Source organism: Schistocerca americana, chromosome 5 (assembly GCF_021461395.2).
Source record: "Schistocerca americana isolate TAMUIC-IGC-003095 chromosome 5, iqSchAmer2.1, whole genome shotgun sequence".
Lineage (NCBI taxonomy): Eukaryota > Metazoa > Arthropoda > Insecta > Orthoptera > Acrididae > Schistocerca > Schistocerca americana.
Genome location: NC_060123.1, coordinates 99,597,542 through 99,731,976, shown reverse-complemented (window position 1 = coordinate 99,731,976; position 134,435 = coordinate 99,597,542). Strand labels below are relative to the sequence as shown.

Sequence of the window (134,435 nt, the reverse complement as noted above, 5' to 3'; positions counted from 1 at the left end):
TCTTATAAATTGTGTTAGCTGTCCGATGTCTTTTCTCAGTTTTTCTATTCTGATCTGTAGCCTGTGTTGCCATGCTGGTTTTGTGGTTTTCTTCTGTGTGTTGGTTGGTTCTGATCTCTGCCTAGTGTGTATATTTAGTGTAGTGAGTGCTCCTATATAAACCAGTAGTTGTAACTCTTCCATAGTTGTATTTTCATTTATTTTGTTGTGTATGATTGTGTTGATAATTGTTATTGTTGTTTCGACTTGTGGGTTATTTGGTGGTCTATGCAAGAATGGTCTAATGTCTGTATTTGTGTTTTTGTATTCTATAAATGTCAGCTGAAATTTTTCTTCTATATCTAACATGTGTGTCACTTCATGTTCTATTTGCGCTTGTTTTGGTGGCTGTCTTAAGATTTCGTTTTCCTCTGATTGTTTAATAGATGTGTGTTGTTCTTTGTTTGTTTGCTCTGGGATGTTTGAGTCGATTACTGTATTTTCTTCTTCTTCTGATTGCACATTATTTTGTTCTAGTATTTGTTGTACTTGTTGTTTGATGTTTTCTAATTCTGACTGGGGTATCCTGTTATTTTTGATTATTACACGGATCTGATCAGCTAGTCATTGTTCTGTTAAAAATTTTAATTCTGGGTACCTGGTAATAAATGTGTATTATTTCCTTCACTTTCTCAGACGTTAAGTACGGTTAAAAATGGAGTGATGTGGACCTTGATCAAGCGTCACTTCCTTTTAACTGTACGGTATGTGTTATATTGCATTTAGGAACTTTCGGGTAATTGAACATGTATCAATAATTACGGATTTTTGTAGTTGTATATATATGTTTGGATGTAGCTGTATTGCATTGATGTACTGGTGGATATTGTGTGGTATGACTCCTGTAGTTGATAGTATAATTGGTATGATGTCAACATTATCCTGATGCCACATGTCTTTGACTTCCTCAGCCAGTTGGATGTATTTTTCAGTTTTTTCTCCTGTTTTCTTTTGTATATTTGTTGTATTGGGTATGGATATTTCGATTAGTTGTGTTAATTTCTTCTTTTTGTTGGTGAGTATGATGTCAGGTTTGTTATGTGGCGTTGTTTTATCTGTTATAATGGTTCTGTTCCAGTATAATTTGTATTCATCATTCTCCAGTACATTTTGTGGTGTATACTAGTATGTAGGAATGTGTTGTTTTAAATGTTTATGTTGTAAGGCAAGCTGTTGACGTATTATTTTTGCGACATTGTCATGTCTTCTGGGGTATTCTGAATTTGCTAGTATTGTACATCCGCTTGTGATGTGATCTACTGTTTCTATTTGTTGTTTACAAAGTCTGCATTTATCCGTTGTGGTATTGGGATCTTTAATAATATGCTTGCTGTAATACCTGGTGTTTATTGTTTGATCCTGTATTGCAATCATGAATCCTTCCGTCTCACTGTATATATTGCCTTTTCTTAGCCATGTGTTGGATGCATCTTGATCGACGTGTGGCTGTGTTAGATGATACGGTTGCTTGCCATGAAGTGTTTTCTTTTTCCAATTTACTTTCTTCGTATCTGTTGATGTTATGTGATCTAAAGGGTTGTAGAAGTGGTTATGAAATTGCAGTGGTGTAGCCGATATATTTATATGAGTGATTGCTTTGTGTATTTTGCTAGTTTCTGCTCGTTCTAGAAAGAATTTTCTTAAATTGTCTACCTGTCCATAATGTAGGTTTTTTATGTCGATAAATCCCCTTCCTCCTTCCTTTCTGCTCAATGTGAATCTTTCTGTTACTGACTGTATGTGATGTATTCTATATTTGTGGCATTGTGATCGTGTAAGTGTATTGAGTGCTTCTAGGTCTGTGTTACTCCATTTCACTACTCCAAATGAGTAGGTCAATATTGGTATGGCATAAGTATTTATAGCTTTTGTCTTGTTTCTTGCTGTCAGTTCTGTTTTCAGTATTTTTGTTAGTCTTTGTCTATATTTTCTTTCAATTCTTCTTTAATATTTGTATTATCTATTCGTATTTTTTCTCTGTATCCTAGATATTTATAGGCATCTGTTTTTTCCATCGCTTCTATGCAGTCGCTGTGGTTATCCAATATGTAATCTTCTTGTTTAGTGTGTTTTCCCTTAACTATGCTATTTTTCTTACATTCGTCTGTTCCAAAAGCCATACTTATACCACTGCTGAATCCTTCTGTTATCTTTAGTAATTGGTTGAGTTGTTGATTTGTTGCTGCCAGTAGTTTTAGATCATCCATGTATAGCAAATGTGTGATTTTGTGTGGGTATGTTCCAGTAATATTGTATGCATAATTTGTATTATTTAGCATGTTGGATAGTGGGTTCAGAGCAAGGCAGAACCAGAAAGGACTTAATGAGTCTCCTTGGTATATTCCACGCTTAATCTGTATTGGTTGTGATGTGGTATTATTTGAATTTGTTTGGATATTAAGTGTGGTTTTCCAATTTTTCATTATTATGTTTAGGAACTGTATCAATTTAGGATCTACTTTGTATATTTCCAATATTTGTAGTAACCATGAGTGGGGTACACTATCAAAAACTTTTTGGTAATCAATGTATGCGTAGTGTAGCGACCATTGTTTAGTTTTAGCTTGATATGTCACCTCTGCATCTATTATCAGTTGCTCTTTACATCCTCGTGCTCCTTTGCAACAGACTTTTTGTTCTTCATTTATAATTTTGTTCCGTGTTGTATGTATCATTAATTTCTGTTTAATGACTGAAGTTAATATTTTGTATATTGTTGGTAGGCATGTTATGGGGCGATATTTAGCTGGGTCCACTGTGTCTGCTTGATCTTTAGGTTTCAGATATGTTATTCCGTGTGTAAGTGTATCAGGGAATGTGTGTTGTTGTTGTGGTCTTCAGTCCTGAGACTGGTTTGATGCAGCTCTCCATGCTACTCTATCCTGTGCAAGCTTCTTCATCTCCCCGTACCTACTGCAACCTACATCCTTCTGAATCTGCTTAGTGTATTGATCTCTTGGTCTCCCTCTACGATTTTTATCCTCAACGCTGCCCTCCAATGCTAAATTTGTGATCCCTTGATGCCTCAAAACATGTCCTACCAACCGATCCCTTCTTCTAGTCACGTTGTGCCACAAACTTCTCTTCTCCCCAATTCTATTCAATGCCTCCTCATTAGTTATGTGATCTACCCATCTAATATTCAGCATTCTTCTGTAGAACCACATTTCGAAAGCTTCTATTCTCTTCTTGTCCAAACTGGTTATCGTCCATGTTTCACTTCCATACATGGCTACACTCCATACAAATACTTCCAGAAACGACTTCCTGACACTTAAATCTATACTCGATGTTAACAAATTTCTCTTCTTCAGAAACGATTTCCTTGCCATTGCCAGTCTACATTTTATATCCTCTCTACTTCGACCATCATCAGTTATTTTACTCCCTAAATAGCAAAACTCCTTTACTACTTTAAGTGTCTCATTTCCTAATCTAATCCCCTCAGGATCACCCGATTTAATTTGACTACATTCCATTATCCTCGTTTTGCTTTTGTTGATGTTCATCTTATATCCTCCTTTCAATACACTGTCCATTCCGTTCAACTGCTCTTCCAAGTCCTTTGCTGTCTCTGACAGAATTACAATGTCATCGGCGAACCTCAAAGTTTTTATTTCTTCTCCATGGATTTTAATACCTACTCCTAATTTTTCTTTTGTTTCCTTTACTGCTTGCTCAATATACAGATTGAATAACATCGGGGAGAGGCTACAAACCTGTCTCACTCCTTTCCCAACCACTGCTTCCCTTTCATGCCCCTCGACTCTTATAACTGCCATCTGGTTTCTGTACAAATTGTAAATAGCCTTTCGCTCCCTGTATTTTACCCCTGCCACCTTCAGAATTTGAAAGAGAGTATTCCAGTTAACATTGTCAAAAGCTTTATCTAAGTCTACAAATGCTAGAAACGTAGGTTTGCCTTTTCTTAATCTTTCTTCTAAGATAAGTCGTAAGGTTAGTATGCCTCACGTGTTCCAACATTTCTACGGAATCCAAACTGATCTTCCCCGAGGTCCGCTTATACCAGTTTTTCCATTCGTCTGTAAAGAATTCGCGTTAGTATTTTCCAGTTGTGACTTATTAAACTGATAGTTCGGTAATTTTCACATCTGTCAACAGCTGCTTCCTTTGGGATTGGAATTATTATATTCGTCTTGAAGTCTGAGGGTATTTCGCCTGTCTCCTACATCTTGCTCACCAGATGGTAGAGTTTTGTCATGACTGGCTCTCCCAAGGCCATCAGTAGTTCTAATGGAATGTTGTCTACTCCCGGGGTCTTGTTTCGACTCAGGTCTTTCAGTGCTCTGTCAAACTCTTCACGCAGTATCTTATCTAACATTTCATCTTCATCTACATCCTCTTCCATTTCCATAATATTGTCCTTAAGTACATCGCCCTTGTATAAACCCTCTATATACTCCTTCCACCTTTCTGCCTTCCCTTCTTTGCTTAGAACTGGGTTGCCTTCTGAGCTCTTGATATTCATACAAGTGGTTCTCTTATCTGCAAAGGTCCGTTTAATTTTCCTGTAGGCAGTATCTATCTTACCCCTAGTGAGACAAGCCTCTACATCCTTACATTTGTCCTCTAGCCATCCCTGCTTAGCCATTTTGCACTTCCTGTGGATCTCATTTTTGAGATGTTTGTATTCCTTTTTGCCTGCTTCATTTACTGCATTTTTATATTTTCTCCTTTCATCAATTACATTCAATATTTCTTCTGTTACCCAAGGATTTCTATTAGCCCTCGTCTTTTTACCTACTTGATCCTCTGCTGCCTTCACTACTTCATCCCTCAGAGCTACCCATTCTTCTGCTACTGTATTTCTTTCCCCCATTCCTGTCATTTGTTCCCTTATGCTCTCCCTGAAACTGTGTACCACCTCTGGTTCTTTCAGTTTATCCAGGTCCCATCTCCTTAAATTCCCACCTTTTTGCAGTTTCTTCAGTTTCAATCTGCAGTTCATAACCAATAGATTGTGGTCAGAATCCACATCTGCCCCTGGAAATGTCTTACAATTTAAAACCTGGTTCCTAAATCTCTGTCTTACCATTATGTAATCTATCTGATACCTTTTAGTATCTCCAGGATTTTTCCAGGTATACAACCTTCTTTCATGATTCTTGAACCAAGCGTTAGCTATGATTAAGTTATGCTCTGTGCAAAATTCTACAAGCCGGCTTCCTCTTTCATTTCTTCCCCCCAATCCATATTCACCTACTATGTTTCCTTCTCTCCCTTTTCGTACTGACGAATTCCAGTCACCCATGACTATTAAATTTTCGTCTCCCTTCACTACCTGAATAATTTCTTTTATCTCGTCATACATTTCATCAATTTCTTCATCATCTGCAGAGCTAGTTGGCATGTAAACTTGTACTACTGTAGTAGGCAGGGAATGTGTATGGGTCTGCAATGTAACTGTTAAATAATTTAGTTAGATGTGAATGTGTTGAGGTGAACTTCTTTAACCAGAAATTTGCTATTTTATCATTTCCAGGGGCTTTCCAATTGTGCGTAGAATTAATTGCTTGGTTGACTTCATGTTGCAAAATTATCACTTCAGGCATTTGTGGTATCATCTTGTATGTGTCTGTTTTTGCTTGTATCCATCGTGCATGCCTGTTATGTTGTACCGGGTTTGACCATATGTTGCTCCAGAAGTGTTCCATGTCTGTTATGTTTGGTGGATTGTTTATTTTAATGTGTGTGTTATCTATTGTCTGGTAAAATTTCTTTTGGTTTGTGTTGAATGTTTGGTTTTGTTTCCTTCTATTTTCACTTTTTTTGTATCTTCTGAGTCGTTTGGCTAATGCTTGTAATTTCTGCTTCTTTTCGTCTAATTGCTCTGTTGCTTCTTGTTGTGAGATTTTACCTAACCTTTTTCGTTTTTTTCCGAGATTTCATTTCTTATAAATTGTGTTAGCTGTCCGATGTCTTTTCTCAGTTTTTCTATTTTGATCTGTAGCCTGTGTTGCCATGCTGGTTTTGTGGGTTTCTTCTGTGTGTTGGTTGGTTCTGATCTCTGCCTAGTGTGTATATTTAGTGTAGTGAGTGCTCCTATATAAACCAGTAGTTGTAACTCTTCCATAGTTGTGTTTTGATTTATTTTGTTGTGTATGATTGTGTTGATAGTTTTTATTGTTGTTTCGACTTGTGGGTTATTTGGTGGTCTATGCAAGAATGGTCTAATGTCTGTATTTGTGTCTTTGTATTCTGTATATGTTAGCTGAAATTTTTCTTCTATATCTAACATCTGTGTCACTTCGTGTTCTATTTGTGCTTGTTCTGGTGGCTGTCTTAAGATTTCGTTTTCCTCTGATTGTTTAATTGGTGCGTGTTGTTCTTTGTTTGTTTGCTCTGGGATGTTTGAGTCCATTACTGTATTTTCTTCTTCTTCTGATTGCACATTATTTTGTTCCAGTATTTGTTGTACTTGTTGTTTGATGTTTTCTAATTCTGACTGGGGTATCCTGTTATTTTTGATTATTACACGGATCTGATCAGCTAGTCGTTCTGTTAAAAATTTTAATTCTGGGTATCTGGTAATAAATGTTGTGTATACTTGTGATCTGCATCCAGTTGTGTTGGTTCCTAGGTTTGTTGCTTGGTAATAACAGAACATGAGGTGTCGATTAACTTCATCTGACCATCTCATCCTCTGTCTTTGTTTTCCTTCTAGGGTGGTTGCAGGAAGCATATCCTGCAAAACACCTCTATTTGGATTTAAATCATTTTCCAGTTGGCTAGCAGTGTCGTTACCATTGTTGGTGGGCATAGGGTTCAAGCGTCGTCCCCGACCATGACGGCGCTTGTCCGAGGCTTCTTTAGTTGTGTCCTGAACCAACTAATCACACTAAAAGGGGGGTTAGCCCTATTAGTGGTTTGTTCTTTTCGTCGCCTTTTACGACTGCAGAACATACCGGAGGCCTATTCTTTTCCCGGGCCTGTTATTACTGTTATTATTATTGGCAGCGGCTGTACTTGTATAAACCTGTTGTACAGAAGATGCTATTAATTTCACACTCTCAAATTTGTCTGAAACTAAAAATTTATGAGCACCCAGAAAGTATAATAGCGAACCATTGCTGCACACACCAGTCATCATCTGATATATCCATCATCTTCGCATTGCCTATGCTAACCACTAAATCTTTCTTCACCACCTTCTACATTTTAACCATATGCTTCTGGCACAAACTACCCAGTAACCTATGCCTCAACCAGAGTCCAAGAAGAGAAAGCTCTACAGTGGAAACTCGCTTAACGAGCACGTCCCACAATGCGCAATTCGCATAACGAGCCAAACAAATTGTAAAATACTGACTCGTTTAACGTGTAATATTTCGCATAACCAGTGACGACCATTTAGTGTGACGTCACCAGCCGTTCGGACGTGACGGCGCGGCGGGGGAAACGTTCAACAGTATGAACACCATTCATTTCGTCAGCGGCAGATGAACAATGTCTTTAGTAAGTACTGCAGTCTGGGTGTAGCACTCTTTCTATGGCCATCTTAGTGCAGCGCGTGATCACACATTTTTCTAAACTTGTTTTTACACAGTGTTTTTTGATTTGCAAATTTTAATAACCTTCGTAAAAATATCCTCGAAGATAAACCCGCAAGAAGGTGACCATAAGAGAAGGAAAATGAGCTTAGAAATGAAACTAAAATCATGGAAAATCACGAACGTGGTGTGTGCATTGCAGATACAGCAAGCAGTTACAATCGGTCTACATCAACTATTTGCACTATCCTAAGAACAGGGACAGGATTAAGGAGATCGATGCTTCAGATGGGGTGACAAGAGTATCTAACAAAGGTTTCGTATTCTGGACGACGTCGAAAGGTTGCTCCTTATCCCTTTCTTCCCAGAGTGAAAATTTATTGAACTTTTATCTGATATGTACAAAATTTCGATACATTATGAGCTGTAGACTGAGACAAAAATACTGAAAAAATTCTCAGGGTGTTCGAGAAGTCACAAGTACTATCGTGCTACTCAAAGTACAAACATGTATAAAATTCAACAGGCACTTCATGCAAGTGTTTAGACACCTTACATACATTAGATGAACCATTCGCCGTCTAAAATAATACAGGAATGGCTTTAAACTAACGAAATGTAGAAAAACATACTGTATTTATCTATTTGATGCATGGCTTTGCCTCCTTGTTGAAGTTTGAAATGATCTGTTGCGCTGTGGTGGTCACAATATGAAACGAAACTGCTGCTGTATGGAAGCTAGGAACTTGCACAATCGTTGCAGCATGGAGCGATACAGAAAAGTTACGTAGGTGAGCCACAACAAATTTAAAATCGAACCAACAAGATCATGCTGCCCAGAGTGGAAGGGGTTATATGGATAAATAAAAAGTAGTTTCAAGGCGACGCTATTAACGAGAACATTATTTGTGAGAAGACGAGAATGATTTTCGCCAACTTCGTTAAGAAAACGCCAGGATCATCAGCGGTCGAAGAAGTGTTTAAGGAAAGCCGTGGGTGGTTCGAGAAGTTTAAAAGAAGAACCGCCATCCACAGCGTTGTGAGCCACGGCAAAGCAGTCAGCTCCATTACAGAGGCAGTAGAGAACTTCATTAGCAACTTCAAGATGCTCGCAGTATTCTGAGTGTTATATGCCGCAACAGGTTTTTAATTGTGACGAGACGGGTCCATTCTGGAAAAAGATGCCTAAGCATACCTCTATAAGAGCAGATCAGAACGCATTGCCCAATCACAAGCCAATGAAAGACCATCTCTCACTGCTATTCTGTGCCACTGCAAGCGGGGATTTAAAAATTAAATCGCTTCTTGTGTGTAGCATTCAGAAACTCCACGGGCCTTCAAGAAGTATAAAGCCCAGAAGAGCAGGTTAAATGTGATGTGGGGGTGCAACAACAAGGCTTGGGTGGCGTGTGATCCCTTTTGTGATTGGATCAATGAAGTGTTTGGTCCTTCAGTGAAAAAATATTTGCTTGAGATGAATCTGCCGCTCCATCTCTTGCTTGTTATGGACAACGCTCCTGCCCATTCTCCAGGCGTACAAGACCACCTCTCTGAAGAATTTTAGTTCATCAATATCCACTTTCTGCTTCCCAACACTACTCTGTTACTCCAGCATATGGACCAGCAGATTATTTCTGACTTCGACAAGCTCTACACTACAACACTCTTCGAGCACTGCGTTGAGTTAACTGAAGCTACCAATCTCACTCTCAGAGAGCTTTGGAAATATCACTTCAGCGTCATTGCCAGCATCAAGATGATCGAAAAGGCTTGGGAAGGGATTAGCACGAGAACTCTCAATTCCATTTGGAAGAAGCTTTGGTCAGAGTGAACTGTCGAATGTGACTCTGTGGCATTTGAGTCAGTATCTGCGGACCCTGTAATCAATGAGATTGTGCCTTTGGCCAAAAGTATGGAACTAGAAGTGGATAACAATGATATCAATGAGCTTGTGAAAGATCACAGCCAAGAAATGACCACCAAAGAGCTTATGTAGTTTCAGAGTGTTTCACAGGAGGAAGTTGTGGGAGGAGCTCTTCAGAAGAAGATGAGTTGGCAGTAGCAGCAAACCACTAATTTTCTGGCACAATAAGAGAAATTCTGAAAGCATGGGAATGGTTGCACCATACATTGAAAATCATTACACCGATAAAGCAGTGACTAGGTGTGCTACAAATATATCTGAAGATAAGGCTGTGCCGCATTTTCGCCAAGTGTTGAAGTGTTGGCAGAAACAAATGTCTATAGACAGCTTCCTAGAAAAAGAATTAGTTATGTATTGTGAATAATAATGTACATAATACTGTATGTATCATTTTCTTTGAATAAATGGTATGAATATGATGAAATTTTTTGTACTTTTCTCAATGAAAAGCATTATTTTATTTTACATTAATTTATATGGGATAAATTGTTTCAGATTACAAGTGTTTCAAACCATGAGTAAGATTCTGGAAAGAATTATACTCGCTCTGCGAGGTTTCACTGTATTTCTTAACATTAGCGTCACTCCTCTCTCAGCCTATCCCAGCTGTCTTTCTTTTGGCCAATAGCAGGCCATTATTTATTTTACATTGTGAACACTACACCACCTTTTCCATTCATAATCCTTATTTATTTCTCATTATTTTGTTCCTCCATCTCATGTGCTAAGTTTGCCCTGTTTTTACTCGCTTTTCTACAAACCAATCAAAGTATCCTTCAACTTTCATTCCTTGAGTTCTGCTGTCAAGCTTTTCTGTTATAGTGTCATTGTTCTCATTCTACGACAATGTTATGTTACGGAAAAATCACTTAATTCAGCGTTATGATGATTAGTATTACTGTAATACTATATATTCATAACTAACCTTGATATTAATAATATTATTAACATTATTCATTATTCATAGCTCATGTACTGTACACATTGCAGTATTATCTCTTTAACAATGCCTGTTTAGACATAAGAGTACTCCTTTATTTATTTACTCTATGTTATAGTCTATTACCTAATATTCTCCAATAGGTCATATTTTATGTATATTATTTCACTTTCTACATTCACTTTAAGTAAAATAATGACTCTATACTTAAAATTATAGTAAAAATTACTGTTGCTATCATTTTTTTCTACTGCTCATAGTAGAACCATAACCGTCAATATAACCACTAGTAGATCTACAGATGTTTACCTTTTCCAGTATTATCCCTGCTATCACTATGATGTATGATACAGAAAACTATCTGTTTAATAGTGTTGTTATTAGAGTTTTCTCACATTTACTCAATGGCATTTAGTCTGTGCAGAGATGTAAGATAAGTCCTGAAGGAACTACTCCCACAAATAAAAAAGTGATTCCATGATCAGGTCCTGAGGACCAAATGATGCCAATCACCCATGTCATCCACTGCCCTACAGTATCATTTAGATCCAGTAGAGAGTACTATGAATTCAATGCACTGCTCTCCCAAATGTTGTTAGCTTTCCAGACCTTGGAGCCACTATTCCTCTTTCGCATAGCTAAGTTGGCCACTCAGGGCTCAGTGCATCCTGTACCATTTGTCTGACCAAATACAGATCCTTGATATTACCAGGAATTAAACATAATTCCTCCATATGGCAGTCAGACATTCTGACCACTTAGCTGTGGAAGTGGCCATTAATTCCCCAAGGTGAAATAAAGGCCTAAGCAAATAAATAACATGTTTATGTTTGGGCACAGTAATCAGTTTCATTATTAATCTAGTTAATGAGACTGATCTCATTAAGGCAGTAAAAACTGGACATATTGTGATCATAGAATATTTCTGAGGTGAACAAATCTGCTTGATTTGGTATTCTGTTAAGTGACTGGACTAAAATTTGTTGTTACTGCTGATTAAAATTGACATATATGAGGGTGGTTTGAAAAGTTCTCGGAGTGGAACAGAAAAAACGTACTTACATCATTTTATTATTTTTCATTGTAGTCTCCTTGTAGATTAATGCACTTGGTGCAACGATGTTCCAGTGCCTTGATCCCATCTCGAAAATGAGTTCCCTCCAGGCCTACAGAATAGTTGTCAACTGTAGCTATCAGTTCTTTGTTTGAAGTGAATCTTCGTCCACCAAGAAAAATTTTCAGTTTTGGGAAGAGATGGGAGTCTGACAGAGCCATATCAGGAGAATAAGGCGGGTGTGGCAACAATTCATGCCTTAGTTCGTGTAATTTTGCCATGGGGACGGCATATGTGCGCGGGTGCGCATTTTCTTGATTGAAGACGACTTTCTTCCTTGCTAAACCTGGCCTTTTTTTGCGTATCTTTTGTTGCAGTTTGTCCAAGAGGTTAGCATAGTATTCTCCACTAATTGTTTGCCCATTGGGTAGATAATCTACAAACAGAATCTCCTTCTCATCCCAGAACACTGATACCGTGACCTATCCCGCTGAAGGAACTGTCTTTTCTTTCTTTGGTGGCGGAGAATCAGCATGTTTCCACTGCTTTGACTGTTGTTTTGGCTCTGAGGTATAGTATTACACCCAAGTTTCATCTGTGCTCATAACCGGCATAAAAAATCTTGTTCGTTTCTACTAAAACGGGCCGAATATTGTTCCAATATCTCCGTTCTAATGCGTTTTCGATCCAGCGTCAAGAGTCGCGGCACCCATCTTCCAGATAATTTTTTCATTTCTGATTCTTCAGTTAAAATGCGATGTACCCTTTCAGATGACATCTGACAAGCGTGAGCAATTTCACGCACTTACAATCAGCGATTCTCCATGACCATTTTGCTCACTTTTGCAGTGATTTCTGGAGTAGTGGCACATCTTGGCCGACCACTGCGCGGATCGTCATCTAAGCTCTCCCGACCAAATTTAATTTCATTCGTCCAACAGTTGAATATGAAGGGGCAGAGTTCCCCAGTGAATTCTGGAAATCAGCATGAATGTCCTTTGCTTTCATACCTTTCTTTACGAAGTACTTAATGACTGCTCGAATCTCGATTTTTTCCATCTTCGCAAATTACTGAGCGGGAACAACAACAGACTCGTCTCCGCTGCAGCTCTCTTCCAAGAGCATTGACGTGGCACGTGTTTACAGACGACAGTCCAATTAATATCAACGTGAACAACTCGTTGTGCTAGCGCTGACCTCTCGTGATGATTCCGAGAACATTTCAAACCACCCTCGTACAAAAGCCAATAAATAAATGAAAAAAAAACCTGTGCTGTTCTTTTTCAAAAGTATCCACTGGAAAATAAGAAACAAATATAAGAATAACAGACATGAATATAAAAACCATTAAAATTTATAGTACAGGTAACCAAAGTTCAGAACTGAAATTAACAAGATAGAGAACACTTATGACAAATAAGTGTTCACTAACGAGTTGCGACCTAGTCATATTAAAAATCCACAGTGATCCAGGAAGACATTTACATATTTTTACTCCAGTTACAGATAGCAAAATTTTGTGATCCATAACTGAAATAAGTATATGTGTATGCTCACTAATTCTTCGTTAATTCACTCGAATGTAATTAATTAAATTCATATACATAATGTATGATACGTTTATGAAGTGCTACAACACAACTGAAAAGAGTAGGTAATAGTTCTTTACATTAATGACGAAACTGTCTAGGTGGTATAGACAGAATCTCCATCAATGCGCAACACACACAGTGAAAGAAAGAAGAGAAAAATAGCTCCCGAGGTGTGAGATAAAAAGAATTCAAACATTTTACAGTGTTTTTGTGGAAAAATATACCCAAAAATTCCAAAGTAATTGCTCTGTGATAATGTTAATGAATTTAGCGGCAGCGAGGGAAATTTTAATCAAATTTTTCAAGAATTTAAGGGAGGAGATATTAATGTCCGAGTGCTCTAAAGAATATTTCAATAATGGATGACATAAAGTGGTATAAAATATTAAACCGCATGAAGTGACGCATTCAGTTTATCGGAACATCTGTAATATCTGTGAAGTGTTGCCTTTGATCTGTTGCGTCTCTGACGACGTGTGATGTCAAACGAGAGGTGTGGGAAAGTGATTGGATTGAAATGTGAGCGCCGAAAGCTTGCGTTCGGTTGTAGATTTTGTTGACAGTGGCTTGGTTATACGGGAGCCTTGTGCTAATGAAAATATGAGTTACACCAGTGATTTTTCTCAGTCACAGGAATATCTGAGCTTCAGGAGCAGTATACCATTGCGTAAAATTGTCGTTGACACGGACGCGTCTAAGGCAAGCACGCGAGTGAAATTGTGTGCTGGCTATAAATACAGCAAAGTATGGAGAATTTAAAATACTCTATTTATTTTTACAGGGCTGGAAAGTGTATGATTCTGGGCCGAAAGATGTAAAAACGCCGTTAGTTTGTCTGCCACCTGTCAGTGGGACAGCTGATGTTTTCTTCAAACAAATACTTGCCTTAAATGCCAAGGGGTATAGGGTAATATCGGTGAGTCTTTTCATAATTCTGTTTTAATAAAATACGAACCATATCATTCTACTCATTTTGTTTAGCGTGTACTGCGCAGGTGAGTAGTAAGGGCATACCAGGCTGCTCCTCATATTATCACCTAAGGAACTGCGCTGGGTGTCGCCATGGTGTGTCATTAGTTCCCAGTGTATCGAAATATTGTAGTATATGCGTAATATTGAATAAAATGCACTGGTTTGTTTCCAACTTCTGTGAATGTAGCCATTAATACTGTCGACTTATTTAAATTTCAGCGTTTTAAAACATCAGCACCACTGTGTACTGTTTTTATGACATAGCCTGAGTATACATTTAAACGTTCCTTTTCTCACCGTCAGATTCTACAGACATATTTTGGTTTAATGCTGATGCTTTGACTTTTACATATAGTCTAGATATGACAGTCGTACTTCTAGTTAGGCCTACTTGTACATTTATTGTATAATAACTTTGCAGTACACATTATCTGATAACTCTGCACCAAAATCACAAAAACTTCCTTAGTACAAAACTGTCATGACCGTGAGTGTCAATATATCATCTGTAATTTATCTGCCCAAGAGCAGTTTTAAAATGCCGTATGATCTGTTGGCTTAATACAAAGAATACATAAGTGATACAGGCATATGAATGCACACGTCTGAAGAGGAGAGGACAATATAGGCCACTCGTGGCCTGAGTAAAGGAAGCATCATTCCTCAAACCTAACTCGGGGTGACCAGATGCAGCTCAAGTCCCCACCTTTTGAATCTGAGGCCAGCATTTAGCAAATGCACCAACTCAGTCAATTATACATAACTCCATTATCTTATACTTGTTACACTTAATAACAACAATAATTATTAACATTTGATTTAGTCTTGTAAAATGCTCCCATTAAACTTTTTTTCTGTGGAAGTTTGTGCTAATAATTTAATATTCTTTAGAGGACACAATTTTCAAAAGTAGTGCTTGGATCTTCAAAATTTGTGTGTAATCAATAGATTCAAAATTTGTTATTGGATGACACTGAACCTTGTGTTCTTGTGTACTTCAGTACTTTTGAATCATATTGTCTAACCTTGCAGCTACACTCCCAGTTGTGAATAAAAATTTAAACTTGCACCTTATATGAATGTAATACAGAGAATGTTTGGTACACAATTGCCGCAGCATAATACTCCATGAGTATCATAAGGGCCACCCAATCTCAAACCAAACCTCTTTCCTATCCAACATGAAGAGAAAGCTTAGAAAATAACTGAATCTAAGTGAAATCTGTTAAGGCACAGTCTGTTGTCTCGAAAGTGACACTGTACTTAAATGTGATTTCTTTGAACATGCTTTCAGGCAATTTAATACCTCCCTCCCAGATCTCAACTGGATAAAGGAATCAACATAATTGATCAAGCTCTTGGCACACGGTTTCTGTAAATGTCCTCTTGCAATGCTTGAGGTGCTCTTGTTGGCACTCATGTCCATTAAGTTTGTCTACACTGAAATGATGGTGGTGGTGGAAATGAAGGTGGTAACAATGCTTGTGCTTCTGATAAATATCTACTCACTGTAATATTTGACCTAGACACCTTTGAATTAATAGTCGATACTCAGAGGAATGAATACCAGTGGTCTAATTGATTGCGATAAAATATAGCGTTCTGAAATAGTTAATTCTGTTTGTTAGAATCACCCACTCACAGTGTACTGTGATCTCCCCTTCACCTTAGTCAGGCACTGAATTTTTATTGACGTGCATCTGAATTATGTCTTGTAGCGGATCAATGTATGGAGCACAGAAATGCGTAATAGCAATCACACTAGCTTTTGAGCACCAGTTCTTTTTCCGGCAAAACACACACACACACACACACACACACACACACACACACACACACACACACTCACTCACTCACACTCAGGGAACCACTTACATTAACTGAGTATCAATAATTATTTTTGCCAAGGCCACAGGAGTGTGTGCTTGGGTGTTTGTAGCTGTGTGTGTGTGCTGTTGCTAGAACTCGAAAGCTGGTGTGAATGCTGTTTTCTTTTACATGTTTCTGTGCTTCACACATTGATCTACTATAGATGAGTGGTTGCCATTCCCTTATTTTGTCTAGCTCCCTCCAGAAATTTCCAGTATTGAAAATGATTTCCTCTTACTGTAGTTAACAGGTGCCAAAATATTGGTAAGTAGTTTATCATCTGAGGGATATAAATACTTAAAAGTATATTCCCCTAGTACTGTAGTGAAATTATGGCTGAAGTGTTTTAGTTGTGAGAGTGTGTTAATTAAATCCTGGTGAGGAAAAGACAAGATTTCAATCGAGCTAACACAAGGAGGAGTAATGACAATGTTTAGTTCTTACGTATTCATCAGAGTTCTAAGGGTCGACAGAAGCGTCCGATCCCACGCGTCGGCTTTGACCCGTGACGTAAGGGTGTTGTCGTGTGTGACGTCAAGATGGCGCGGAGTTTGGTTTGAGTGTGGCTGTCTCCAGTTCTGTTTTATCTTATTTTATTTACTTTTCTGGTCTGTTCATTCTATCTCTTGAGATTTTTTAAATTTAAAAACACTTATTTCTTATTTTAATTATCTGTTTCCTCGAATTTCTGTTTTAGTTTATTATATTTATCTTTCTGATCTGTTCATTCTATCCCGTGAGATTTTTTTTTTTAAAAGGCAAAAAACACTAATCAGCTACTGAAGCATTTTTATCTTCTATGGGTTATGACCCCTGGGGAGGTGGGTGGGTATTCATGCATGGCTGTCTTCACTTACACGTTGTAGCTACGCAAGGCGTCTAAATTTGTTTATATTTCGTTTGCCCACCACCCAAAACACCCCATTTCCCGCGCTTGTCCCGTTAGTGTCATTAGGCTTCTTGTGGAATGTGTGTGTGTTTGTTTTTGTTTCCGCCATATTTGTGACGTCATGGGTCAAAGCCGACGGGTGGGATCGGACGCTTCCGTATTTCCAGTTCTAATGAGTGTTTTGAAACAATTTTACGCATCATTAGCACCTTGAAGTGAGATACCAGCGTTTCTCCTTGTGTATACAATTTTCAAACAACTTACGGGGATTTAGCCAGGTAATATTTACAGCAACCGCCAATATTTCATTGGGAGTACACTCCTCCATTTTCAAGGGACTTTGTGCCTCGAAAATGGTGGGGTGTATTCCCACTGAAATATCAGCGGTTGCTGTAAATATTACCTTGCTGAATTCCCGTAAGTTGTTTGAAAACCTTGAAGTGAGTCTGTAATACCTCCAGATGCAGAGGAGTGTCGACTTTGGCCAGTGACATAGGAAACATACAGCAAATGCCGTAAACAGTGTGCAGTTAATGTTGACAATGTTTTCAAATGAGTTAAGCTACAAATCTGTTTGTTACAACCAGATTTCTTTAATGTCACATTTGTAGGCTTTGCCAACCACATTCCAACGTAACAAGTTTTTTGTGCTTTCATATTCGTTGGCTTCACCAGCTAACAACGAAACTGTGGGTATATGCAGTGAAAGGTGATGTGACAGCAGCCATTAACATTAAGTCACTAGCCAAAGCCAACAACTTGTATAAAACATTCCTCTTGCTGCATACTTTTTTGGGTAATGCATCTATTGGGAGGGGAATATTGAGGTCAGAAGATATTTGATGGTCTCTGAGAGAAGTGAGTTGAGTTCTAGCATTATTTCATGTATATAATTCATAATTACTGGTTTTCATTTAACCAAATCTCTCCATATTTGAAAAAGTGCTGTAATTAACAGTAAGAAGTTAAGTTATTAATGAGGAGACTTCTATGGCTGTAGGCCTACTACTATTTCTCTGAACTGTGATGTGTTTCTTTAACTAATGCATTGTTTTTTATCTTCAGAATATGGGCTTAAATAAGAACTTAGTTTTGTGATAAAATTGTGTCTGGGTCCAGATCCTAAAATGTTCAGCATCTGTATCTTGTACAGAAGGTAGCCCATAAGGCCCAGCATTGTAAGAGGGGAGTATAACTCTAAATACATGAAGAAGCATGCTCTATAGTGAAATCTTGTAATGATTGAATTCAGCATTAGTAGTGTGTTGCTTGAGACAGTGAAGGCGATTAAATATCTTGGCGTAAAATTGTGAAGTGATGTGAATGGGAATGAGCACATCAGGTTCTTAGTAGGAAAGGTTTATTGGGAGAATTTGGAGAAAGTGGTTCTCATAGATAAGGGTGTGCTGAAAAGTAATGTCTGAATTGATGTGAAACCTTTTAAAGCATTTTTAAGTAATACAAGCATTATTAACGTTCTGTGTCTTTATTCTTCATATCTACATACTTACTTTTCAATGTAGTCACCCTGGCGACAACATGTATCTCCTAACAAGAGACTAGTTTGTTTGATACTGCCACTGTAGAATATTTGACTTCATTGCCGGCTGTCCTGTCACATCCTCTGGCCTAGACTGTATCCATTCCCAAATGATTAAGTATCTGTTAGATTACCAGCACCACATCCATGCCATCTTCAACCGCATCTAGAGTGATGACAAGTTCCTGTCGCAATGGTGGATCATTCCAGTGCTAAAGCCTTGTAAGAACCCACTAGATGTACATAGCTATCATCCTGTCAGCCACACAAACGTTCTGTGCAAGCTGCCCCCAAGTATGGTGAGCCGGTGTTTGTGTTGGCTTCTTGAGTCTCAGGGCCTTCTGGCTCCGTCCTGGGATGGTTTTCGCCAAGGGCTCTCCACTACTGACAGCTTGGTCCACCTGGAGTCTGCCATTTGATTGACTTTTTCCTGGCAACATCACCTTACACCTAATTGTCGTCGTTTTTGACCTGACGAAAGGCCTACGATACAACTTAGCAACACCACATCTACACTACTCTTCATGAGTGGGGTCTCCGGGACCCACTCCTGCTTTTTATACAAAACTTCTTGTCACCCCACACTTTCCAAGTTTGCAACAATGTTTCCCACAGTTTACCCCGTATCCAAGAGAATGGGACCCTGTAGGGCTCTGTCTGAATGTCCCTCTCTTTTTAATAGCTGTTAATGGTTTCACACTAGCAGTAGGGTCCTCGGTAACTCCCCTCCTATATGCTGACATTTTTTGTATTTCCATGTGCTCTACTATTGGTGTGGCTGAATGCTGGTTGCAGGGAGCCATACAAAATGTGCAGTCATGGGCCCTCATTCATGACTTTGTTTTCAGCTGCCAAGACTTTGGGTCAAGCACTTCTGTCATCCTTGTACTGTCCGCCCCATCCAGAGCTTTACCTCACTGACCAACTTCTTGATATAGAAGAGACTTAGAGCTTTTTGGACTGGTCTTCGATGCCCGCTTAACTTGGCTTCCCCATCTTTGTCAGCTTAAGGAAAAGTGCTGGTGGTATCTTAATTTCAATTGATGCCTGAGTCACACCAAATGGGTTGGTGATCTCCTACTCTGCTGCAGCTGTACAAAGCCCTCATGCAGTCCTGTATTGATTATGGGAGCATGGTGCATGGTTCAGCATTGCCGTCTGCATTGCAGCAGCTGGACACTATTCACCACTGTGGAGTTCGGCTTGCAACGAGAGCTTTCCGGATGGGCCTCGTGGAATCTTGACGTTCCTCCATTGTGGCTTAAGCAGAAAGTACTGCTTGCAAATTATACTGCCCACATTCATAGTTTACCTCTCCATCTCAATTGCCATTTCGTTTTTCCTAACACAGCAATCCATCTCCTGCAATGCGGCCAAGAACAGGGCATTCTAGTCCATGTCTGTTCACTTCTTACTGAACTTGACACATTCTCTCTACCAGTTTTTCTGCGGGTCCACTTGCATGCACCTCCAAGGTCCATGCCTCGGCCACAGCTTCATCTGGACCTATCGCAAGACCCAAAAGCTCAGTTCCACCCGAGTCCTCCGCTGCCAATTTTTGTCTATTCTCGTTGTGTTTCCGGGCTCAGAAATAGTCTACACCGATGGATCAACGGTTGACGATCTTGTTGCTTTTGCTTATGCTCATGTTGGACATAGGGAACAGCCCTCCTTGCTGGTTGGCTGCAGTGTTTTCAATGCAGAGTTGGCCGCCATCTATCACGCTTATGAGCCTATCCTCGCCTGCACTGGGGAGTCCTTTGTTATCTGTAGTGACTCCTTAAGCAGCCTACAAGCTCTTGACCAGCGCTTCCCTCACCATCCTTTGGTACTGACTATCCAGGAGTCTCTTTACACCCTCGGCTACACTGGACATTCAGTGACCTTCATTTGGACCCCAGGACGTGTCGGGATCCCAGGCAATGAACTCCCTGGCCGCCTCCAACTCTGGAGATTGGCCTGCTGGAGACTTGTTTTTGATCGGCCTTCCACCACAAAGTTTTCGCAGTCTGGGATACTGAATGGCACAACATCAGTATACCAAATAAATATGTTTTACCAAGGAAACAATGAATGTATGGCGGTCATCCATGCGAGCCACTTGCAAGAGCTGCATTCTCCTTTGCCGGCTCCACATCGGCCATATATGGCTAACACTATATAGGCCTATATCATTGACATCAATCTATTGCAGAATTATGGAACATATTGTATGCTCATTTGTTAGTATGTTTTTGGAGAAGGAAAGTCTTGTCTACAAAAATCATCATGGATGAACTTCCTTGCCTATGAACTTTAACGTCCCACACTTAATGAAACAAAATTGACAGATGTTAAGGTAATGCCAGGATATCCCAAGCAAGTGGGATAGGACTGTTATTTACAGTGTACAGAAATCATCCAGCAGATAATGTTGGAAGCTGCATAACACTGTTCACAGGTGGTACACTTTTCTCTGAGAAGTTTGTAATGCTAGAAAACTATAGTAGAAAGCAGAAAGACCTGCAGAGGATTGATAATTAGTGCATGGACTAGATATTGACTCTGGAGGTAAACATGTGTAACAAATTGCACATAAATAGCTGGAGAGACCCACCATAACAAGGTTACACTGTTGATAACAAATCACTGGAAACTTTAACTACCACAAAATACCGAAAAGTAATCATATGGAGTGATCTAAAGTGGAATGACCACATAAAACAAATAATAGGAAAAGCAGATGCCAGGCTCAGGTTCTTTAAGAGAATCTTGAGGGAATTAATTCATCGAGGAAGAATTGGCTTACGAAACACTTGTTTGACTGATTCTGCGGTATTTTGAAAGAAATAATCTGCACTGACTGCAGAATATTTTTTATTAAAAAATCACAATCTGTTTCATGCCATTAGAAGACGCATCCTCAGGTGATTAAGACTCCTTTTAACTAGTTATCACCGAAGGGTAACTACCTTAGAACCACTTGCCATAATTCACATCATATTGAAAACGATGCGCTAAAAGCGGTAGTCCATTTCTAAAAGAAGGGGGCAGCAGATCCGCGCCATAAGCAGGAAGCACTACTGCCTTGCCTGCTGCCACTCAACCACCTTCCTGCATATGGTGCTATCTCTTTCATTTTAAATATTGACTAGTGCTTTTAGCATACTGTTTGTTTACAACTTGATGTGAATTATGGTGATTTACTCTAAGGCAGTTGCCTTTCAGCAGTGACTAGTTAAAAAGAATCTTTATCACGCAAGTATGCGTGTTCTAGTGGCACTATACCAGTCGTGATTTTTATTAAAAGTACTCTACGGTCAGTGCAGATTATTTCTTTCAAAACATGGAAATTTGACTGTTGTTGCCAACAATTTAAAGTAACTTTATCTTGAATATTGCTCATAACTGTAGTCAGATAGCAAATAGTCATCAAGGAATGGCACATTTCATCACTGGATCATTTAGTTGGCATGGCAGCATTACAGAATACCCAACAGATTCCAGTGCAGTCATTATAAGAGAGGCAATGTGCATCACACAGGGGTTTACTATTAAAATTCCAACAGATTATGTTCGGGAAGATTTGGCAAACATTACTTTCTCGCATCTTGCAAAGTGATGATGACAAGAAAATCCAAGAAATTAGAGCCAAAAAATAGATTTACGAACAATCATTCTTCCCATGCACCATACGTGAATGGAACAAGGAAGGAAGAATTGGTAGTGGTTCACAACATAAGGTGGATTTCAAAGTACACATGGGGAAATGGATATGATTATTATTGATTCTGTATTCTGAAAATTCGAAAAGTGGAATGGAACGTGAGGAAAAAAGTAGTCAGGTTCTGAATCTACATTTGGCATGAAGAGCTTTCAGCATACTTGTAATGTTGTGCTATATTTTAACAGAATGTTTTATTTTTAATGAGATACCAGCATTTGAATTATGTGATTATTCAGTTAAACATTGTTTGGTGGTCCTTTAATCAAATTGTTGAGTTAGCATGAATTTTTCATATCAAGAATGCCACTATGTGACCATTGCCGATAACACAAGGAAGGATAGTCAGCCATCGTGTGACACACAATGTTTGATATAGTGCAGTAATCGTCAATATAGTGTATTCTTCAGGAAGTAATGTTGTTGAGAGGGAATTATGTTGCAAGTCATTCAGTGTGGCATTTGATAACTGTGGCATTGTGAATTAAGACTTTTCTGTAGAATTGGCCCCAGACATAAGAAGAGATTACAATAATTTTTGCTTTGTCTCTGATTCTTTTTTCAGGCAGAGAATCCTGTTTATTGGTCTGTTAAAGAATGGTGTGAAGGTTTCAGAAGATTGTTGGATTATCTGTGCATCAATAAGGTGCATTTATTTGGTGCATCATTAGGTAAGCTCTTTTGCGACTTCCATTATTGTCAAGTTCTCCAACACCTTCTCCATTTTTGAAACTCGTGTAGGAGAGAGAGAGAGAGAGAGAGAGAGAGAGAGAGAGAGAGAGAGAGAGAGAGACCGAAGGTAGAAATGTTGCCATACATATTACAAGACAGTGAAGTTTCTTATAAATAATCCCAGCAGTCAAGTATGATGCAAGATGTATTCTTATGACAGTGGAGGTGTTCAAATGAACATAGAGCAAAAGCTAACGACCAGTTTCTAGAAATGAGAATTAAATGAAAACAACATGAGTGCCTTTAACACATTCTTCCTGAAGAAAAAACAAACTGAAAAATAGACTTGCAAAAATGAAATGGAACTAAAAATGATGTACACTATATGATCCCATGTGTGGCAAAACAACGAATGTGCATTTTACTGCTTTTGGGATACAGGCAATTTAATGTTTCATAGAGCCGTAAATTTGCCTGAGCGGTTTTAAGAAAACTTTTTGTTCAGATTTATTGGCACTACACTTCAAAATGTTAAGATATCAGACTTACAGTTGTAACTCCATCTTTTCTGGCAGGGAAAGGGAGGAGGGCAGTGGTTGTATTGCACGTTTGTTGTTCTGGCATTAGGAAGACAGACTAGGTTTTCACATACATACAGCAAGTAAAATATGTATATTGAATCTAGTTCCAATTTTATTGCTTCAATATACCTTTCACAGAGTAAAGAATGAAGAGATACTACTGATAGAAGTTTTAGTACAAACTAACTGTAAGCAAGAAGTCTCCTGCATACAACCCTTTTAATCTGCATCAGTCTTCTTCAGTGCCTAGTTCAGACAGTGTGTCATGGGCAGTTACATCAATCAACGTATTTTGATAATGGTCTTTGGATTCCCCATGGAATCATCTGTTCCTCGCACAGTGTGCACGTGTCCTTTCTTCTGTAGCAATTGGAAGGTTTTTTTTCATGTATGCCATGGAATACACACATACGAAAAATGTCACTCCTTTCCCCCCGCCCCCCCCCCCCCCCCCACAATGCTGATATATCAGAATCACCATAAAATTATGAAAAACTGAAAGATGTTAAATTATTTCTAAAATTTTGAAATTTTAGATGTGTTAGTCACTTGTCAAGTTCCGAAAATACTCTCACAGTATAGTGTGGATGATGAAAGGATGAAGATCCCTTGTGCAACTTTTGGAGTTCCCAGTGGCGCATAACTGCTTTTGATCCCTGTTTGAGAAGGAATACAGTTGATTACCGTGTAATCTACTTCAAGAATGCATGGTCAATAGATTACAAGTTGGGATAATTGTTACGCGTGACAGTGCGCATAGAAACAAATGTAGAGGTCTGGTGACATTCGCATCCATCTAGCACCATTCTCACTGTGTGATGTCTAGCATTTCATCCTATTTTATGATCTGCCTCATTCTTCAACTAACATGTATCTTCTACAATTCCCAGATTTTGTGTGCTCAAATTATACACTGCCAGTTTTTCCCAGGTGGAATCATTAGCTGCAGGATTGTTACAGTGGGTGTTGAACACAGCTTTTAGATAGAAATTTACATCCACAGCACCACTGTGTATAGCATTTCTGTCTTCATTGTACTTATTTTGACCCGGATTTATTGCCCATATAAATATTTTCCACACTCATCTTGCTTCAACTTTTCGTATTGTCGTCTAATTACGTTGGCAACATTTACAACACTGAGCTTTCTTTGGTCTAAATTAAGTAATTGTGGAATACATGCATGTATTTTGGAAGACATTAGTTTCCAGTTGTCCTCACATTTGGCTTTATAGTCACTGTAAATTTCTGTAAAATTTAGTTTAGAGTCCAGAAACATCGTTGATGACTTGTCAATATTAGAGTAATCTGATGGAAGGATAACTCAAGATGTGCTGGCTTATGCAATCGTCATCACTTGTGACAATTCATGTGGTCAGTGTGCGTTAAGTTTCTACTGCTGAACAGTATTATCACAGTATAAGTAAGGGCTCCTCTCACCATAGCTACTATCAAATTTAAGATAGATAAGAGAAAATCGCAGCAGTCGGGTCAGAGGAATAAACATGAAATACCTCAACTATTTTGCATATTCCTTGTTGTTCAACCTTCCAGTCTCTTTTACATATGATTTGGTGATGAACTGACATTGTTGGTCTGAACTTCTTGCCATTTTATATCCTGGTTTGGTGGTGTGCACCAGCTAAAATAAAATGTCATCTGTACTCTGCCATGAAAAAGGTAGCAAGAGTCACCCTGGTCACACTGTACATAGGATCCAGTTCTTTCAGCCTCCTTTTGTTCCCTAAAACATTTTGGCAGTTTATTTTCATCTTGTATTCTCAGTGTCATAACAACTGTAAAACAGAAAATGTTTACGATTTTATAATAAAAATCGTATTGATGCAACTTAGGTGAGTTCAGAAAGGTTGTTACTTTTTCTTCCAATACATTTTTATGTGGGTTTGTTTCATATTGATTGACAGTATCTGTAGTACTGATTTTTACCACAAGCATTAACACTCACCGGAGCTGGTTGGCTCAGTATGTCTTGCAGGCCAAACTTTGTCACATGGATCCATAAGATCTGGGACAAAGTGAGATGCTTTGATTGGTACACTCTAAAAAACAAACAATTTCTTGTTTAAAACTGAGAACCAAAGACATGGTCGTATTTCTGATGGCTGAATAATGATATTGGTGTACTCTGTAACTAATGAAGTTGTCTTTTTTTACAGGTCTGTAATAAACTCAGTGCAGTATTTTCAGTCACACTGTTACATGTGGAATGATGTAAATAGTAATGAAACACATAACTGTCATAGCATGTAAGGTAATTTGTTGTATGTATGTATGTATAACATCCATATTTGCTCAATGAACTGTGGGCATTCAGTGGTATGCCAAAAGCACCGAAACATTCACAGTTCTGGCATTAAACAGTATGTCATAAAAGTTCCAACACTGGACTCGCATTTGGTTTGGGAGGGCGACATTTCAAACCCGTGTTCGGCCATCCTGATTTAGGTTATCTGCATCAGGCTAATGCTGGGATGGTTCCTTTAAAAGGGTGCAGCAGATTTCCTCCCCAATCCTTCCCTAATCCAATGAGACATGACCTCGCTGTTTGGTCCCCTCCCCCAAACTGACCAACCAACCGCAAAAGTTCCAAAATTATGAATGGTCCACATTTTTTGTGGCATTACAAAGTGAACTTTTTCTAATCTTTCATGAAAGTGGACCTTTCCTGCTCTGTCACAAAAACACATTTGAGGTTTTGCTATAATAAAGAACACAAATGCTGAAACTCTCAACGCACATCAGTCATAAATGCCATTTTTGAACATTTGTGGTTTTTGCATAAGAGGGATGATATTGTCAAACATTAAAGAAATTGTGCAGGATTTGATAATCCTCAGTCACTTATGAATTGCAAATGATGGACTGAAAAGGTGAGAGTAAAAATGATAAAAAGCAAGAAAGAAACTCATTTTTTATTTACTTATCGTTATCATTCAAATTTTAGTTGTGAGGCAAGTTAGGAGTGTGCATGTTGTCTACAGATGCAGGATGAGTTGGCCACAGTTGGTGAACAGCTGAAGGCGGTGTTGGCTGTGGACACCCATATGTAGGCTGCAGTCTCGGAGTGTAGCAGTGGCAAATAAACTGGCATTTCACGTGGGGATACAGTAGGTGTTGCTTGTTTCCCCCAAAGTCTCTTCTGTTGAGGTACCTGACAGCGTGCCTGACGTGGGGCACGCAGACTCACCACAGTGGGTTGCCTGGTTGTAAAGTGTTTGCACCCTTCATGGCGGTGTGTCAATGTGGGGACTAGCATTTTGGCCTCCCCCACTGACACTGTGGTTGGACAAGTGGCTGCTCTTCAGCAGGGTCTGAGGGAGGAGTTTAGTAGACATTGGGAGCTTTAGTTTTAGGTGTGTTATGGAGCCTCTTAGGGAAAGTGTCCATGGTTGAAAAGAAGTCCAATATGACTAAAGTTTTGGCTCGTGTGTGCACCAGTGACTCCTGTTGCTTGGATCCTGAGGCCATCCTCAGTTTGTATGGGCAACTGGTGGGAGAGGTGGTGACTGTGGGCCTCACTCATGGGGGTGTAAGCAGAGCTTAACAATTTACAGTATGATACTTCCAGACTTGATTGGACTGAGGTCTTTCAGTTTTAAGTCAAGTGGAGTGTCTCAACCAAAGACTCTGTTAGTTCTTTGACAGTTTTCGGTATAGAATTTTGGACTATCTGTACATAGTGGAGAATTCTAAGAATCACACGGATAGGTGAGAGGAAGCAGCTTCATGGTTAGCAGAGTGCTTATGGAGTATACATAGGTTTTTTAGGGTAAGTGATAGTGTGAGGTCCTCTGAACACTTGCCAGTCAATACGCTTCAAATTACAGATTACTGACTTTACTATCCCCATCCTTCAGGAAAGATATTGCACTTGGAGTATAGTGTGAACCAACTACTGGATGAAGTAGGAAGCTCTGAAATATTTAACAAAGCATGGAACATATGTCAGAAAGGTAGGTTAGACTCCATAGGGATGGGGGTGGGGTTCATTACGGCCAACAAAAATATTGTCTGTAGAGGGGAAATTTGAATTGGACTGGAATTTATTTGGATGTGAATAACTGGCCTTTGTGAACCCAAGTTAATCATTGTATATTTTTACTGGCTAATGGATTCAACCATAACAGTTATAGAATCATTCAAAGAAAGTCTATGCTCAGTTGTGCAGAAAAGGCCCAATCGTGCAATATTAGTTGGAGGCAACTTTAAACTACAAAGTATAGACTGGGGCATCTATGAACTCGTTGCAGGTGAAAGGGACAGTCTGTCTTTGAATTAGTTCTGATCACATTTTCCAAAAACTGTCTTGAGCAGCTAGTTTGACAACCCACACACTGAAAATATTTTAGACCTTTTAGCTACAAACAGGTCTGATGTTATCAACGGTGTCGGACAGAGACAGGATTAGTGATCATGATGTCGTCATGGTGATGATGGTGACTATAACGTTAATAAACTCATCAAAAAGGCTAGTAATTCTTATTCTGGAAAGAGCAGATAAACAGTTGCTAGCCTCTTACTTAGACAATAAATGGAAACCATTTCATTTTGATGTATTGGACATAGCAGAATTAAGACATTTAAATTGATTTTAAATACACTCCACAGAAGTATGTAACGAGTAAATGGATTAAGTATGGAAAAGACCCACTGTGGTTTAAAAACAAAATTTGGAAAATGCTGAGGAAGCAGAAATCGGAGCACTTTCAGTTTACAAAAGAACACGGAAATGTTGACAGGCGAAAGCCAGTAGACATTTGTGCATCTTTATAAAGATTGATGTGTGACAGGTCGTACCTTAGTGAAAGATTTTGCCAGAACCCAAGAAAATTCTGGTGTTGCAAAAAATAAGAGTCAAAGGCTTCTGTTCAGTCACTCATCGGTCTGGTGGGGCACTAGAGGATCTAAAAAAGAAAGCCGAAGTTTCAGATTTTGTGTTTAAGAAATCGTTCACACAGGTGGGGTGTACAGGCATACCCTCATTTGAACACCATTCAATCTCCCCTATGGAGGACATTGATATTGGCATTAAGAAGCTACTGAAAGAGTTAATGATAAATCACTAGGTCTGGAAGAAATTTTGGTGCTACAGAGTATTCTACAGCACTGGCTCCTAACATTGCTTGTATTTATTGTGAACCACTCACCAAGTGTTAAGTCCCAAGCAACTAAAACAAAGCACAGGCAATGCCTGTATATAAGAGGGATAAAAGAAATGACCTACAAAATTAACATTGTTTGCTGTTGACCATATTCTAAGTCTGAATATAATAAATTTCCTTGAGACAGAATCCACATATCAGGATGGATTTATGAATATCACTCAAGTGAAACTCGACTTGCCCTTTCCTTGCACAGTCATCTGTGATTGATTGCTGATGATGCTGTAGTGCATGGAAAAGTGTCATTTTGTGACTGTAGGAAGATGCAAGATGAATTGCACAAAATTTCTAGTGATGAATTGCACAAAATTTCTAGTGATGAATGAGTGCTTGCTCTAAAACTAGAAAAAAGTAAGTTGATGTGGATGAGTAGGACAAATAATCCTCCAGTGTTCAATTAGAATATTAGTGGTGTGCTGCTTGACACAGCCACATCAGTTAAATATCCAGGCATGAAGCTGAAAAGAGATCAAAAATGGAACAAGCAGTTTATATTGATAGTAGGGAAAGCAAATGGTCAAATTTAGTTTGTCTGGAAAGTTCTAGGAAAGTGTAGTTCATTTGTAAAGAAGATTGCATGCAAAACACTAGAGCAGCCCATTTTTGAGTACTACTCAATTTCTTGGGAGATCCCTGTGAGGTTTGACTAAAGGAAGACAATTAAGAGGCATGCCTCTAGACTTGTTACTCAAGTTTTGATTGACACGCAAGTATTGCGGAGATGCTCCATGAGCTCAAATGAAATGCTGTTGACAAAATTTAGAGTGCCAGCATTGTTGAACGACTGCAGAATGGTTCTACTGACATCAATGTACATTTTGCATATGGACTACAAAGGCAAGAAAGAGAAGTTAGAGCTGAATGTGCATAGACATTTGATTTTTCCTTGCTCCATTTGTGTGTGGAACAGGAAAGGAAATTACTAACAGTGGTACAAGATATGCTGTGCCACACACTGTATGGTGGCTTGCGAAATATGTATGTTGATGTAGATGTAAAATTACAAAGTATCAGAATTTATTGGAGAATAAAGAAGTATACGATATTAATTTACCTAACTCGTGCACTGTCTGAAAAATTGAAGGTTACACAGACATAACCACTTAACAAGTATCACACACTGAACTGCTCTTAGTGCTTTGCTTCGGTAATAGAACTGAGGACATAAAAGATAGTAATTATTGCACTGCACAAGTCCCCAGTAGAATGTGTTGTAAACTTATTCAACCCTTTAATGAGATTACAAATTCAAGTTAGTAGAAATAATGGAGAAGTCATTGTATATGTGATTGATTAAATAGTGAATTAATCTTAAATAGTAGTGATGGAGGGCACTGATTCCCAGCTTAAGTTTGTTGCACAGACTAACATTCCCAAGGGCAGCAGAAAGACAATTTCCACTGTCTTCTTCAAAGTAGATTTGAGTCTCATCATAAAATGTTTTATCTGACCAGTAGGATTAATCTAGGATCAAAGTATCCTGTGTCAGGAGGACAAGGCTGTATTTAATGCAGAGGACTATATCTAATCAACACTGAAATATGCACTACAAGCTGTTTTGCAAAAATTCATTGTGTCATCAAGAAAGCAAAAACTGTGCACCAACAAATATAGAACTCAAAGGACAGAAGCAGAGGCAACTTGAAGCATTGTTAGACATGTAATGAATAAATGCAACAATGAAATTTAATTCAACTCTTTGAAAACAATGTGCAAGGCAGAGGATGATAAATTCAAATTTTTGGCCACGAATACAATGGATTATTCTTCATGGTAACAGAAAAAAGAAGACCCCTTAAATTTACTGAGGCAGGCTTTGTATACTCCACCAGCACACACCATTTTCCCCAAATCAACAATTAGAGATGAAAGAATTATTAGGCCACTGAAAAGTAGTTACCTGTGGTATCATTTCAGAGAAATTGCTGCAATCTTGCACTTAATTAATAGTGAGGTACCTTTGCAATTGGTTAGTGAAAGTGACCTCTAATTATAGAACCATTTCCCCTCCTCCCTCAGAAGGTAGCTTTATAGCATAAAACTCAGCCACCTTTCTGACAGGGTCCTTTTAACAATAACTCAGTTTTTTATCCTATTCAGCGTAGGTAGAACACAGTTAATGATCAGTCACACAGGCCTTGGGCACAGAGACTGATAGAACAAACAGGTGGTTCCTGTGGTCAGTGACAGAGTTCATGAAATTAATGGCTAGCCAGCATAAAAGTTCATAGTGTAAAGAAAGTCTTCGGTAGTATACACAGAGCCCAGGGTGCAATCCGAATTGGAAACTACAAACCCAGGCAAGATCAGTCACTCTGTCATGTGTATGGAAGGCTTTATAGAACAGTGAGAACTGTCAGAAAAGTGTGGGGCCACCATATTTACAGACACTGTTGCATCACTGGAGGTGTTCATGTCACATGCCTGCAAGCAGCAACCCCCCACCCCCCACCCCTGCATTTAACCAGCAAGTGGGGGCCAGAAATGGCCCAGCTTGTGACTACTGTGTTGAGGGAGGGGGAAGGCACAGGAGATGCTGAAATGAAATCGCCACTCATTTGCTATTTCCTCATCATGATTGGCCGAGTCAGATGTCTGCCCTGTTGGTGACCTTGACAGCTGAACAATAGTTCCTGGGGTGCCTCTGCATCCTGCCAGCTGACGAGTTGGTGTAAGCTATAGTTCAGATGGGGACAACAGTTTGGCCTCCAGGATACTTCAGCCCGAGAATGCTCAACCTCTGCAGATTGCTTGGTGTGGGAGGGGGGGAGGTTTGGTGTTGGTGTTAGACAGAAGTGGCTTAGGTGGTGAGAGTGGTTCAATCTCCATCATTTCTCATTGCTGGCCATTACTGACTCCCTGTTAGCACCTAAAACTAGGGCAGATATTGTAGCAGGGGCAGGCTTGTCCTGGGCGTGGTTGTACAAGTCATGCCCATTCAGCTGCTGGCGAGTAGAGGTTGCTACGTCTCATTGAGTCCAGAGCTGATTGCAGTGCCTAATTATGAGCTCCTGGCTGGATACAACCTCAAACATCTGTTACTCCCTATTGTTAAACCTAGAGTTCTGGCCAAAAGTGTAAGCCCTTACATGGGAGTCCATGCAGTAATAAGGCTGTGCACATGGATGTTTGGTCCACTGAGTTGGGTGTGCATTTGTGCGTGTGTAAAATTTCAGCTGGATTGATGTAATCCAGCTGAAATTTTACACATTTTTGGGGATAGACTGGTAAGTCGCAAGAAATCTGGTGAGAGCTTTTCTAGAGTTGGCTGTAGTCACTATGTCAAATCTGTATTTTGAGGGTCCTAACCATTTGCTTGGCTTCCGAATTGGATGGAAAGGGATAGTGATCAGGTGTTCAATACCATAGCATTTTCAAAAATTCTGAAAGGAAGATGACGTGAATTGAGGGACAGTGTTGGAAACCAGGGTGGAAAATGCCCCTCTACTCAAAGTACAATGGATAGAGTACATGTGGAAGCTGCTGTAGTGGTGGTAGCTGTCTATGCCACATACGGGAAGTTAGAGGTCCTCAATAACAGCTAGCAACCACATTGTTCCTCAGAATGGTGTCTCGAAATCAGTGTGTACACTTTGCCAGGGGGAGTGGGTTGGAGGGAGGTTGTGGCACATCCAAGAGTTGAAATGCTGCACCAGTCTTGCCTGTTCAAATTTCCACTTTTCACGCCATAATTGGGAATTAGTAAAGGGTATGACACTGATTGGTGTCTAAGTTGAAACAAAGAGCTTTTTACCTGTTAACCTTTTCATCTGCACTACACAGTAAGCAGAAAATGCTGCATGGTGGGCTGACAATGGATTTTGTAGTTATAGTTACAACACCCATGGTTGCAGTCACTGTGCCATTTTAACAGGGAGTTTAAAGTGTGTGCCAAATAGTCAGATGATGGACAAGTGTTGGTAATCATATGAAGCTTATTGTTAGTCATAGAGAGATACCTGAAACTTCTTGACCCCGTATATGATAGCCAAATATCTCTTTCCCTAGTTGTGAGTAATTTTGCTATGCCATAGGTAACATTTTAAGATTGAAATTCAGTTAGCGGTTTGGTTCCATTCTGTGGTGTGGGTGTGGGTGTGGCTGTGGGACGAATTGTACCAATGCCACAATCTGACGCATTGGTGGCAAGCATTGCAAAATGTTTGCCTGGATTGGAAATTGCTAAACAAGATGCCAAATTGCAAGAACATTTTCTAGCACACCTTTGGCTGCACAAAAGTAACTCCTATCCTATGGGGATAAGAATTTTGAGCCTCTTTGGGAATGAATTTTGCATAATTATTAACTTTTTCCAGGAACAACTGTAGTTCTTTCAGGTTCTTAAGGGTTGGTGTTTTATTGATTGTGTCCATGTGATCCCATCTTTACTTAATATGTGTCATATGTACTTTAGGTTTGGCTCAGTGAACTACATGCATTGAGCAGACAATGCCGTACTTGAAGCCTCTCAAACATCACCTGCAGATTTTGAAGGCACTGCATGAAATTTAAACATTGCCACATGTACTTAACTTCCAGGGTGCAGTTGCTATTAAGTGGCAGGCATACATCAGATATTCTGAAATCAGTCAGTCATTCAATAAAATTGGTGCCTTTTATTCTTTGTCTCTGCATCTCCAAAGCCTTTCCTTGTGTGCAGACTGTGTAACAAAAAACTAGACACATTTGATTTAAATTATCCAATGTATTCCTGAATTAAATAGGTACACTGTACGCCTTACAGAAACTGGGACAAGAATGACCTAAAGTGGTTTCTGCTTATGTAAGATTTCAATAATCACGTTCATAATTTAATATTGTTACAAAAATATTTTTCTAAAATACAGTAAAAATTTTATTAATTTATACATGTTGAAAATTGTTGAATGAGATAAACAGTATCTTTAGTTGGTTATCATCTTCATTATGCAAAGAAACACGCAAAATTACATAAAGTTAGAACCTCTCACAGTGCTTTTTAGATTACTACACAAATTACTATGAAATTGCAGGGAACTGAATGTTACTAACATGTATTCGATAGTGACTTACAAAATGCTATTTATAGAATGAATAACTTTTCTCTGCAGATAACGATGTTTATATACTGAGTTACTTATGTATTGATAGTGACAAAAAGGTTTCCCAGTCAGAGAAATTAATTAATGTATAAATCAGTTTGCAGTTACATAAATATCAATTAATGGGAGTATTAACATTAATGCTGAAACTAATGCATAGGCAAATAAATGTGGAAGTTGTGTACTCTGAATAAATTCAGTATGCAATATAGGTACCATAAACTTCTGTTGACCTAAAATGATCATGATATTGATAGATTCAGAATGTGTGGTCCCATGTTGCCATATTACATAAGGTTATTTTGGATGAGTTGCTCCAGGTATCTCTGAAATATTGTGGGAGTCCTTTCGACCCCAAATAGCAACCGATTATAGTGATACTAACCTAATGGTAGAAGCCGACCTCAGGGAAGATGAATTTGGATTCCAGATAAATATAAGAACCCAGGAGACAATACAGAACCTATGACTTCTCTTTGAAGAGATGTTAAGGAAAGGCAAACTTACATTTAGAGGTAGACTTAGAGAAAGTTTTTGAAAGTGTTGCTTGGAATACTCTTTGAAATTTTGAAGGTAGCAAGGGTAAAACACAGAGTGAAAGACTATTTACACTTGTTCATAAACAAGATGGTAGTTTGGAATCTAGGGGGATGAAAGGGAAGCAGTGGTTGAGAAGGGAGTGAGACAGAGTTGTAGCCCATCACTGATGTTATTCAGCATGTACATTGAACAAGCGGTAAAGCAAACCAAAGAAAAATTTTGAGTAGGAATTAAAGTCCTTGGACAAGAAATAAAAAAATTGAGGTTTGTTGATGACATTGTAATTCTATCAGAGATGGCAAATGACTTGGAATGAGCAGATAAATGGAATGTAAAGCATGTTGAAAGGAGGCTATAGAACACCAAGAAAAGTAAAACAAGGATAATGGAATGTGGCTGAATTAAATGGAGTATTGCTGAGACAATTAAATTTGGAAATACGACACTAAAAATTGTATGTGAGGTTTGCTATTTCAACTGAAAACTAAATGATGATGGCCAAAATTGAGGAGGTATAATATGTAGACTGTCCATTGCAAGAAAAGTGTTACTGAAAAAGAGAAATTTAGTGTTGAATATAGATTTAAGTGCTAGGAAGTCTTTTCTGATGGTATTTGTTTGGAGTGTAGCTATGTATGGAAATGAAACATAGACAAGAAGAGAATAGAGGCTTTTGAAACGTGGACGGGTAGAACACACATGTAATGAGGAGCCACTGAATAGAACTGAGGAGACAAGAGATTTGTGGCACAACATGATTAAAGGAAGGGATTGGTTGATAGGACACATTCTGAGACACATCAAGGGATGATGAATTTACGATTGGAGGAAAATGTGTTCGTAGAGACTTGCACAGGATAGAGTATTGCGAAAAGTTGCATCAAACCAGTCTTTGGACTGAAGACTATGATGGCGGCATCTGTCTTTCAGAGAAAATGCACCTGCCCCCCCCCCCCCCCCCCCCCCACCACCACCACCACCACCACCACCACCACCACCACCACCACCACCACCACCACACCCACCCCTCACCTCCCACCAGTTTTACCAACAATTCTTCTGGCCTAGGAATGGGCTACAGATCTACTTTAGCTTGGGCACTGATGTTAAACTTAAAATCGCCACAAATTCTAAGTGATCAATTTCACTTCTAAACTACTACTAGGAGTGTTGCCCTCCATTTAGACCACACTGTGGATATCACTTCCATACTTCACAAGTTTCACTTAGACTTCATCATGAAGGACGAAAGACGCTGGATGTGCGCTCTACAGAAACTCACACAAAACTTAAACACTGCTGATTACTGTAAGGATACATGGGATTTTTGTATAACCTGTTGTCGGTTATATTATTTATATTGCACATATAACATATCAAATTCTCTGAATGGAATTGCTGTCAAACCTAGAATCACTGGTCTAGAATTTGAAAAACAAAAAGGGCAAAAGTGTCCAAGTCAAATATTTTAGTTGCTGCTGAAGAGTTTAATACCAGCAGGGTTAGTTGCTGAGCTACATTTTTATAATTAGCTTGGACTACACTCTGATGCCACAGCAGTTTCAAATCATTCTGTACTGAGGGTACCACAGCTGTGGAGAGCCAATTTGTTATGTTTCCACATAAATTGGAGACACCTGTATTCGACTGGAATTTTACCATTCCTCCATTAATTTCTAGCTGCACACAATCTTGCTTGCACTGGCAAGATAGCATGTAGCACACTAGCGCCTTTTGTTGTCACTTGCTGATCGAGGCATATACGTGCAAAGATGATCCAGTTAGTGGCATGTGAAACAAGTGACATCTTCGAACAAGCAGTTAAGCTGTTGATGCCTTGGACTGCAGTTTGGATTTGATTGCACTACCTTTTCTGGGACCCTGACGACAACAACATGGAAGAAACTTTTGTTTGTGCTCCATTCATCTTGTGACATTCCAGTGGTGAACAGAGTGCTTCTGTTTTGGGTGTCTAACAATGACAAGGATGGTGGGCCACTAACTGCCTGTACTGCTGTAACTACTGAGTCCCACTTCACTGGATGTTGGAGTACTCTATAAACTGGGTGACAACACTGATTGAGTGTCATCAGTTTCTACATCTATGTCTATATTCAGCAATCCATCATGAAGTCTGTGGCAGGGGGCATCTCACATTGTACCAGTTATTAGGGTTTCTTCTCATTCCATTCACATATGTAGTGTGGGAAGAATGTTTGTTTGAATGCCTGTGTGTGTGCTGTAATTATTCTAATCTTATCCTCATGATCCCTATGTGAGTGATATGCAGGGGGTTTCTGTGTATTCCTAGAGTCACCATTTAAAGCCAGGTCTTGGAACTTTGTTAGTTGAATTTCACTGGGTAGTTCGTCTGTCTTCAAGAGTCTGCCAGTTTGTTCTTCCATGGATAAAATCAACCTGTGACCATTCTTGCTGCCCTTCTCTGTATACATTCAGTAATAGCCCTATTTCGTTTGGATCCCACACACTTAAGCTATAGTCTAGAACTGGTCACACCAGTGATTTGTAAGCAGTCTCCTTTGTAAATTGATTGCAATTCCCCAGTACTCTAACAGTCTGCCACTTGCTTCACCAATGACTGAGCATATGTAGTCATTCCATTTCATATCCCTACAGTGCATTACACCCAGGTACTGTTAATCGGAGGGGCTGGGTGATTCAAAGAGCGATCCATTGATATTATAGTCATAGGACACAATGTTTTCTTGGTTTTAGTGCACAATTTTACATTTCTGAACATTTAAAGTAAGTTGCCAATCTTTTCACCACTTTGAAATGGTATCAAGATCTGACTGAATATTAGTGTGGCTTCTTTCGGATAGTACTTCATTACAGATAACTGCATCACCTGCAAAAAGTCTGAGGTTGTTATTAATATTGTCACAAGCTCATTACTATACAACATGAACAGCAAGGGTTCCAACACACTTCCCAGGGGCACATTTGAAGTTACTTCTACATCTGGTGGTGATCTGAGATAACATGCTGTGTCCTCCCTGCCAAAAAGTCCTCATTCCACTTATGAATTTCACTTGATAACCCATATGATCATACTTCTGGCAATAAGTGTAAGTGTGGTACTGAGTCAAAGCTTTTCAGAAATCAGGACATACTCACAATTTCAATAATAAACACCTCTGTGATGCACGACGACTCTCTTTTAATGTTTGCCACTGGAGTTTGTTGAGCATCTCTGTAATGCTCTCACACTGACTATATTATATGTTGATAATGCACGCTGCTGTTTGTCAGATCTTCTCTCTTTCTTACATCAGTAATCCCTGGTAAGGATCCCAGAGTGATGAACAGTATTTCAGAATCGATCAGACAAGTACCTTGTAAGCCACTGTCTTCGCGTATGAGTTAAACTTCATTAAGATTCTTCCTATGAATTTGTGTGGAATCTGCTGCTTGTCCTACTATTTGTTTTATGTGGTCATTCCACTTGTCACTCTGGATTATTACTCCTAGGTATTTTACAATTCACTGTTTCCAGCAATTTGTCTTCAGTAGTGTAGTTGTACAGTAGTGTATTTCTTTTTATATATATATGCATATTGTTACATTTACTTACACTCAGGGTCAACTGCCAGAACCTGCATCATTCATCAATCCTCTGTAGGTCATTCTGCAAATCAATACTCTCTTCTGGCATCAGTAGTTTCTTATAGACAGTCGCATCAGTAAACAGTCTTAAAGAGCTTCCCATGTTTTTTACTAAATCATTTATATACTTTGTGATCAGTAATGATTGCATCATACTTCCTTGGCAAACTTTGGAAATTACCTTTACAGCTGTTCATTTTGTTCTGTTAAGAGCAAGGCGTTTCATTTTGTTCTGTTAAGAGCAAGGTGTTGAACTGCATCTTCTAGGAAGTCTTGAATACAGTCACAAATCTGGTCTGATACTTGGTAAGCCTGTAATTTTTTCATCAAACGGCAGTGTGGGGCAGTGTCAAATGCCTTCCTGAAGTCATGGAACACATCTTCAACCTGAGCACCATTGTCTACAGTGCTGTGGATCTCATGGAGGAATTGGTTGAGCTGAGTTTTGCAAGATCTCTGTTTGCAGAATCCATGCTGATTTTTTTATAGATTAGATTTTCATTCTCCAAAAAGTCATAATTCTTGAGCATAAAATATGTTCCACAATTCTACAAGAGAATGGCATCAGTCATACATGCATATAATTGTATCTGCCTGTCCTATGTCCCTTTTTGAAATGGGAATGGCCTGTGCTTTTTTCCAGTTGCTAAGTGCCTTTCATTGCTCCAACAATCTCCAATAAACTGCTTTTAGAAAGGGAGCAAGTTCTCTTGCATAATGTGTGTGTAACCTTACAGGTATCTCATCTGGTCCTGCTGCCTTTCCATTACAGAGCAGGTGTAATTGCTTTTCTGTTCCCCAATCAGTTAGCTCAGTATCTGCCGTTTCAACGTTCATACGATAATTGAAAGGAGGGACTGTGTTAAGACACTTTATCCAGTGAAAATATTTTGGAAGACTGAATTCAGAAATTCGACCTTCTTTCTGTTACCTTCAATTTCATTGCCAGAAAGCTCCCTACGTGAATGAATAGAGGATTTCAGACCACTTAGGCCAATATTGTACAAAGATCTTTAAGATGATGCTAAAAAGTGGTATTACACTGTCATCATATTTTTCATCAAATTTCAAGATGATGGACAACAGCTTGTTATTATGTGCTCCAATTGCTAATACCACAATTGCATAGTGAGTGTATTTGGAAGAAAAGTGGTGGAAAAGTACCCACACACCTGGCTGAAAATGACTTAAAAGTTCATGTCACACTCAATCCGTAATATTGGAGTTCAATATGGTGTTGGCCCTTTCTTAGCCTTGATGGCAGCTTCCACTCTCGCAGACATACGTTCAGTCAGGTGCTATACAGTTTCTTGGGGAATGGCAGCCCATTCTTCACAGAGTGCTGCACTGAGGAGAGGTATCGATGTCATTTGGTGAGACCTGGCACAAATTCGGTGTCCCAAAACATCCCAAAGGTGTATTATAGGATTCAGGTCAGGGCTGTGTGCAGGCCAGTCCATTACAGGGATGTTATTGTCATGAAATCACCCCGCCACAGGCCGTACATTATGAACAGGTGCTTGATCATGTTGAAAGATGCAGTTGCCATCCCCAAATTGCTCTTCAGCAGTGGGAAGCAAGAAGGTGCTCAAAACATTCAATGTAGGCCTGTGCTGTGATAGTGGCACGCAAAACAACAAGGGGTGCAAGCCCCCTCCATGAAAAACACGACCACTCCATAACACCACCGCCTCCGAATTTTACTGTTGGCACCACACATGCTGGCAGATAACTTTCACCTGACATTCACGATACCCACACCTTGCCAACAGATTGCCACATTGTGTACTGTGATTCATCACCCCACACAATGTTTTTCTGCTGCTCAGTCTTGCAATGTTTATGCTCCTTATACCAAGTGAGGAGTCGTTTGACTTTTATTGGTGTGATGTCTGGCTTATGAGCAGCCACTCAACCATGAAAGCCAAGTTTTCTCACCTCTCGCCTAAGTGTCATAGTAGTTGCAGCGGATCCTGATGCAGTTTGGAATTCCTGTGTGATGGTCTGGATAGATGTCTGCCTATTAGCCCCTTTCAATTGTCGGCGGGCTCTGTCACTCAACAGACGAGGTTGGCTTGTGCGCTTTTTTGCTGTACATGTCCTTTAACATTTCCACCTCACTATCACATTGGAAACAGTGGACCTAGGGATGTTTAGAAGTGTGGAAATCTCGCATACAGACTTATGAAACTCGTGACCTTCGCTCACCTGACCACATTCGAAGTCTGTGAGTTCCACAAATCACCCCATTCTGCTGTCTCACGATGTCTAATGAGTACTGACATTGCTGATATGGAATACCAGGAAGTAGGTGGCAGTACAATGGACCTAATATAAAAAACGTATGTTTTTGGGGGTGTCCAGATACTTTTGATCACATAGTGTACTTGGATGAAGCCATGGGTGTTATGTCAAGATAATAAAAACATTCAGCAAAATCTGTTAAGAGAGCTGCAACTCCTAATATGTAAATTACTTACAAATGGAGGAGTGTATTTCAGTACTTGCTCAGTAAAGTGACGTCTCATTACAAAAAAGAATACTCTCTTGAGAAATACTGTTTGTGCAGAAGGCAGGTAAACTGTGGCACTGTGATTTCTTGATACAGGAGAGAGCTACTCTAGTTTACAGCACAGCACTCAAATATCACATTGCATATTAACCAAAGTAATTCCTGAAACATGTTAAGTGATTTATAAAGCACTAAAGGGGAGTATGTGAAGGTAAATAAATGTTTAGTACACTATACAGGCAATAAGCATTATTTTTATTTTTGAATAATTTAATTAATGGAATTAGTGTTCCAACAACTACAAAATTAAAGTAAAACACAGATGAAACACTTTTTAACTTGTGGCATCCAGAGTTCAAAAATAGACGAAGTAGATTGGAAAGCTAAGAAAGAATTTTTATTTTAGTGTGACCACATCCTCTCTTCTGGCTTGCTGAAACCCTGCCTGGATGTTTCAAGATGTAGAGGTGGATGGCTGTAGCTGTGATTGTGGACATAGTCGCCTACAGCATATTCCACCTGCCCATCGACATACCCTTGCTCAACCCCCACCCTAGTTGAAGCAGATTAATTACAAAAAAGTTGAAGGAACACAACTCATAAGGCATGTTTACGCACACACTACAGAGATGTCAAATAGATCTAGTGATGCCAGCACTCCAAGTGGTTACATTTCACATTGCAGTGAACAGAAGATGAATGACTGTTGTGATCAAATCTGTGGCGAGGCCCTAGATTTGATTACGTTTATTTGACAACAGGCGATATTTGATACAGTTCCCTATTACACCATCAAATTTCTTTGATATAAATATTTGAATATCAACTTTGACAAAGAAATAGGATAGTGTAATACTGGCCTTACTGGTTCTGCATAAGACAAAAACCTCTTAGGGTTTTTCTCGTATTGGGTGACAAATATTTTATTTAACCATGGTGTTGTTGATAGCTCTAATTGCATTCTTTTGTTCCCTTTCACGTCTGATTAGATTTGAATTATTCATCCAGGGATCATCTTACGCTAGCACAGGATTTGCCATAATATAGTGAACATAAATAGCTGAAAATACACATAGACGTAGAAAATATAAGTGTGTTTTATGACGAAAAGACAGGAAATAGCCATATCCTTGTTGAAGTAACAGTCCCGGCATTTACCTGAAATGATTGAGAAACCTCAATCAGGATGGCCAAACAGAACAAACTCCATCCTCCCAAGGTCAGTGCCTGAACAGCTACACTGCCTGTATGATGTTGTATGATGATCTTTTATTTGCACATAAATTCCTGTATTTATTGCATTGCCAGTAGGATGTTGAATACCTCTCAACAACAAAACATAACTAAAAAATGGCCATACTACTGAGTAAAGTGAAAATTGTGGTTTGGTTGATAGACAAAATCCTAATGCTGACTGTGTATCTGGCTGTTGCACAAAGCAAAACAGGTTTTGCAGGTGGCATGCTCATACTTCTTTTTCACATTATTTCGCCCTCATGGTATGTCTTTTACAGAGATTTATTAATTACAAAGTGAATAACTTGTAGTATTTATTTACAAATGTATAAGCTGCTGCTTTTGTTTTTTGAAGGGATTCTGGTGTGATTTCCTTCCTTTGCTTTATTTAGCAACAAGCATGGTGTAGAGGTCTTCTAAATGTAAGAATTTCCTTGTAGTAGTAGTTTTCACTTATAGTCAATTGTTCTTAATTTCTGTTTCCCTTCCCCCCCCCCCCCCCCCCTTCCTTTTCATCCTTTAGAGCCGATATTATGATGTCACTATAAAAATTACTTTTTTCCTTGCAAATTCACCATGTTGGCACTTGACATGTTGTTCTCACTTTTCCATTCAATAATGTTTCCATAATTCTATGTGTTTGTTCTTATATTCTTTGTTGTGATTGGCATGATCCCATATGTTGATGTATTCTCTTTGAAAAGGCTTACGCTGTAGGGCAAGACTGACATGTTAATGACTTTCATTTTAAAAAATGTAATTGATTTATTCATTTGCAGGTGGATTTCTTGCCCAAAAATTTGCAGAATTCACAGTGCAGTGCCCACGTGTTGCTTCTCTCATACTTTGCAACACATTTACAGATACATCAGTCTTTAGCTATAGTGATTCTGCAACAATGTAAGTTAACAAATGGGTATTGCTGATTTATCTGTATTTTAAAGAAAACTGTACAAGAGCTATATAATATTGTGCAATATTTGGGCATAACATTGCTTTAGATATTTGAGAGTATATGTTGTTCAAAATTGTCAGGCATCTGAGGAGGAAGGGGGGGGGGGGTGATTTAAGGGAGTGGTTGCAATTTACACTCTGATCCACTGCTTTACAGTTACAATACTATTGTGGAAATAGAAACTTACTTTTCATTATTTAAAGGGACAATAAAGAACCCTAATTTTTATTTGGTGGAAAATCTCTTTGATCAACCTGATTTGGGTATAACACTTCAGTAAAGTAGTAAGTTTTGGAAGGTTTATAATAGTAAAAAATTGTTGCAATCATGTATGTAGTTTTTAATGTCTGACTGGACTGCACATTCATTTTCGTCAAAATTTTAACCACATGTTCCTTTTTCAAATCAAATTCTTATTTGCTTTTTCCAGTTTCTGGATGCTTCCTTCTCTTGTACTTAAGAAAATGGTGATGGGCAACTTTTCAACAAATAAAGTGGATTCCAGAATAGCTGATGCTATAGATTTCATGGTGGAAAGAGTAAGTATAGTTCCATCCATCAATCTATCTCAAAGTATTACAGTGGTAAGATTTTTGTATACTTGTTCATACTCTAAAAGTTGGTATAAAACATTTGTGTGATTCGTGGCAATGAATGTTTGATATAGATATCATTCTCTGTTGTTACTGTCACACAATTGGAACAGTCTGTTCTATTACTACATGAAATAAATGAAGTGCCACCATAATTTAAATCATATATAAAATATATTCCCAGAAATTCACCAGGAAATTTTCATTACATTTGCTTGAGTAGGTAAAGAAGCATGAAACTAATGGAATATATTATCAAATTGAGGTAACACTAATCAAAGAACATACGCAAATTATTGACCGACATTTCAGTTTAAATCACTTGAGGAATACCCAAGGTTGATGGGGACTGACCATTGCTGGCAGTCCTCTATGCTGTAATATAATCAGTGTGCAAATTGAAGAGTGATCAGATGACTTGCCACTCTCTCTACTGTGGTACATCACAAGCAGCACCTGCAGGCTGCTTCATAGTTACACCGACGCTTCCATACAGTGCCTTTTAAACCAGTGCCACAACACAGAGCCCAGAGTGACCTGGGGAGTCCCCATTTTCCCCTAACTGTTCAACATTATAAGGAAGACAGAAATTATTAACTAATAACTCACACAAGGAACACACACAAACAGAATCTACACAAATCATAGCATGTTGCCCTGCATTGCTCGATGGGAATCTGATTCTTAATCATCCTTTATAGCAGTTGGAACATTCTTCTTGGAAAGACAACTTTCTCCTCCATAAGCACTATTCATTCTTCAGTTTAGACAAATTAGAACACTTGAACATGTTTCAGCAATCATCATTGTGATTGGCATTTCAGTATTTTGTTTGTATGATTGTTAAGGTCTTAACTGCCCAGATAGTAAGAATGGCGAAAAGTGTTGCCACAATACAATGAATGGCTGTAGAAGTGTATAATCAACGGGCAAACTCTTGAAAATATTGCATACCCCACTTGGCTTAGTCTGCTGTGTGTAGCAGCTCTGTTGGGTTGACTGAGGGTTCTTTAACCTCATGCAGAATTTCATGAATCAAATAATGCTCTTGGTGGTTCAAGTGGGCCACAACTCTGAATTTTAAGAAGGATGCTATAATTTAAAAGTGTGAACATATTACATCTCACAAAGAAATTTGATGCTCTTGATCTTGAAGAAAACTGCAGTGAAATGAACAATAAATAGTTTTTCTCATCCTTGATGTGAACAGTAGGCTGAAAAGAAGATAAATGAAAAATACTGTTACTACAAACCTCTCTGCGAATAATGAACCAGGCAAATATACAAAAGGTGTAGATAAAAATTAACTTCACTCTGTGAGGAAGGAAAAAAAAAACAAAAATCAAAGTACATGGAGACTGCCACACAAAGGGACTTTCTCAAAAACTTCAGTGCATTAGCAGTTCACTTGCAGTAACAGGTATGATTAAGTCAGGTGAAGGACAGTGTAATGATTTGTGCTGGAGCTAGTGACATCTAAAAAAATAGAGCTATGAACATGAATGAAATTTCCACTCTGCAGCGGAGTGTGTGCTGATATGAAACTTCCTGGCAGATTAAAACTGTGTGCCGGACCAAGAATCAAACTCGGGACCTTTGCCTTTCGTGGGCAAGTGCTCTACCAACTGAGCTACCCAAGCACGACTCGCACCCCGTCCTCACAGCTTTAATTCTGCCAGTACCTCATCTCCTACCTGCCAAACTTCGCAGAAGCTCTCCTGCATATCTTGCATCATTCTGGAAACATCCCCTAGGCTGTGGCTAAGGCCGGTATTACACTATCAAATTTCTTTGTCAAAGATGTGATCCAATATTCCGTCCAATATATTTGACAAAGATCTTTGACGTAGCGCTACAAGGGGTATTACACTGTCATCAAATTTTTCGTCAAAGTTCAAGATGGCTGACAACAACTTGTTGTTTACCGCAGCAGTTCTACATACTCCAATTGCATTGTGTGCACATGCGGAAAAGAAGTGGGGGGGAAAAAATGGAACCATACATACGAGGTTGACAGTCTTAAAAGTCCTGGGATTACAACTTGATAATAAATTCAGTTGGGAGGAGCACACCACAGAACTGCAGAAAGGCCTTAACAAATCTGTATTTGCAATTCGAGTGTTAGCAGACATAGGCAACATAAAAATGAAAAAGCTTGCATACTTTCATTCCATAATGTCATATGGGATAATATTTTGGGGTAAAACTTGAAGTCAAACAAAAGTTTTCAAGGTCCAAAAGCGTGTAATACGTATTATTTGTGGAGTAAATTCACGGACCTCCTGCAGAAACCGCTTCAAAGAACTGGGTATACTAACTACTGCCTCTCAGTATATTTGCTTCTTAATGAAATTTGTCGTAAATAATAATCTCTTTTTCCAACAAACAACTCAGTTCATACATACAATACCAGGAACAAAAATGATCTGCACAAGGACTTAAAAGCACTTACTTTAGTTCAAAAAGGGGTCCACTACTCAGGAACACTCATCTTCAATAATTTGCCAGGAAACATAAAAAATTTAGTTAGAAATAAAGATCAGTTTAAAAGGAGCCTGAAAGACTTATACTGGCCAACTCCTTCTACTCCATTGGCGAAATTTTTAATAGAAACAAGTGATGTATTTATTCGTACTATTAGTATTGTTATTTCAGCTTAAAAAAATCGACATGTTCCACATCCACGAGGATCTCCTCAGCACGGATCTATGGAACGACGACACGATAAAAGCATTCAACAAAACTTGTTACGTGAGCTTACAGTGGAAGACGTCAAGTCGTACATAAATTACTTAAGAATGGATGAGCATACATTTCTGTATGTGCTCAATGAAGTGTATCCTCATATCACAAAGCACAATATTCACTTAAGAACTGCTACATCTTCAGAAGACAGGCTCACTATAACACTCCGATTCCTTGCTACAGGTGAGGGTTATGTTAGGTTAGGTTAGGTTAGGTTAGGTCTCCAATCTTCTTAATCTATCTTTGTATTCAGGGTGCCTCACATTATAAAGCGCCTCATCAGCTTCAGACATCTCTATTAATTTTGTAGGTGTCAGCACACACCAATTGTATTTACCGGCAATGGTTATAAAAACACTACGGACGACAGAACGCTGCAGCGATGCTAGCGCTCCATGTGGTAACATGTCACATTGCAGTGAACAGAAGACAAGCGGTTTCTTTGATCAAATATACAGCGAGGCCCTAGATTTGATCAAATATTGGACGACATTTGACAAAGTCCCTATTACACTATCAAATATCTTTGACAAAGATTTTGGACAAAGATATTGGACAAAGAAATCTGATAGTGCAATACCGGCCTAAGCCATGTATCCACAATATCCTTTCTTCCAGGAGTTCTGCAAGATATGCAGGAGAGCTTCTGCGAAGTTTGGAAGGTAGGAGACGAGGTACTGGTGGAATTAAAGCTGTGAGGACGGGGTGAGAGTCATGTTTGGGTAGCAGAAAATCCACACTGTGGCCGTGTCTCTCAATTTGGAAAAGGCCTACGACACCTGCTGGAGAACTGGTATCCTCTGTACTCTTTATGTGTGGGGCTTCCTCTGGTGCCTGCCCTGTTTCCTTCGGGCATTTTTACAAGACCAAGTTTTCAGGGTGCGTGTGGGTTCTGCCTTGTCACACCTTTATCCGGAAAAATTGGGTGCCTCATGGTTCCATCCTGAGCGTCGTCCTCTTTGCTATCGCCATTAATCCTACATTGGCCTGTTTCCCGCCAGGCATCTCCAACTCACTTTTTGTATACGATTTTGCCATCTATTGCAGTTCTCCACAGACCTGTCTCACTGAGCGGCATCTTCAGAGCTGTCTTGATCGTCTGTACTCCTGGAGTATTGACAATGGCTTTCGCTTTTCCCCTGACAAAACCATGTGTATGAATTTCTGGCGGCACAAATTTTTTTTCCCACAATCTCTGCATCTTGAGCCTGTTGCCCTTCTGTTCATTGAAACTACAAAATTTCTGGGACTCATGCTCAATAGGAAACACTCTTGGTCCTCCCATGTCTCTTACATGGCAGCCCACTGTACGCAGTCCCTCAATCTCCTACGTGTCCTCAATGGTACTTCCTGGGGTGCTGAACGAACCAGTCTCCTCTGTTTGTATTGGTCCTTTGTCCATTCGAAACTAGACTATGGGTGCTTTCTTTGTGTCTGTACATCCATCCCTCTTACGCTGTCTCAACACTATCCACCATCATGGCATCCATTCGGCCACGGGTGCCTTTTACACCAGCCCGGTTGAGAGTCTGTATGTTGAAGCTGCTGAACTACCACTGCCCTACCATTGTAACTTTCTCCTCAGCAGGTATGCATGCCGTTTGTCTGCCATGCATGGCCACTACTCCTATGCCGCCTCCTTTGATGATTCCTTTGACCGTCAGTATGGGGCTCATCCCGCTTCTCTGTTATCTCCTGGACTCGGCTTTCACCACTTGCTATGGCAGCTTAACTTCACACTATGTGCAACTTACCCAGTGGGTGAGACCCCTTCACCACCTTGGCATTGTGAAGCGGCCAATGTTAACCTTGGACTTCATTCGCTTCCTAAGAACACTACTCCAGCCTCAGTCTATCTCCTCCAGTTTCGCAACCTACATATGGAACTTCGAAAGAGTACCTATTTCTACACTGATGGCTCTTGGACTGACCATAGAGTCGGGTGTGCTTTCGTCATTGGCACCCGTGTCTTTTGATATCGGCTTCCGGCACACCCCTCAGTATTTACATCCGAGCTCTTCGCCTTGTATCAGGCCACAGAGTACATCCGGCAACACAGCCTTTCCAATTGTGTTCACTGCTCAGACTCACTCAGAGCTCTCCAAAGTCTATGTGCACTGTACACTGCTCAGCCCTTAGTGCAGCGGATTCAGGAAAACAGTCACTTGCTCACTCTTCGTGGAACCAATGTCATGTTGCTGTGGGTCCCTGGTCATGTGGGTCTGCCAGGAAATGAGGCTGCTGACGCAGCTGCCAAGACTGCAGTCCTTGTACCTCAGCCCGCAAGTACCTACATTCCATCCGACAATCTCTGCGTTGCCGTCTGTCGGGCGGAGATAATTTTAACTCAGTTGCGTACTTGCTTCCATGAAGATTTTGGTTTGATTCTGTTCTGACAGCAATGTCCAGAAATAGTATCAGTAGCATGTATAATTGTCTCTGACATTACTTTTAGAAACATGCTGTGATAAAAAATAGCAACAAGCAGTCTAGTTCTTTTGATAATGTATTGAAAGGTACCTGAACTCCACTCATTCATTTAAACAGAGGTAATTCAGGGAGTGCATCAAAATAATACTATTCATTGTGAAGGGTAGGCTGTTGAACTGAATGACTAATAAAAACTTGTGCATTAGCTTCTTCATACCCACTACCATATTTTCTGTCAGCAGCACAGGTTTTGCTCTCCAGCTCACGTGAGTCGTCATCGTCTTCTGAAAAATCGCCGATGTCGCCTGAAAGATCGTCAGGTTCTGAGCCATAGTTCAAGAGTTCTTCAGTCTCTAAGTTTGACAAGCAATGTCTGTTTAGCCATATTCACTGTTTGTCTGTTTTTACACAAGGGAAGGGTGCACACAAATAGCACAACACGGCAGCCGACATAAAACAAAACAACCCTCAACAATATTCGAAGCGCTCAAGCAATTCCTGTAACACTGGTACCATTCCCGAGAGACTGGCACACTAGCCATCAACAATACACTTACGACAAGCCAAACAATTAGTCTCACCACTTACAAATGCAAGATATTCATCTTTGCTTGGAACTGGTTTTCCATCTGAGCACTTGATGTTCACACAAGTGTTTCTCTTTTCTCCAAATTTAATTGGGAAAATTAGTTTTGTTGGTGGAAGGCATCATAAAACATCCTGTTAAACTTTTGTAAATACCTTCAGACCTCAAGAAGAATATAATAATTCCAGCCCCAATGAAAGCAGGTATTGACAGGTGTGAAAATTAGTGAACTATCAATTTAGTAAGTCATGGTTGCAAAATAGTAACACAAATTCTTTACAAACTAATGGAAAAACTAGTAGAAGCCAACCTCGAAGGACATCAGTTTTGATTCCCTAGAAATGTTGGAACGTGTGAGGCAATACTGACCCTACAACTTACCTTAGAAGATATGTTAAGGAAAGGCAAACTTACATTTCTAGCATTTCTAGCCTTAAAAAAAGCTTTGACAATGTTGACAGGAATACTCTTTCAAATTCTGAAGGTGGCAGGTACAAAATACAGGGAGCAAAAGGCTATTTACGATTTGTACTGAAACCAGATGGCAATTATGAGATTCGAGGGGGCACAAAAGGGAAACGGTGGTTGAGAAGGGAGTGACACAGGGCTGTAGCCTATCCCCAATTTTATTCAATCTGTATTTTGAGCAAACAGTAAAGGAAATAAAAGAAAAATTTGGAGTAGGAATTAAAATCCACGGTGAAGAAATAAAAACTTTGAGGTTTGCCAACGACATTGTAATTCCGAGACATTAAAGGACCTGGAAGAGCAGCTGAACAGAATGAACAGTGTCTTGAAAGGAGGATATAAGATGAACATCAACAAAAGCAAAACGAGGATAATGGAATGTGGTCAAATTAAATCAGTTGATGCTGAGGGAATTAGATTAGGAAATGAGACACTTGAAGTAGTAGATGAGTTTTGCTATCTGGGGAGCAAAATAACTGATGAGGGTCGAAGTAGAGAGGATATAAAATGTAGACTGGCACTGTGCAAGGAAAGCATTTCTGAAGAAGATAATTTCGTTAACTTTGAGTATAGATTCAAGTTCAGTCTTTTCTGAAAGTGTTTGTATGTAGTGTAGCCATATATGGTAGTGAAACATAGATGATAAACAGTGTAGACAAGAAGAGAATAGAAGCTTTCAGAATGTGGTGCTACAGAAGAATGCTGAAGTTTAGTAGATGGGTAGATCACGTAACTAATGAGGAGGTACGAATAGAATTGGGGAGAAGAGAAATTTGTGGCACAGCTTGACTAGAAAAAGGGATCAGTTGATAAGACATGTTCTGAGGCATCAAAGGATTACCAATTTAGTATCAGAGAGCAGTGTGGAGGATAAAACTCGCAGAGGGAGACAAAGAGATGAATACACCAAACAGATTCAGAAGTATGTAGGTTGCAGTAATTATTCAGTGATGAAGACGCTTGCACAGGATAGAGTAGCATGGAGAGCTGCATCAAACCAGTCTCTGGAATGAAGACGATGACGACAACAAAAACAACAACATTAACATACTAACAAGCTTAGTTCAAAACTGTTGCCCACAAATAACCAAAAAAGTGAAAATAGAGGGTGCACCAAACACAAGCAGAATTACTGGTTCACACCTGAATTGCATAACCTGAGAAACACTGTTGTTGCCCCATATAAAATGATTAAACTGGTGACCTAGAACTGAAGCTAAGACACACAAAAGTTGGGAAGGAGTACAGGACTAAGTTACATAGAGCAAACTAGAGAGGCAATGATGCTTTCATTGAAAATTCCAGCAACAAATTCAAAACTGCATGGAAAGTAATAAATACAATAACAAGAGAACATAAAAACAGACAAACTCCAAAATGGTCAGAAATATTAAACGATTTAATTATAAACACCAAGTGTGAAGCTCCTACTATCTCCACAACGAAAGATGCATCGTGTGGAAGTACTTTCCACAACATATCTGACCTAAATAACTTATCTTTTAAATGGAGACAGGTTACTTGCAAAACTGTGAACAAAGTGGTCACAAACGCAGGCTGTTTGAAAGTAGGGAACGTTTTGGCATTTAAAAAAACGAAGTACAAGAAATACATTTTATTATATACATCTGAAAGAGCAACTGACGTACTACTTTTCCACATAGTCACCAAACACATTGAGGCACTTACCATAGCAGTGGACAAGCTTTGAAAGACCGTCGTCGTAAAATTCTGCCACCTGAGACTTCAGCCAGTGAGTCACGCCTGCCTGGAGTTCCGTGTTGTCATCAAAGTGCTGGATTACAAGCCAGTTCTTCATCTTGGGAAACAAGTGGAAGTTGCTTGGTGCAAGACTGGGGCTGTAGGGTGGATGAGGGAAAATTTCCCATTTGAATGAATTAAGGAGTTCTTTAGTGCAGTTTGCTCTGTGAGGTCGGACATTGATGTGCAAAAAGAAAATTTTGGACATCAGCTTTCCTTGGTGTTTGTTTTAAACTGTTGTTCTAAGGCTGTGCACAGTTTGACAGTACCGGACAGAATTCATGGTTGCTCCATGTTCGAGAAAATCAATAAGAAACACACCTTGCCTATCCCAAAACACTGTGCCAACAACTTCCTTGCTGACAAGGTTTGCAAACATTTGTTTTTTTTTTTTTTTTGGGGGGGGGGGGGGGGTCCTTGTTTGCCCCCCACTCCATGAACTGTAATTTTCTCTCACAATTTGATGTGTTTAATCCAAGTCTTGTCACTGATTGCAGTTCGATCCAGTAATGAATCACCATGTTTGTGATAGGTCTCCAGAAATGTCAACATTGCCCCCATTCGCTGTTCTTTATGGTGCTCTGTGAGCATTTTTGGCACCCACTGTGCACAAAATTTGGTGGTAGCCTAGCTTTTGAGTGACAGTTTCAAACAACAAAGTCCGTGAAGCCTATGGAAGAAAGTGAAAGCTCCGTTACAGTGAAGCGACGATTTTCATTAATCATTTCATCAATTTAGCGAAAAGATCATCTGTCACAATGCTCAGGCGTCCACTCTTCTCTTCATCACAAACGTTAGTTCGGCCATTTTTAAACTGAATGTACCATTTCCGGATGGAACATTCACTCATTACGTTATTTCCGTACACTTGGCACAGTTCACAATAAACGTCTATAGGTTTCAGGTTTTTTGCCAACGAAACCTGTATCACAGACCATACCTCACAACTGGTGGGATTTTCAATTGCAGCGTACATTTCAAATTCGAATATTGAAAAAACCAAATGTGCAGAGACGTTCTCGCTGTCATGGATGGATGCCGACTGAGCTGCCGAGCTCACACATACCAAAATAAACAGTGTCAGTGCACACCTAGCAACGTCAGATGGAAACGTTCCCTACTTTCTGAATAGCCCTCTTAGCTCAAAAAGTGAAGGTCTCTGTGGCATCTCAAACACCATCCTGGAACAAATAATTTACATTATTGATGGCCTTCTTACCTTACTGACTGACGCTCTCCTGTCGGGTTTGACATAAATCTTTCAAAATTTTCCCGAAGAGTGAGCCAATTGGGGAAGGGCGCCTTACATGAAGACAGGAAGAGCTCGTGAGGTTCTGAAGGCTATTATTGTTAACCTAATTCATAAGAAAGGGGATAAAAACAGACCAGAAAGTTACTGTCCAGTATCCTGCATATCTATAATACCCAAGGTAATAGAATGTTGTATTAAATTAAAACTTTTTAGCTATATTGAGGATCACAGTCTGATTTCCTCTTCACTCAAACAATGGAAAATCCGGGATGGAATGTAACAGTATTGTGAAAAGGGTAGTTGCTACTCATCATACAGCAAAGGTGCTGAGAACACAACTCTCACACATGACTGCACTCTCGGGCACCACACTTCTGGCAGTTGAAGCCAGACTGTGACCAGCGGTGAATGACAGGAGAGGCAGCCTGGTGGTCGGAGTAGGGAGGAAACTGGGTCAGAGAGGGGGAGGGATAATGGGGTAGGAGTAGGGGTAGCGGACAGATATTGCTGCTTGGGGGAGAGTACAGGGACAAGGTGGAGAGAGGATAGGGCAGCTAGGTACAGTCGGGAGGCTAGACAGAAGGTGGGTGGGAGGAGTGGTAGCGGAAAAGGAGGGAAGTGAAGAGACTGAGGAAGCATTGGTGGAATGGAGGACTGTGTAGTAAGAGGCGACTGAAAGGAGTCTCACATATTTCGGCCTTTGTGACGCTCTCCTGTCGGGTTTGACATAAATCTTTCAAAATTTTCCCGAAGAGTGAGCCAATTGGGGAAGGGCGCCGTACATGTCCATCGTGCATTGAGATCTTTAGCCCACTTTTTCATCGTCACATTGCAGTCCTGTTCATTCTCCATCTCCTGGCTGAGGACACCTTCCTTAGTGTGTTTTCCACCATGCAATATGCAGTGCCATTTTCTGTGCTGATGATGACATGGACTTCTTAGCCCCTCATATCCAGCGTGGTAGCCAGTCCGTTGTGATGGGGCCGCCATATACCCTGTCAGTTGTAGCCCCCTGATAACACAGGGATCACTCCGCTGATGCTTGCACCGTTAACTCCCAATGTATGCCATTGAGTTGATGGCCATCTCCCTGGGGCATCAGGACTCCCAGCAATGACCATCCTGCCAGGTGGCCCTTGCTGAGGCTGGGTGGCACCTGTGGGGAGGGCCCCTGGTGGCAGTGGTTGGCATCAGGGCGGATGACACGCCATGAAGCATAGTACGTCATCTCTTGCAGGTGGTCTGCCACCAGCAGTTTCTCAGTGGGCAAAGTCTAACTTCAGCACTAAGAAATATGACCTAAACTCGTTACCCTCCCTGGCCACACCATGGTAGGAACACCAGGCTAAGAATGGCAGTGGAGTTTATTCGCCCCAGTACCTCGTATGTACGAGAGTTGATGGGGAATCTTTCATGTCCATGAAGCCTCAATTTTTTGTGGAGCATTTGGAGGGAAAGTTTGGGGAGGTAGAGGGCTTGTCCAAAATGTGCTCTGAGTCAGTTCTGATAAAAACATCCTCTGCTCAGTCACAGGCATTACTCACTTGTGACAAGTTGGGGGATGTTTCTGTTACCATCACACCCCATAGGAGCTAAAGTATTGTCCAGGGTATTATATTCCTGAGCGACTTGCTTTCGCAGTCTGACGACGAGCTGCATGCCAATATAGAGGGGTCAAGGTGTTCATCTCATCTGGCGTGTCCATCGGGGTCCGAGGGATAACCAGGTTGCCACCAGTGCCTTCATCTTGGCCTTCTGGGATGACACCTTACCCAAGATGGTCAAGTTGATGGTCTACTGCTGCGACATCAAGCCATATATCCCTCCCCTGATGCGGTGCTTTAAGTGCTGGAAGTTTGGCCATATGTCTTCCCACTGTACTTCCAGTGTCACATGTAGAGACTGTGGATGTCCATCACATCCCAATGTGCCATGTACCCCACCTCCCATCTGTGTCAGCTGTGGAGAGCACAATTCACCTAGCTTTCCAGACTACAGTATTTTACAGAAATAAGGATTTGAGGAAAGACTGGAGATCGTGGTGGATTTCTGGCACCCACACCACTGCTACCTACTCTGTGTCTGTGGATGAGGTGGAGATTGTGGCATTCGCTAAGGACCTAGATCTCTCCGGACCCTTAGACACAATGGATATAGACTGCTCAGGCAAAAAGTCGGTGGCCGCAGGTGACCCTGAGGTGTAACCTGCTTCCTTGCTTGCTTCATGCTTTCCCAGCCTCACGATAATGTCATCCTCCAGTGGAATTGCTGCAGTTTTTTCCATCACCTGGCTGAAGTACAGCAACTCAAGTTTTACACCTGCTTTCTGCATTGCCCTCCAGGAAACTTTGTTCCCAGCAATGCAGACTCCTACCCCCCACGGCTATAAGGGATACTACAAGAACCATAGCGACTATAATCGAGTATCAGGTGGAGTTTGTGTTTATGTCCTAAACTCAGTCTGTAGTGAACCTGTTCCCCTTCAAACCCCTCTTGAAGCTGTGGCTGTCAGAATAGGGACGACGCAGGAAAAACTGTCTGCAATGTATATCTTCCTCCAGATGGTGCAGTATCCCTGAATGTATTAACCGTACTGATTGATCAACTCCCTAAACCTTTCCCACTTTTGGTAGGTTTTAATGCCCATAAACCCTTGTGGGGTGGCAACGTGCTTACTGGCCAAGGCAGAGATGCCGAAAATTTACTATCGCAACTCGACCTCTGTCTCTTAAATACTGGGGCCATCACACTTTCAGTGAGGCTTATGGTTGTTACTCGTCCATTGATTTATCAATTTGCAGCCGAGGACTTCTCCTATCTATCCACTGGAGAGCACATGATGACCTGTGTGGTAGTGACCCCTTCCCCATCTTCCTGTCACTGCCCTGGTGTCAGGCCCACAGTCGCCTGCCCAGATGGGCTTTAAACAAGGCGGACTGGGAAACTTTCACCTCTGCTGTCACCGTTGAATCTCCCCCACACAGTAACATCAATTTGATGGTTGAACAGGTGACAACAACAATTGTTTCTGTGGCAGAAAATACGATACTTCACTCTTTAGGGTGCCCCGGCGAAAGGCAGTCCCTTGGTGGTCGTCAGAAGTCGCTGAAGCAATGAAGGAGCATCGGCGAGCTCTACATCAGCATAAGTGGCACCCTTCCCTGGAGCACCTCATAGCCTTTAAACGGCTCCATGCTCGTGTTCACCAACTTACCAAATGACGGAAGCAGAAATTTGGAAAGATATCTCAACCATTGGGTGCCATATGTCCCTGGTGTTAACATAAATGGCGTGTTATCTACAGACGCAAGTGTTGAGCACTGTGCTGAGCACCATGCTCGAGCCTCTGCGTTGGAGAAATACCCCCTGCGTTTTGCACTCCCAAATGGCGGCTGGAAGGGAAAGTCCTCTCATTCTCTACAGGCCACAGTGAATCCTATAACACCCCATTTACAGAGTGGGAGCTCCTTGATGCCCTTGCACATTACCCTGACACAGCTCTTTGGCCAGATCGGATTCGGATGATTAAACATCTCTCATCTGACTACAAGCAACACCTCCTTATCATCTTCAACCTGATCTGGTGTGATGGCATCTTTCCATCGCAGTGGCAGGAGAGCACCATCATTCCAGTGCTAAAACCTGGTAGAAACCTGCTTGATGTGGATAGCTGTTGGCCCATCAGCCTCACCAACATTCTTTGTAAGCTGCTGGAACGTATTGTGTGCCGGTGGTTGGGTTGGGTCGGGTCCTGGAGTCACGTGTCCTACTGGCTCCATGTCAGGGCAGCATCCGCCAGGATTGCTCTACTGCTGATAATCTTGTGTCCCTCGAGTCTGCCATCTGAACAGCCTTTGCCAGACACCAACACCTGGTTGCCGTTTTTTGATTTACAAAAAGTGAATGACGTGACCTGGCGACATCATATCCTTGCCACATTATACGAGTGGGGTCTCAGAGGCGTGCTCCTGATTTTTATCCAGAATTTCATGTCTCTTCGTACTTTTCATGTCCAAGTTGGTGCCTCCCATAGTCCCCCCCCCCCCCCCCTGCCGTCCCCATATCCAGGAGAATGGGGTCCTGGAGGGCTCTGTATTGAGTGTCTCTCAATTTTTAATGCCCATTAATGGTCTAGCAGCAGCTGTAGGGTCGTTCGTCCCACCTTCTCTGTATGCAGACGACTTCTGCATTTCATATTGCTCCACCAGTACTGGTGTTGCTGAGCAGTGCCTACAGGGAGCCATCCACAAGGTGCAGTTATGGGCTCCAGTTTTCAACTGCAAATTAGTGTGTTATGCACTTCTGTTGGCATCGTACTGTCATCGAGAACCAGAACTTTACCTTAATGATGATCCACTCACTATAGTGGAGACATATCGATCCTAAGGACTGATTATCGAAGCCCAATTGACTTGGCTTCCTCGCTTTCATCAGCTTAATCAGAAGTGCTGGCAGCAACTCAATGCCCCTCATTGCCTGAGCAACACCAACTGTGGTGCAGATCTCTCTACGCTGCTGCAGTTCTACAGAGCCCTTGTTCAATCCCACCTTGACTGTGGGAGTCTTGTTTATGGTTCGGTGGTGCCCTCAGCATTGCATTTACTCGGCCCAGTGCACCAATGTGACATTCGCCTAGCAACAAGAGCTTTTAGGATGAGTTTGGTGACCAGCGTCTTGTGGAGGACAGAGTCCCTCCATTGTAGGTTAGGCGGGCACAACTTCTAGTCAGTCATGTTGCACACATTTGTAGTTCTCCTGCACATTTGAATCACCATCCCCTTTACCCACCCACGGCGGTTCACCTTCCGCATCGGCGGCCCAGTTCAGGGCTTCTAATTGTAGTTTGTGTCCGATCCCGTCTTTCCGAACTGAAGTCCTTGCCTTTACCACCTATACTTGAGGTCCATTCACGTACACCTCCATGGTGTACACCTAGGCTGTGGCTTCGCCTGGAGCTTTCACATGGCCCTAAGGACTCAGTTAACCCCGCGGTTCTCCGCTGCCAATTCCCCTTGTTTCTTGACATGTACCGAGGCCATGAAGTGGTTTACACTGACGGCCTGATGGCTGATGGTCATGATGGCTTTGTGTTTCCCTATAGAGGACATATTGAACAGCACTCCTTACCAGATGGCTGCAGTGTTTTGACTGCAGAGCTGGTGGCCATATCTCGTGCTCTTGAGCACATCCACTCATGCCAAGGTGAGACATTTCTGATGTGTACGGACTCCTTAAGCAGTCTACAAGCTATCGACCAGTACTACCCTCGTCATCCATTGGTAGTGACCATCCAGGAGTCCATCCATGCCCTGGAATCGTCCAGTCATTCAGTGGTGTTTGTCTGGACCCCAGGTCATGTCAGAAGCCCAGCCAACGAACTTACAGACAAGCTGGCCAAACAGGCTACATGGAAGCCACTTACGCAGATCAGATTCTCTGCAGCTGACATGCGTTCAGTACTACACTGCAAGGTTTTTGGCTTTGGGAGATGAAATGACATAACCTCAGCATGCACAACAAACTGCATGTCATTAAGGAGACTATGAATGTGTGGCAGTCCTCCACGTGGGCCCCTCACAGGGACTCTGTAGTTCTGTCGGCTCTACATTGGCCACACTTGCGTGACACACAGCTACCTGCTGCACCATGATGACCCACCTCAGTGTCTGTGCTGCATCCGGCTGACATCGGCCCATATCTTGGTGAGCTGTTCTTCGTTGGCTGCCCTGTGATGGACTCTTCAGTTACTGGACTCGTTGCCATTAATTTTAGCCGACAACACCTTATCGGCTAATTTAGTTCTACGTTTTGACGTGATGGTGGGTTTTATCTTTCTATATAAGTTGTAGCGCATGTCCTTTGTCCCTTTATGTTCTCCACTCTGTAGTGTGAATGTTTTAATGTGTCGCAGAGTGGCTGGCTTTTCCTTTTTATTCTCGTGGTTGGCCAGCCCCGGTTATCTCCTCGCTTGTTTTTACCCCTTATAATTGTTTCTTGCTTCTCTCTGTGGTTTTCTTTTTCTGTTTTGTCCATTGTAGTTTTGGTTGTCCTTCTGTCATTCTTCTGGTTCTTCCTCTCTCCTGTTATTGTGCTGTACGTCTCCTTTCTTTTCTTCTTCCCCTTGTGTGATTATTTTGCCTGGAACAAGGGACCGATGACCTCACAGTTCAGTCCCTTCCTCCCCTCTTTTAAACCAACCACGCAACCGACCAACCATGGTCAGCAACAGTGTGGTGCAGCTTGTTTCTTGGCCACACTTCGTCAGTGGCCATTCATGCGGACAGACAGCTTGTTGGTTGTCATGCCCATGTAGAATGCAGCACAGTGGTTGCAGCTTAGCTTGTAGATCACATTACTGGTTTCACAGCTAGCCCTGCCTTTGATGGGATAGACGATGTTTGTGACCAGACTGGAGTAGGTGGTCGTAGTTGTGGTGGTGGGAGGATATATGGGACAGGTCTTTCATCTAGGTCTACTACAGAGATATGAACCATGAGGTAAGAGATTGGAGCAGGGGTTGTGTACAGTTGGACAAGGATATTGTATAAATTCAGTGGGCAGCGGAACACCACTGTGGAAGGGATAGGAAGAATAGTGAGGAGGACATTTCTCATTTCAGGACATGATGAGAGGTAGTCAAAACCCTGGCAGAGAATGTAATTAAGTTGCTCCAATCCTGAGTGGTCCTGAGTCGTGGGGGAAATGCTCCTCTGTGGCCTCATGGCTGTGGTCTTTGGGAGGTGGTGGGTGACAGAAGATTTGTTTTTGCCCAAGGCTGGGAGGGTAATTATTGTTTGTGAGGGTCTCAGTGAGACCCTCAGTATATTTCAAGAGGGGCTGCTTGTCACTATAGGTGCGATGGCCATGGGTGACTAGGCTGTATGGAAGAGACTTCTTGGTGTGCAATAGGTGGCAGTTGTCGAAGTGGAGGTGCTGTTTGTGGTTGGTAGGATGATGTGTACAGAGGTACTGATGTAGCCATCTTAAGGTGAAGGTCAACGTCAAGAAAGGTAACTTGTTGAGTTACCAGGTGAAGTGAATGGGGAGATGATGTTGAGGTTCTGGAGGAATGTGGAAAGGGTGTCCTCACCCTCAATCCAGATCACAAAGATGTCATCAGTGAATCTAAACCAAGTGAGGGGTTTGGGTTGCTAGGTACTTAGGAAGAATTCCTCTAAATGGGTCAGGAATAGGTTGGCTTAGAATGGTGCCATGTGGGTGCCAATAGCTGCACCCAGGATTTGTTTGTAGGTGATCCCTTCACAGGAGAAGAAATTGTGAATGAGGATATAGTGGCAACTAGGAAGGAGTTTGTTGGTTTTGAACCCATCAGGCTTTGGGAAAGGTAGTGTTCAATAGTCGGAAGGCCATGGGCATTGGGGATGTTAGTGTAAAGAGAGTTGGCATCAATAGTGAGGAGCAGGGCAGCATAGTAAAGGTACAGGAACTGTAGAGAGTTGGTGGAGAAATTTGTTGGTGTCTTTTATACATGAGGGCAGGTTGCGGGTAACAGGCTGAAGGTGTTGGTCTATGAGAACAGAGATTCTCTCAGTAGAGGCACAGTAACCACCCACAATTGGACGTCCTGGGTAGTTGGTGGATTTCTGGAATGGGGTCACTGTGGCGGAGTTTGTTGGTAGATGAATCTGACAGCAGGTGGAGTCCTTCTGTCAGGTATTCCTTGCAGTTCAAAGCGATGTGGCAGAGCATTTGTCAGTAGGTAGGATTATATAGTCACGGCCAGTTTTTAGGTGGTGGAGTGCAGTTCTTTCTGCGGATTTAAGGTTGGTTTGCATGTTGAGTGATCTGGGTAATGATAGTGCTTCAGTTGAGTCTGATTGGTAGTGTTGGTGGTGAAAAACTCTCCCTGCAATATCCTAAGTTCCCATAATCCTCCTGACCTCAACCTTCGTTAGTCATTGTCCTTACCCGTCTAGCCCCTCCCTGTTTCCATTCCAGCACTACAAAGACCTCTCTTTCACCATTACACCCTCAGTCTTTTTATTTCTCTCGTTTTCCTCGACACTTGTGCCCCCCATCCCCGTCCATATGATCTCCAGACTCCAATTAGCTGCCCTACCCTCTCTCCACCTCATCCTTGTATGCTCCCACAATCAGCACCTTCCGTCCGCTAACCTTACCCTGCTATCTCTCCCCGTCCCCAGCCCAGTCTCCTCCTTACACCCACCACCCAGTTGCCTCTTCCATCATGTGCTGCTGCTCACAGTCTGGCTTCAGCTGCCAGAGACTTCCTCTTCACTCACTGATTTTAGGCCTGGTTTATCTGCTGTAAATGCAGTAGAAACTCTTGTTACACATATTCTTGATGGTTTTGAGAAAAGTTCATTCACTTGTGCCTTACTAGATCTGAGCAAAGTATTTGACACTGATTCGCACAAAATACTCATAAATAAGCTAGAGTGCTATGGCATCAAGAATAATGAGCTGGCACTCATTAGATCATTCCAGACTAAGAGAACTCAGGAGGTTACGGTAAATGTCAGTGAAATGCCCTACCAGTTGTTAGAGGTCTGTCAAAGGCTATGTGCTTGGACTCTTTCTTTTCCTGGTGTACATGAATGGTTTGCCTACTTCCTTGCCTCCCAAGTCCACAATATGTAAGCTGATGACACTACCCTGATCACTGTGGATAACCTCTTGGAAGATGTGAGAAAAAGAAAACAAAAGCAGTGCTTGAAAAGTCTGTCATGTGGTTCTACAATGACAAGCTTATCTCCCACAATAGCAAGACTGAAACTATGTACTTCTTCCTGCACAAGCTAAATGGAAAAAGTAAATGATTTTGACTCTGTTAGACATCTCGGAATGCACCTGGATCCCAGACTGACTTGAAACAGCCACACCAAACAATTATGTACGCAGCTCTCTAGAGTAGTCTTTCTGTTAAGTAAATTTAAAATGTTAGTCTGGAATCTACTACTACTGCCTTCTTACTACGTCTTCTTTCTGTTTCGCCTGCAATATCCAATAAAACTATGGTGCAATTCTCCTGGTGCTCATACAATGTTCATGGGCCAGAAGAAAGCTACGAGGGTCAGTCAAAAAGTAATGCCTCCTATTTTTTTTTCTACGTTTAATTGTCAGGAAATTTAAATGCAATTACATAGGTTGAAAACCACAACATTGAGGATCATTTTGTCATTTTTCAATGTAATCTCCGCCCATCTCTACAGTTTTGGTCCATCTTTGAACAAGGGCATGTATCCCAGCACGGTAAAAATCACAGCTCTGCTTCCTAAGCCATTGACGCACGGATGTTTTGACGGCCTCCTCATCTTCAAAATGAATCCCACGATGAGCTTCTTTTAGTGGCCCGAACAGATGGAAGTCTGATGGTGCCAGGTCAGGGCTGTATGGGGGATGAGGCAAAACTTCCCATCCAATTTTGACAATCTCGTCAGAGGTGTGACGACTGGTGTGTGGTCTTGCATTGTCATGCAAAAGAACATCTGCCATTGATTTTGTTGGGCGAACTCGCTGAAGACGTGCTTTAAGTTTGTTGAGGGTTGTGACGTATTGAACAGAATTTATTGTGCATCCCTGCTCCAAAAAATCAACCAGAATCACACCCTCTGTATCCCAGAAAACTGTTGCCATAACTTTTCCTGCCGATCGCACAGTTTTCAATTTTTTCTTCCTCGGCGAGCTTGTGTGACGCCACTCCATTGACTGCCTCTTTGATTCGGGTTCAAAAAAATGCACCCATGTTTCGTCCCCGGTCACAATTTTTTTCAGAAACTCATCTCCCTCCAAACGGAAGTGCTGCAAGTGTTGGGAGGCTATTGTTTTCCTTGCCTCTTTATTCTGATCGGTTAACATTCTTGGAACCCACCGTGCACAAACTTTTGAGTACCCCAATTGTTTAATAATCGTGATCACACTGCCTTTACTAAGAGAAATAATGCGACACACTTCATCTGCAGTCACCCGACGGTCACCACGAATGATGTCATCAACTTGCTGAATGCTGTGTGGAGTCACCGCACTCACCGGCCTGCCGCTCCGCTTTTCGTCAGTCAACGGTGTTTGCCCTTCAGCTTCCTTACAACGACGAACCCATCGTCTAACAGTGCTGACATCCACTGTCACAACACCATACTCCTTCTTCAGTCTTTCATGAATGCGTATGGGCGTTTCACCTTCTGCATTCAAGAATTCAATCACACAACGCTGTCTCAAACGAACATCGATGTCGGCCATCTTACAAACTTCTGCTGTGCTGCCACCTGTTGACACAGAAAGTTACTACTGCAGTGGATTGCAGAAGAAGGTTTGAGGAATGGCCCCAAATTCAAATTTTTCACTTAACTTAATTTCTTTAAGTAGAAAAAAAATGGGAGGCATTACTTTTTGACCGACCCTCGTACAAGAGCAGTTGCAGTAATTAAGAGTCAAGAATCATGTACAAAGCACTTTAAAGATCTAAACATCTTGACTGTATCTTCCCTTTACATTAAAATATGACTTGTTTCTGCCAACATATATTACATTGTAGAATAGCTGTCCATTCCCATGAAACTAGAAACAGAATTTACAAGACAGTGCAAGATCCAAAATTGTTTCATACATTTACAAGATAGTACAAGATTCAAAGTTGTTTCAAACATACAGGAATGAAGCTATATAACAAGCTACCATCATCAGTGAGACACTTACCAAATGTTGTCAAGGAGCACCTTCTTAAATGGTTGGTTGATAAATGTGTTTATTGTATTAAGGAATTTGAATATACTTGGTAAATCTCCTTATTGCCATGTATTGTTCAAACCCATCATGTATCATAAAAATTAAGCTAAGAAGAAAATAAAAATACACTAATGTGTATTCCTCAAACTTAGTGTGTGCAAAAACTTCAGATCTGTGTAACATAGTATGTATAGTCTTACTTACCAGCTCCACAACAATCTGACAGTTTCAAAGCTAAGTTCTAGCAGTAGTATGGTAAATCATTTAATGTGGTGTAGAACTTTAGTTGTAAAATAGTCTATTTTAACACATTAGCTTACGAAGAATAAGTAAGTAAATAAATAAATCTTCCAAGTAATGATGGCTACTTGGCAACAAAGTATTACCTGATAAGAGAAATGTAAATGAATGGGAGCTGGGAGGATCAGTGCTGCATTGATACCCACTTACATACACTATTGCAGGACTATACAAATACATTGTTCCTACTTGTGTACATTCTCAGTTCTGTGGTCTGTTATAAGCTCCAGCACTTTCCTTGGCCAGGGGCTCCAATTCTACCTCTTTTCAAAGTGCATCTTTCTGTGTAGGAAACAGTATTAGACTTTATCAAAATTGTAGTAAATTATGAAAAAAAGCTGCTATGCCTTATATTCTTTCTTCCATTCCAAATATTGTACGCATTTAGGAGCTTTAAATTCTTGAATTATTCTTTCAGTTGAAAATCCATTTCTCATGCAGCACAGGATGGCTCAGTGTAGGTGCAATATTGTGAAAAAGGATAGATTGCTGCTCACCACATGCAGGAGGCACTGAGTTGCAGACAGGAACCAGACTGTGGCTCTATATAGATGCAATATTATGAAAGGACAGATTGTGGTGAGTAGCAATCTGTCATTTCCGTTGAATTTTTCTTCCCTCACTTTAAAAAGAAAAATCCATATTCCAGAGCAGAGCAGCTAATACAAACAATAGGCTGTATACACTGGCTCTTATTACGAGTGTCAAATTGCCACATATCAGTAGTGTAGTCTAACACTGCACATATTTTGCCTATTAATTTTATTAGTTGCAGTTAGATGACTAGAAGCTATGACTGTGTGACTGCTACAGAGGGAATCTGAAAATAGTGTCTGGAGAGAAAAAAAAAACGTCCTCCAAAATAGTTTAGAAACCCTTATAAAACACTTTAAAAGCACCATAGCACAAAGGTACATAATAATAAAAGCATGTAATTCTTAACATTTGTTATTGACTCTTTATAGATGCACTCGATCAAAATGCTAGTGTGGAAGAAAGATATGCATTCACTTGTACAATTGTCAGTGTAATGACACAGAATTCATATTATGTAAACATACAAATTGCAGAACATTGTAATAGTATTGCTATCAAACAATTGTAGATTAGCTAAAATTGTGAGGTGTAACTGTTTTCATCTCTTTTTAATATGTTATTTAGTGCAATGAAGCTGAAAAAGGTTTTTTGTTGTGTTGCAGCATGGAAAAAAATTAGATAATTGGAGAGTCTTAAAGCAAAGCTGATAAATATTCTGCTATTGAAAAATTAACAGCCGTATAACTTCAGTTATTACTATTGTTAATGTTCAATAAGAGGAACTGCTATTATAGATTGGAACAAAATTTTGTGCTTATATACAATAATTGAGTTTTTATTTAAACCTCAAATATACTATCAAGTAAGCATATGACTTTAATGATTGGCCAAGTTCACAAACTAACTAGATCCTGGTTAAATCAGCAGAATACTGTTACATGTAATCCTGTGCAGTTGGGGTTTTGTAGAGCTACTATCACACCCCCAAACCTGTAAATGATCCAGCTTATGGCCATTTAAATTTTATAGCCATGGTTTTGTACTGTTCAGATGTCCTTCATACTTCATGAGCCTCTTTTGTATGATCATTACACATCACACACCACGCCACTGCACACATCCATGTCAATAAAAAGCTAATCTGGACCTACCTTTGTAGCTGTCATAGCACCATGCTCTGCAGCAGGTGTAAATTTCAAATGACTTCAGTCCCAACTTCATCACACAAACAAGTAATTGTATGTTGCATACAAATAGTATATGTGCAAAGTTGTTGAGGCCTTTGTTGTCACTTGTTGACATACTGCATGTTACCTTTCGTCTCAGGAGATTTGAATGATTCTTCTGATATTTTGCCACCCTGAGTAGCTCAGAAAATCACCCTCCATTTGCTGGTGGCAGACTGGAGTCCACCCTATGGTCAGAGATTATATGTACATGTCTTTCCAACATCTGAGAGCATTTCCCCACAGTTGTTACGACCAGGAAAAAGCCTTCAGATATTGGCGGCAGCTTGTGCTTTCGATTTTTGTGACTGTATTTAGTACCTGTATTACTAAACAGCTAAACCAATTCATGACACACAGTCCCAGTTGTAGGTATTTTATATAATTGTTGATCAGATTTAAAAATTTACAGTGCTATCATAATCTATTCCTGAAATGTATTATGTTAAACCTTTAACACAATAAGACAAGTGTTACAGTTAGTAACTGTGTATGTGTCTTCAGGCAGAATTACTCACCCACACAAAGACCCAGACTGTATTCGTCTGGTGTTTGAGAATGAGAGCATTTAGTAACTTGCAACAAACTTTGCACATAATTTCTAACATTTAAGAAACTTTCTGTCTTTAAGCTTCCTACCCCCCCCCCCCCTCTCCCAAGCCCCCAAATGGTGAAAGGAGTACACTTTATGTAACTAATTTCTATTTGGAATTCTTGTAAAAACAAGGCCCAACACATTAGATGGCTGAGTAATAAATTACGCTCCGTCAAGAATGCTAACTAGTGGTAAAAGTAAATAATTATTTTTGATCCCCAAATCAATGTTTCGAATTTTCTAATACTCCAAGTAATAGCTAGTAACTCCTTTATCATAGCTGTGATTTAACTTGTTAAGGCTTCTACTTCTGAAAGCGATAGTTTTATGATCCCCAACTGCAGGTTTCCAACCACCTTAAAACAGTTCTGAAGTGATGCTGTATTCTGAAGCATCCGTTGCTAACATGACTCGTGCACCACAGGATAGCTCAGTATAGGTGCATTTACTAATTCTTGCTTAATATTCTTCAAAACTTCTGATGCCCCTTCACCCCATATGTCTTGACCTTTGTTTTAGTAATGTTACAGGCTAGAACCATTCATTACTTAGCCCTGCATGTAGTGACAATAGAGTCCTGCTAGTCCCAGGAAAGAGTGTAATTGTTTCATATTCTGGGCTTCTGGACAATCTTTTATAGCTGTTATCCTTGCAGGAACAGGTTTAGTCCATGTAGCCTTAAGATATGTCCTAAGAATTACAGTTCGTCCCTGCCAAAATGAAGTTTGTGTAGTTTAATGGTAATACTTTTCTCAGAAAACTCCTGCAGAGTTTTTGGTAATAAAGTGCAATGTTCCTTCCCATCACATGGAGACTATTAAAACATCTTCTGTGTAGGTAATCAATTCTTGTAATAATTCTTTCCCCCAAGCTTTTTCCAAATCATGAATAAATACTGAAAATGAAATATTAAGCCAAAAGGCAGTATTTCGAATTGATATTACTTTCCAGCAACATGAACACTGTGTAGTGTTTCGAATGTTTATGTAACATCACTTGCTAATATGTCTGTGAATTCCATTGAACTGAAATATCTGGGCTGTTCAAATCTAGCTAGCAATTTATCATTACATGTTGGTCTATACACTATGTGATCAAAAGGAGCCTGACACCCCCAAAAACATAAGTTTTTCATATTAGGTTCATTGCTGCCACCTACTGCCAGGTACTCCACATCAGCAACCTCAGTAGACATTAGACATCGTGAGAGCAGAATGGGGCACTCTGCGGAACTCACGGACTTTGACCGCAGTCAGGTGTTTCGGTGTCCCTACTGTCATATGTCTGTACAAGAGATTTCACACTCCTAAACATCCCTAGATCCACTGTTTCTAATACAATAGAGAAGTGGAAACGTGAAGGGAAACATACGGCACAAAAGTGTACAGGCTGACCTCGTCTGATAACTGACAGACCCCCGACAGTGGAAGAGGGTCGAATGTGTAATAGAAAGACATCTAGCCAGACCATCATGCAGGAATTTCAAATTGTATCAGGATCCACTGCAAGTACTATGACAGTTAGGCGGGAGGTGAGAAATCGTGGATTTGATGGTAGAGTGCCTGCTCATAAGCCACACATCATGCCAGTAAATCCCATCAATGCCTTGCTTGGTGTAAGGAGCATAAACATTGGATGATTGAACAGTGTAAAACTGTTGTGTGGAGTGACGAATCACGGTACACTATGTGGTGATCCGATGGCAGGGTGTGGGTATGGCGAACGCTTGGTGAATGCCATCTGCAAACGTGTGTAGTGTCAACAGTAAAATTCGGAGGTGGTGGTGTTATGGTGTGCGTTTGTGTGGCACTATCGCAGCACAGGTCTACATTGATGTTTGAAGCACCTTCTTGCTTCCCACTGTTGAAGAGCAATTCGTGGATGGCGATTGCATCTTTAAAACACGATCGAGCACATGTTCATAATGCAAGGCCTGTGGCGGAGTGGTTACATACACGACAATAACATCCCTGTAATGGACTGGCCTGCACGGAATCCTGACCTGAATCCTATAGAACACCTTTCGGGATGTTTTGGAATGCCAACTTCATGCCAAGCCTCACCAGCCGACATCGATACCTCTCCTCTGTGCGGCACTCTGTGAAGAATGGGCTGCCATTTCCCAAGAAACCTATCAGCACCTGATTGAACATATGCCCGTGACAGTGGAAGCTCTCATCAAGGCTAAGAATGGGCCAACACCATATTGAATTCCAGCATTACGGATGGAAGGTGCCACGAACTTGTAAGTAATTTTCAGCCAGGTGTCTGGATACTTTTGATCACATAGTGTATCCCCCATTTTAGGTACGTTTGTTGAGGGTAAGCACATCTAAGACCAGGTATACTCCGCCAGTAGCTTTCTTAACAACCAATTACAGATCGTTGTAAACATCTGCACTGCATTCAATGGTTTGATTTTCTGTCATCTTATTTATTTCCCTTTGTACCACAAATCTTAAAGATAAAGGATAGGGTTTATGGAAGAATGGATTTTCATTATTTATTTTAAATAGGAAAGTGTAACCTTCTATTACTCTTGGTTTATCTGAGAATACTGATTTATATTTACATAAATATTACATAATTCCTTCTTCTGATTTTCACCCAAGAGAATAGATTCATAGGCTTTACTATATATTTGATCGTCACAGTTCTGTATGCAAGTTACAGATTCTGCATGGCTTGGCAGTCATGTATTAGCAGCTGAGAATATACTGTTTACCAATGCACTTCATTTGTCCATTGCCACTCATTTTAAAAGGAACTACTACTCAATAATTGTCAATTTTCCAAGGCAATAATTCTGTATCAAAATCTAAAGTCGCTTTATATTTCAGTAACAGTCTATGCCAAATAATACTTGTAAATTAACATTATGTGCTATTAGTGAAGTTTGCAAAAAATTTCCCATTCTTATAGGTACATGGGTTGCATGTTTAACTTACCTTAGCTTCCCATAATACCTATGATATATACACCAGTAACAGGTAGTATGGGCCACAGGTCTTTATTTCTAATTGTTTGTAATAAATCTTGTGAGATCAGTGAAATCTCAATACCAGAGCCTGTTTATTCCCTTTATTTTGCCAACTATTAAGAGTTTTGGCTGATTTTCTTCTGTATCCTCTTCCTCCTCCTCCTCCTCATTTTATTGTCACGTCCTGGATCCTGGCCCTTGTCCTAGGATGTTCGATATTTTCCTTTATAGTTAGAGGATAATTCCCCTTCTGCCGTATTTTTTGACACAGATCAATTTACTGGTATTCTATTATCCATGAGATTGTTGACTGTGTTTGGTACAACACATGACTGTATATTTTTTCTTATGTCTTTTGAATTACTTTCATTGTTGTTTTGGTTATGAACATGACATAAGTTAATCTTTTTTTAGTAAACTGGTTTTGAAAAGCTTACCCTCCATGTTGTCATTTCCCCAGTTTTTTCACTGGATATTATCACTGTGTTACTTATTTAAGTATCTTGCCTTTCAACAAAGGTCAGCAAATCACTTACAGCTGTTCACCAAATTTCCTTCCTTACATTGTGTGGCAATCTGTGTACCAATACTTTAACAAGGTGTGATTCAACTAATGGTTTATCTAAATACTTAAGTGCCACTCACAGTATGTCTTGTAACTTTCCCAAGAACTATTGCAATATTTTAGGTCTAGTAATTCTAAATGACCAAGAAAATATTAAAATAAGTTGGGTGTACTTCCCATCAGGTTTGAACTTCGAAAATTGTTTTGACAGGTTCATGCTAGTTTCTAGCTGAAGTTCTGCCATAAAAACACAGATAACTGAAGCTGTGTGTTGTCGTGCTAGACTAGCACTTGGATGGGTGACCATCCAGTCTGCCGAGTGCATTGGCAAGCAGGGTGCACACAGCCCTTGTGAGGCAAACTAAGAAACTACATGATTGAGAAGTACTTTAAACATAGCTGCGCTACAGCAACGGTTCCACGTTCACTACATGATGAAAAGGACTGATAAAGAATTAAGTTATAATGAAATCTAGACCTTTTGCTGCTTACAGGCATTGATAAATATAAACAGGGACAGTTAAAAAATATGTACCCCGACTGGGACTCAAATCTGGGACCTCCTCCTTACATGGCAGATGCTCTATCTCACTGAGCCACTGAGGTCATAGACGATAGTGCGACTGCAGGGACTTATCTCTGCCATGCTGTCCGTGAGACCCACACTTTCCAACTTTCGTCCACACACTACATTTGTAGTGCCCCAGTCCTGGGCTCAAGTCCCAGTCATGGCACAAATTTTTAACTGTCCCCGTTGATATCAACGCCTGTAAGCAGCGAAAGGTCTAGATTTCATTATGACTTCATTCTTAGAGAGCTGCAAGATCACCAATGATATCTGTACAGATACCAGCTTCATATGATAAAGAATTGGTGCCAGCTCACACACTCTTCCTCACATTTGACCATGTAGTATGTCCGTCAAAAATTAAGGCTGCTTACAAAGCTATTACTGTCAGTCCATGTATTCTGAAACCCACGCCTTGCTATAAATGCCAGTGTCACAACCACACCTGTGAATCTTGTGAAAATGATGCCAAATGCGGAACCTGTGGCAGAGACGCTCATGAGGGTGAGTGTCCACCTCCTTCCCCTCACTGTATCAACTGCAAGGGTGATCATGCTGCTTCCTCCCATTACTGTCCATTCTACCTCAAGGGCGACAGCCTTTAAGGGTACCTTGGTGAAGGAAAAGGTCCCTACTCATGTTGCTCGGAAAATGTTGGTTAGCCGCAAACCTTGTACACCACCCTCCGGCAATTATAGTACAGTTCTCACTACACCCCGACCTTTGAAGAACATGGCTACACAGACTTGGAACTTCCAGTTTAGTGACACCATTGGAAAATAGTCCAGTTCCAAGGTCACACCCTCATCTTCACCTGCTACAGGTGCACAATACACCACACCAACCAGCCTTCATCTGTGCCAGCAAAATCGCATGCCTTGCAAACAGAAGCACGGAAATCCAAAATAAGAATGCTCCCGTGATGACTTTCTGTGAACATCTAGCCAGCTGATGTCCAGGTCTGCATCTTAAAAATGCCAAGGTTCTAAGCAGTCAATCTATCCGTTCTCCACTCCTGCATCCTTTTTAAACTGCATCACCGTGCGAGGCTCTCAACCTCCAACCTCCATTTCATGGGAATGCACCACCAACAACCAGTCTGCTGGCCAACCGAAGATCAATACCAACACCTCTTTTGAACTAATGGGCCCCGGATCCTACAGCCTCTGTACCTTGTCGTTGAGCATGTTCAAATTCTGCCATTCAGCAGCCATGGAAGTTCCCCCTCATCCCCTCTATCATTGGATGTGGTTCATGGAATCAGATCTAATAGGGTTAAATTACAGCTCCTCTTGCATTCATACTGGCCAGTTATTTTCTGCCTCCAGGAAACAAAATTTTGGCCTCATTATTGCTTTCATTTCACTACAGTCTCTTTCAACCTTCTCTCTGAGGCAGGGACTCTGGCATGTGCAGGAGTCACACTGCTCATCCGAGACAACGTCTATAGTCACACCATTTCCTCACACACCCAGCTTCACACTGTTGCTGTCCATCTTTCGCTTCCCATTTTCACCTTCTCTCTTTGCAACATCTACTCACTGTCATCTTCTGCTGTCACCAAGGCAGACATTTTGCAACTTACTGCTCAACTTCCTCGTCCCTTTTTGCAGCTCGGTGACTTCCGTGCCCTTCATCCCCTTTGGGACTCTCCATGCCCCTGTCAGAGAGGCTCTCTCCTAGTCGATATCTTCAACCAGATCAGTCTAATCTGTTTGAACACGGGTACATCCGCATATCTTTCAAATTCCATGCACTCCTTTTCCCACTTGGGCCTTTCGATCTGTACTGCCCAGCTTGCTCATCATCTCAAGTGGTCAGTTCTAGTGACTATTTCCCCTGTGTCATTCGTTCGCTGACACCTATCCCTTCTGTGCATGCAGCCAACTGGCAGCTTTCCAAAGCTGGGTATCAGCTGTACTCCTCATTGGCCACTTTTGATAAGCACCGTTTCCCCTGCATTAATGATCAGGTAGAATTCCTTACAAACACTATCCTTACTGGCACAGAATGCTCCATACCTCGCATTTCTTTCTCGCTGTGACATGCCCCTGTCCCATGGTTGAATGAGGCATGCCACAACACAATCCACACGTGGAGACAAGCTCCCTGCATTTCTAAATGTCATACCATGATGGTGAACTGTATCCGTTATAAACAGCTATGAGTGCAGTGTCACTGTATTTTCAGAGATAGCAAAACAGCTATTAGCTTTCTCTTCAAAGCTGATTCACCAGTTTTACTCCCTCTTCTGTTATTTAGGGTAATCTCCATTGGCTTTCAGGAACTGCGGTTCATTCCCCGATTCTGGGTCTGACCATAGCAAACAGTGTCATTGTAGATTGGCTTGATATCTCCAATAACGTGGGCTGATATTTTGCAGACATTTAGTTACACCTGCTACCATCCTGCCTTCGTCCCTCTGAAACGGACAGTGTTTCTCCTCCCAGAATCGTGAATGTTACAGTACTGTTCTTACTATGAGGGAGCTTAAACATGCACTGCCTTAGTCCCGATCATCTGCTCCAGGACTGGATGGTGTCCATATTCTAATATTGCAACACCTATCCCCTGAGGGCCTATGCTTTTTCCTCCATACATATAACTGCATTCACACAGGTGGCATATTTGCCTATCGCTGGCAAGAGGCCATTGTCATTTCCGTACTGTACCTAACTTGGTAGGCACGAACCCTTTCCTTCCAGTTACCGCCCAATTTCCCTCACCAGTAGTGTCTACAAGGTGGTGGAAAGAATGATTATTGGTCAGTTGGGTGGTGGCTTGAGTCTCCAGATCTCCTCACTAATGCCCAATGTGGATCCCGTAGGCCCCGCTCTGCAGTTGATAATCTTATTACCTTGTCAACTCGTATTACGAAAAATTTTTGTGGAAGTGTCAAATTTTGGCCGTGTTTCTTGATTTGGTGAAGGCATATGACACCTGCTGGAGGACGGGTATCCTCCATCTTATATACGAGTGGGTCTCTCTAACAAAGGAACCACTTCTGACAAAGCTTAGGTATCCGAGTAATGAGGGAATTAGTATATTTCATCAAAATATACAAGGTATTAGAGATAAAGTTAGTGAATTGCTTATAGATATTGACTCTGAAATTATTGGTATATCTGAACACTTCTTAAATAAGGAGATAATTCAGAGGCTTCCTTTTCCAGGATACAGGTTGCCTGGCAGCTTTTCGAGGAGCTCTTTGCGGTGTGGGGGAGTAGCCATGTATGTGAAAAACGGCATCCCATTTGAGTCAATTGATGTTTCAAAGTGCTGCACTGAAAAGATGTTTGAATGTTGTGCAGGTGTGGTTAAATTTAATGGAGCTAAACTTCTAACTGTTGTTATTTATGGATCCCCAGACTCCGATTTCACAACATTTTTGCTAAAACTAGAGGAGGTTCTTGGTTCACTTTATAGGAAATACAAAAAGTTAGTTATATGTGGTGACTTCAATATTAATTGTACAAGTGATTGTGCAAGGAAGAGGATGCTGGTAGACCTCCTTAATTCATATAATCTTATGCAAACCGTATTCTTTCCAACGAGAGTGCAAGGGAACAGTAGAACAACCATAGACAACATTTTTGTTCATTCCTCATTACTAGAAGGGCATTCTGTTAGCAAAAAGGTGAATGGCCTTTCAGGAGTAGCGACGCCATCTGTGCGTTCACGCACTCAACAGGTCAGTCGGCATCAAGTCGTGGTCGAGTGAACGTCGTACCTGCGCTAGTTTAGTTTTTGTGGCAGTTTGAAATGTGTGCTGCAATAGAAAACCCCACCAAATGTGAAGTGCGTGCTGTCATAAGGTTTTTTACAGCCAAAGGATATTCTGCAGCAGCTATTCATCGTGAGCTTTGTGCCGTGTACGGACCAAGAGTTATGAGTGAAGGAGTTGTCCGTGAATGGGTACGTTTATTTAAAAGTGGACGAGAAAACGTTCATGATGAAGAGAGGAGTGGTAGACCATCATTGGTGACTGACGAATTCGTTCAGACAGTTGATGCAAAAGTTCGTGAAAATCGACGTTTCTCAATGTCGGAGTTGTCTACTGGTTTTCCACAGATTTCTAAGACTCTCTTGTACGAGATAGTGACAGCAAGATTGGGTTACCGTAAGTTCTGTGCACGATGGGTGCCCAAAATTCTTACCGACCACCACAAAACTCAAAGAATGGCCTCTGCATTAGACTTTCTGTCACGTTATGAGGACAAAGGAGAACCATTGTTAAACAGAATCGTGACTGGTGACGAAACCTGGATTAAGTATGTGAACCCTGAGACAAAAGAACAATCAAAGATGTGGGCACATTCAAATTCGCCTACCAAACCAAGAAAAGCCTCGCAAGATTTTTCTGCCAGAAAACTGATGGCAACGGTGCTTTGGGATGCCAAAGGGGTGTTGTTGGTTGAATTCATGGAACGTGGTACGACCATTAATCAAGACGTGTACTGTGAAACAATAAAAAAGTTACGGCGGGCTATACAGAACAAACGCCGTGGTATGCTGACTTCCAGTATCGTTTTTTTGCACGATAACGCCCGTCCTCACTCTGCTCGCAGAACAACGGCCCTTCTTGAGTCCTTCAAGTAGGACGTTATCAACCATCCACCTTACAGTCCAGACCTGGCGCCAAGTGATTATCACCTCTTCATGAATTTGAAGAAATGGCTCGGGTCACAGCGGTTTGATGACGACGAAGAGCTCAAAGATGCGGTCACAGGCTGGCTCCAGGCACAAGCGGGTGATTTTTATGCAGAAGGAATTTCAAAGCTTGTGAAGAGATACGATAAGTGCCTCAATCGCTATGGAGACTATGTAGAAAAATAGTGCAAAGATGTAGTTGTAAGATGTGTATATTAAAATATTTTTATTTAACTTGGTGTATTTTTTTAAACCAACCGGAGGTTACTTTCTGAACGGCCCTCGTATTTACAACCTGCCACCTGGATGATCTGGATGCTATGTATCAGTACACTGTATCTGAATCTAGCAGTTACACCGCCTGTGATGCTCTCATCTAGTCTGGTAGCAGATGACAGTGTGCTAGAAACTGCTCCAATTTTGGGTTCCATGCCATCAGTTACAGTGAAATTCCAGGGGAAACCACGGATGACACAGTCCCACATCAAATTCAATGTGTTGAGTGTCGTAAGTCACAATGAATGAATTTTTTGCTGTGGAGAGACAGAATGAACTCTGGCCAGCAATTTCACAGCAAGGTACATGGATAAATACACAAGACTGAACCAGTATCCACAAGAAATTTTGTCTCATCTACCGATCACTGATAAACACACACTGAGATTGTGATTAGCAATTGGGTGCACCTATGTCTGACTGCTGCAGGCATTTGGCTAAGCACAAGGTGAGGTGCACTTGTGCCATTGATCTCCAAACTTCCTGCAATACCAGCAAACAATGTGGCTGCTCTGTGCTACATCGGACAACTAACCAGTTCATACCGGGACAAATAACAAGTTCATACCGGAACAACTCCGCATTCTCTTTTGATACCCTGTTCTGTGTTCTGCACTTGGCTTGAGACAGCAGTTCACTGGTTTTTCAGAGCACTGACCTTATCTGCAATGCAATCTTAATTTGCATGAGTCGCCACTGATGACAAAGCTCTGCTGCATGGTGCTGCCACTGCAATGATTGAGGTTGGCAATAGTGCCTCTTGTATTCTACTGCCCAGATACATCAAGGAGTCTAATGGCATTTCGGTCTGACACACTACTACAGCTTTCACGGGGCTGGAAGATGGCTACTCAATGTATGTAGTGAACTACCAGGTACAGTGCCTGTGTGAACTTGACTGCATAAGTGCCTGAAATATTGTGACAATTTTCTGTCACCTGTATTTTCTTGTGTTAGGACTTGTCACATGTACTCTTCCTGTGATGCGGAATCCCTACAAATTAATTCAGCCTTGAGTTTGTTATAATCTCACACAGGAGGTTCAGTTGTTACATCTTTGACTTTAGCTGTGTAATAATAATTGAACTGGCTGACCTCTAAGGCAAATTTTGTTGAATCTGCAGTTATTCCATTGTAATGAAATCTAGTTTCTACCTATGCAAACTGTAATACATTATTATGAGGCCAGAATGGAGAAAATCTCACAGCAAGTCATGATACTGAGAGTAGTTCAGTGACCAATTTGTCTTATGTTTTGTGGAAAGTCTTTAATCACTCTTTAAAGTTAGTGCTGCTTCTTCTGGTTACACAGACTAAACATACAGGCTGAGATCATGTTGGGTCAGCAGTGTCAGTGTAACTTGGTGTTAGCCATCCAAATTACTATAACTGTGTGTTCAAGATACTCAGCCAATCATATGAAATATGAACTAGAGTGCAACAGGAACAAATAATTTTTATTCACTTACAAACACAGTAGAATGTACTCAATCCTTGAGACAAGTTTGCACTACAGAAGAATTAGACTAAACTGTCAATAATTGCCATGAAATTATCATTCTAGTGGAATGTCACACTGCACAAGGAGAACAAACCAAAACCCAGCACTTCTGGTGGCTGGAGCGAGAACACTGACCGCTTGCATTGTGGTGTAACATGTCGATTTTACAGAATAACATGCTCCACTTCTAATCACTCAGTCTCACAAAAGATATTTGTGGAAACCAGAAATATTTAGGTTGTAGTTAAATGTAGGACATCCCAATGTGCACGCTCTGGTTTGCATTTGTGGTGATGGGTGTGAAAAGCGTAAGCGCAGAACATCAACAAGGATGACGACAAGTGTGTGTCCACCTGTTGTGGAGGGCTGCTTATTCTTTGGTATCCCAAATTTGTAGAGACTTAAGTCAGAGAGCAGAGGATGTGGATGATAACATCAATGCCAGAACAATTGGAGGTTATATATAGAACTGTCATAATGTTACGTCACGTCAGTACTTGAATACATGTTGTCATCTATTTTGAGCTACAAGTAAAGGGAGACATGTTCACCCAGAATTGTAAATAAAGTTATACAGTGGGAAGATCAGATTTGCAATACAGAGGAGTTATTGCAAAAGTGACCACGCCATTTTAGTAGCTTGAGTAGGCTGGACCTCTTTCAGGATCTGCCCCTGTGAAAGGTGAAGTAGTCCTCTGTCAAGTGGCCATGTCCAGTACAGTGAATAACAAAGAATGGCGACCCCAATATATTTATATGGTAAAAGCTGGCACAAACATCATCAGGCTGTAGGGGAGCTTAACACATCCTACCAAAACCCCATTAGTTTCACTCCATTTTGGTGTCCGAAGTGCAAAGACAGGAAAATAGGGTGCTAAAAGATGAGCTTCAATAATAATAACAATAAAAAGAATTTTGGCATAAATAATGGATGAAGATAAGATATTGCACAGAGCAAACCAAGTTGGCAACTGAAAAAATAAGGGGGCGCATTCAGTGGTGTTGCCCGAATCAACTGGAATACTTGAGAAGAATTAATTTTAATTTGGTTAAGACCGAAGAAGAGTTAATTATTATAAAGAACTGGGCAACAGATGTTGACCATAGCAACAAGCTCAACAGTGAAAGATATTTGTGTGCTTAAGAAACATTTGGTATGCGAGTAGAGAAGAATTTCATCAGTGAAATGGAAAAATCCTGTGCTGTGCTTTTAGATGAAAATGGCAGCAGCGATCTCTAAGAACTTCCCAGCAGCAGCTGACCAGCACAACAACAGTGCAGCTCCACTTTGCATTACAACGGTCGATGAGTTTGCTATGCAATGACTGCACAGCAGCTCATTGTTCTGTTTCTTTGCGTATGCACAATGCATTAGCAGTGCAGTGCAGCTAGCTGTGCGCCTGATTAGGTGAGCCATAAACAGTACCAATCTAACTGTTTTTTATCAGTAATGCACTGGGAACAGTTGTACAGAGACATTTTACTTGCTTTGGGTTGTCAGGTTCAAAACCTAGTGTCATTGTTCAAGCAGAGAGGTTCATTGAGAGCTGCAAAAGATCGTGAAGTAATCTATGAAAAGAGCCTGAGATACCTGGTGGGAGACAATCCATAATAGAGTTAATTGCTATGGCAAATAAGACAATGCTGAGCACATAACTGTGAGGCACTCCATTCTCACGAATAAAAGTGTCCAACAGAGCTGAGCCCACATGTACCTTAAAAAGATGGTCTTTTAAAATTCCCGTATAAGAAGGGACATGCGACCCCAGAAGCCCCACTTTTTTTTATTTATTTATTGTTCTGTGGGACCAAATTAAGGAGAAGTCTCCATGGTCATGGAACGAGTCAATATGTGAAATTATAATACGATATTAGAAACAGATAAAATGAAATATAAAAAAAACATTCAGGTGACAAGTCGTAAGTTTAAATAAAGAAAATCAACAATGTAACACTGGAATTTGCTTAATTTTTTAGCTCTTCCAGGAGCTCCTCGACAGAATAGAAGGAGTGAGCCATGAGGAAACTCTTCAGTTTAGACTTAAAAGTGTTTCGGGTACTGCTAAGATTTTTGAGTTCTTGTGGTAGCTTTTGAAAATGGATGCAGCAGAATACTGCACTCCTTTCTGCACAAGAGTCAAGGAAGTGCATTCCACATGCAGATTGGATTTCTGCCTAGTATTAACTGAGTGAAAGCTGCTAACTCTTGGGAATAGGCTAATATTGCTAACAACAAACGACATTAAAGAAAATATATACTGTGAGGGCAATGTCAGAATTCCCAGACTATTGAATAGGGGTCGACAAGAGGTTCTCGAACTTACACCACATATAGCTCGAACAGCCCGTTTTTGAGCCAAAAATACCCCTTTTGAAACAGAAGAATTACCCCAAAAAATAATACCATACGACATAAGCATACGAAAATATGCGAAGTAGACTACTTTTCGTGTTGAAGTGTCACTTATTTCAGATACTGTTCTAATGGTAAATAAAGCAGCATTTAGCTTCTGAACAAGATCCTGGACATGGGCTTTCCACAACAGCTTACTATCTATCCGAATGCCTAGGAACTTGAACTGTTCCATCTCGCTTATAATATGCCCATTCTGTCTGATCAAAATATCAGTTCTTGTTGAATTGTGAGTTAGAAACTGTAAAAACTGAGTCTTACTGTGATTTAGCATCAAATTATTTTCCACAAGCCACGAACTTATTTCATGAACTACATTATTTGTTACTGTTTCAATATTACACACAAGATCCTTCACTATCAAGCTGGTGTCATCAGCAAACAGAAATATTTTTGAATCACCTGTAATACTAGAAGGCATATCATTTATATAAATAAGAAACAGCAGTGGCCCCAGCACCGACCCTTGGGGAACGCCCCACTTAACAGTGCCCCATTGGGACTGAACATCACTACCACACTCAATATTGCGGAGAATTACTTTCTGCTTTCTGTTCTTAAAGTAAGAGGCGAACCAATTGTATGCTACTCCCCTTACTCCATAATGGTCCAACTTCTGCAGTAATATTTTGTGGTCAACACAGTCAAAAGCCTTCGTTAAATCAAAGAAAACACCTAGCGTCCGCAACCTTTTATTTAATCCGTCCAAAACCTCACAGAGAAAAGAGAATATAGCATTTTCAGTTGTTAAACCATTTCTAAAACCAAACTGAACATTTGACAGCAAATTATGTGAATTTAAATTCTCCAGTAACCTCGTATATACAACCTTCTCGATAACTTTAGCAAACACCGATGGCATAGAAATAGGTCCATAATTGTCAATATTATCCCTGTCTCCCTTTTTATAAAGTGGCTTCACTACCGAGTACTTTAATCGGTCAGGAAACTGACCACTCGTAAAGGAAAAGTTACATAATGGCTAAGTACTGGGCTAACATACATAGAACAATACTTCAGTATTCTGCTAGATACCCCATTTCAGGTAACAGTCTCGGAACACTTTTTTTCTAAGAGCGCTGTATGATTCCCTGTTGGAACTAGGTTTCTATTTAGTTCACCTGCTATATTCAGAAAGTGATTATTAAATACTGTACATATATGCGACTTATCAGTAGCACGGACATTCCTACTACGCACTGATTCTATATCCTCGACCTGTCTCTGCAGACCAGCCACTTCCTTTACGACTGACCATACGGTTTTAATTTTATCCTGAGACTTAGCTATTCTATCTGCATACCACATACTTTTTGCCTTCCTAATAACATTTTTAAGCACCTTACAACACTGTTTGTAATGGGCTGCTGCACTTAGATTCTGACTGTTTCTAACGTTTTGATATAATTGCCACTTTGTTCTACAAGATATTCTTATCCCTCTAGTCAGCCACCCAAGCTGCCTGTTTGTGCTAGTACCCTGTTTTGAACGTTCTAACGGAAAGCAACTTTCAAAGAGCACGAGAAAAAGTCTTGAGAAAAGCATTATATTTATCGTCTACTGTATCAGCACTATAAACATCTTGCCACTCTTGTTCCTTGATAAGGTTTACAAAGGTCTCTACAGCAACTGTATCAGCTTTCCTAAACAGCTGATAACTATATTTAACACATGTTGCAGCACAAAAATCTTTTAAAGTTAAAATTTGTGCATCACTCGACCACGACTTGATGCCGACTGACCTGTTGAGTGCGTGAACGCACAGATGGCGTCGCTACTCCCCCCACAACCCGCACTGTGACCAATCGGAGGTTACTTTCTGAACCGCCCTCGTACAACAAGCTACTTGAACAGTTTCCAGCCATTATGCAACACTATAGTGCCCCGTGAGAGATACAGCACAATACCGTGCATTACATTAAAACAAGCATTGGCCCACATGTTTCGTGCAGACCTATTCAATTATCTCCTGACCGTTCAGCTGTAGCAAAGACAGAATTCGACTCTGTGCTCAAAGAAGGCGGTATTCATCCTTTAATCAGTCCGTGGTCATCACCTCTCCATCTAGTACCCAAGAAATGTGGCATGTGGCATCTGTATGGTGATTATTGTGCACCTAATGCAAGAACAGTACCAGATAGACATCCAGTACCCCTGTTAAGAGCTTGTAACTATGCTCTGCGTAGTGTGACCTTGTTTAGTGTGCTAGACTGTGCAAAGACCTTCACACAAATTCTGGGACAGATGACATGCTGAAAACAGCCATAATCATGCCATTCAGCTTGTTAGTGTCTTTGACATTTGGTCTACACAATGCAGCAGTCATGGCAAAAGTTTATTGACTCCATGCTGCAAGGTTTGTCATTCTGTTTTGTCTACCGAGGTGACAGCGTTGTCTTTTTATCCAGTGTGGATCAGCACCAGCAACATTTGGTGGAAGTCTTTAAACACCAACAGCAACACAATGTGGTATTGAATACTATCAAGTTTGTATTTGGCCAACCGCTCTTAACTTCTTGGACCATCATATTTCATCAGTGGAGTCACTGCTACTTCCTGAGAAAGTAAAAGCTATAATGAAGATGCCATGGCTTGAAACAATCAGGGGAACTATTATTTCTGAGTAATGCTAAATTTTTACCAGCATCCTCTGTCCCGCTTGGCCAAGTTGCAAGAACCATTGACTGCAACACTTCCTGTACCTAAATTTAAGGAAAATTATCCAATCCAGTGGACAAATGTGATGAATTGCCTTAGAAAAAGCAAAGCTAAGCATAGCTTGGCCAATAGCACACTCCCAACACACCTTGCATTTGATGCACCTATTGCTTTAGTGGTAGATACTAGCCAGACTGCTATCGGTGCGCATTACAACAGGTAGTCTATGGTGCTTGACAACCACTTACCCCCTCCTTCACACAAGCTCTCACTTTTGCATCAAAACTGAGCACTTACGGTTGTGATCTTATTACTGTTTATGAATCAATCAAATACTTTCACCACCAGTTGCAAGCCAGAGGAGTTGTAATTTTTACCATTCACAAGCCCCTTCTCTACACTTTCAGGTAGAACAGCAAATAATGCTAATAGTGTCAGATACAGTCATTTAGTATTCATTGCCAAATACAACACTGACATCTGTAATATTTCAGGCATTGACAACATAGTAGCCAGCTGTCTTGCATTAGCAGCATAATAAATGCTGTTGATTTTGCAGTACCTGGAAAGACACAGAAATCTCACCAGGAACTCCAGAATCTACCGAAATATTCATAGTCCACCCACAGTTACAACTGGTAGACATTTCAGACACAGGCATGAAGCTATACTGTGGTGTTTCTAGTGGAAGGCTTCATCCTTTTCAGCCACTCACATTTCACAGTTGTACTTTTGACAGACTGCACAACTTGTGCCACATTGGTGTCAGATCATAAACTCAGCAGGTTTAAAAATATTTCATATGGCCTGGCACACACAACAATTGTCAAGAGTAGATTCACAGGTACATTCAGTGTCAGCAGCCCCAGTAGGAGATTTTGCAGCTGAGATTATAAAATTTCTGCATGTGCACATTGGCATAGTAAGTCCAGTACCTCCATGGTAACGTCAGTACTGTTTAACTACAGTTGGTCATTTCACTCGTTGTTGGCCAGAAGCAGTACCAGTCAACATCATTTCAGCAGAAATTCTTTGTGTTGAATTGAACTTCGCACTTCAGTTGTCTGCTGCTCATCACCACAAATAATGGCTGACAATTTGAATCAGAGCTATTTATTCAACTTAGCAAATTCTGCAGTGTTGTTCATCAAAGGACAAGAAGCTAGCCCCAGCAAGCAATGGCATGATTGAACATTGGCACCATCCTTTGCAAGCTGCAGTGATGTGTCACAACATTAGTTGGACACACAGCCTTACCTATGGCTCTGTGTGATCTCTGCAGCACACACAAACTGGACTTGTGTTCTTTATCAGGGAGCTCATGTTTGATGAACCACTAAGACTCCATGGTGAATTCATCAACCCAAGTTAAAGGCAGCTGCCTGACCATGACTAGACTTGTTTTGTTTGTTGCCTCAAGGGACATGTTGGTCACATCCAAGCTCATCAAGCCTCCAGAAACGGGGAAGGACCAACCTGTGCGTGTGTCATGATTTACAAACAAGCACACATCATATTATGCATAGGCACTGTCCAACCAGCACTAGAACCACCTTACACGGGACCGCATCGTGTATCAGAACAGGAGCACCAACTCTGGACATTCTAGTGTATTGCGAAATTACTACATTCTTGATTCAGTTACCTGAATGTAGAACACACTCTGGACACTGAATGCACTACCAAGCAAGATTTTTGGACAGTGCTCTGTTTATCATGAGAGGATTGATATAGTAACAAAGATTTTCAATTACTGTCAGCTGCTGTGTTTATGTGAGCTGTCAGTTTGCACTCCAGCCACCAGAAGCCCTGACTTTTGGTTTGTTCTCTGTATGTGGTGAGACATTCCATAAATGTTACTTAGGACAATTTCTTGGCCATTATGGACAGTCTTGTCAAACTCTTCTCTAGTGCTAACTAGTCACAAGTATTGTGAAGTACATTTTCAAATAAATGTAGTTTGTCCCTGGTACACTCTAGTTCATATTCTGTACAACTGGCTGAATATCTTGAATACACAATTATAGTTTAAATATTTTCAGTTGGTATAACCCAACCTTCTTCAGAATAAAAGTAACTACCATTTGTCCATGGTGGACATTGTCAAGCTAAAACTACGAATCCATAAATTATCGTCAGACTGTAAAAACTTTTCTGAAACTGCCTTGGCCCCTCTTCGTGACCGCAATGCAGCAGCCACGAGTGATGTACTGGAACTGACCATAGCATCATGAGACCTGCCTAGGCAGACGCAATACCTTGTGCCTGCACATAAACTGTGTGATGGGTACTTGTTGGGACAAGACGTGAACCTGACTCCTGACCTTGAATTTACTAGTAAAGCGAAATAAAAGAAAGGTACAGCTGAGGAAAAGGGCGTATATGTTATCCTGTGCAGAACATACTTAGACTGTCTTAGCATTTACGAAGTATTCGTTGGTCATGATATGAGGAAGACATCATGTGCTTACAATGTATGGCCTGTCTAGGAATTATGATGGCAGTGTTCCACACACACAGTTCTTACAGTATGTGTGTGGATCACCTCAATGAAGACAAATTGAGTACCCTGTTGCCACCACATTATCCCCTACTTTAATGTTTTCTGTAACTCAAAACCATAACTTCGTCATGAAGCTCAATCGGGGATGTGCATTAGTTTATTTTGACTTGATTCTAGACCATTTCAGGTCAAATATACTAATCTTGAATAATGACCATCTATTTTATATGGCCTGTATTGCCGGATGTTACAGATTAGATGTAGACTTGTTCATAAGTTCATTCATGACCATTTGTGTGCTAAGTCAATAGGATGTTCATGCGTTGTAACTATATCTAAGCAAATGCTTAACATTTACATCTCAAAAAATATTTTAGACCTAGTCATAATAATGACGGTGTTGACTTTATATTATCCTTCCCATTCCTAAGTTCTTTTTAGGTGATTAAACTTCATGCTTAAGCACAAAATTTCCTAGACAGGCCATACGTTGTAAGCACGTGATGTCTTCCTCGTATCATAACCAAAGAATACTTCATAAATGTTAAGACAGTTGATCTAAGAACGTTCTCCACAGGATAACATATACACCCTTTTCCTCAGCTGTACCTTTATTTTATTTCACTTTACTAGTAAATTCAAGGTCAAGAGTTGTTTTCGCGTCTTGTCCCAACAAGTACCCATCACACAGTTCATGCCCTGGCGCAAGGTATTGTGCACGCCTAGGCGGGCCTCATGACGCTGCGGTTAGTCCCAGTACAGCACTCATGGCTGCCACATCGCGGTCGCAAAGTGGGGCCGAGGCAGTTTCGGATAAGTTTCTACAGTCTGACGATAATTTATGGATTTGTAATTTTAGCTTGACCATGTCCACCATGAACAAATGGTAGTTACTTTTATTCTGAAGAATGTTGGGTTATCCCGACTGAAACCTAGGTAAATCTAGTAAACTTTGCGACTGAGGCTGTTGGTTTTTAAAATTAAAATTAACAATTATAGTTGTCTGGATGGCTAACAAATAGTTGTGCCAACAGCTTTACTTTCACAGACTACAGGTGCAGTTTGTGGCAAATACTTCTTTGTTCTTGTTAAAACTTGTTCGTACATCCCATAAGTTTCTCCCTGATGATGAAAGTTATAGAAAATGATGTGTGAATGAAAAGAGGGCAAGCTAGACAAATTATATTTTAATAAATAAAGCTGGTTGGAGATCCTTCCTAAGTTAAAACTTTGAAAGTTCCATTGGTTTGAAGATTTACATCACTGAATAGTTGGTAAAAGGTTATTATGACAGAGAACCTCTCTTCCTGTGTCACACTAAGGCTAAATGATTAACAGTACAAGTCATTTGTAATCCAACTATTATATTTATGAATGTTATTGTTTCCAAACTGCAATTGTTTGTTTGACGATAAACTACTTATGAGATCAAATATATTGTGAGGCTGTTTTCAATACACCAAATGATTTAAAGAGATATTAGAGTATATACCACAAATTATCCGTATTACACACTTTTGTGCAATAAACGTGTTTTTTCTCCATTACAAGTTGCAATATGATCCCACTGAAAGAAAACAGGAAAACTAAGTAAATTACTTGATATTTTCATCTCCAAAATCTGTTATCTGCAACACGAAATGCTCAGAGCTTGAACATTAAAGATGATCAATAACATGTGCCTTCAAGTTAAGGTTTTTTGAAATACAAATCTGAATATTGTTTAATTTATTGATTTATTTTGTATGCATTATTTTTAATGGTATGGTTAGGCCTTGTGCGGTACAAAATCCCATCTGTTATTTGAGTCAAGCAACAGGTGTTTTTTTTTTTTTTTTTTTTGCAGAGAAGCACATTAATTTTTTGACAAAACATCGTTTTTAAGTGAAGAAGTTAGTTATACTTGCAGCATCGGCAGAGAGAACTGCTTATGGCTAGTTGTGTATCATGGTTAGAGGGAGCATAGATGAAGGAGACCTTACTAACGAAGAAAAAAATGTTGGATAATGATTGTCGTTACAGTCAAACTGTAACAGTACAGTGGTTTTATTGTTCGTAAGACCTACATTAGTCTTAAAACATGTTATATGTGGCCACTTCCTCGAAATTTTTAAGATGTTTGCTTACTGGCACAGTATAGTTCCAGTTAACAGTTATCACTGATGCGTCATCATGATCAGAAGATGGCTGTTATAAACTGAATGAAGATATCTTGTGTTTAGATTAGATTAGATTAGATTAATACTAGTTCTATGGATCATGAATACGATATTTCGTAATGATGTGGAACGAGTCGAATTTTCCAATACATGACATAATTAGGTTAATACTTAAGTTAATATAACAACTTTATTTTTTGTGTTTTTTTGTTTTTCTTTATTTTTTATTTTTATTTTTTTTTATTTTTGTTTTTTTTTTCTTTTTTTTTTCTTAATTTATATCTAAAAATTCCTCTATGGAGTAGAAGGAGCTGTCATTCAGAAATTCTTTTAATTTCTTCTTAAATACTTGTTGGTTATCTGTCAGACTTTTGATACTATTTGGTAAGTGACCAAAGACTTTAGTGCCAGTATAATTCACCCCTTTCTGTGCCAAAGTTAGATTTAATCTTGAATAGTGAAGATCGTCCTTTCTCCTAGTATTGTAGTTATGCACACTGCTATTACTTTTGAATTGGGTTTGGTTGTTAATAACAAATTTCATAAGAGAGTATATATACTGAGAAGCTACTGTGAATATCCCTAGATCCTTAAATAAATGTCTGCAGGATGATCTTGGGTGGACTCCAGCTATTATTCTGATTACACGCTTTTGTGCAATAAATACTTTATTCCTCAGTGATGAATTACCCCAAAATATGATGCCATATGAAAGCAATGAGTGAAAATAGGCGTAGTAAGCTAATTTACTAAGATGCTTATCACCAAAATTTGCAATGACCCTTATTGCATAAGTAGCTGAACTCAAACGTTTCAGCAGATCATCAATGTGTTTCTTCCAATTTAATCTCTCATCAATGGACATACCTAAAAATTTTGAATATTCTACCTTAGCTATATGCTTCTGATTAAGGTCTATATTTATTAATGGCGTCATACCATTCACTGTACGGAACTGTATGTACTGCGTCTTATCAAAATTCAGTGAGAGTCCGTTTACAAGGAACCACTTAGTAATTTTCTGAAAGACAGTATTGACAATTTCATCAGTTAATTCTTGTTTCTCAGGTGTGATTACTATACTTGTATCATCAGCGAAGAGAACTAACTTTGCCTCTTCATGAATATAGAATGGCAAGTCATTAATATATAATAAGAACAACAAAGGACCCAAGACTGACCCTTGTGGAACCCCATTCTTGATAGTTCCCCAGTTTGAGGAATGTGCTGATCTTTGCATGTTACGAGAACTACTTATTTCAACTTTCTGCACTCTTCCAGTTAGGTACGAATTAAACCATTTGTGCACTGTCCCACTCATGCCACAATACTTGAGCTTGTCTAGCAGAATTTCATGATTTACACAATCAAAAGCCTTTGAGAGATCACAAAAAATCCCAATGGGTGGTGTTCGGTTATTCAGATCATTCAAAATTTGACTGGTGAAAGCATATATGGCATTTTCTGTTGAAAAACCTTTCTGGAAACCAAACTGACATTTTGTTAGTACTTCATTTTTACAGATATGTGAAGCTACTCTTGAATACATTACTTTCTCAAAAATTTTGGATAAAGCTGTTAGAAGGGAGATTGGACGGTAATTGTTGACATCAGATCTATCCCCCTTTTTATGCAAAGGTATAACAATAGCATATTTCAGTCTATCAGGGAAAATGCCCTGTTCCAGAGAGCTATTACACAGGTGGCTGAGAATCTTACTTATCTGTTGAGAACAAGCTTTTAGTATTTTGCTGGAAATGCCATCAATTCCATGTGAGTTTTTGCTTTTAAGCAAGTTAATTATTTTCCTAATTTCAGAGGGAGAAGTGGGTGAGATTTCAATTGTATCAAATTGCATAGGTATGGCCTCTTCCATTAACAGCCTAGCATCTTCTAATGAACACCTGGATCCTACTATATCCACAACATTTAGAAAATGATTATTAAAAATATTTTCAACTTCTGACTTTTTGTTCGTAAAGTTTTCATTCAATTTGATGGTAATACTGTCTTCCTCTGCTCTTGGTTGACCTGTTTCTCTTTTAATAATATTCCAAATTGTTTTAATTTTATTATCAGAGTTGCTGATTTCAGACATGATACACATACTCCTGGATTTCTTAATAACTTTTCTTAATATAACACAGTAGTTTTTATAATTTTTGATAGTTTCTGGGTCACTACTCTTTCTTGCTGTCGGATACATTTCCCTTTTCCGGTTACAAGATATTTTTATACCCTTAGTAAGCCATGGTTTGTTACAAGGTTTCTTACGAGTATATTTAACTATTTTCTTGGGGAAGCAGTTTTCAAATGCATTTACAAAAATGTCATGAAATAAATTATATTTTAAATTGGCATCAGGTTCACGGTACACCTCATCCCAGTCTAACTGCTGTAGGCTTTCCCTGAAATTTGCAATTGTTAAATTGTTGACTGAACGTACTACTTTGGAGGACTGTTTAGTATTGCTGAATGGAGCTATGTCATATATTGTAACTAGCTGTGCACCATGATCAGAAAGACCATTCTCAACAGGCTGAGCATTTATCTGGTTAAACTTATCTTGGTCTATAAAGAAGTTATCTATCAGTGAGCTGCTATCCTTTACGACCCGAGTAGGAAAATCAATAACGGGTGTCAAATTGAAAGAACCGAGTAATACTTCAAGGTCATTTTTCCTATTACCCTCTTTCAGAGAATCTACATTGAAGTCCCCACAAATAATAATTTGCTTCCCCCTGTCTGACAGATAGCACAACAAGGAGTCCAAATTTTTCAGAAATAGATGAAAATTTCCTGATGGGGACTATATACAGTTACAATTATAAATGTGCCTTTATTTAATTTAAGCTCACAGGCACATGCTTCTATATGTTTCTCTACACAAAACTTTTTTGTTTCTATACTTTTTGCACAATGATAACTTTTGACATATATGGCAACTCCTCCTTTCTCCATATTTTCTCTCATTACATGTGCAGAGAGCTTATAACCACTTACATTTACCTTATCCATATCAGTAACAATGTGATGCTCAGACAGGCATAGTATATCTATTTCATTCTCAGCTTCTAAATCTTCCAAACAAACCAGAAGCTCATCTACTTTATTCTTTAAACTCCCAATATTTTGATGAAATATACTTACATTATTTTTAATTATACTTTTATGAGAACCTTTCCTTATTCTAACATTTGCAGTACTCTCCTGTCTGAGTTTCTCATTGTGCTTAGGCCTAGTTCCTATACCAGTGGTCACATGGTGTTCAGAGAGGCAGATTATGTCAATTGGGTTGGGTGACTTTAGTTCATCAATGCAATTACCTAGGACTGAGATACAACTTGGTGGAGATAAAATTTCTGGTGATTGGTGAAAATTTATAATTGATAGCTGTGATTGGTGATACAATGTGCTAGAATTGTGCTGTTGAATTTCTTTCCTAAACTGAAGATTTGTTTCAATCCTGACCTCTCGTAGAACTTGACATCTTTCTGTCTTACCTATCCTAAAAAAGGTGCTGCTCCAACACCTGTAACCACTGGTATTTTACCATTCATGGCAGTGCCTCCCCCCCTTAAATTTCCTGCTATTACCCCAGCCAGTTTCCCCTTCCCTTTCCTGTTGAGATGTAGGCCGTGCCTGGTATAGTCCCACCTACTGAGATAATCAACAGGAACCACACCAATATGAGCCCCCGCACCCGACACAAGCAGCCGTTCCAACTCCAAATTAACTCTCCCAACAGAAGAGTTCAAATGAGGCCGGTCATGGCGTCTCAGGACAGATACAAATTCAACATTGGTGTGTCTCGATGCCGACGCAATCTTTACCAGGTCACACTCTATACTGTACCCAGGATCTCTGTTGATGCTGTTCCCTGGCCCTCCCACAATAACCACGGTGTCTTCCCTGGTAAATCCTTTACAGAGTGAACCTAAATCCTCTGTCACCTGATCCAGACTAGCACTAGGTTTGAAAAAATTTGTGACCTGGTATTCTGGTCCTAATTCCTCCTGCAGAAGTTGGCCTACACCTCTGGCATGAGAACTGCCTAACAACAAAACTTTCTTCCTTTTCGATGACTTTCCTACATTCTTTTTAAATTTCCTATTGAAAGTTTGTTGTGTCCTGTCTACACCTACCTCTGCTTGAGGCTCATCAGTTTCTAACTGAAGCAACAGGTCAAACTTATTTTTGACATTCACCACAAAACTGTCAGACTTAGTTCTAGGCCTGTTCCTTCTGCTACCTGTTGCCACTTCCCACCTCTCATTGCCCTTCTCCCTCCTTAACCTGTCCAGATCTTCCCTAGCCTGATCTAGCTCAGCCTGAAGGGCAGCAATTTTCCCCTCCTGTTCCACTATCTTCCTATCTCTGCTGCAAATCCTACATAACCACTGATGAGCCTGATCCACTTTCCCAACACCCACGCCACTGCAGTCCCCCCAGTGAAAAAAACTACTGCATCCATCACACCAAACCCCGGAACTAACAATTCTACGGCAAGTCAGGCACTTCTCACTCATGGCAAAAATAATACTTTAGCTAGAATAAATCAATTAAATTACCGAAAATCAAAAAAGACGTTACAAGAATTAAGCCTATTCACAAATGTATATAAGCAAGTTTCTGATTTAAAATTCCGCTGGTTTTCTGAGATCTGTATTAAAACAACGAAGGTATACGCTATTTATTATATATTTCACTCGATGGAATGAAAAAAGGGCAATTAAACGAGATACTTTAACTTTGATTCTCCAAAAACGTTACGAGAATAGGCCTATAAACAAATGTATATAGGCAAGTTTCTGATATAAAGTTACGCTGTTTTTCTAAAATCTGTATTAAAACAATGAAGTTATACGCTATTTACGGTAGTTTACTTATTTGTTACCGAGAAACTGGTTAAATTACCTTGAAACAAGAAACAAACACGTTTACAAAATTTAAGCCTAAGCACGACTTCGCGAGGTTACGATCTTTTCGTGTTTTCTGAAAAAATACGCAAATAAAAGTCAAACCTTTAACGGCAAGACTAAACGATACACTAATGCACGTATTTAATTTGTTGTCAGCGTTAAACTAAATTATATTCCTGTCTAAATCACTTAACTTTCTGGAAATGGTTTCTGGCGTCACTTACTCAGCGGCCATCTTGGAAAGACGTGTGAAGTATTTTGTGGTTGTGCCAGTTGACTATTTTTTTTTTTTTTTTTAAATTCTGGCAGTCATACTTTAGGCCCTCTAAAGGTAAAAATGTTGTTGTTGTGGTCTTCAGCCCTAAGACTGGTTTCATGCAGCTCTCCATGCTAATCTATCCTGTGCAAGCTCCTTCATCTCCCAGTACCTACTGCACCCTACATCCTTCTGAATCTGCTTAGTGTATTCATCTCTTGGTCTCCCTCTACGATTTTTACCCTCCACGCTGCCCTCCAATGCTAAATTTGTGATCCGTTGATGCCTCAGGGCATGTCCTACCAACCGATCCCTTCTTCTAGTCAAGTTGTGCCACAAACTTCTCTTCTCCCCCCCAATCCTATTCAATACCTCCTCATTAGTTACGTGATCTACCCACCTAATCTTCAACATTCTTCTGTAGCACCACATTTTGAAAGCTTCTATTCTCTTCTTGTCTAAACTATTTATCGTCCATGTTTCACTTCCATACATGGCTACACTCCGTACAAATACTTTCAGAAACGACTTCCTGACACTTAAATCTTTACTCAATGTCAACAAATTTCTCTTCTTGAGAAACGCTTTCCTTGCCGTTGTCAGTCTACATTTTATATCCTCTCTACTTCGACCATCATCGCTTATTTTACTCCCTAAATAGCAAGACTCCTTTACTACTTTAAGTGTCTCATTTCCTAATCTAATTCCCTCAGCATCACCCGACTTAATTCGACTACATTCCATTATCCTCATTTTCCTTTTGTTGATGTTCATCTTATATCCTCCTTTCAAGATACAGTCCATTCCGTTCAACTGCTCTTCCAAGTCCTTTGCTGTCTCTGACAGAATTACAATGTCATCGGCGAACCTCAGTTTTTATTTCTTCTCCCTGGATTTTAATACCTACTCAGATTTTTTCTTTTGTTTCCTTTACTGCTTGCTCAATATACAGATTGAATAACATCGGGGAGAGGCTACAACCCTGTCTCACTCCCTTCCCAACCACTGCTTCCCTTTCATGTCCCTCGACTCTTACAACTGCCATCTGGTTTCTGTACAAATTGTAAATAGCCTTTCGCTCCCTGCCACCTGCAGAATTTGAAAGAGAGTATTCCAGTCAACATTGTCAAAAGCTTTCTCTAAGTCTACAAATGCTAGAAATGTAGGTTTGCCTTTCCTTAATCTTTCTTCCAAGATAAGTCGTAAGGTCAGTATTGCCTCACGTGTTCAAACATTTATACGGAATCCAAACTGATCTTCCCCGAGGTCGGCTTCTACCAGTTTTTCCATTCGTCTGTAAAGAATTCATGTTACTATGTTGCAACTGTAGCTTATTAAACTGATAGTTCGGTAATTTTCACATCTGTCAACACCTGCTTTCTTTGGAATTGGAATTATTATATTCTTCTTGAAGTCTGAGGGTATTTCGCCTGTCTCATACATCTTACTCACCAGATGGTAGAGTTTTGTCAGGACTGGCTCTCCCAAGGCCGTCAGTCGTTCTAATGGAATGTTGTCTACTCCCGGGGCCTTGTTTCGACTCAGGTCTTTCAGTGCTCTGTCAAACTCTTCACGCAGTATCGTATCTCCCATTTCATCTTCATCTACATCCTCTTCCATTTCCATAATATTGTCCTCAAGTACATCGCCCTTGTATAGACCCTCTATATACTCCTTCCGCCTTTCTGCTTTCCCCTCTTTGCTTAGAACTAGGTTTCCATCTGAGCTCTTGATATTCATACAAGTGGCTCTCTTTTCTCCAAAAGTCTCTTTAATTTTCCTGTAGGCAGTATCTATCTTACCCTAGTGAGATTAGCCTCTACATCCTTACATTTGTCCTCTAGCCATGCCTGCTTAGCCATTTTGTACTTCCTGTCGATCTCATTTTTGAGACGTTTGTATTCCTTTTTGCTTGCTTTATTTACTGCATTTTTATATTTTCTCCTTTCATCAATTAAATTCAGTATTTCTTCTGTTACCCAAGGATTTCTACTAGCCCTCGTCTTTTTACCTACTTGATCCTCCACTGCCTTCACTACTTCATCCCTCAGAGCTGCCCATTCGTCTTCTACTGTATTTCTTTCCCCCATTCCTGTCAATTGTTCCATTATGCTGTCCCTGAAACTCTGTACAACCTCTGGTTTAGTCAGTTTATCCAGGTCCCATCTCCTTAAATTCCCACCTTTTTGCAGTTTCTTCAGTTTTAATCTACAGTTCATAACCAATAGATTGTGGTCAGAGTCCACATCTGCCCCTGGAAATGTCTTACAATTTAAAACCTGGTTCCTAAATCTCTGTCTTACCATTATATAATCTATCTGAAATCTGTCAGTATCTCCAGGCTTCTTCCATGTATACAACCTTCTTTTATGATTCTTAAACCAAGTGTTAGCTGTGATTGTTATGCTCTGTGCAAAATTCTACCAGACAGCTTCCTCTTTCATTTCTTAGCCCCAATCCATATTCACATACTATGTTTCCTTCTATCCCTTTTCCTATTGTTGAATTTCAGTCACCCATGACTATTGAATTTTCGTCTCCCTTCACTACCTGAATAATTTCTATTATCTCATCATACATTTCTTCAATTTCTTCGTCATCTGCAGAGCTAGTTGGCATATAAACTTGTACTACTGTAGTAGGCATGGGCTTCGTGTCTATCTTGGCCACTATAATACGTTCACTGTGCTGTTTGTAGTAGCTTACCCACACTCCTATTTTTTTATTCATTATTAAATCGATTCCTGCATTACCCCTATTTGATTTTGTATTTATAACCCTGTATTCACCTGACCAGAAGTCTTGTTCCTCCTGCCACCGAACTTCACTAATTCCCACTATATCTAACTTTAACCTATCCATTTCCCTTTTTAAATTTTCTAACCTACCTGCCCGATTAAGGGATCTGACATTCCATGCTCCGATCCGTAGAATGCCAGTTTTCTTTCTCCTGATAACGACGTCCCCTTGAGTAGTCCCTGCCCGGAGATCTGAATGGGGGGCTATTTTACCTCCGGAATATTTTACCGAAGAGGACGCCATCATCATTTAACCATACAGTAAAGCTGCATCCCCTTGGGAAAAATTACAGCTGTAGTTTCACCTTGCTTTCAGCCGTTCGTAGTACCAGCACAGCAAGGCCGTTTTGGTTAGTGTTACAAGGCCATATCAGTCAATCATCCAGACTGTTGCCCCTGCAACTACTAAAAAGGCTGCTGCCCCTCTTCAGGAACCACATGTTTGTCTGGCCTCTCAACAGATACCCCTCCGTTGTGGTTGCATCTACGGTACGGCTATCTGTATCGTTGAGGCACGCAAGCCTCCCCACCAACGGCAAGGTCCATGGTTCATGGGGGGAGGAAGGTAAAAATGTCATTGTGTAAAATGTTTTCTTTATATCTGAGTGTGTTTGCCATGACCCAATTGAAAGTGGATAGTGAAGTAACTATGGATTGTAAAATGCAAGTAATCCAAACTTCCGGATTGGCAGATAATTGATGAGCCAGTAGTGCTTAGCGTTTGAGAAATATTGAACAGTGACTGAGACTGAATGAATCTGACCTTTAATTTATTATAAGAAAATGTTAGCTAAGCTTTGGATTATAGAGCAAATATTAAAAGTATTACAATTTGCTGGCTTTTGGAGCCATTGACCCCTCCTCCTAGCAGATGGGTTGAAGGGGAAGGAAGAGGGGTGAAAGTAAAGGACTGGTGAGGTTTAGGAAAAGGGGTTGAGGTCAGAAAAGTCACCCAGAATTCCACATCAAGTGAGAGTTACCAGATGGAATGAGAAGGAAAGACTGATTGTTGGGAATTGCACTGCATGAGATTTGAAAAGCTGAGAGCTTAAGGGTGGAAGATAGGATACATACAAGACAGAGGTAACTGCTGAGCAAGGAGGGTGGGAAAGAAAATAGCTGTCAAATGTCGAAACAAACCGGTGAAAGACATTGCAAAGTTCACAGCCATTTTCTTTCCCACCCTGCACTTACCTCACTTAGAAGTGGACTCTGTCTTGCATACACCCTATCTTCCACTTTTAAGCTCCCATCTTTTAAATCTCATCCAGTGCAGTTCCCAACAATCAGTCTTTTCTTCACAGCCTGTGTGGTAAACCTCCTCTGATCGGGAGTTTTGGCCTTTTCCTTTACGCCTCTTCCTTCCCCATCAACCCTTGTGCCAGAAGAAAGAGGCACTTGCTCCAAAAGCTAGGGAAGTGCAACCTTTTATATGTGTGTTCTCCTGTCTCTGCTTGGTTAGTAGATTGTTTATCTATCCATTTACTTATATTTTCAGAAACTGATAATATCCATGGACATAAAGAGCAAATATTAAGTTGTTTCAGTTCAAAATCGATAAAATATACCTTTTATATTTTTTGACCTGAACCACAGATGTAATTAGCTGAATGACTGAAATCTTGTGTTTCTTATTACAGTTGGAAAGCTTGTCACAGCCAGATCTTGCTTCAAGACTGACAATGAATTGCATACACTCTTACGTCGAACCACAGAAACTGTCAGGTATTCCAATAACGATAATTGATGTTTTTGATGATTATGCTCTTTCTAATCCTGTAAGAGAAGAAATGTACAAATGCTATCCAACTGCCAAATTAGCACATCTAAAGTCGGGTGGAAATTTTCCTTACTTGAGTCGAAGTGAGGAAGTCAACCTCCATCTTCAGGTACTGAAGAATATTAACTGCTTGTTGTAGTGTGTAGAAATATTGAAATAAATAGTTTAATTTTTATATATACCTTGTTACAGATACATTTACGGAGTTTTGATGGGACCAATCTCAGTGCATCAGAGCCTGTACCATCACAAAAAACTTCAAAAGAGGGGGAATAAAAATTTATCAGTGTACTCTTTCTCTCTCTAACTTAGAGAAATTGTAATTTCTCTAAATTGAATGGTATGGATTTGATCACACTAGTACTGCTGCATATTGCAGTACATACCAGCATTTATGGCCTAAAAGACTCTGATGCAATTTCAATTACAGTCAAGTCTAGTCGTGTACTGTGCAAGCGTTAAAGATAGGTGTTTAGGCAGTTAATGTTGCTGATCTCTGCCTTTTGTATTTATATCCTTTGTACATAAGACACTACTGATATATACACATACACATTATATATTTTTGTAAACGTATCCTGTTAAGTATCCATATTTTAAAAATAAAGTTTTGTTGCTTTTGTGATAATTATTTTTACTCCTTACAGCATGAAATTAAGGTGTTCCTGATGCCAAGAAATAATGTAACGCCTTTTAATTCACTTACTCAATCAATCAGTTTTCCAAAATCTAGTGAAGCATGCTGTGGTTAAGACTCTGGACACACTTTCATGTGAAGGAAGGTCAAATCTCTAACTGACCAGCCACATTTAGTTTTTTCATGACTGCCTAAAATGGAATAACAACATAAAACAAACTGTAGGTGAAGCTGATTCCAACTGAGATTCACTGGAAGAATCTTGAGAAAATGTAATTCAGCCACAAAAGAAGTGGCTTACACAACAATCATACAACTTACTTTTGAGTATTGCTCATGTGTCTGGGACCCTTACCAGTTGGGTTTGTAGAAGAGAGTGATTAAATCCAAGACTGAAGTGGGCAAACACATTTTACTCTTGGTGTATATGAAGACAGAGTAAGAAAGGAAGTGATTGGTTTTGTTTTGGCTCATTAGTTGTCTGAATGGTTTGATGCAGCCTACCAATATGACTTGTCACTTTATTTTCAGTGAAATCTGTGAAGTAATTTGAGGCCAATGGTTTCTTTTGTGTGGCCATCAAGATTCACTATCTATTGTTTTGCACAGATCTCCCCTACATCCACCAAAAAGCTTAATGAAATGACAATTTTCTTTGTGTCCTGTTTCATGTTGCAAGTCAACAATATTTCATATATACTATCTGAATAGAAGGCTACACCTCAATTTATAGCTCTGTGTACTGACCTATTCTGCAAGAGTCTGTGCCCATCGTCCTCACACCATAGATGTTGTACAAGAAATGCATCAAGAAGTTCGCGCGTGTCCCAAGACAAGGGCTCTCATTTCCAGTCCGTAGTATTGACTACATGTGGATATTGTCTTCTCAAATACAGTTGTTAAGAGAGCAAAAATAAATGGTTACAGGCAGAGGTTGTGCCTAGGGATAGGAAATGAGAGTGCATATGTCAAGAATATCTCAGTGCATTACTTGTAAAGCGTGCCTCGAGACTCTCAAGGATGTAAGCTCACTTCTTACATAACAATTCATCAGCACTCAAAGGACAATAGGCTCAGACTTGTGGAATAAGCTAGTAGTCAGAGTCGTAGCAAATAACATAATTGCGGTCTGGTAGGCCTGCAACACCGAACACTAAATAAGGAAAATAAGGTCATTTCATAAAACTGCATCAATTGAAAAACATTTCAATATGGATATATGATTCGATAGTTGAATAATCGTAAAATATTTCAAGGTATTCAGGCAACTAGTAGCTTTTCTTTGTAGGTTGCAAGTGTGGCATGACTGATGGTACTTCAGTCAATTTCTGAGGGTGACTGTTTTTACGTTCATTGATGTAAAACCTGTGGATTGTCACATGCCTCATTAATCGCTCCAGCAATGAATTATGCAATTCATTGATTGTAAAATTCTTAATATCTACATAGCAAGTGCCAGTGTAAATTTTTTAAAAAAAATGTAAAACTTGAAAACAATTAGTAGTGTATTTCAAGAGGGCATTTGAGACAAATATAGATGGCTTTCTTTAAAAATACTAATGTAATCAAGTAAATAATAATTTAAGAATGCAGAGCCTTGCAGTGGTAGCATTAAATAAAATGTTCTTGGGTTTCCAACCAAATGGTTAAAATACCACAAGCTTTTGACCAATCACTCCCTGGCCATTGACAAGTGGTATGACTGCAGATTGGCTGCTGGTACGCCGTTGCAGGCTGTAGTTGTCAGCATAATGTCACTGGTGCTCACGGCATTGTCTTATATGGGCATGTGTTGACTTCACATTTGTTACACCTGCTTGGACCTCATGATCCGGCGGGGTCAGGGATTTTCTCTGCCTCCTGATGACTGGGTGTTGTGTGCTGTCCTTAGGTTAGTTAGGTTTAAGTAGTTCTAAGTTCTAGGGGACTGATGACCATAGATTTTAAGTTCCATAGTGCTCAGAGCCATTTGAACCTCATGATCACTGGAGCCCACGTCGCACTGAGCTGCAGGCCTCTGTCTCTTTCAAGGATGTTACCAGTGACTTTATTTTGAAGACTTCTTTAATTATGCAGTGTGAGTGATGATGGGAGGTTTCATAAAATTTGAATTGATGACAGTTTTCCAAAACATGCTCCACTAAAGCGAATTTTTCAGGGAGCATAGGCGATAAAATTTCTCATGCTGCTTCGTTTATTGCTCTATAGTGCTCACTGTTTTTCCAATGTAAGATTGGAAACACTTGCAAGGTATCTTTTAGACAACAGATGTTCTGAGATGTGCTGAATCTTTAACTGTTTCCAGTAACTGTCAAAAGCCTGATGGCCAATTTGACTTTGTATCTTTTCAGCAGGCAGCTTACCTTGGGTGATGTGGAGCCACAAAACACCGAAACAGCAAGTTGTGGTGCAGCAGGTTTGTGGGGAATGAGAATACTGATAACTCTATATGCAACAAACTGTTCCCATAAATGTTTATAAATACTTATATTTCAACACAAAGAAAGATACACATTTACACTGTACGAGTTACAAAGGCTGACTGGAACATTAACATGGCGGCTCGTCAGAGCAGCTGGAGTTCAAAGATCATGCTTTATGTGGTTGATGTGACCTATTGACGCCACAAAGGCGCACCCCCTCCCCCGCAGTATGGAGGCCTGAGGGGAAGTTGTGTGGGCGTCGACGCTGGAGTGAGTAGTGTGAGGCAGCAGGTGCATGACTGGAAGCTCCATGTCAGTCAGGGCGGCGTGCAAAGGCGCGGTGATGGGCTTCAGGTCCACATCGTAATCAGACAGCCAGCGGGGACGGACGATGCGTCGGCCAGCCCGGGAGTAGAGGTGTGCGGTGTGCGAGCGTGCCTGCCCCTAATGCAGATAAAGTCGTCCGAGGAGATGAACGTACAAACTCTTGATGGATATCACTCTCGGAGGAGGGACAGGCTATGCACTATCTCGACATCTAGTTCCTTGTTGAGTGTCGGCTCTGCACTGTCTGTAAGGAGCACGAGTACACGGTCATTGAAAGTGACAATCGACACATCATTGACACGGTTAGGTGGCACATTGCAGCGCAAGTCTCTCCAGTAGATGAAAAGTCATCAAAACCTTGCACATGGGGTTGACGACTACATGCTTGGGAAACCCGCGAACTGCAGTGACGAATCATCAGAAGGAGAAGACCTTACCATGGGATGTGCTAACCCATTATCGTGCTCAGCAGTGGAAAATTCATCCAGATGGTCGGACTGGGACGGCAGAGGGGCGTCAGAGTACACGAAAGCAGGCTTGAGCCTGTGTAGCGAAACGGTCTGCGGACGATCTTTAACCATAATGTTGAACGTTGTCTGCCCCTCCAGAGTACTTCAAAGGGGCCAAGGTATGGGGGTTGTCTAACGGAATCACCCCTGAGCATAACATGGGAGCATGTGTTGAGTGCGGCTGGCACGTAATTGTCCAGCGGGGAATGACTGACAGGCGTGTGTAGCCTTGTGTGTCTAAAGTGGGTGTGCATTCTACTCATAAAGTCTGGGGAGGTGGGGAAATCCTCACGTGCTTGAGGCAGGATAAGTTCCCCAGGTAGAACCAGGTTCTCTCCGAAAACGAATTCGAGATGGCTCCCTGTAAGTCAGGTTTAAAGGGTGAACGGAGACCAAGTAACAACCAAGGAAGTGCCTCAGACCAGAGGCAGTCATGGCACCTGAGTGCTGTTTTAAGGGTGCGGTGCCATCGTTCCACTAAACCGTTGCTTTGCGGGTGGTAGGCTGTTGTTTGAGTTTTTTGAATACCGCTAAGGTTACATAGAATCGTGAAAAGTGCAGACTCGAACTGTCGTCCCTGGTCGGTGGTGATTGTGGACGGGCAACTGAACCTAGCGATCCATGATGAGACAAAAACCTTGGCCTTCCTTCTGTGATGTTGGGTAAAGGAACAGCTTGCACCCGAAGAGACATGCAGTCAATTGTGGAGAGGATATATCTGTGGCCCCCTGATTGTGGCAGGAAATGCAGCTGTGTGCCCAGGTTTAACAGTCCTGCCAAACATTTTCACAAAAAAAAATGCTCGTTGCCGAGGGTAGGCGAGGTTATGCAAAGCGTCGAAGGCTTGTCGGCGCAACGTGGGAGGGAAGAACGGTTGCAGAGTGCCGGTAGAAGAGTCGCATCACACTTTGTCCGAAACGCCGGGGAACCTGGCTTTGGTAAACACAAGCGATGTCTGAGGATCCTAGAGAAGAGCTTGAGATTCCTTGTCAGAAGCCTGGAGAGTGGTGAGGTTGGATAAATCGACAATGTGTGAGACATTATTGATCCACAAAAAGAAATCAGCGGGGATGTTTTCTGTGCCTTTGATGTAGCGTACGTCCGTAGTAAATTGAGAGACCAGGTCGAAGTGGCGGAAACACCGAGGGGGTGGATCCTCAGGAGGGTTGCAGAAGGTATCCGCCAGTGGTTTGTGGTCAGTAAGGATGAAGAAAGAACAGCCCTCAATGTCAGGGCGAAAGTGTTTGACAGCATCATAGACCACCAGAAGTTCTCTATTTCTGTGCTGTAGACAGTTTTTTAGAGAGGAAATGAAGGGGTGAAACCATGTCGCCTTTGCATTGCTGTAATACTGCCCCGACCGTGATGTCGTTGACATCCGTAGTGATGAACAACTCGGCAGACGGGCCAGGGTGGGCGAGTATGACAGTGTGAGCTAATGCTGTCTTTAGAGCCCTGAAGGCCTCTAGTATAGGTTCAGTCCAATGGACTGGCTTAAGGCCCGTAGTCTCTTTGCCGGACAGAGAGTCCGTCAGTGGGGCGTGCAGGACGATGGCAGAAGGTAGATGTCTGCGGTAGTAATTTACAGTACCCAGGAAAAGTCAGTCCTTTGTACGTAGCCAGGGGTGGCAATGATGTGATAGCCTTCACACGGGATTTGGGAGGCCGTATCCCATCTGCAGAGACGGTGTGACACAGATTGGTGCAATTGGAATTTATCTTTGTTGACCTCGACACCATTGGAGTTCAAGGTCTGGAGGACCTGGGATAAATGATCTTTGTGGTCCTCAGTCGACTTGCTGAAAATGAGGATGTCACCCAGGTATGCAAAGCAGAACTCGAACTGTCTTAAGATTGAGTCAATGAAATGTTGCCACGTTTGTGTCGCATTCTTTAAGCCGAATGGCATGAAGTTGTATTGAAACAAACAGAGTGGCATGATAATCGCAGTCTTTGGAATGTCTTCCAACGCTACAGGAATCTGGTTATAGGCACGTTTACAGTCAATCACACTGAAGATTGTGGTGCCTGATAACATATGAGTGAAATCGTTTATGTTCGGCACTGGGTAATTGTCCATGACACCATGACGATACGAGCGTTTAAGTGTCTGTAATCACCACACATTCGAAAAGAACAGTCCTGCTTGGTGATGAGGTGAATTGGTAAAGACCAATTGCTGTCCGAAGGCTGTAGAATGCCTGCCTCCAGAAGTTCGTTAATTTGCTGCTGGGCCGTGCGCAACTTAATGGGGTTGAGGCGTCTAACCTTGTGTCTAATAGGAGGACTGGCAGTGGTAATTATCTTGTGTGTTGTTACGTCAGTGACAGAAGAGACTGAGAACTGCACACTAGGCTGAGTAACGTCCTGACGTGAAGTTTTGGGATGAGTGGGGCACAATGAGGCGTAGACATTAGTGTGAGTGGTAAAAGGCAGCACAAAAGTCACATGCCTATTACACGAGCGCAGCGTGCACTTCTTTGGACAGGTCGGCTGCGCACGCAGCACAGAGTGGATCGGAACACACAGAAACTGTCAGTTGTTAGCTTTGCCTTGAGTAACCGGCACAAGTGAGAGAGGCATTGGTGTCATGTGGGGAACGGCGATGGCTGCCGAATCACGTGGTTGGCAGGCGAGAGAGGGAGAATGTTTACCAACGTGCAGGGCGGCTGCCTGCGCATGTTCGCATCGCGCACACGACTGTCATTAGAAGCACTGTTTGAAACACATTGCACTGCACATGCAGAGATCACGGAACGCGAATCATCACACGCAATGAATGTTTTTTAACTAACCTGATGAGTGTCCATGCTGGTGTCTGCTGATGAAGGTCAATCAGGTGAAGGAACTGTGGATTGCTGTTGCAGCAGCAAGGTACAAGCTTTGGTGAGCTCGTCGAAAGTGTGAGCAATACGTTGTTTCAACTCGTCATTTTGCCGACAGGTGGACACGTCAGCGCCTGTGTCGACTAGAAAAACAAGCCACGACGAAATGTCGGTCACGTATAAATGACCACTTGGCCAAGAGGACGAGTGGACAGAGTGCAATGTTTGAGGACACCTGTGAAGTTTCCCGCAGGACTTGGTGTCTTTTAGATCCTGCAGTTGGTGTTTGGGTGCTGGCAAGGTAATCTGCACTTCTTGTACCATCAGTACGGATGAGCCGGATGTGGCGGTGGTGGTGATAGTGACAGTGGAGGTGGTTTGTCCTCGTATATCTGGTCCAGAATGTAAGCTGGGACGTATGGTACACGTGCGATTCTTGAGTGTTTGGAAAGAGGAGAGAGCGAACGAGTACTGCTTGGTGGTGTAAATGGCGTGGAGGCGGAATGAGCACTGCCTCTGCTCGCAGACCCTGGTAAACAAGCGGCGTAGTGCCAACCAGTGGTGAGAGGTGTGCTAGTTGTTTTTGTTGCAGTAGTGCATACAGCTGATCTGTGATGCGAAGGCGAGAGCCGATAAACTTAAAGGAGTGTTGTAGCAGGTGTATCTGCAGGTCGGTAGGTAACTTGGCAGACTACACTGCCCACAGGATAACATCCGGTATCGTGTGTTCACTCACAAGTAGCCGAAGTTGGCGCCAGAGTTGAGACAGAGTGCTGTCCCCCAGGTGTTCCTCGTACGGGATCTTGATTATTAATTCCTGTGGTGAGCAGGCGAGTTGGTCCAGTATTGTCTTCTTGGTGAACTCATATTTTGGCCGCGGTGGTGGTAAGAGGAGGAGGTCAGAAATTAAATCTGAGTGGTCATGGAGGTGCGTGACAAGACATAGAAATTTAGAGTTGTCGTCAGTCACCTAATGTAACTTGAAAAGCACGAACCATGAAACGGGGTTGTCGTCATATAGAGGAGGTAGCTTTGGCAGACGACCTGGGGGAGGGGGATGATGGTGGCTTTTGTGTATCTTGGAAGGCATGCTGTCCCGTGGTAGGATAGGCTGTCCTGTAACCCAGCACTACTGGCGTGGCCGTGTTACTAGCCAACACATCCTGAACAATGGCCGGTTGCAACGTCCCTGATGAGTCTCATAAGCACAATGTGGCAGGTACGGTTGGTACTGTGGGAACAATAGGATGAGCGGCACGTGAGGTAGGCTGGTAAACTGGACCAAAGGTTAAATTGTCCACCTGAGTAATGACGCGGAAGGCCAGTGCGGCAGGCGCAGATGGTAATGCGGAAGGAGCGAACGGCTGTATGGTCATAATCTGGGCCCCCAGTGAGTGAGGGGTGTGGGGGTTGGGGGGGAGGTTGGTTTGGTACTTGGTGTGGCAATAGCGAGAGTTTTCGGTGCACATCGGAAATGCACCCCATGTGGTAGGACCATAAATCACTGGTTAAACCTGCTGGCGGTCACATTGTCGTGGTACAACATTCCTGGATGGCAAAGTGCCGTCGGGTGCGCTCGAACCCACATGGTCAAGAAACTGGGCGACAGATCTGGTGGTTGAGCCTGGCGACCTTGATGTATAAAAATATCCGTTATTAAATTGTGAGGAAGGCAAAACTTGCATAGCTTGATAGCAGTTGACCATGTGTGTGTTTTGCGCGAATGGCGGCGTTGCACACGGCACTACTATATCCGACATTGCAGCATGTAGAGGATCAAAGCACGTGCGTGAATTTGGGTCCCTTTGAACACTACACAAGCGATCAATCGCTACACGATTCTGGAAATTGTCCACTTCACCTCTCACATGCTGGCGTGCACAGTCCGGTGACACAAAACCTGATCCCATTGTTTGAGATAACGGCGTAACACTCGGCCGTTGTAGAGCTGTAAAGTTTAAGGTTAACTTCACTGGAGATGGCGAATCACTGTTCGTTAGTGGCAAAACAACTGTTGGCAGGGGATTGGAGTGGCCTGGTAGTAGTAGCAGCAGCAGCTGAGCCTCCAAATCCTTGCATAAAACGTTGGGTGAGGCAGCCATGGCATTGAACATAAAACTTGGTGATTCCACACAGCCGATGCGGAAGTCGCGGAAGACATAGAAACTTCTGCGTCACCAATATGGGGAACAGGAATACGGGAAATTGTATACGCAACAAACTGTTCCCATAAATGTTTATTCATACATATATTTCAGCACAGAGAAAGATACATGTGTACACTGTACAAAGGCTGACTGGAACATTAACATGGCGGCTCGTCAGAGCAGTTAGAGTTCAAAGATCATGCTTTACGTGGTCAATGTGACCTATCAACACCACAATTTCATTGCAACTACGCCACTAGTGCTGATAGATTACTCCAGTGAATGTACAGGAAGCAGCCTGAAACCTGTTACTTGTATCTTACATTACACTTGTCGACTTTTTAGCTTTTCTGGACTGGGGAAAGTCATACTCACTACTTTCAAAGGAGCAAGGAAAGCATAACAAGAAATTTAAAGTTCCCTGTTTTAAATAATCAATTTTTTTAAAAAAGAAGCTATTTTTTACAAACACAGTACCTTCTATAAAGCATATTATTTTGTACTATTGTACCCATCATTTGTCACAGCTGAGAGTCTAAATCTCCTCAAAATTCCATTTCTGTTAATTCTAATTTCGAAACCAATATTTCAAGGCACTCTCCTAAAAATGGTAAATCTTTACTCTTGCGTGCCACGTGTAGTGATAATACAACAGGCGGCATACAAATGATGTTAGACCAAAATGGAAAAGGCTTTTCAAAAATTGAAGTTCACACAAAAGTTCGCTTTTACAAGTTCTGTAAATGTGTGATCATAGTATCTCGGTATAACTCAGAGGTGCCTTTACACAACCATCTGACAGCTTGCATTACCGATTTGCATATTATTTTGCAGTCAGTTTCATTACATAGCTAGCCGTTGGAGGTGACACACATTACTGGCGAAAGATTTAAAGTGAAAGAAGTAAAAGGCAGCTGTGGCCTTCTTTATACGGGATGGTCAGAAACTGTCTTAAAAGGTCATTAGGGCTTGTCAAGAAAAAAGTGGATATGTTGCACCATTTCCAAGATAATTAATTACTATTGAAGTTAACCAATCATTGGGTGCGCAAATTAAAGTGGACTGCCAGAAACAAGTAGTGCCAGTTCTCACAGCAATGATGATAGCGCACGAGACTGCACTGCCTTTGGCTCGTGTTGAATTCTTACTACTGTCCAATGTCTAATTTTTGTATCACACTCTTAATCTGGGTTTAGAAAATCAAATGAACACATTTGGTGACACTGTCTCCTGTCTCTGGCAGGCCACTTGAATTTGCGTGCACAATGGCCGGATTCGCTAACTTCAACACGAATTGACTCTGAAACAGTGCAACATACAGAACGTTTTTTCTTAAAAATTATTTCTCAGCATGACCTACATTGCAACATCCTTGCTTTTCAGACTGTTTCTGACCACCCTGCATAAACCTGGGTGTCATCCAAACCAGACCAAAAAATGGAATACTTGCCTCTAAAATGCTCATGTTCCTGCCTCAGTGATCAAAAAGTATCTTCTCTGCATATTAAATTATTAATAATTTCTTCTTTTGTGATCATATCGCCTCTGTAATTTTTCTTTCAGTAAATCTATATTTACAGATAATTTCCCTTTAATTTTACTTTCATATCTATTTAATATAGCTGTTAGAATTTTTCAGTGGAATCTTGAGTGGGCTCTACACTCTGAGCGGTCTCTTTTTGTTAGTTCTGTACTAGTGTGAAATTCAGTAGTTGCTCCGTTATTTGGAACATCCTTTTATTCATGCTGCCTATAACAATTATGAAAAATCGCAATTTGTGCGGAAAGCACCGATTGGATTTAGTATTTCTTACATGAACCAGTCCACACTATTCTATAAACAAATTATGAAATTTTAACAGTATTTAATTTCTGTGTTGTAGAGATATAGAATGCTTTGTCTGCTATGAGTATACACTTTAAGGCGTGCTCTATTTGTCCTTGAGGCTGGGTAGGCAGAGCAGGGGAAGGTCCCCCTCTCTCTCTCTCTCTCTCTCTCTCTCTCTCTCTCTCTCTCTCTACCTAGATCATCGCTGTTATTATGTACCGAAAGTGCTTTTCAATGGTCTTATTGTGGTACGTGCTTGAGACCACTTCATTTATTTGCATAATGTTGTAACTGCTGTTCTTAAAACCCTTGCGTAGGTAGCTCATCTCATGGGTCATGTTGTCTGCATCAGGTATCACTCATGTATGATGTACCAATGTTTGTAACACAGTGCCCTTCTGTGCCACCAGCATGAACGTACGGCAGGGGCTTAGGAAACCAAATACTATGCAAAATTTTAAAATGTAAACAAATACTATTTTCCACACAAACTTGTGTATTTTTAAATGTACATCCCCTATTATTTCATATCTACATGTACATCCATACTCCGCAAGCCACCTGACGGTGTGTGACGGAGGGTACCTTAAGTACCCCTATCGGTTCTCCCTTCTATTCTAGTCTCGTATTGTTCGTGGAAAGAAGGTTGTCGGTATGCCTCTGTGTGGGCTCTAATCTCTCTGATTTTATCCTAATGGTCTCTTCGCGAGATATACGTAAGAGGGAGCAATATACTGCTTGAATCCTCGGTGAAGGTATGTTCTCGAAACTTCACCAAAAGCCCGTACCGAGCTACTGAGCCTCTCTCCTGCAGAGTCTTCCCCTGGAGTTTATCTACAATCTCGGTAACGCTTTCGCAATTACTAAATGATCCTGTAACGAAGCGCGCTGCTCTCGGTTGGATCTTCTCTCTCTCTTCTATCAACCCTATCTGGTACGGATCCCACACTGCTGAGCAGTATTCAAGCAGTGGGCGAACAAGCGTACTGTAACCTACTTCCTTTGTTTTCGGATTGCATTTCCTTAGGATTCTTCCAATGAATCTGTCTGGCATCTGCTTTATTGATGATCAACTTTATATGATCATTCCATTTTAAATCACTTCTAATGCGTACTCCCAGATAATTTATGGAATTAACTGCTTCCAGTTGCTGATCTGCTATATTGTAGCTAAATGATAAGGGATCTTTCTTTCTATGTATTTGCAGCACATTACACTTGTCTAAATTGATTCAATTGCCATTCCCTGCACCATGCGTCAATTCGCTGCAGATCCTCCTGCATTTCAGTACAATTTTCCATTGCTACAACCTCTCGATATACCACAGCATCATCCGCAAAAAGCCTCAGTGAACTTCCGATGTCATCCACAAGGTCATTTACGTATATTGTGAATAGCAATGTTCCTACAACACTCCCTTGTGGCACACCTGAAATCACTCTTACTTTGGAAGACTTCTCTCCATTGAGAATGACATTCTGCATTCTGGTATCTAGGAACTCTTCAATCCAATCACACAATTGGTCTGATAGTCCATATGCTCTTACTTTGTTCATTAAATGACTGTGGGGAACTGTATCGAATGCCTTGCGGAAGTCAAGAAACACGGCATCTACCTGGGAACCCGTGTCTATGGCCCTCTGAGTCTCGTGGACAAATAACGCGAGCTGGGTTTCACACGATCGTCTTTTTCGGAACCCGTGCTGATTCCTACAGAGTAGATTTCTAGTCTCCAGAAAAGTCATTACACTTGAACAGTCAATTGACATCCGATAAATTGTGAAGTGAAGTAAAGACGCTTGAAATAAATGAAGCACATGTCCTGAGACTCAAGCATGCACTTCGCACCACCGGTAATCATGATGTGATTGACATCTATGTCAGTGGAGTGTTAACGTATGGTGTGGTATTGTATGATAACACATCTTTGGTCCATATTTCATTGATAACACTCCTAAAGGGAGGATAGTTTAACCCCTTCTTGAGCCGTACCTTACTTTAACCGTTCCACCTCTTATAATGTGTCAAATAATGCAGTATCAGAATGACAGATGTCCTGCGCTTAATGTTTATTGTTGTGAAGTCACAACTAGAGGTACAATTAGTGGTAACATGGTTGTTGTTGTTGTTGTTGTTGTTGTTGTTGTTGTTGTGTCTTCAGTTCTGAGACTGGTCTGATGCAGCTCTCCATGCTACTCTATCCTGTGCAAACTTCTTCATCTCCCAGTACCTACTGCAACCTACATCCTTCTGAATCTGCTTAGTGTATTCATCTCTTGGTCTCCCTCTACGATTTTTACCCTCCACGCTGCCCTCCAATGCTAAATTTGTGATCCCTTGGTGCCTCAAAACATGTCCTACCAACCGATCCCGTCTTCTAGTCAAGTTGTGCCACAAACTTCTCTTCTCCCCAATCCTATTCAATACCTCCTCACTAGTTACGTGATCTACCCACCTAATCTTCAGCATTCTTCTGTAGCACCACATTTCGAAAGCTTCTATTCTCTTCTTGTCTAAACTATTTATTGTCCATGTTTCACTTCCATACATGGCTACACTCCGTACAAATACTTTCAGAAACGACTTCCTGACACTTAAATCTTTACTCAATGTTAACAAATTTCTCTTCTTGAGAAACGCTTTCCTTGCCATTGCCAGTCTACATTTTATATCCTCTCTACTTCAACCATCATCCCTTATTTTACTCCCTAAATAGCAAAACTCCTTTACTACTTTAAGTGTCTCATTTCCTAATCTAATTCCCTCAGCATCACCCGATTTAATTTCACTACATTCCATTATCCTCGTTTTGCTTTTGTTGATGTTCATCTTACATCCTCCATTCAAGACACTGTCCATTCCATTCAACTGCTCTTCCAAGTCCTTTGCTGTCTCTGACAGAATTACAATGTCATCGGCGAACCTCAAAGTTTTTATTTCTTCCCCATGGATTTTAATAACTACTCCGAATTTTTCTTTTGTTTCCTTTACTGCTTGCTCAATATACAGATTGAATAACATCGGGGAGAGGCTACAACCCTGTCTCACTCCTTTCCCAACCACTGCTTCCCTTTCATGCCCCTCGACTCTTACAACTGCCATCTGGTTTCTGTACAAATTGTAAATAGCCTTTCGCTCCCTGTATTTTACCCCTGCCACCTTTAGAATGTGAAAGAGAGTTTTCCAGTCAACATTGTCAAAAGTTTTCTCGAAGTCTACAAATGCTAGAAACGTAGGTTTGCCTTTTCTTAATCTTTCTTCTAAGATAAGTCGTAAGGTTAGTATTGCCTCACGTGTTCCAACTTTTCTACGGAATCCAAACTGATCTTCCCCGAGGTCCGCTTCTACCAGTTTTTCCATTCGTCTGTAAAGAATTCGCATTAGTATTTTGCAGCTGTGACTTATTAAACTGATAGTTCGGTAATTTTCACATCTGTCAACACCTGCTTTCTTTGGGATTGGAATTATTATATTCTTCTTGAAGTCTGAGGGTATTTCACCTGTCTCATACATCTTGCTCACCAGATGGTAGAGTTTTGTCAGGACTGGCTCTCCCAAGGCCGTCAGTAGTTCTAAAGGAATGTTGTCTACTCCTGGGGCCTTGTTTCGACTCAGGTCTAAACCTCATAAGTTCTGAAGTATGTGGCTTGTAAAGGATAGCGATGGCATCACAGTTTCTGACGTAATGCATCGCATGTAGTACTGTACTCAGAGCAAGGTTGTTTGGACCGGCGCCTGTATCCTGCTGTAAACATAACAATACCTCCATGGCACGCTCTGCCTTCAGTGTACAAGTGTCTCCTTATCTGGTCTGCTGAACTGCTCTCATATTGTAATGTAATTCATATATGTTGCCACATTAAAACCTGTTTACTTGTGGCTTGTTACATTTGCCGTCATCCAGTCGATATGCCGGCCTTCAGTAATAAAGAAAAACTAGATATTATTTTAATTTGTGGTGAATGTCACAGAGGTGCAACCGCAGCTGTGACACTGTATGCTGAATGCTACCCAGATTGGTGGTGTCTGTCACGTCGAACCATTGGCAACACCTGCAACACACTCGTGGAAACAGGAAACTGCGTTCCCACAAAACATCAATGTACAACGCCAGTGAGTGGCAGTGGAAATGAAATTACTATAGCACACAATCCTCAGGTGGGTGTACGAGAAATTGCATGAGGTGTAGGAATAAGCCACAGAATCTTGCATCAGCATTGGTTTCATCCATTCCATATCTCGCTGCACCAAGAACTGTACAGAAATGACTTTGAATCCCGCATTGCATTCTGTCGTTTTGCACTTAAGCAGTTTCAAGATATTACAGTTTTCCTAAGCAATACGTTGTTTACGGACGAGGCTTCATTTACAAACCATGGTAATGTGAATCTGCAGAACATGCACTACTGGTCCATGCAAAATCCCCACTTGATTCACCAAGCTGTGCACCGACGACAGTGGAGTGTCAATTTTTGGTGCAGTATCATTGCTAACTATATTGTAGGTCCCAATTTTTACTGTGGAACTTTGAATGGACAGTGATACGCATCATTTCTTCAACACACACTAGCACTCCTCATGGAGGATCTAGGATTGAAAACTAGTCTATCAATGTGGTTCTAACATGATGGATGTCCCGCACACAATGCAAAAGTTGCCAAAGACGTTCTAGATGCAACATTTTCAAATAGGTGGATGGGGCAGGGATGTACTGTGCAGTGGCCAGCAAAGTCCCCTGACTTGACGCCATTAGACTTAGTTCTACGGGGCACAGTGAGAGACAGTGTATCAAGAACCCCCACAACAGTAGAAGATGTGCAACATCGTATTACTGTGGCGTATTCGGCAATATCTGTAGAAACTCTACAATATGTGCAACACTCTCTCGTTACCCATCTGCAAATGTTGTATTGATGCAAATGGAGGGCACTTCGAACATATGTTGACGTGAAGCTGTTTCATTGGTCAAGACGTGGGTATATTTTCTGTGCTGGATGTAGCACAACAACACAGTTTCTGCAGGTGACAGGGCACTAGTAAATGTGTTTAGCAAAGTGAATTCAAGTGTGTTATCTCCAATTGTAGCTCTAGTTGTCATTCCACTAGAATAAACATACATTTACAGTTGGAAAAGCGCAACTTTGCATTGGACGTGTTACTTGTTTATTTTTGTGGGTTGTGCATACCTTCCCATTGTGTGAGCCCTTGACACAGGCAGGACATGTGCTTCATTGATTTCAGGTGTCAACTTCGCTTCGCAATTTCTTAGGATGTAATTGACATATTGCAATGCAACCAACACCATTATTTTTGTGATGTTCCATGCTATTGATTGCGTATGAAATAATAGGGTATGTCCATTTAAAAATACACAAGTTTGTGTTGAAAATAGTATTTGTTTACATTTTAAAATTTTGCATAGTATTTGGTTTCCTAAGCCCCTGTCGTATGTTCATGCAGGTGAAAACTGTTTCTGAATATCTATTGCTGTTCCAGAGATATTTGAGGTGGCAGAGTTAGGTGAGCCACCCTGTATATATAGTCTCTCTCTTTCTCCCCCTCTCCCTCCTCTTTCTCCTACCTGGATGCAGTTACAATGTAACTTACGTGTTGTATGTACATAAATATTTCAAAATGTTATCTAGGCGTAATTGTTTGGGTTATTACACACTTACTAGGTGGGTGGAAGATGTTGGATAAACAAGAAGTTTCCGTCCGTCGCAGCTGAATGTATAGAGATGCAAGCATTATAGCATCAGGTGTGGAAAAGTTCTCTATTATCATGCTTCGATGGGCTGTTTGAAACATCAGTTCTGCAGATTTATGCCAGGACCAGTTCAACATTTCAAAACCAGGACCCAACTGATACAACAGCAGTGGAGTTTCTGTCTTACTGTCATGCGTGTGTGGTGTTTACAGATGAGTCCAAGTCTAGGGAAGGCTCGGGTAGTGCATATTGGGTACAATGAAGCTAACAGTAACACCTATAATGTTGTCCTGCGTGAGCAATCTGATGCGAACGCAGTACGGTGCAGGACTGTGTGAGTAGGCAAGAAATCCAGTGCAGAGTGATGCGATGCGGCTACTATATCCTACATGTACAGCCCAGATGCAAGATGGCCGATATCAATACTAAAGAAAAATGGCTTTTCCTATTTTCATCCTGTAAAAAATACTGTCTGTTAATGAGAGAAAGCGACACGAACTGCTGGAGTCAGTTTTTCAGTAGAGATGCTTCTTTTCCCTTAAAAAATTGAAAACCATTTGCAAGTTTTCTTCAATAAAGAATACTTCTCATTCAATTCTAAGGAAGCTAACTGGCACACAAAATTGTTTTATTTCCTACCTTATCATCTGGTATCACATCCTGATTATGAAGTGTCTGCTTTTTTTGATAGTACTCAGAGTTAGTGTGATACTTAAATTCTAAGTAGGCTATTGCAAAAATTTGCAGGATTTACTGTGAACAAACATTTGGTTCAGTTTAGGTGATAATTGTTGCATATTAAATGCAGCTAACATATTAAAATTGTTTTAAAAATTGAAACAGAAGACCTATCTCACTGCAGTATGTAAGAAACAGAAGCTTAAGTATTTTATTTGAGAGCACTGGTGCTGAACATGCTAACTGAGGAGCTCAGTTTTGAACAGTTAGTGGTAGTAGATGCCTTATTTCGTGGTAAGCACACCCGACCACCCACCCACCCACCCACCCACTCAGTCAGCACAGTACATTCATTATGGACAGATGAGTCTTTTTTTTTTAATGGGGAGCTTGTATTTTAAATTTCAGATACTGAAAAAAACATTGTCAACTACAAAGCTGTGAAATTAATATTGTATATTTCAAAAGGCATAGTCATAGAGAATTTCATCATTTGTATGAAGAACTGAAATAACGACCTTTGCTATTCAAGAAGTAGCTAATTCCTAAATTTTTTCACAAGGGGCTCATATTCGTGTGGAGATATATAGTGGTTCATTGTGTGATAACTTGATTCCAGTCATACCAGTGATTGTAGCTGGAAGAAAAACTGTCTCTGCTATATTAGAAGTTGTATCATTTATCAATGAGTCATTGTTTCGTAATTCTACTTTTGTTGTACTGTTGGGTTTTGCAACAGTTCTTGATCACGACTTCTGGCAAGAAAACTGAATAAATCCAGTGAGCCTCTCGGGTTCTCTGATGCACTCTTGTCACTTCTGTTTCCCTAACATCTGTACTTAAGATGCCTGTGCATTAGTCTGTATCACTGTGTCTGGACAAATTGTAATGCTCTGTACCAAACATTCTCCCAAGTCTTCCAGTGACATGAGAACGTAAGCCCTCTGTTTAGAGTTTATTAACAGTTCCTGAGTTTGTACTTGTATAAAATTCAGAAAAAGGAACCTTTATCAATTGCCTCCCTCCAAAAATGCATATACGCACAAAAAAGTAACCTTCACCCTACTTATTAAAAAACAAAGGACACAACAAACTTCCAGACCCCCATGATACATAACATACTAGTAAATTCATAAAAACACTTAACAAGATGAAGACAACAAATGCACATAATGTCTAGAAACAACACCTGATCACTAACTACCTACCCTGTGAGCTGAGTGCATAAAGTACACCTGATCATCATTAGGTAACTGTTTCCTAACTTTCTTTGTTGCTGGCACAGCTGATGGGATTTGCAGCAGTGCATCTGTAGCTCCTTTGAATGGCTTGGCCATATTCACAAGAACACTTGATGGTTTTGCCAGAAATTCATACAGTCATTTTTGAACGGACTTTTCTCCAAAATCCTAAGTTTTTAGGAAGTAAAGAAAACATTCTGTGAATGATCCCATTACTGCAGTTGCTAAGTTTTGCAATCTCATTCAAAAATGTAAGTAAGAATCATGGAATCAGATCCTTTTTTTCTTTTTGATGAAGTAATTCATTCAGATGGTCAGATTATGTTTTTAGTGGTTTCTTTCTTTCTTTCTTTCTTTCTTTCTTTCTTTCTTTCTTTCTTTCTTTTTTTTCTCATACATTTTCACAGTATTGCAACTCTAATCAAAGTACATATGAAACAGTTTCACTGAGCAGCAGCAGCAGCACTACTGTTATGCACAGGCCACCATTTCATCATACCTTAATAGAAATACCTATATTTGTGCAGAAAATAATCAAATAAACATTGTATGTCTAGAATTTTGTTCCTGTTAGTTGCTGTTAGTCAGTGTAAACCTTTTCAAAGTTAAAAACAGAGACTTCCAGAAGTAAGATTCCAGCTCAGTAATTGACACCATTTTACATCTCACAAGAATGTTCAAAAATAACAACTGAACTGCAAAAAGCGAAATTTGAATGAGGTATTTGATACGTGGTGATCACCATTGAAAGGGCATTATTCCAGGAGTAAAGCCCTTTCAAAAATGTCAGTGATGTTGCTGTAACAAAGTTGCAAAACCACATGTGCAATGTCTAGAATACTGCCTTTTCAAGCAGAAATTTCTATCTGTGTAGACACAACCTGGTACTGTTCTTGACTCATTTTATCAAAATTTGGAATGAGGCCCTTTCGAAAATGACTGTATCGATTGTGACTTACCATCTATTGGTTGTGTGACTAGGGCTTCCCGTCTCGTAGGTATGGTATGTATTTAGTTAAAAACTAGGAGTATATGGTTTTGCTAAAAGTATCTGTTGACCAACTCTGCACTATGGCAGCTTCTCTACACAATGCCCTATCTGTTTCTGACATTCTAAGGCTTTTATGTTGTCTCACTTCACTCTTTGCCAAGATTTCACATAAATGTGTTTAAGCTTCCTTTACTGACTCACTATTAGCTCCAGGTCTAGGATTTATCATGTCAAAGGGAAACAGCATCCTTACGACATAAAATACCTCATATGGTGGAAGACTGGTACTTGTCTGGACTTCAGAGTTGTATGCCGAGACTGTGAATTCAAGGTACATATCTCAATCGTTGCATTGACTGTTAATGTAGTGGCATAACTTTTTAGGAATGGTTTTATGCACCATCTGTATTCATCCATTTGCTTGTGGATGAAAATGACTTGTTCAGAGTTTTTGAATGCAAAGCAAATCAAACAATTATTTCGTTAAATCTCATATGAAATTTGTACCCTGATTAGTAATTGTGGTATCTTGCACACCAAACTTAAGGATCCAGCTATTTACCATTGCTTGTGCTACTGTGTTGTTGGTCTGAAATTGCGATCATTGCTATGTATCACAGAAAATGATCCGTTATTGTCAGAATATACCTACTCTGTACTGGTGGTATTTTAAATGGTACTAAAATATCTAGTCCAACCATTTGGAAAGGTTTAAATGCCTCTGATAATCTTTGTAACTGAATTTTCTGATAACTATGTTTAGCTCTCTGCACAAATGGTACACAATCTTTCACATATTATTCCACATCAAGTCTCCTAGTTTTCCACCAGTATTTCTCTGCAACTCGTCTATCCATTGTTCTGTGACTGACATGATTTGTTAACATGTTCTTGATACAAAACAATGTGCCTGAATGGTGCCGGAACCAGTGCATGTGGTCCACACTTAGTCAATCTGCAAAGTAAGCCATCATGTGTCACAATCTGTGGCTGTGACCTGAAGCTGGACGGTCTACACCAAATGCTGCAAAACAGATAAGGCACAGAGACAAGTGATACTAAAAGAGGAAAGTCACGAGTATTAAATGTTTTCAGACAAAATACAGAAAAAAATTACAGAGGCTTTGTCATCTTAATGTCCATAGTATTGATGTTTCGGGACACTGTGGATTTATTTTTTCAATCTTTACTATCCTATTATATAGCCCCCTTTCATGGCATCGGCAGAGTTTGCTGTAGTTGACTTGACGACACCATTCAACTAATTACCACTCAGTACACACACTTACATAGAGTTATTCATTACTTTACATGTCCTATTAACATCATATTTTATTTACAGCCATAAATAGTGTCATTAAGTATATATTACATGTTATATGTATACTGACATAGTTAAAACATTTTTTTCTTTTCACTGTTCATAAATTTCATTGTTATTGTGGTATGTAGCAGATACACATAAGCAGCTGTTTAATTTTCATTTGAAGAAGGCTGAGAATTATTGTCGCTAATCTGTTACAAAGGATCTGAAACATTTTAGTAGATACATTTCATTTGAAGAAGGCTGAGAATTATTGTCGCTAATCTGTTACAAAGGTGGTGGTGGTGGTGGTTAGTGTTTAACGTCCCGTCGACAACGAGGTCATTAGAGACGGAGCGCAAGCTCTGGTTAGGGAAGGATTGGGAAGGAAATCGGCCGTGCCCTTTCAAAGGAACCATCCCGGCATTTGCCTGAAACGATTTAGGGAAATCACGGAAAACCTAAATCAGGATGGCCGGAGACGGGATTGAACCGTCGTCCTCCCGAATGCGAGTCCAGTGTGCTAATCACTGCGCCACCTCGCTCGGTGTTACAAAGGATCTGAAACATTTTAGTAGATACATTTTCAACACACATCGAAATGAACACAGGGACAGATGACAGATGTCAGTAGCTGTCATATGTCACCAGGACATGTTGTATGGACCCAAGCAGTGAGTTGCGAGGTTGAATTGGAGTGTGGCATCACGAACCAACCAGGTTGTCACTTGCAAAAGCATTGGTTGTCCAGCCTGGGCCAGGTTCCATGTTACAGTAATACAGTGGAATCAGAAAAGTCTTTGCACAACTCATAATGGTTGTGCAGAAATAAAAGATATAATTAAACCACACAAGTTTGGGAATGAGACCCGTATGATTTTTATTGCTGTTATGGAGGCACCAATTTAAAGTTTATTTTCTATAGCAATCTCTTCATTTTATCTTGTTGCGGGATTCATCGATTCTTTATTTATTATGGACCACAACGTGCGTTCAGTTTCACATTGCACTAAGGTTCATAATAGGCACAATATGTGCCCTCATTAGACCTATTTTCATATTAACTGTGATTGTATCATTTGAACATGTTCTAATAATGCCTATGGGACACAGCACTAACAATCAAATTCCTTATGCGAGACTGAGATTGTCACTGGTCATGTCGCAGCTGAGGCTCCCAGTCTGTTGGCAATACAGTGTGTGCATTCTTATGTAGGTTTCTTGTCAAACAAAGCAAAGGGATTTTTCTTCTGAACACCAAACCAAGGCAATGAGCAAATCATATGTTCATCTTTGACTAGCAGCTAAAAAGTCCTCACTCCCCGGTTCGAACCCCACCACTGCTTAAATTTTGAATAAGCAAATTACCAGCAATGGTGGTTAAAGACTTCAGCATAAGAAGTCACCTTTTTTGTGCCAAAGGCTTCATCTGGAGGAGCAGGCAGGTGTTCAGTACACTCTCGGGGCCACAGCAGAAGCGTCCACGTCGCGGCCTTGGGAGGACTACTTGTAGTCCTGCTGATTCTGCTACCACCAAGCCATTACAAGAAAGAACAAAATGCATGACGACTCTCATAATCGGTCCTTCTTAAGACCATGTTTGACTATCATCTCCATAAATGTGGATGGATTATCACCTGCCAAACAGGATATACTGGCTGATTTGTGCAGATCGATCGAATGTCACGTCCTATGCCTACAGGAAACGCACCGAGGCCCAAACAGCAATAGACCTAAAATTGCGGGCATGAAACTGGCAATCGAACGGCCTGACGATCAATACGGAAGTGCAATTCTCATACGAGAGGGAGTAGCCTACGACGGGTTTCAACTTTCAGACAAAAACAACATTGAACTTCTCAGAGTTGAGACTAATCATATGACAATAACATCAATATATAAGCCTCCAAATATGCCATTCGAATATGACCTGCCGCGCAATAATCCCCTTCCCACGGGCAGTATTGTAATGGGTGACTTCAATAGTCACCATACACGCTGGGGATACAATGAATCTAATGAAGACTGACTCAAGGTGGAGACATGGGCAGATGCTGAATCACTCTGTCTCATACACGACGCCAAATCTCTCCCCATCTTTTAACAGTGGCAGGTGGCAAAGGGGATACAACCCTGACCTCGTCTTCGCCAGCCAGAACTTGGTAACTGAGTGTGTGAAAGATGTCCTAGGTCCTATTCCACACTCCCAACATAGACCCATCAAACTCAGTTACTTCAGCAGTGGTGCCAGTGCGGATTCCATTTCGACGAAGATTTAATTTCAAGAGGGCAAACTGGGAAGGTTTCGCAATTGGAATCGATGAAAAGCTGCAAACTCTAGAACCAACACCCAGCAACTACGATAAGTTCATAGAAATCGTCCAGAATGTATCAAGAAAGTCTATCCCTAGGGGCTGCAGAACGGAGTTTGTACCGGGCCCAACGAAAGAAAGCCGGCAACTATACGATGCATATAAGGAAAAGTATGAGGAGAACCCATTCTCTGAAGAAACTCCTGAACTTGCAAATGCACTTACCGACCAGCTAATCGAGAAGCGCCGAGAAGAATGGCAACATCTAATTGAAAGTGTACACATGAAACATTCTAGCCGGATTGCCTGGAAGACAATTAAGAAGCTAAATAATGACCCTAAGCAGCAAACGGAAACACCAAGAGTAACAGCCAACCAAATAGCACACCAACTCGTTCTTAATGGGAAAACAGACTCCAGCAAAAACCATCCCAATAAGAAGTGGTGAAAGTGACACGAACTACTACAGCTGTCCATTTACCATCGAAGAGCTAGAGTCCACACTTAAATCTCTGGAACCTGGCAAAGCAGCAGGGCTAGACGACCTTAGGAATGAACAGATCCTTAAATTTGGCGAGTACACGAAAAACTGGCTGCTCCTACTTTTCAATACCTGTATCTGGCTAAACAACATCCCAAAAATCTGGAGAAAGGGCAAGGTCATAGCCATTCCAAAACCCAGCAAACCATTGGACGAGGCAAAAAATTTCAGGCCGGTAACATTACTTTGCTGCTTGTACAAGGTGTTCAAGTGCATGCTGCTGAATCAACTTGTGCCTAATATTGATCATCAGATAATTCTGGAACAGGCGGGGTTTCGCCCTGGGCAAACTTGCACTGGACAGGTCTTGAATCTTACCCAGTTCATAGAGCATGGGTACGAGAACCGTCTAATTACTGGAGCCGTATTTGTCGACCTCTCATCCGCATTCGACACTGTAAATCACAAACTGCTGCTCACTAAAATATACGCTATGACTAATGATTTCGGGCTGATACAAATTACATCAACTCTTCTCAGCAACAGACGGTTCATCGTAAACCTAGGAGGGAAGCGAAGCCGATGGCGTATCCAGAAAAATGGACTACCCCAAGGCAGTGTCCTCGCACCCACTCTTTTCAACATACATGTGAATGATCAACCAGTTGCACCAGGGACTAGGAGCTTTGCTTACACGGACGATTTTGCAATAGCCGTGCAGGGTCGGAACTTTAACGACATAGAAATTAGCCTTACGAATGCCCTCAACGGTCTAACGCCATACTACGAAGCCAACTGCCTACTCTTGAACGCAGCAAAAACATTATCCTGCCTATTTCATCTTCGAAACCGAGACGCCAAACATACCCTAAACATCACGTGGAACACCCAACGGATCGCGTTCAGCATTACTCCTTGTTACTTAGGTGTCACCCTTGATCGCAAACTTACTTACAGACATCATGTAGACAAGGTCAGGGTCAAACTATCAACAAGAAACAACCTCCTGAGTTAGCTCACCTCCACAAAATGGGGTGCCGATCCACATACTTTATGTACGTCGGCACTTGCACTCTGCTACTCGGTTGATGAATATGCTGCCCCAGTTTGGGAAAGATCAGCGGATGCGAAACGAGTGGATCCTCTGCTGAACGATGCCTGTCGCGTAATCACAGGATGCCTAAGACCCACCCTGGTTAGCCAACTTTATTTGCTTAGTGGCATAGCTCCACCCAACTTCAGACGAGCAATAGCAAGCTAAGCAGAGTGCCTCAAGCAGTTGCGCGACCAGCGCCATCCTCTCTTTGGACAAAACCCTCCACACGCACGTCTAAAATCAAGACTGAGTTTCCTCACCTCAGTTCAACCACTTGAAACCTCAAAACAAAAGGCCAGATTGGCAAAATGGCAAGCAAAGCTGCCTATGGGAGACCAGGCACCTCTAATCTCACCCAATGAACAATTGGCCTCTGGAAATGAACTAAAATGGCCATTATTGAGAACCCTCAACCGCCTACGAACTGGGGTGGGCAGATGCAACATAAACATATGTAAATGGGGGTACCGAGACAGGATGGACACGTGCCAGTGCGGACAGACCCAAACAATGGACCACCTCCTGGAATGCAGCAACATGGGGGAAGTGTGCAGGAAAGAAGATCTGGCAAACGCTACGGCAGTGGCAGTTAAATGCGCTGAATTTTGGTGGGACGTGATATGGTATATATACTATGTTTGTCTTTATATTGTAATGTGACTCCCCATTTTGGTTTTATTTATACATATGTGCATTGTTTTTGTATTTGTGTGTATATGTAATGTGTGGGTTGTCTATGGCTTGGACATGATTAAATAAATAATAAGTACACTCTCTTGCCCTTGGTGTGGGAAACTGCCCAAAGAGGTGGAAGAATCGGCAACAATCAGCAGCATGAGGATGCAGAAGGTAATAGAAAACAGTGCATTAATGTATATTTGCACGGTGTGCAGCATGTAACTGAAAAAGGTCATGATGATGTCACCATTGGCAAAAGATCCCAGACCTATCTCCCATTCAGTTTGTCAGAAGGGGACTGCCGAGGGGGAGGTCACCAACAGAAAACATTGAATAACCAGTGAGAGAATAACATTGTACATACAAGTTGGGGCTTTGTATGTTGAGAGTTTGAATGTGGTAGGGAGTATCGAAAATCTGAAAATAGAAATTAGGCTCAATCTAGATTTTGGGGGGGGGGGGGGGGGGGGTCAGTGAACTAATGTGAAATGAAATATTGCAAGGATTTCTCGTCAGATGAGTATAGGGTAATATCAACAGCAGCAGAAAATGGCATACCGAGTAGCATTCATTGTGAGGTGCTATGAAAAGTTCAGTGATAAGGTTTTTCTCATCAGAATCTACAGCAAACAAACACCAGAAACAATAGTTCAGGTATACATTTCAGGTCGCAAACAGAAGATAAAGAGAGAGAGAGAAAGGATATGAGGATATTGAACAGGTAATTCAGTGTAGAATGGGAGAATCATGGGGAACTGCAATGCAGTTGTAGTAGAAATAGAAGACAGTTGTGAGAGAAAATGAGGTTGTTAGTATGAATGACAGAAGAGAATGGCTAATCGAGCTCTGCAGTAAATTTCAGCTAGTAACAGCAAATACTCTGTTCAAAGACGACAAGAGGAGGAGGTATGCTTGGAAAAGACCAGGGGATACAGGAAGATTTCAGTTAGAGTACTTGAACGACAGAACACGGAAGTACAAAAGTTTTCAGGGAGCTTAAGGAATGGAAGACCTCAAGAACTGACGTGTGAGAATTATCCCACAATCAGCTTAACAGCTCATGCACGCAAATTGCTGGCAAGAATAAGCCCCAGAAAAATGGAAAAGATAATTAAAGTTACATTAGATGACGACCAGTTTGGCTTCAAGAAAGGTAAAGGGACTAGAGTGGAAGTTCTGATGTTGCGTTGATAATGGAATAAAGACTAAAGAAAATCAAGATAAGGATTCGACAATGTCAAATGCAAGATTTCCGAAATTCTGAGAAAAATAGGTGTGAGTTATAGGGAAAGACAGGTAATACACAATGTGTACAAAACAAGAGGGAACAATAAGGCTGAAAGACCAAGGACCAAGTGCTCAAATTAAAAATGGTGTCAGACAGGAACCTAATCTTGCACACCTACTCTCCTATTAATACATTAAAGAAGCAATAACAAAAATTCCCTTTCGGGTCAAGAATGGGATTAAAATTCAAGGTGAAAGGACATCAATGATAAAATTCACTGATAACACTGTTGCTCGGTGTAAATGTAGAATAATTGCAGGATCTATTGAACAGAGTGAACAGTCTAATCAGTGCAGAATATGTTTAGAGAATAAACCAAAGAAAGACGAAACTGATGAGAAGTAGCAGATATGGGGACAGTGAGAAACTTAACATCAGGATTGGTGATGACGAAGGAGATGAAACTAAGGAATTCTGCTACTTAGGCAGTAAAATAACCCATTACGGATGGAGCGGGGAGGTCATAAAAAGGAGACTATCATTGGCAAAATGGGCATTCCTGCCCAACAAAAGTCTACTAGTATCAAACACAGGCCTTAATTTCAGGGGGAAATTTCTGAGAATATATTTTTGGAGCACAGCATTATACGATAGTGAAACATGGACTGTGGAAAAACTGAAGCAGAAGAGAAAAGCAGCACAGTACCAACAAGGAATGGAATATATGGAAAACACTGGCAATGAGTAGCAACAGGATGACAGAATGTCTCAGAAAATAACTTCCACGGTACTAGATGGAGCTGTAGAGGTAAAAACCATATATGGAGACAGAGATTGGAATACATTGAGCAAATAATTGAGGACATAGGTTGCAAATGTTACTCCAAGATAAAAATATTGTCACAGAAGAGGAATTTGTGGTGGACCACATAAAATGAGCCAGAAGACGACTTAAGGAAAAAAGTGAAGTTTTCACCTCTTTACTGCATCGACAGTAAAGCTGTCCGGTTGCAATATGCAACACATAACACATGCCTCACCTCACAGTTGTTTGCAGATTATAGATGTAGATCGAGATGCCAGACACTGGATTTCAATCGTATATTACCCAGTACATTAACATTTAGTTTTCTAACAAGCGTTTAATCATTTTTTTAATATAATAGAAGGAAACATTCCACGTGGGAAAAATTATATATAAAAACAGAGATGAGGTGACTTACCAAACGAAAGTGCTAGCTGGTCGATAGACACACAAACAAACACACAAAATTCAAGCTTTCGCAACAAACTGTTGCCTCATCAGGAAAGAGGGAAGGAGAGGGGAAGACGAAAGGAAGTGGGTTTTAAGGGAGAGGGTAAGGAGTCATTCCAATCCCGGGAGCGGAAAGACTTACCTTTGGGGGAAAAAAGGACAGGTATACACTCGCACACACGCACATATCCATACACACATACAGACACAAGCAGACATATTTAAATATGTCTGCTTGTGTCTGTATGTGTGGATGGATATGTGCGTGTGTGCGAGTGTATACCTGTCCTTTTTTCCCCCAAAGGTAAGTCTTTCCGCTCCCGGGATTGGAATGACTCCTTACCCTCTCCCTTAAAACCCACTTCCTTTCGTCTTCCCCTCTCCTTCCCTCTTTCCTGATGAGGCAACAGTTTGTTGCGAAAGCTTGAATTTTGTGTGTATGTTTGTGTGTCTATCGACCTGCCAGCGCTTTCGTTCAGTAAGTCACCTCATCTCTGTTTTTATATATAATCATTTTTTTAAGTATATGAATGGATTTCACAACAGTTTTGACACAGATTTTCCACTTAAGCATTTTATCACTTGCATTCCACAAATGTACTTCCAATGACTCCCTGCAGATTGCGTTAGTCTTATTGTAGAGGAATACCTGTTCACAATACTTATACGAAGGATCATTACATTTACCTGACCTTATTTACAAAAGTATTTACATTGTATATTAAACGCACAAACAAAATTGACACTCGGCGCACTGGCTGATGGGAGTGGCTGTAAATAGCAAATGCCTTTGCAGTCGCTCCCATCAGCTACTGCGCCAAGTGCAAACCATGAAAGCTATATGGGAGAAAAGGCAACAAGCAATGTAATTCCTTCCAGACCACTAGAGGTGCTAGGGATCAAACAAAGCTGGAATTGACCAATGAGAGCTGTCCAATGGTGGTTGTATTGATATTCTAGCATCTTGCTCTGTACCGAAGTACACGGTTACAGTCGTCTTGGTATTTATTTCATATTTACAGACTACTGGTCTTCATTACAAACAGGTTTTTTACTTTAAATTTCATGAAGTTCACCATGGAATTGAAGAGATTTCCCGCTGAAAAAATGTCCGCAATTAATCCTAAGGTAAGACATTTAATTTTTAGTAGACAATCTCGTAGCCTATAAATGAAATGTATTCTCTTCTATCGTTAATTAAGCTGTGTGGTTTCCATTTGTTTATTTAAATAACTTTGATCTGTCAGTAGTAGTTTTATTAAATGAAGAATATTAGGCTATGTTTTTTCTGAATGTTCAACACAACAAATTGAGAATGAGATTTTCACTCTGCAGCGGAGTGTGCGCTGATATGAAACTTCCTGGCAGATTAAAACTGTGTGCCCGACCGAGACTCGAACTCGGGACCTTTGCCTTTCAGTTTTAATCTGCCAGGAAGTTTCATATCAGTGCACACTCCGCTGCAGAGTGAAAATCTCATTCTGGAAACATCCCCCAGGCTGTGGCTAAGCCATGTCTCCGCTATATCCTTTCTTTCAGGAGTGCTAGTTCTGCAAGGTTCGCAGGAGAGCTTCTGTAAAGTTTGGAAGGTAGGAGACGAGATACTGGCAGAAGTAAAGCTGTGAGTACCGGGCGTGAGTCGTGCTTTGGTAGCTCAGATGGTAGAGCACTTGCCCGCGAAAGGCAAAGGTCCCGAGTTCGAGTCTCGGTTGGGCACACAGTTTTAATCTGCCAGGAAGTTTCACAACAAATTGACATTGAAATACTCCTGTAAATTGCCTGGCTGTTCATCTGGATATTACATGGGTTCAACAGAGGAAGTTAGCAACAAGCATTTCTACAGGTTTACAAAACAACCTCAAGTATTGCTTCTGAAGTGGAAAAGTGTTTGTAAACTGTCACCTGATGTGAACTGTGCTACTTATTTTGTTTGTGAAGATCATTCTTTCAAAGAAGATTTTGTGAATAAAACTAGGCATAGGCTAAACAGGGGTGTGTTTCCAAAACATGTGGCAGGTGTTCCTTGTGAAATTGCTAATGTCATCAGTGAATCAGGTGAAACTGTTGTTAATGGTGAAATTTTTATTGTGTGCTTAAGTAAGTTTTGTTTTCATTTCAGTGTTTTTATCCATCTTTCCTATTTTTGGCTCTTAATATTGAGGTCTTCTTTTTTGTGTTGAAGCATTTACAGTCGTAAGATGTAGGTACATTTTTCAAGAAATTAATGATCAGTAGTGCAAGTTTATTGGGCAATTACTCAGAAATTACAGTCCTGACACATAGTTGCAACAAATTTTAGAATTCTACATTAATTAATACTCTAGTAAAGATTTAACTGCCAATTATTCTCTTAATAATAGGTCTTTTTTTTTCTACATTGACCCTGCAGCTTGTAAGACGTCAAAGTATGATATTATTCAGAAATATTGGTAGTCGCTACAATTTTTATATAGCCTGTGATAGTTATATAGATTACAAGATTGTTTTGACTTGCTGTCAATTTCAAGTGTTACGTCTAGTTATTATAATGCACAAAACGTCCCGGAGCTTTTATATGTTGACAGAAATCAATATAAGTGTGTCAGTTTGCAAGTCTATTCTTGACGTTTGCATCTGACAGTTGCTTCTCAAGAAAACATCACAGCAGCAGTGACTGTCAGACACAAACATCAAAAATAGACTTTAAGCTGACACTCTTATACTGATTTCTGTCAACATATAAAAGTTCCAGGATGTTTTGTGCACCATAAGAACTATACGCAACATTTGAAACTGACAGCAAGTCAAAACAAGCCTGTAGTTTAAATAAGTGAAGCTAAATAAAATTGTTGCAGCTAAATTGGACTGTAAATATTATTGAATAATGGGTACTGTATGTCACTGCTGTATTGCAATGTGCTGTAGCTGTGTTTAAATTATTTTACTATGATGCTAGCCAAAATAATTACACAGCACACCAGAAATCTGAGATAAGAAAATTAAAAGAAAAAGAAAAAAAACACCTGCAACATGCATAAGCTAGGAGGAATGCAACCTGCAATGTTTATCCTGTTTCAGTTCATCTCCATACCACTAGAGGCGCTGCTATTGGTCTGTGTTTCCCTCTTGGGAACATGGGAGTTGCACTTCTCTTTTCTTGTTGTTCTGTGGTGTCAAATTTGCTTGCACATACCATAATATAGCCTCCTTTTTCAGTGAGCTACTGATTAGACGGAGCTGATTACTTTTTAAGGGTTTACCATTATATGGACTCGTGTGTATGACCCTAGTTGGTTTTTGTGCCCTAAAACAGAACAAAAAATATCTGGACTCATTGCAAATTCAAATTTAGACAACAGATATTTACTTATTCTCGAATGTGGCTCATCTGCTCAAAGCAGAAAATAAATGCGTGTGAACAGAAATACAAGCAAATCCAGTCAAAATTCCAAGGATATGTTCATCAGAGGAGCATCATACCTCATTGCACATAAAAGTACCACACTAAAACATTTACCCATCATTTTATTATGTCTACTTATCTATTTACAGTTAATCAATTAGAATTGGCCTCATTCAGGCCCATGGGTTTTCATTTTACGAATACAATACAATAGTACTGCTATATCAAACCATATCATTAACATTTAGGGCAGGTGCATACAGAAGACTTAGGCCCTATCAAATAGGGCCTGTCTACATGCGGATACTTAGTCTCCGAGCGACAGAGATACTCCGCAACCAAGAGACCCAGCATGTGTAATTAGGTAGGGTCATTTAGACAGGGATATTTCAGTAGCCGCGTCCCTGAGTGGCCGCAACTTGTATACTATGCAACTCAATGTGCTATTCATCAAGTACCTCAGTTGCATTCGTACCGCTGGGTTGCACAATGTGCGAACAAATGTTTGATTTGAAATTCGGGGTAGAAGTGGAGAAATATCCAGAACTATTCAGTTGCAGACTGAAGGAAGGAGATGACAGAAAGAGCATGGCACAAAGTAGCCAAGGAGAGTAATCTATCAGGGAAGTTCATTGTCAGTAATTAAAATTTTAACATAAAATAAATACACCCTACTCACAATATTTTAAGATCTATTTTATTGAAAAACTAATGAAAGAAACTTTTTATTGTGCCTATCGTGACTCAGCATCTCCACTAATGATGAGTAGCAACTTTCCTTCTCTAGTATTGTTACATTCCAACCTGGATTTTCCATTGTTTGATTTAATGAACAAGACGCTTCGTCGAGAGAATTACAACGTTCAGCAGACGGAAAATCGAGATGACAACTGCATCAACAGCGGCAGTGGAGCAGCAGAAGACGAGTAATTAAAAACTAGGTAATTCATTGCAAAAGCTGTTTTGTATTAATTGATACATGATGAGTGTCCTTAATGAACAAGACAGTTTGTCTGAGGACAAAACTGTAGAGGTTATGTTGTTAAATGAACAGAAAGACGTAAGTGTAACTGGTCGTTAGACAATGATGGTTATAAATCAAACATGAATGTAACTTTGAATGATGGGGACTAAAGTCCTACTGTAAAGAGCGAAATGGAAGAAAACAGTACTGAAGTGGTCTGTAAAGGTTGAGGAGGAGGAATCTAGTAGCGAAAGTCAGCAAGGGAAGAAGTTTATCACATACAGAGAAGTGAAAGCTATGCTAAGGCAAATTATGAGTATTATGAATAACATAGCGACAAAAGAAGACATTAGGAGGGTGGAAAATAGTATAAAGAAAGTAGTACTTAATACTGATGAAAAATTAAATTCGAGAAGTAAATGGGTAGAAGAGAGAGAGAAACTTTGTGATGACAATAGTAGGAAAGTGGAGGTTTTTCAAGAAACAATGTGCTGAAAATAGAGTTAAACTTGAGAACTAAATCAATCACATTAGAAATGATTCAGAAATGGAGGTAGAAACGAAGTGTGCAGTAGTGGTAGAGAAAAAACCGGTAAAATTAAATGAAAATGTAGATTCAAAATTGACTAAAATAGAGAAAAAAGTTCATAAATGATAGAGTTAAGCAATCAGTCATCCTTCTTTTTTGCAAGTTTTATTACGCAAATCCAGATTTTGGCTAGTGCCTAGCCATTATCAATGCACTACTTTTTAATCTCAATGCATGTTAGTGCCCTGTTGTTCGGGCGTCAGTCACAGTTCTTTGAATACTACTGATTTGCGTAATAAAACCTGCAAAGGAAAAGGATGACTGATTTCTGTGCTCAATCATTTATAAATTACATAAGTCGCTGAGTGCACCCACCTTCCTAATGGAAGGTAACCTGATGAAGAGAAAAAAGTGGAAGACGTACCAAATCTAAAGCATAGTGTAAGTGACATTGTGTCTAATTCTGACTGTAAGTGTAATGATGATACCAATGACGAATCCAATAATGATGAAAATGGGGTATTTGAATCTATAATTAATAATGAGGACAATTTGTTGAGTAAAGAAAGGATTAATGAGGATTTGCTGCATGAAGAGGCTCACATGGTATGTAAAAAGGAAGTCTGTCAGCCTGTGATAGCAGCAAGTGTACAATATATACATGTTAAGTGTTTACTGGACAGTGGTAGTGACTTGAATGGCACTTCACAGGCAATTTTTGGATCTATTAAAAACACAGAGGGTATAGTAGTGATGCATGTTGCTGGAATAGAAATTATTGGTGCTACTGGTAAGCTATTAAAGAGTGTGAAATAAGAGGTACTATTAACTGTGGAATTGGTAGGAGAGTTGTTGGAGTGCAATTTGTTGGTGATTCAAAATCTCAGCATTGATATAATATTTGGGACTAATATATTGTGTAATTAGGAAGGTGGGGGTTCAGCATCTTGTATTGGATTCATTATGTGGCGATAATGCTTACCCTAGTTGTCTGTCTCATTTTTCATGTTTCCTGAGGCAGTCAAACTCTTCTCCTATCTCATCTGTAGTTTGTAAGTCAATCAGAGCCATTCTATCTTTGACTTTCATGTAATTTTGTGCAGTAGGATGCTTTAGTATACAAATATGTTAGAAAAAGTTTCTCCAGTGTATATATATGTACCCTGGTCAAAGAAAGAGGAAAGTTAAACTGAAAATGATAGATGTCAACATGTGTGGAGGATAATTAACATCTGAAGCAATCATCTTATTGGTGCAGCAGCAGAGACAGTGTGCAGTATAAACAGTCTTAAATACTAGATCTTAATATTAAATGTGGTATAATAGAAGTGTTTGTGTTCAGTGCAATCAGTATATGGAAATAACTATCTACCCATAGAATTGTCATGGCACAGCCTTGTTTAACATTAAGGAATGCCAACTTTAGACATAGTTGCCTGGAGTAATGTGTGTGGAAAGAGTAAGATTTGTATGTACATCGCCCTTCACGCTACACTATCAAGCAATTTGATGGGATAAGTGAAATAATAGTTTTTCTGAGTGATAATTTTGTCTGATCAGCAAAGAGAGTTACATTTGCCTTAGGATAAGAATCTGTTACCGTGGAGTGTTTTTCAGTAGAGTCAATTTTGCATTAGATAAGCAGAGCAGATGTTTATTTATTAGATATTGAATCAATAAGTAAATAATAAAATAATGAATAATGTTAGGGTATTAATGGCTGGGCAGCCTGTCTCTGTAGTAGGGATATTTTTTGAGAATGCACTCCACAACCTAATGAGGTAAGTAAAAGAATGTAGCTGACAGACATGATTGAGTAATGGAAAAGATAACTATATACAAACAAATGTTGTGTAACTATATTGATGATCTAATTGTGAACTAGGCAACCTTGGGTACTGAGTATATTGTGCAATTCATGACACTAGATGGGAATGAGAGCTTGATAGAAAGAGCAAATTTCTTTACGGTAGATGTCATATAATACTGCATCATCAGATTTATAGGTTATCTGAAAACTTCTATTTGTGTTCTGAGGAATTATGAAATTAAAGTGGTAATACTGGGATGAAGAAAAGTAAGTTTGCTGATTAACTGATAACTGTGGTGCAGGAGTGATGTGAATATTGAAAGGTGGCCACACTGAGTCACAGCGGCAGAAATTGCGCCAAACATTATTATTCCACCGCCTCCACTGGTGCAGTAGTATTTCAGAGGATGTCGAGGGCAGTTGTTGTTCTGTTGGGCGAGAGAGTAGATGCTGTTCGGTTGGTGTAATGTATAGATGGAAGAAGTTGCAATTGTCAGAATGTATTTGAGGAGACAGGCTTTCGATTCATGATGCTGGTGTAATGGAAAATTTTCGTCAATATATAATGAGGTAAAAAGGTATTACAATTTTCTTTAATGACAATGCCTCTTGCTCACAGGTACAGTCAACAAGGCATCTGGCTCGTGTTCATTTAACTCTGGTTTCTATGTGCAATTATAGTACTTCTGGTTTTCAATTAATTCATTGCAAGTGGTGTTTAGAATATTTTGTTGTATTGAGAAAGAACCAAGCCAGATACATGTACATTGAGTCACACTACCACACACAGAACAGTTACACTTGTGCTTGTTGTTTCATGGCTTTTATAGTTGCAGGGGACTTAATTAATCAATTGTGTTAATGGAAATTCCTTGTCATTCTTTATTTTTATTTTATGCTGTCAGATTGCGTGCTAATACTACTCTGGGCCAACCAGTTACGAGACTTCGTAACCAGTCACCCAGCTACTAAAATTATTGCATTTATTCATTAATTTTTTTTAAATTAAGCCCCCATCCAATATTCTGACAGGTCAACCATTTGGTAACATTTAGTTATTTTGTGAGGATTTAATTTTCCATTTGAATAACAGCAGTGCTCAGAGTTGAGTAGAGAAGTGGGGCGGTGATTTGATACAACTTCCATCCCATTAATTTTCATTTGAGTAGTAATTAAGTTTTTTTGATGACTCTATTCTTTATTCATAACGTAGTGATTTGTAAATATATGCTAAGCATACCTTGAGTTTTTACTAAAGGTAATGTACATATTTTAGACACTAAGGTGCTGTTTTGTTAATGGGAAAGAAACCCAAATCTTTCACGTTTAACCAGTTTCAGACAGTTATGACTAAGAGTAATGTTTTGCAATGTAATTTGCACTTGATTTTAAAATTTTACTAGTCCACACATTTCATGCTATAGTCAAATTTAGTGCTGATTGTGGTAATGTTATGATAGCTACGTAGTGTATTTATTTATGAAGTAATGAATATCATTCTTAGTTTGAAACATTTTTTTCATAGACTTAGGTTAGAGGTAAAAGTAATTGTACTAAAATAAGGTATTTTGTCTAATTTTTTCATGTACTGTGATGGAGGAGAACCACCTCCAAGGGAACTGATCGCACTGTGTTTCCTAACTAACTGCCACTTGGGCCTGTTGAAGTCATGGACAGCTTGGTGAGAGAGTGAGTTAAAGATCATTAAGTGTGAAAGTGCTTGTGAAACTTTTTACAACCCATGAGGATTTATTATTTGAAGCAAGACAGGACTTGTATAACATGATATGTATACTTAAATGTAGTCTTCGCTTACCCAAAAAGTACATCACTTGTGATGAAGTTGTCTAATCCTTATTAAAAGTATAACTTGTGTGTATTTTGTGTGTGTACAATACTCAGTATGTAAATATTTTGTATGGGGATCTTCGTATGGCCAGTCCACATAAATATAAATTTGAAAAGACATATGTACTGTAGTTTTGATAAGATTTCTTATGTAATATTTTTTTGTGTAGATTTTAAACCCAATTTGTGGCATCACTTGTGGTCATTGAATTGCCCATTTAGCTACTAGCAATATCTGTCTGGTCAATCCAGTGATTGGGTGTTGTGATGAAGCAAGTTAGGATAATTTTAATTCCCCACTTGTTTTACCATCTGCCTCCTCAAATTCGTTTTTTCACATTTTTACTAAGGACCATTAACGTATGTGAATACAATCTGCATTTTCATAAAAGAGAAAGATTGGCCCTCGGTTTTAAAGAATATAACAACAGATCTAATTTTGTGCTTAGTTTTATATACCATATGTAATTGATTTTCTAATTTATTTAGACTATTCCTAGTTAATGCTTTTGTTATAGGGTGAAATCAGTGATTGTTTCGTAACTTAAATTCTATTGTTGACGTACAAACAAATATAAATTCTGTAATAATTGTATGCATTTGGAAGACCAAATACTAGTAATCTTAAAGGATCTGTTTAGCTCTGTTCGAAAACATATTAGCAAAGCCAGCTCCTAATTGATTCCAAAGTAATTAACAGTTATGTCAAAAGTATTGTTTGAGTACTTACATTTGTTAAATTCATGATTTAAACAAATAATTCGGATTAACTCTTGTAGTGGAGGAAACTGTTAAAAAGAACCATTCTTTTGGTGTATTCAGTTAATTTAATGAATTAAGTTTTAATTGTAATTTCTGTAGATTTAACTTTAAACAATGTGTAGTTTCAGTATCTATTATTGTGATGACATATAAAGGTCTGATTTTTGGTCACAAGACAGTCAGCCCATGGCTGAGTTTCAGATGAGAAACCAGTGTTGGTTAGAACAACAACAATGCTTCAAATTATCTATGGAATAAGTGTTACACAATTAGGCTGCGTGTAAAAACAATGGCAGTGTCTGCTCCATTTGTACCTTACTATTCTTCAAGAACTGTGAATTTTGTGGTTAGGTTTTACTGCTCATAGATGTTCAATAGTAACCTATTGTAGCAGTATGTGGACGTTCACCTGCAATCTATTAATGAGGTTTATCGAAAGTTAAACAATAGTGCAATGGCCGTGTAACTGTGTATTATTGGGAGGTTGAGAAAAGTGAAAATTAAAGTACTGTGAAACGCAACTGTGCAACTGTCGGCTATATCATTTTACAGCAGTCAGTGTCGGAATTACAAATCCCACTTTTCAGCCAGTGTAGCAATGCAGTATGTCGGCACTGAGGACAACAAATGAAGAAACAAAATAGGCGAACCTCTACATGATGAACTTACGAGTTCCTGCACTTAAACTGATGTAGCCTGATGCTGAAGATAAATTGACTGCTTGTTTTTACATATCAGCGTTTCTCTAGTTCTCTGATATTTATGTAGTACAGATGTATTACTGAAGAGGTATTTATAAATTTTCAGAAATGCCATATTGTCATGGATGTCGATGTAAGCCAGACAACTTCTGCTATATTTGTGGGAAGTTCACCTTTGTCAGAAATAGGAAGAAAATTTCAACAGTGATAAAGAAAGCATGTAAACATTACTTTGGAGTAAAGGTAGGAATGAAGTGCAAAATCAGAGTCAGAACCTTAAACGTTGGGACATTGAAGGAAAAGAGTCGAGAGTTGTAGACATGTGGCAGGGCGACAAAGCGTAACTATTGTCAGAAGAATACAATAAAGAACAGCAGTGCAGACAAAGAGTCCAGAAATGAAGTAGGAATTATTGTGGATAAAGATCTAAAAGAGGAAGTCTGTGGAGTGGACAGGATCAATGACAGAATCATAAGAATTAAATTTACTATTGGAGGAGGCGTCATCACAGTTCTATGTGCGTATGCACACAAGACTGTTTGGAGGAAGAGAAGGACGAATTTTGGAAAATCCTAGGTGGAGTAACAATGGAAGTACCAGACAATGAAAACGTGATAAGTGGGGGAGATTTAAATGGACTTGTTGGTGAGAGGAGGAGTGGGGAAGATAGAATTCATGGTGAATGGAGTTGTGGAGAAAGAAATGCAGCAGGGCACAAGATTGCAGAATGTACTGTATCTTTTGACCTAATGATCGCCAATACCTCCTTCAATCATAGAAGAAAACAACTCATAATGTACAGGAGCAGAGACCATAAAAATCAGATGGACTTCTTGTTGTCCAAAAGGAAATAAAGAATACCAAGGTTATATACAATGAAAGTGTGGCTGTGCGTCACAAAACTCGTAGTGATCGATTATGAAATTGTAGTGGGGAAAAGTCGTAAATGTATCAAGCGAGGAGAACAAAGAATAAAGTGGCAGAAACTGTAAGAAGAGGTGTTGCGAGAAAAATTCAAGGAAACAGTATTAAGAGAAGTGAAATTACTAGAGGATGTACACGATTGTGTAATTATGATAGCAATGTAATTACAAAAGCTGGAAACGATGTGGTGGATGTAACA

At 40.3% G+C, this 134,435-nt stretch overlaps 1 protein-coding gene across 1 annotated transcript; it reads left to right on the top strand.

Annotated features, from left to right (window-relative positions):
• The first annotated feature begins 13,509 nt into the window (after positions 1-13,509).
• LOC124615726 (maspardin-like) lies at positions 13,510-96,277 on the top strand. Its single transcript, XM_047143795.1, has 7 exons — positions 13,510-13,759; positions 13,842-13,976; positions 22,599-22,704; positions 42,245-42,365; positions 42,851-42,959; positions 95,510-95,758; positions 95,842-96,277. The coding sequence occupies exons 1-7, from the start codon at positions 13,661-13,663 to the stop codon at positions 95,923-95,925; spliced, it is 903 nt and encodes a 300-aa protein (XP_046999751.1). The 5' UTR covers positions 13,510-13,660; the 3' UTR covers positions 95,926-96,277.
• The last annotated feature ends 38,158 nt before the right edge of the window (positions 96,278-134,435 follow it).

Excerpts from the sequence above, each read along its gene's own strand:
- LOC124615726 (XM_047143795.1), top strand. The coding sequence starts at position 13,661 with ATGAGTTACACCAGTGATTTTTCTCAGTCACAGGAATATCTGAGCTTC. Across the intron at positions 13,760-13,841 it reads TTGACACGGACGCGTCTAAG|GGCTGGAAAGTGTATGATTC; the intron begins GCAAGCACGCGA and ends TTATTTTTACAG. Across the intron at positions 42,960-95,509 it reads TAGATTTCATGGTGGAAAGA|TTGGAAAGCTTGTCACAGCC; the intron begins GTAAGTATAGTT and ends TTCTTATTACAG.